The sequence below is a fragment of the Peromyscus californicus genome, unplaced genomic scaffold (assembly GCF_007827085.1).
Source record: "Peromyscus californicus insignis strain IS unplaced genomic scaffold, ASM782708v3 Scaffold_21__1_contigs__length_65335640, whole genome shotgun sequence".
NCBI lineage: Eukaryota > Metazoa > Chordata > Mammalia > Rodentia > Cricetidae > Peromyscus > Peromyscus californicus.
The window spans coordinates 2,863,147-3,007,325 of NW_026294514.1; the positions used below are offsets into that span (position 1 = coordinate 2,863,147).

Genomic DNA, 144,179 nt, shown 5'->3' on the forward strand with positions numbered 1-144,179 from the left:
GGCCCTTCCCCCACCCTGCAGACGGGGGCTGCCCTTGGCCCATCCTACCCTTCACAGCAGTGCGTGGCACCTTGCTTGCGTAGCATCACTGGATGCAGAACTGCACTAGACGCGGATGGATGCTGCAAGGATAGCACTCCACATCCCCGGGGCGCACTGGTCCTCGAGAACAAGGGCAACCGCCTCCGCCTTGCATGTCACAGGAACTGGCGCCATGATGGGAGGCGAGCACACAGCTGGCAGGCGGCCGATCAGCATCTGTCAACTATTGGGAAGCAACTGGAGGCCACGGTTGAGTCCCCACTCTGCCTTCTTCCTCCTTTCCTTCCCCCAAACAAACCTCCTCTGATTAAAGAACCCTCCCAAGCCCTCATGTGATCGCTGTGCTCAAACCTCCTTTACACTTACTAACGACTTCCTCTGTATAGTTCCATCAAATGCTTAGTTAGGAACGAATGCATTTTGTTCCATTTTTTGCTCTATAATATGAACAAGTGCATCGTGTCTGTGAGGAAATCCGGGCCTTGCTAAGCAGATGTCAACCAGAAGAGCCTTTCTCATCCCCTCTCCCTGAATTATTTACTGGGGGTGGGGGCGCTGACAAAGAGCCCAGACAGGGTTTCCCTGAACACCATCTCTCCTGTCCAGTGATTCTGATTTTGGGATTTAATCCTTTGTGATAAAGGGAGCTAATGCGGAAGGTGAACTGCCTGTTTGCTACACAAACACTGATCTGTGGGATGTGAAGATCCCTTCTCCTGGGAATAGCAGCTCCACCAGAGGCTCCAGGCCGCACATCTCTTCTCTTGCTTCCTTTTCTCTTCTGTACACAGATTCTTCCCCTCCCTAATCTAGACATTTCCGTCTACATGCTTGAACAGCAAAAATACCAGGTGCAGACCCAGGCTGTGCCTCTGAAGGCAGACTGGTACTGTTTCCATCCTACGTGAGGGATTCAGAAAGACCGCGCCACACCTCGGAGGGTAACAGCACTAACTGAGAAGGCAGGAAGCTTGGGTCTCTTCTGCTCCAAGGCCTGGGGCCACTGTACCATTCTGCCTTTCATATGTCTGCATGGTGTATGTGTGCATGAGTGTGCATGGTGTGTATATGTCTATGTGTGGTGTGTATGTGTATGGTGTGTGCATGGTGTGTGTGTGTGTGTGTGTATGGTGTGTGTATGTCTATGGTGTGTGTGTGTATGGTGTGTGCATGGTGTGTGTGTGTGTATGGTATGTGCATGGTGTATGTGTGTGTGTGTATGGTGTGTGCATGGTGTGTGTGTGTGTATGGTATGTGCATGGTGTATGTGTGTGTGTGTATGGTGTGTGCATGGTGTGTGTGTGTGTGTGTGTGTGTGTATGGTGTGTGCATGGTGTGTGTGTGTATGGTGTGTGTGTGTTTATGTGTGTGTGTGTGAGCACATGTGCACATGTGTATGTGCAGGTGGAGGTCAGGGATGCATATTAGGGGTCTTTCTCAATTGCTCTCCATCTTGTCTTTTAAACTCGTGTTTATTTATTTGTGACAGGGAGGTACATGCCGTTGCCAGGAGAGTGGAAGTCAGAGGACAGCTTGTCCAGTCCAGTGGCTCCTCTCTGTCCACTGCGTGGGTCTCGGGAATCTCAAGTTCAGGTCGTCAGGCTTGGTGGTGAGCACTTTCACCTGTTGGCTTATCTGCCTCCTTTTCTGAGACAGGGTGTCTCACGGAACCTGCCATCAAGTGGCAGGGGTGCTGTGTCTCTGGATCCCACCCCCAGGACTGGAAGCATAAACCTGTCCTGCCATGCCCGGTTTTCACGTGGGTGCTGGGGATCGATCTCAGGTCTTCATGCCCACACAGCAGGCACTTTTCCAAGTGTGATTTAGTGTTTCCCGGTAAGCTAGCCTTCACTTAAGAAGTGACAATACTGTTACTCTCCTCTCCTCACCCTCACACCCTGCATCACACTATTTGTGACTTCTGACTCCATGGTCTTGAGGGCCTTTGACATCCCAAGTGACCAAAGCTGAGTGTTAAATCACCTCTGTGCTCGGTTCTGTTAATCCACGCCTGGTAACCCAGCTGTGCAAGCTACAAACCTGCAAACCTCCATCTTCTCCCTGTAGATTCTCCCCTCTGCTCTCCATCTATCTGTTATCTGTCTGTCTACCTCTGGACTCTCATTTTTCATTTTATAGGATTGTAAGAGTTATAAATCTTATTTAAACCCTTGTGTTGCAATAATAATAACCACAGCAATAATAATGAAGAAGAAGAAGAGGAAGGAGAAGAAAAGAAGTCATCACTCTCTGACTTCTAAATTCATAGGACGAGTCGAAGTTCTTTAGTGTGATCTAGAAGCCCCTGCACATGCTGCCGCCTTCCTCAGCCTTCCCCTGTTCCTGCTTCTCTGGTTTGTGCAAATGTTGGAATTTAATCTCAGAGCCAAGTGCTGATAGGTGAAATCTTTAAGAAGTGATCAGGCCCCAGGGCTCCGCCCTTATCTTGGGTTAGTGGGGTTGTATTGGCAGTGGGGCCATGAAGAAGGGATAGCTCCTGTCACCTCACCCTTACCCTTCCTTGTCCTCTGCCTTCTATCACAGAATGAGACAGCAAGCAGGACCTGTCCAAGTGGCCCTTCAACCCTGGACTTCCCAACCTCCTGAACTAAAAAGAACATCTATCTGTTCTTTACCAGTTTCCCACTGTATGGACTGAGACACCTCCATTACCCTCCCCCAACTGGCTCCCAACTTACCAGTCTCTGCTCTTGCAGCTAACTTCTCAGCCTTCCACGGCCTTTTTTTTTTTTTCCCCACGTGGACATTTATTCACATACCAAGGCCACGTTCAAGTGTCAATTCCACTGCAAAAGTCTCCTTGGTTTTTCTGGAAAACTTTATGCTTTCATAGCTACGAACAGACACCTGGACCGTAACAGCACATGCCACTGTGTTTGGAGTGTCCCGGCTAGATCAGAACTCCTTATGGGCAAAGATCGTACATCGTCTGTACTTGGAACTCAGACATCTCGCGCTGCTTCTGGCATCCACAGTGCTTGAATCAATACTGTTGGGGTGAGTTTAGCTGAAATAGAGCTGAGACAGAACGGTTTCACAGAGCCCACCTTCCAGTCTTCTGCTTCATCTCTCAGCAGGGACTCCCAGGTAAGCTGAGGCCCGAGCAAAATAGAGACAAGGTTGCTGGTCTTTTCTGTATCTGCCCTTCTCCTTCAGTTTTGCTGCCAGTTAGGGGTCCGCTCTTCCCGCTCTATTTCCGGAGTCTGCTTACAGTTCCCCTGCCCCCACCCCTGAATCGGGAAGGCTCTGGACACATCACCTCCATCTTGACGGCGTCCCCCAGCTCTGCTGCATGCCAGCTGTGTTTTTCACCCGTCTGAAGAATTCCCTCATGTTGAACACAGAAATAAAAGCACTTTTTAAATTTTTTAAAATTCATTTTACATACCAACCACAGTTTCCCCTCCCTCTTCTCCTCCCATTCCCTCCCCCACCTCCTTACTGCCATCCCCCCATCCACTCCTCAGAAAGGGTAAGGCCCCCCATGAGAGTCAACAAAGCATGGCATATCAAGTTGAGGCAGGACCAAGGTCCCTCCCCTGCATCAAAGCTGAGCGAGGTTTCCCATTACAGCGAATAGGTTCCAAAAAGCCAGTTCAGCTCATGTGCCAGGGACAGATCCTGGTCCCACTGCTAGGGCCCCCCGCCCCAAACAGACCAAGTTACACAACTGTCACCCTCATGCAAAGGGTCTGGGTTGGTCCCATGGAGGCTCCCTGACTATCAGTCTAGAGTCTGTGGGCTCCCACAAGCTCGGATCAGCTGTCTCTGTGGTTTTCCCCATCATGATCTTGACCCCTTGTTCATATGATCCTTCTTCCCTCTCTTTAATTGGACTCCTGGAGCTCAGCCCAGTGCTTGGTGGAGATCTCTGCATCTGCATCCATCAGTTACTGGATGAAGGTTCTATGATGACAATTAGGGTAGTCACTAATCTGATTACAGTAGAAGGACAGTTCAGTAACCATTTCCACTATTGTTAGGAGTCTTAGCTGGAATCATCCTAGTGAATTTCTGGGAGTTTCCCTGGCATCAGGTTTCTCCCTAAACCCATAATGGCCCCCTCTATCAAGATATCTCTCCCTCTCCATCCCTCTCCATCCCTCTCCCAACTCGACCATCCCATCCCTAATGTTCTCACCTCCCACTCCCTCCCTTCTACCCCCCTCCCCACCACCAGTTTACCCAGGAGATCTCATCTATTTCCCCTTCCCAGGGCATTCCATGCATGTCCCTCTTAGGGTCCTTCTTATTACCTAGTTTCTCTACAGCTGTGGATTGTAGCCTGGTTATCCTTTTCTTTACATCTACTATCCACTTATGAGTAAATACATACAGTGTTTGTCTTTCTAAGTCTGTGTTACCTCAATCAGGATGATTTTTTTTCTAGTTCCATCCATTTGCCTGCAAATTTCATGATGTCATTATTTTTTTTAACCACTGAGTAATACTCCATTGTGTAAATGTACCACATTTTCTTTATCCATTCTTCAGCTGAGGGGCATCTAGGTTGTTTCTAAGTTCTGGCTAATATGAATAATGCTCCTATGAACATAGTTGAGCATGTATCCTTGTGGTATGATTGTGTATCCTTTGGGTATATGCCCAAGAGTGGTATAGCTGGTTCTTGAGGTACATTGATTCCCAATTTTCTGAGAAACCACCATACTGATTCCAAAGTGGCTGTACTAGAGGTGGAGTATCACCTCCATCTTGACGGCGTCCCCCAGCTCTGCTGCTGCATGCCAGCTGTGTTTTTCACCCGTCTGAAGAATTCCCTCATGTTGAACACAGAAATAAAAGCACTTTTTAATTTTTTTTAAATTCATTTTACATACCAACCACAGTTTCCCCTCCCTCTTCTCCTCCCATTCCCTCCCCCACCTCCTTACTACCATTCCCCCCATCCACTCCTCAGAAAGGGCCCCCTTGCGCCACATCCTCTCCAACATAAGGTGTCAGCAGTGTTTTTGACCTTAGCTATTTTGACAGGTGTAAGATGATATCTTAGAGTCCTTTTGATTTGCATTTTCCTAATGACTAAAGATGTTGAGCAATTTCTTAAATGTTTTTAGCCCATTTGATATTCTTCTGTTGAGAATTCTCTGTTTAGATCGGTACCCCATTATTTAATTGGATTATTTGGTATTTTGCTGTCTAGTTTCTTGAGTTCTTTATATATTTTGGAGATCAGCCTTATGTCAGATGTGGGGTTAGTGAAGATCTGTTCCCATTCTGTAGGCTGTCATTTTGTCTTATTGACCGTGTCCTTTGACTTACACAAGCTTTTCAGTTTCAGGAGGTCCCATTTATTAATTGTCACTCTCAGTGTCTGAGCTACTGGTGTTATATTCAGGAAGTAATCTCTGGTGCCAATGCATTCAAGACTACTTCTCACTTTCTCTTTGATCAGGTTCAGTGTAACTGGATTTATGTTGAGGTCTTTGATCCACTTGGACTTGAGTTTTGTGCATGGTGACAGATATGAATCTATTTGCATTCTTCTACATGTTGACATTCAGTTATGCCAGCACCATTTATTGAAGATGCTTTCTTTTTTCCCATTGTACAATTTTGGCTTCCTTGTAAAAAATCAGGTCCTCATAGGCATGTGAATTTATGTCAGAGTCTTCAAGTCAATTCCATTGATCCATGTATCTGTTTTTATGCCAATACCAAGCTGTTTTTATTACTATAGCTCTATAGTAGAGCTTGAAGTCAGGGATGGTGATGCCTCTGGAAGTTCCTTTATTATAAAGGATTGTTTTAGCTATCCTGGTTTTTTTTTTTTTTCATATGAAGTTGGGTATTGTTCTTTCAAGGTCTGTGAAGAATTGTGTTGGGATTTTGATGGGGATTGCATTGAATCTGTAGATTGCTTTTGGTAAGATTGTCCTTTTTACTATGTTAATCCTACCCATCCAAGAACATGGGAGATCTTTCCATTTTCTGATGTCTTCTTCACGTTCTTTCCTCAAAGACTTAAAATTCTTGTCATATAGGCCTTTCACTTGTTTGGTTAGAGTTACCCCAAGATATTTTATGGTTTTTGTGTCTATTATAAAGAATGTTGTTTCTCTGATTTCTTTTTTGGCCTGTTTATCATTTGTGTATAGGAGGGCTACTGATTTTTTTTTTGAGTTAATCTTGTATCCCACCACATTGCTGAAGGTGTTAATCATCTATAGGAGTTCGATGGTAGAATTTTTAGGGTCACTTATCTATACTATCATATCATCTGCATATAGTCAAAATTTGACTTCTTCCTTTCCAATTTGTATCCCCTTGATCTCTTTTTGTTGTCTTATGGCTCTAGCTAGAACTTTGAGTACTATATTGAATAGATGTGGAGAGAGTGGACAGCCTTGTCTTGTTCCTGATTTTAGTGGGATCACGTTTAGTTTCTCACCATTTAATTTGATGTTGGCTGTCGGCTTGCTGTATATTGCTTTTATTATGTTTAGGGATGTTCCTTGTATCCCTGATCTCTCCAAGACCTTTATCATGAAGGGGTGTTAGATTTTGTCAAAGGTGTTTTCAGCATCTAGTGAGATGATAATGTGCTTTCTTTTTTCTTTCAGTTTCTTTATATGGTAGATTGCATTGAAAGATATTTATATGTTGAACCATCCCTGCATCTCAGGGATGGAGCCTACTTGATCATGATGGATGATTTTTTTGTGTGTTTTTGGATTCAGTTTGTCATTATTTTATTGAGTATTTTTGCATCAATGTTCATGAGGGAAATTGGTCTGTAATTCTCTTTGTTGCATCTTTGTGTATTTTGTGTATCAGAGTTACTGTAGCCACATAAAAGAGTTTGACAATGTTCCTTCTGTTTCTAATGTGTGGAACAATTTGAGGAGTATTGGTATTAGCTCTTCTTTGAAATTCTGGTAGAATTATGTGCTGAAACAATCTGGCCCTGGGTTGTTGTTTTTTGTTTTGTTTTGTTTTTTTGTTTGTTTTGTTTTTGTTTTTGTTTTGGTTGGGAGACTTTTAACAACTGCTTCTATTTCTGTAAGAGTTATAGGTCTATTTAAATAGTTTATCTGGTCTTGATTTAATTGGGGTATGTGGTACCTATCCGGAAAATTGTCCATTTCTTTTAGATTTTCCAATTTTGTGGAGTACAGGTATTTGAAATATGACCTGATGATTCTCTGGATTTCCTCATTGTCAGTTGTTATGTCTCCCTTTTCATTTCTGATTTTTTGTTAATTTGGATATTCTCTTTCTGCCTTTTGCTTCATTTGGATAAGGGTTTGTCTATCTTGTTGATTTTCAAAGAACCAACTCTTTGTTTCATTGATTCTTGTATTGTTCTCGTTGTTTCTATTTTATTTATTTCAGTCCTTAGTTTGATTATTTCCTTTTGTCTATTCCTCCTGGGTGAGTTTGCTTCTTTTTGTTCTAGAGCTTTCAGGTGTGCTGTTAAGTTGCTCATGTGAGATTTCTCCAACTTCTTTATATAGGCATTTAGTGCTATGAACTTTCCTCTTAGTACTGCTTTTATGGTGTCCCATAGGTTTGGGTATGTTGTGCATTCATTTTCATTGAATTCTGGGAAGTCTTTAATTTCTTTCTTTCTTTCTTCCTTGACCTAGTGGTGATTCAGTTGAGCGTTGTTCAATTTCCATGAGTTTGTAGGCTTTCTGTAATTTGTGTTGTCACTGAATTCTAACTTTAAGCCATGGTGGCCCGATAAAATACAGGGGATTATTTCATTTTTTTGTATCTGTTGAGATTTGCTTTGTGACAGAGTATATGGTCAATTTTAGAGAAGGTTCCATGAGGTGCTGAAAAGAAGGTATATTCTTTTGTGTTAGGGTGAAATGTTATAGAGATGTCTGTTAAGTCCATTTGAGTCATAACCATCTGTTAGTTCCCTTATTTCTCTGTTAAATTTCTGTCTGGCAGACCTGTTCATTGGTGAGAGTGGGGAGTTGAAATCTCCCGCTATTTGTGTGGGGGGGTTGATGTGTGATTTAAATTTTAGTAATGTTTCTTTTACAAATGTGGGTGCCCTTGTATTTGGGGCATAGATGTTTGGAATTGAGACGTCATCTTAATGGATTTTTCCTGTGATGAATATGAAACGTCCTTTTCTTTCTCTTTTAATTAATTGTAGTTTGAAGTCTATTTTGTTAGAGACTAAGATAGCTACACCAGCTTGTTTCTTAGGTCCATTTGATTGGAAAAAATTTTCCCAGCCCTTTACTCTGAGGTAATGTCTGTCTTTGAGGTTGAGGTATGTTTCTTGTATGCAGCAGAAGGATGGATCCTGTTTTCATACCCGTTCTGTTAGCCTGTGTCTTTTTATAGGAGAATTGAGTCCATTGATATTAGGGGATATTAATGAGCAGTGATTGTTAATTCCTGTCATCTTTTGGTGGTAATGTTTCTGTGTTTCCCTCCTTTGGGATTTGCTGGTGTGAGATTTTCTATTGCCTGTGTTTTTATGGGTGCAGCTAACTTCCTTAGGTTGGAGTTTTCCTTCTAGTACTTTGTGTAGGGCTGGATTTGTGGATAGGTATTATTTAAATCTGGCTTTGTCATGGAATATCTTGTTTTCTCTGTCTATGGTGACTGAAAGTTTTTCTGGGTATAGTAGTCTAGGCTGGCATCCATGGTTTTTTAATGTCTGCAAAATATCTGTCCAGGACCTTCTGACTTTCAGAGTCTCCATTGAGAAGTCAGGTGTAATTCTGATAGGTCTGTCTTTACATGTTACTTGGCCTTTTTCTTTTGCAGCTCTTAGTATCCTTTCTTTATTCTGCATGTTTAGCATTTTGATTATTATGTGGTGAGGGTTTTTTTTTTTTTTGTCCAGTCTATTTGGTGTTCTATAAGCTTCTTGTATCTTCACAGGCATGTCCTTCTTTAATTTGGGAAAGTTTTCTTCTATGATTTTGTTGAATATATTTTCTATGCCCTTGAGCTGGAATTCTCCTTCTTCTATCCCTATTCTTAGGTTTGGCCTATCCATGGTGTCCCAGATTTCCTGGATGTTTTGTGTTAAGATATTGTTGGATTTAACATTTTCTTTGACTGATGAATCTGTTTTCTCTATCATATCTTCAACGCCTGAGAGTCTCTCTTCCATCTCTTGTATTCTGCTTGCATCTGTAGTTCCTGTTCATTTACCAGGTTTTCTATTTCCAGAATTCCCTTGGTTTGTGTTTTCTTTATTGCCTCTATTTCAGTTTTCAAGTCTTGAACTGTTTCCTTCACCTGTTTGTGCTGTGGGATGGTCTGTATGTCAAATTGCTCTGATTGGTCAATAAATAAAACACAGATTGGCCAGTGACTAGGCAGGAAGTATAGGTGGGACTAACAGAGAGGAGAAAAGAAAGAACAGGAAGGCGGAAGGAGTCACTGCCAGCCGCCACCATGACAAGCAGCATGTGAAGATGTTGGTAAGCCACGAGCCACATGGCAAGGTATAGATTTATGGAAATGGATTAATTTAAGCTATAAGAACAGTTAGCAAGAAGCCTGCCACGGCCATACAGTTTGTAAGCAATATAAGTCTCTGTGTTTACTTGGTTGGGTCTGAGCGGCTGTGGGACTGGCGGGTGACAAAGATTTGTCCTGACTGTGGGCCAGGCAGGAAAACTCTAGCTACATGTTTGATTGCTTTTTCTTGACTTTCTTGTCTTTCTTTAAGGGATTTATCAATTTCTTCCAGTTTTTTTGTTTGTGTTTTCCTCGATTTCTTTAAGGGAATTTTTCATTTCTTCTTTAAGGGCCTCTGTCATCTACATACAGTTATTTTTAAGGTCATTTTCTTCTTCATCTACATGGGGATGTTCAGGTCTTTCTGTTGTAAAATTATTGCTCTTTATGTTGTTGAATGTATTCTTACACTGCTGTTTACCTATTTGGGTTTGGGATAATTAGAGGTACAGGTGTTGATTTTTCTAATGTCTTTGTTGGTTTGGTCTTTTGTTCCTTTATTGTCTGTTTCCTTTATTGTCTTTTGGCTTGAATGGCCAAGGGTTCTAGTAATTAGCTGATTGTCAGATCAAGTAGGGTTGTCTCGGCTAAGGTTTGTGGGGGGTTGGGTGCCCAGATCCAGTGTGTTATCCAGTTATTCTTGCTGATATGGGCTTTACTTGTGCCTATGGGGTTTGTTCTTCCAACTGGTGTGGGTGGCACTTTTACCTATAGGATCTGCTGATGTTGCTGGAGAGGGCTGTTCATGGGGAGGCTGCTCTTTTTCTGATTGGTGCAGATGGTGCTTGTGCCTCTAGGGGCTGCTGATTTTGCAGGGGATGGTTGGCCAGGGGAAGGACGATGGGTTTGGTAGGTTTGGGTAGGTCTTGTAGGTTATAGGGTCCATTGGGTGGCAGCAGTGATGGAGTGGCCTGCTTGCAGGGCTCTCACCTGCTGGCTGGCTGCTCAAAATAAACACATCTATTTCCTAGTGTTGCCATGAGATTCAGGAGGAATCACCAAGTAAAGTGTCAGCATTGCCCTAGGCATGTAGTAATGGCACAATTAACACTTAACACATGGCTCCATTTATACTGACTCGGGACTACTTCTCACGCCATTGACATTAAAATTTGCTATTTTTTAGCTAGATTCTAGATTCTTTAATAATATCTTATTTGTGTGTGTGTGTGTGTGTGTGTGTGTGTGTGTGTGTGTGTGTTCCAATGGAGGCCAGAAGATGGCTTTGAGTCCCCTGGAACTTGAGTTACAGGCAGTTGTGAGCTGTCCAGTGTGGGTACTGAGACACAAACTTGTGTCCTCTGGGAGAACAGAAAGCATTCCTAACCACTGAGCCATCTCTCCAGCCCCCCAAGCTTACATGCAGGGTCTCATGCATCCCAGACTGGCCTTGAACTCACTACATAGCTGGGAATGACTTGAACTCCTGATAGTCTCACATCCACCTCCCTATGCTGGGGTTGCTGGTGTGAGCTCCTCAGAAGGCAGATCTTGAGATGGAGATTGGGCTCCACAAGGAGTACTTTCCACATCGCCATCTGCACAAAGGGAGGGAGGGAAGGAAGGAAGGACAGAGAGACAAGGTGGGCTGTGACACTCTGGAGCTAAAGTGAGCCCTCAGAGAGACTTCTTGTTAGGTAAAGGGGGTGGCCTCAGTAGTTAGTCATTGGATCCAAGGTGCTACAAGGCGTGCAGCCAATAAATGTTAAATTCTCTGAGGCCCACGCAGTTCCTAAGAGAGCTGAGTGCCAACAGTATTCTCCACATTTGTGAGGTTTTGATCCTGAGAGGATCTGGGTGGCACATTGGATCATCTATTATAGTTCTGATGGGGTCCTGTAAACAGAAAAGCAATCCCAAGGCTTTCTCCGGTTGTCCTGTGGTAATCCTCCCACCCCCAAAAGACTCTTTTTGAAGCAGAATCTTGCTATGTAGCTTCAGATAGCCCAGAACCTATTATATAGACCAGGTTGACCACCAACTTGCAGGAATCCCCTGCCTCTGTCTCCTAGTGCTGGAATCACGGAACGTGTTACAGGATACTTCAGGTCACCAGAGTGTGTGGGTCTCCCAAGCTATGACCAGTTGTATAACCTGTGGAGTGGCCTCAGCTTAATTTCATTCTAACAGTAACTGGAAGGAGTGTCCACCCTACAGGTTGAAACTTGGTTCTGTAAGACTTCTCTTCATTTCAGATGCCAGCCACAAGCCCCAGATTTCTACCATGCTTCTCTGATGGTGGCTATGGTCATTTGAATGTATTTGGCCTTCATAAACTCATAGGGAGTGGCACTATTAGGTGGTGTGGCCTGTTTGGAGGAAGTGTGGTCCTTGTTGGAGGAGGTGGGATGACACATACCTTTAATCCAGACCTTGAGGCTGGAGGGCACACCTTTAATCTGGGCCACACCTTCTGTTGGAAGTGTGTCACTGTGGGGGTGAGCTTAGGTCTTTTTCTCAAACTTCACTCAGTCAGCTTCCCATTGCCTGCAAGATGGAGGTCTCAGCTATTTCTCCAGCACCATGCCTGCATGCATGCCACCATTCTCTCTGCCATGATGGACTGAACCTCTGAACTGTAAGCAAGCCCCCTCAATGTTTTCCTTATAAGAGTTACCTGCCATGGTCATGGCATCTCTTCACAGCAATAAAAACCTAAGACAGAAGTTGGTACCAGGGACTGGGGTGTTGCTGTGATAGGCCTGCCCATGCTATTGTTTGGAGTAATGTGGACTTTGGACTTTGGGTTAGGAAAGCAGTAGAATGAATACTTTAAGCACTGCTTAATGGGACCTACTAGCAGAAGCATGGAAGACAGTGGTGTTGATGATTTGAAATGTTGGGAGCTGGCTGAAAAGGTTTTAGAGAAGAATTTTAGCATGTTGCCTAAAAAACAACAATTCTAGTGATATTTTGGTGAAGGAAGAGTCTGCCCAATGCTCAAGTGAAGAGTTTTGGATTAATTCCATTGGCAGAGTATAGACTCTCATGTAGTTATTAGTAGTAACTCTAATGAAGATCTGTAATGAAAAGGAGCAAGCTGAACAAAGAAGAGTATTTGAGGACAAAAAAGGGCACCAGAAAGTGGAATGGAGCTAAATCCTGGGTTCAAGGAGATAAACAAATTAAGAAATGGAGTAAAGGGAGTGGTGGCCTCAGGCAATAGTGGCACACACTTTCAATCCTGGCACTCCAGAGCAGATCTCTGTGAGTTCAAGGCCAGTCTGGTCTACACAGCAAGTTTCAGGACAGCCAAACTTAGGCAGCGAAGGACAGAAAGCTGGTGAAGACATAATTAAACCACGGGGCCATGTTCTACCCCCAGCAAGCCGCAGAACTTGGCAGCTTTGGCCACGTGGTTCTGACTTTAGAGTTAAGGACAAAGAAAGGAGTTAAGATCCTGTGGTTCTGGTTGGCTGGGGCTGAAGAATCAGCTGTGATTAACAAGATACCAGAACTGCTAAAGCAGAAGGTTGTTTTGCTGGGATCCTTGATGCTGGTTGGCTAGAGCTAAGAAATTAGTGGTGATTAAGAAGAGACCAACATCACTGAGGTGAAATCTTCTGGAATCATTTTCTGAAAGCACAGAGAAGCTGAGTCCCAGAGGCAGCCAAGGTTGTACTTTGTGCTGGCAGCCAGACTGGGTAATGTGTAAGTGTCACCCAGGTGGTACTGGTTTTGAAGGCATGGAGGGGTCATGGGGAGCAGCTGAGACTTGGCACTATGAGAGGCCAGGAAAGGCTGTTGGTGAAGGTGCAGCCTCAGAAGCAGTTGAAGGCCCAGGACTGAAGGAGTCATGCAGAGAAGCTGAGGCTTGGCACCATGAGGAAGGCCTATGAGAGGCTATTGGTGAAAGTGCAGCTCAGTTGCAACAGAAGACCCCAGGGTTTTGGAGATACCAGTACCACAGGATGATCACCCAAGAACAGCAGTAGCAGTGGGATGGAGCCATCCGGAGCCCAGGAGACCAACTGTGTGTCCTGCAGAGAGCAGAGTCAGAGCAGTGACCAAGCCCTTTGGAGGAGTCCAGAAGATTGTGAGTGGATTCCAGATATTGAACAGTTGGAATTTAGTAATTACCCAGGATGTTAGAGATGCCAGAGTCATGGAATACCTGCTGAGGAGAACTGCAGACAGGGCGTAGAACCAGCCCAACAGAAAGAAGTAAATTGCAGGCAACACAGCTGAACAGAACTGGAGAGCCGGAAAGCGTTTTGACATCAGAGATGTCATGGACATTCAGAGTTTGGAGTTTGGCCAGCTGGTTTCCGTCTTACTTTGGTCCAGTATTTCCTCACTATGCTCCCTTCCCTGCATTTTGAAATGATAATGTATATCCTGTGCCATTATGTTGGAAGTATGTGATCTTCTTTTTGATTTGACTTTAGAGGAGATTATATTTAAAAAATCGCATGAATCCCAGAAGAGACTTTGAACTTTGGATTTTTAAACATTGTTGAGACTGTGATAGCCTATGGAGACTTTTGAAATTGGACTAAATGAATTTTGCATTATGATATCATTGAAGGTTTATGGGGGTCAGGGAGTGGAATGTGGTAGTTTGCATGTCTTTGGCCCCCTTAAGCTCATAGGGAGTAGCACTCTTAGGAGATGTGGCTTTGTTGGAGGAGGTTGGATGACACACGCCTTTAATCCAGACCTCGAGACTGGAGGGCACACCTTCTGCTGCAACTGTGTCACTGTCAGGGGCGGACTTCGAGGTCTTTCTCAAGCTTTATTCAATGTGACAGTCAGTCGACTTCCTGTTGCCTACAAGATGCGGGACCCTCAGCTATTTCTGCAGCACCATGCCTGCCTGCATGCTGCCATGCTCCCTGCCATGATGGACTGAACCTCTGTAATGTAAGTGTGCCCTCTCAATTAGATATTTTCTTTATAAGAGTGGCCGTGGTCATGGTGTCTTTTCACAGCAATAAAAACCTAACTAAGACAGTGCCATAAACCAGAGGCTTCAGAAGCCCCCTCCTCGGGTGCAGTTACTTGTTGGGATGGCTCACAGAAGGAAGGGAAGCGCTCCCATGTTACAAGTTTGCCAGGGAAACCCCCAATTTTTCTAGTGTATTCCACAACATGTCACTTTGACTACAAACTGGCAGGCATTTGAAGAGATGTCAAGGGCCAGGTGCAGAAGAGGCATGGAGCTCCTGCACCTCTCTAACGTATGTGTACTCAGCAACCCAGGGCTCTCAGGGGCTCTTCATGGGGTTTTGGAGAATGCATTACGTGGACACAGTTGACTAAGTCATGGACTGTTAGTGACTAGTCAAGGGTGAGGATGAAAGCAGAGCCCGTCTTCAACACCCCAGCCATCAGTCGTGTCTTGGATTGGTCCGTTGGAGCCCTTTGGACACTCATACAATTTGGAGAGGAATCTAAGATCTTCAGGTTCCGGCTTACTCTCTCTAGGGACCCTGCCCCCTGCTTTCCTCTTTGCTTCTTTGTAGTATGGTCTCTCTCTTGTCCTCCTGTGGTGCTGTAATGCTCCTTCTGCCCATCTCTTGGAGTTCCTGGTTTTATGTCATGATCCCGAGTTCTTGCTGTTTTAAGCCTTTCCTCGGTCAAGTCACAACAAGAGGGACAGGAAGAAGAAAGCACGTTTTCCCAATCCTCAATCTGAGTGGACGACAGGAGGATAATTCAGGGTGCTACCAGAATCAAACACCGAGGAAACCTAATCTGGGGGACACGGACTTAGATCTTGGGGCAACCCCGAGTCTCCAGGGTCATAGAGGACTCTTGTCAGTGCCGAGGGGTGGAGGTGGTGATACCCTTAAGAGATGGAGTATAGCAGTTCATTGGAGGGTCCTTTCCTCTAAAGAGTCCAAAGTGTTGCTCAGCACCATCCTCTGAGCGAAACAGCAGCCACCCTCCTCAGACCAGCTCACTGTGCCTGCATGTAGGAGTCTGACAGAGCAGAGCTGCGGACTACTGACATCCCTCAGAGAAGAAGGGGGCAGGGAGGTGTCTTAGTTAGGGTTTCTATTGCCATGATGAAACACCATTACCAAAGAAACTTGAGGAGGGAAGAGTTCATTTGGCTTACACTTCCATGTCACTGTTCATCGCTGAAGGAAGTCAGGACAGGAACTCAAACAGGACATGAACCTGAAGGCAGGAGCTCATGCAGAGGCCATGGAGGTACTACTTATTGGCTTGCTCCCCATGGCTTGCTCAGCCTGCTTTCTTATACCCAGGACCACCAGCCCAGGGATGGCACCACCCGCCATGGGCTGGGCGGGCCCTCCCCCAACAGTCACTACTTAAGAAAATGTCCTGCAGGCTTCTTGCCTTCAACCTGATCTTATGGGGAGCATTTTCCTAACTGAGGTTCCTTCCCCTCGGATGACTATAGCTTGTGTCAAGTTGACATAAAGCTAGTCAGCACAGAGGGTGAGTGGACCCCCACCTAATAGTCCAGCCCTGCCTCCCAACCATTTGCCTGCAATTTCCCCCCAATTGCATGTGGCCTCAGGGTCCAGGGGAGATATTTAAGTATATATGCAAAGGAGGCTTCATCCATGCAGCTGTGGGGAAGCCATTATCCATGTCGGGTGAAGCTCTTCCAGTGTTGGTGTTTTGGGGTTCTGTCAGGGACCCTTCACCCATGCCCTGTAAGTTTAATAATAAATGTATTGATGCCCCAGGGTAAACGCCGGTGAAATTGCATTGCGGTTTGTTGCTGGGAGCTTGGGAGGGAGGAATATGATTAGTTACTCTAATGTGGCTGTGATAAATACCATGGCCAAAATCAGCTTAAGGAAGAGTTTTATGTTAGCGTATAGTTCCAGAGGCACACATGTTCAGGACAGCAGGGACAGCGTGGTAACTAGGTCAGGAAGCTGAGTGATCAGATCTCTGCGGCACACCAAGGAAGCACAGAGTGAAGTAGAAGTGGGTTGAGCCTGCCCAAGTCCCAGACTTCCTCCAGCTAGATTCCACATGCTAACGCATCCCTAACCTCCGAAACAATACCACCAACTGAGGAGCAAGTGTTCACACACACAAGCCTGCAGGCAACATTTCTCATTCAGAGCACCATGGAGTAGATGCTGGCCTCTGCTTCAGGGGAGGGATTTTAGTCACAGGCAAATTTCCTCTGACTCCTTTCTTAATTCTCTTGAAGGCGTTGTCATGAGAACTGTGAACTCAGCCCCTCCTGTCTTGCTTCATGACCTCTCCTCTAACCGGCGCTCGTGATGGCATGATGCCATCTGTCATGAGAGAGTGAAGGTGAGTGAGGCCTCCCTAGAGCCAGTCCCATGCTATTTCAAGGTTTAGATCTAAATAAACTTCTCGTCTTTGTGAAGTACACAGCCTCGGGCATTTTGTTATAGTAACAGAAAATAGACTCAGTCGGATGGTTGATTGGTATTTGGCATTAAGGACATAACTAACCTTGGCCTCAAATGTTGAAGACAAAATTAAAGGAAAAATCAACAGAGCAATAAATTAATTATTATGGAGTATAGCAAACCAGCATAAAATAAGGTATATTAGGACAAATTTGCTAAAATTAAACTCTTTTCCAGGTTGTATTGCTTAGAAAGTTAAACTGTCATGTGCAATAAATAAGGGCGTCATCGAATGCCTCACACAGAGAGATCTGGTCACAGCCCCACAGCATCAGAGCAGATGCTCAAGCAAAAGGCCTTCTTGCTGTATGTGTGTGAACATGTGTATTCGTGCGCACGCACGCACATGCTCAGAGACCAGAGACTAGAGATCAACATTTGGTCATTCTCAATCACTCTCCGCTTTCAGAAAATCTCTCAGTAGACCTGGGACGTACTGATCTGGCTAGATTGGGCAGTTAACCCAGCTCTTGCTCCCTGGCACTGGATTAAAGACATGGCAGCCACAGCTGGCTTGTCATGTGGTGCTGGGCACCTGGACTTGGTACTCATCCCTCCTCAGAGCTTGAGGAGATGACATCCACAGGCTGAGTTCCTGGCCTGAACCCGGGGCCTTGTTTCTTGTAAAGCCTTCCTGCTAATAAACTTAACCATATACTGTAATTACATTTTATGATATGTGTTCCTGTTTCTGAAAACTGGAATTGAAATATTGAAATTTTAATTAAAAAAAATTGAACTTGCAAATGCTTAAGTTCCTAGCCTTAGGAAAAAGTTACCATTTTAATTGGAAAACACCACCCGAGAGTCTTCTGAGGGCTGTGTGTCATTGGACTCGGGGTTTTGGGGGTTGTGTGGTCTTTTTTCCAGTTGGAAATGGTTTTAGGAACTAGCATGTTCCTTCATCCTTGAAGATCCCTGTCAGAGAGCTGAGGAACATCCTGGGACTGAGGTACCTCACTGCGTAACATTTCCAGTGCACAGCACCGCATTTCCGTCTTCTCCATTTCTTGCTTGAACCTCATCTATCACTCTCTGAATCCCCCCAAATTTCTCTAGGTCCATTTACTCAGACTAACGCCATAAGTGCAAACTTCCTCTAAGATAATTTAGTTAGCTTTAAAAAAAAGTGTTCTGATGTTTCTTTGGGTTGGGCGCACTTTCGGCATGCCCATGCCGGTCACGGGTAGAACTGGGCTGCCAGTAGGGTCTTCCATGTCTTCCTCACCATGGTTACCACAGTGGAGCACTCAATGGCATTTTTATGACTCAGTCTCGGGAATGGTTTGTGGGGCTTTATGATCATTTCCCTAATTGTTTCCATTTTCAAGCTTTTATTCCATCAGCATTGGCACATTCTGTAAACCACCTGAAAAACGGGGACCCGAGGTATACCAAGCAGCTCAGTGGAAAGATCCTGCTCTTGGGATTTCAGGGAGCTATGAGAGAGACATGATAGGATGTGCCGTCTTGTGATGGAGCTAGCTGAGAAAGCTCAGGCCTAAGCAGAGTCTACACGGCTCCCCAGGGTGGCATACACCGCCCAGCCTCCCTGGTTGGCACAGGTCAAGTTACAGCTCCAGTGTCATCTCTCTTTGGTTCTCAGTTCTGATTCCTCGCATCTCAATGCCAGTCCATTCCTGAGCTCTCTGGGCGGCATGGGATCTCACAACATCCTCCTGGGGAAACTCACTCTTCTGAGGACCACAGCTATGCACTTTGGAAGAAACACACACACACCTCCAAGACTTGCAGGGAGGAGGGAGTGGCCATGAGAATCTAGGTGTCTTCACTCTTCCTCTCCATCAATCCCTGCTCCTCTCCCCGCCACCCAGCAGTGGTTATTCACTAGAGATAAACACCACTGCCTTCCAACTAGGGACATGTCCCCAGGATCTGACTTTTAGTTTACTTGGATACTGTGTTACAGTTTCATCTGAAACAGAGGAAGGGTCTTTGCTCCTTTTCTTTTTCATCCCTGCAATTCTTGTCTAACATGTAGGAGTTGGTAGAATAATTTTGCTTTTATAACACATAGCGATGCTAGTTCTCAATTACAAGAACAAGGCTTGCTACCAGGACGTACAGCAACCCAGTCATTACTTAGCTTTGAATTTGTATGAGACGGACTTTTACAAGATTTTTAAAAACTGAGGTTGCTTTTCAGATTGTGTTTGTCGTATACAAATAACACAAAATCAGGAGAATTTCACATGGGGCATACGGAGGGTCAGTTCCAGGAAATAGGACTCATGGAGTGTTTCGATGCTGTCAGCCAAGGGAGGTATTCATGGGCAGCCAAGGACAGTGCTTATTGGTCCCCAGGCTTTACATAAAGCTGAAAGAAAATGTGTTGAAAGCTGAGAGTGGGAGATGAATACAGCCCCTGGGGAAAATGGCAAGCTGACAGGCAATAGCAAGTTGGAGCATAGTCAACAGAATTCAACTAATTCTACTGTGCTGTGACCTTTTCCTGGGACTGTTTTTACCTGAGTGGCCAGTCTTTTTTGGTGCTAGGAGCTCAGTTTCTCAAAGATAGCACTTATGTTCTGGCAGTTTTTATTCTGTAAGTTAATGTATCATCACCATCATCATCACCACCATCACCACCACCACCATCATCATCACCCTCATTATCACCACCACCATCATCATCCTAATAATAATTATCAACAGCAATAACAAATCATCTTTTTCCACTATGCAGACCAGCTCTGAGCATGTCAGCTGTCCTTGGAACTAAACTCATAGTTGGGTTTGATAAATGTCTTTTCCTCTTAGAAATCTGTTTAAATGGTTTTCTGGAGTTGACACGTTTGCTGACTTCCAGAAGCTTATTTTATATAACAGTCACAGCATATGTACTAGTGAAATTCATGCACAAGTGTACTTCATCCTCCAAGCAGAAGGCTACAGGGAAAGACATTACCATTCTTTCCCACCATATCTTACTGTGTGTTTTTGTCGAGGTAGAAGTAAGGGAGAATGATAGGAGATAAATGTAGAGATAGATAGAGGATAGATAAATGACAGACAGATAGATAGATAGATAGATAGATAGATAGATAGATAGATAGATAGGAGAGAGAGGTGAGGAGAGTGAGAAAGAGGGAAAGAGCCTGTTTCTAGTGGGCATTGCTTCCAACTGTATTATAAACATGAAGAGCACACGAAGCTCCAGGGGCACCATCCATTCACATCCATTAACACTTCAAATCAGCCCTGCCCACCAATGTCATCTCAAGAGAATTATGCAGGGGAGCTTTCTGAATTAAAGTTTATCTACACAATCCCCACTCCTCACATCATACCTCATGATGAGAAGCTGGCTGCGTATTCTAAAGAAGGCAAGCATGTCCACATAGTCACTGCTTTTAACAATGTCAGGGGCTCTCAGTGGGACAATTAGGTAACAGACAGAAATAAAAGGTATTTATACTGCTTTTACTAACAGGTGACATGGTCCTGCATATAGAAAACGACAAAGAATCCTAAAAAAAAACCAAAGCATTAGGACTAATAAATTTAAAGGATTATAGGATATAAGATCAAGGTGAAAACATCATATGTGTACATACCAGCACTGTGAAATCAAACATGGAATCTTAAACTTTCATCTATAGTTACATTAAAAAAAGAATAAAATAATAATACATTGAACAAAGAGTTAGGAATTGATAACTATAAGATATCAATAGAATTTTAAAGTAGATCAAAATTAAGAGAAAGATACCTCATGTTCATGGACTAGACTACTATGGTGATGTATTGTGTACCCTAATAAACTTGCTTGAGGATCAGAGAACAGAACCAGCCACTAGAGTAGACATAGAGGCCAGACAGTGGTGACACACATCTTTAATCCTATCACTTGAGAGACAGAGATCTCTGTGAGTTCAAGGCCACACTGGGAATAGAGCCAGGCATGGTGGTACACACCTTTAATCTCAACACTTGAGATCTCATGCCTTTGCTTGGGAAGGACACATGCCTTTAATCCCAGGCAGGGCAGAAGGTATATAAGGCGTGAGGAAACAGGAACTCACTGTCTTCAGACTGAGGATTTCCTGGAGGTAAGCCACTGGCAGAGCAGTTCAGCTGAGACCCTCAGGGGTGAGGACTCAGAGGCTTTCAGTCTGAGGATTCGTGGAAACAGGATCAGCTGAGGAGTTGGTGAGGTGAGGTTTGCTGTGGCTTATTCTGCTTCTCTGATCTTCCAGCTTTCACCCCATTATCTGGCTTTCAGGTTTTTTTTTTTTGGTTTGTTTTTTTGTTTTTTTTTTTTGTTTGTTTGTTTGTTTGTTTGTTTTTTAAAGACCATCTAAGATTCGTGTTACAAAAGACTAGGCTTGTTAACCAAGTTGGTAAGACTACTCAGAGTAGTCCACAGGTTCAATGCAATAAACATCAAAATTCCATCTGGCTCTGTATTTAAGAAGGTGGTTCACATTTCTCAATTTCAAAACTTACCACAAAGCTGTAGTAATTAAAACCATGTGGTAGAGACACGCAGCTAGATAGATAGCACACAGGAATATGACTCAGGGTACAGAAATAAATCTTCACATTTATGGTCAATTACTGCTCTACAGAGAGCTAGTGAAGACAGATGCAGGAGAAACAGTAGGCTTTCTAACAGTCGGTGCTGAGCCGGTTACACGCAGAGGAAGCAGCTGGATCCTGACCTTGTGTCTTATAAAACAGTGAACTCACCATGGATCAAAGACTTAAATATAAGAGCTAAAATTCCAAAAACTCTTACAAGAAAATATTAGGTGGAACCTGTGTGGCCGTGGACTGGGAAATGGTTTCTTAGATGCAGCATTAAGAAATAAGCATCAGCAAAAACTAGACAGCGTCAACATTAAACCTTCATGCTTTAATTCAAGGAAGCGAAGAGACAAACAGAAGCATGAAAGAAAATATTTATAGTCAGATATCTGGTAAGGAAGTGGTATCAGGGGCTGGAGAGACAGATCAGTGGTTAGGAGCTCTTGCTGGCCTTGCAGAGGCCTAGGACTGGTTCCCAGGACCACAGTGGGAGACTTACATGCCTGTAATCCAAGATCCAGGGGATCCAATGCTCCTTTTTGGGTTTTCGTGGGAACCTGCACACAAGTGGCATACACACATTTGCACACACACGCACACACTCAGAGTTACAAATAAATATAAATCTTTAAAAAGGGCAAATAACTTGAGTAGACATGTCTTCCAATAGGATGTGAATAGCTAGTGATCCTACAAAAAGATGGTCATTAGAGAAAGAAATGCAAATCAAAACATCAAAACTATGAGATACACTTCATGTGCACTAGAATGGCTCCACCAAGAAGATGGACAATAAAAAGTGTTGGCAAGGGTGTGGAGAAATTAAATTTCATTCATTGCTAGTGAGAATGTAACTAACATATGTAGCCACTTTTGCACCTAGCAATACTAATTCTCATTAAACACTGTGAAGATCACTGATCTCACACCCTCACAAAACGTGTACACTGTTATTCGTAACAACATAATTCAAGGAACTAAAATGAGGAAATTGAATGCTTATCCATTGATGGACAGAGAAGAATAGTGTGGTATATTTGTACACTGCAGTACTATCTAGCCATTCAAAGGGAATAAAATTGCATTGAGAGCATTATGCCCAATGAAATAAGCCACTTAATATATGGTTGCTTTTACAATAACTGCCCGGTGTAAGTGAGGAAAGGAAACAAGGAGAGATTGCTAACAGGGAAGAGGTTTCCTTGGGATACTGATGGGAAAGTACTGCAATTAATCCTGATGGTTGACAACGGTGCGGACGTCTTAGTCACTTTTCTGCTGCTGTAATAAGACGTCACAATCGAGGCAACGAAGAGGAGAAAGTATTAAATGGGGCTTAAAGGTTTTAGAGGGTCCATGATAGTGGAGCAAAAGCAGGGTGGTAGGAACAGCTGAGAGTCCACATATCGATCCACAGGCAGGAGGCAGAGAGCACACTGGAAATGGAACAAGCATTTTGAAACCTCAACACTCCCCCCCCCCCGACACACACCACACCCCAGGAACACACCTCCTCCAAGACCACACTTCCTAATCCTTCCCAAACAGTTCCACCTACTGTGACCAAGTATTCAATCATATGAGCCTATGGAGGTTGTTATCATTCAAACTACCACAGTGAATATACCTAATCATGGAATTTAGCGATTTGAAGTTTGAACATTTTTTCCCTTAAAAAGAAATTTTATTTTAGTTTTTTTTTTTGCTTCCCATTCCCACTTCCAAACACTTTGAAACATTTCACAATGTTCATTCTACCAATCCATGAGCATGAGAAGTCTTTGCACTTTTTTTGTGTGTGTATGTATGTCTTTATTTCTTCAGAGTTTTCGTTTCCATCATAGAGGTCCTTTACTTCCTTGGTTAGCTTTATTTCTAGATATTTTATTTTCTTTGAGGCTACTGTGAATGGGAGTGTATCCATGACCTCCTTCTCTATATGTCTGTGTTGGTCTATAGAAAAGCTATTGGTTTGGGCATCCTGCCAAATTGCTGAATTTATTATTTCTAGATATTTTCTTGTAGAAATTTTGGTATCTCAAATTTTGTCATCTACAAATGGGAACAATTTGACTTCTTCCCCTATTTGTATTCCTTTAATTTCCTTTGTTTGTCTTATTGTTCCAGCTAGTCCTTTGGGTACAATGTTGGAAAATAGTGGGAGTAGTGGACATCTGCATCTTGTTACTGACTTCAGTGGGATTGACTCAAGCTTTTCTCCATTTAGGATGATGCTGGCTATGGATTTCTCAGATACAGCTTTTACTATGTTTCTGAGGCATGTTCTCTCTAACCCTACATTTTTCTAGGACTTTAATCACAAAGGCATTGTTGGATTTTGTCAAAGAGTTTTTCTTCATCATGATCATGCGACTTTTGTCTTTAAGTCATTACATAGGTTATTACATTCATTGACTTTGTATGTTGAACCATCCCTGCATTTCAGGACTAAGCTAACTTGGATATGATATATACTGTTTTTTAAATTTATATCTGTATTCTGTTTGCAAGTATCTTATTCAGCATTTTACATATATATTTACTGGGGATTTTGGCTTTTCTTTTTTGTTGTGTCTTTACCTTGTTTGGGGGTTTAGAGTGATAATAGCCTCATAGAAAATGTTTGGGAGTGATCCTTCTGTTTCTGCTATTTCATTTAGCCTAAGACGGGTTGAGTAGGTCTTCTTTGAAAGTCTTGTAGAATTGTGCTATGAACCTGTCAGGGCCAATGATTTTATTACTATTTCAGTCTCTTCATTCTTTATGTGTCTGTTTAGGTTGTTGACTTCTTGGTTTAATTTTGGTGGTTTGGCTGAATCTAGAAAAATCACCTATTTCTTTTGGGCTTCCTAGCTTACTGTATTATAAGCTTTTAAAATATTCTCTTAAAATATTCTGACTTTCTTTGGTGTTTGTTGTAATATTTCCTGTTCATTTCTGATTCTGTTAATTTAGGTCATCCCTTGCTTTCTTTTGGTTAGTCAGGCCAAGGATCTGTCAGTCTTGCTTATCTACTCAAAGAACCAGCTCTTATATTCATTGATTCTTTGTATTGTTTTTTTGTTTCTATTTTACTGATGTCAACTCTGATTTTTATTATTGCCTGCCATCTATTAGATATGGATTGGGTTTGTTCTTACTTTTTCAATTTTTTGAATTGGATCATTAAGTTGTTTATTTGTGTTCTTTTTATTTCTGTTTTTTGATGTGGAGCTATAGATTTCCCTTGTTAAGACTGCCTTCAATGTGTTTCATAGGCTATTATTATTATTATTATTATTATTACTATTATTTTTATTTTTATTGAGTTCCAGGAATTTTTTTTCTTGATTTCTTCTTTGGCCCATTCATAATACAATAATGAGTTGTTCAATCTACATGAGTTTGTGTATTTACTAGAGATTTGTTTGCTGTCAATTTTAACTGCACTGTGGTCAGCTAGGATACAAGGAATTGGAATACTTATTCCGATCTTTTTGAATTTGTACAGATTTATCTTGTATCCCAGGATGTGGTCTCTTTTAGAAAAGCTCCTGTATTGTTTGGGTGGAGCTTTCCTTAGACATGTTAAGTCCATTTGATGTGTGATGTCAATTAATTCTGATATTTCTCTGTTTATCTTTTGTTCAGATGACTGATCTATTGGAGAAAGTGGGCTATTGACATCACCTACTGTGTGGGGTGTTTACCCACCAACCCCACAGCTCCCCAGAGTTTTCTTGAGTGTGAGAAGCAGGAAATATTAGATAGAAGGATTTATTGCAGAGAATCTTGCAGAGATAAACAGATAGAAAATAAAGGATAGCCTCGAGAGGGCCTGGAACCTATTCCAATGGGCCCCGACTGTCTCTGCCCCTGGGTATTTATAGAGACACCAAGGGGTAGAGCAAATGACCTGTTCCCCCAGCACAGCCAAGTGCAGACCATCTCAGACACCTGCACTCAGGCCCGTGATCCTGATCATCCTCTATGCAGACCTGCTGGGTAAAGCCACGAGGAACCCGAAAACGGGCTCCCACACTACTATTAATGGATTGATGTTAATCTGTGTCGTAGTTTTTTTTAAATGAAATTGGACCCCCAATATGTTTGGGGCATATATATTTAGGATAGTAATGTCTTCTTGGTTAACTGCTCCCTTGATTAGAATGAGGTGTCCCTCTTTATCTCTTCTGATTCGTTTCAGTTTGAAGTCTGTTTTGTCAGACTTTGGGACAGTGATGCCTGTTTGCTTCCTTGCCCCATTTGCTTAGAGTACTTTTTATTTATTCTTTTACCCTAAGGCAGTGCCTATCTTCAAAACTCTGATATTTTTCTTGTAGATAAATAGATAGATAGATGGATTTGTTTCTCTGTCCATTTAGTCAGCCTATCTGTTGCTTGGAGAATTGAGCCCATTGATATTTGAAGTTATTGAAATGTGTGTATTAATTATAGTCATTGTGATGTTGATTTTCGGTGTTGTTTGCATTGTCAGTGGTACTTTGATTTTAAGAATTATGGCTTTGCATTTATTTCCACAGTCTCTTTACTATGTTCATTCTGCTCTCAGCCAGAAATATTGTTCCTGTATTTTCTTTATGTTTGGTTTGTTGTGTATAAGTTTTAGGATGTTTATATTGTGAAAAGTTTTCTTTTATCCTTCAATTATGGTTGATAATTTTTCTGTGTATATTAGTCTAGGCTGGCTGTCATGGTCTTTTAGGCCTTGGGGTACATTGCTCCAATTTCTTCTGCCTTTCAAAGTTTCCACTGAGAAATTAGCTGATGGGTTTTCCTTTATATGTGACTTGTGTTTCTCTGTCTTGTAACTTATAATATACTCTTTTCATTCTGTACACTTAGTGTTTTAACTATGACATATTATGGGCATTCTCCTTTCTATTCTTGTTGATTTGGTGTTCTGTGTGACTTTTCTATCTGTATGTGAACGTCTTTCCTTAGTTTGGAGAAATTTTATTCTATTATCTTGTTGAAGATCTGGTCTATGCCATTGACTTGGGATTCTTCTCCATCTAAGTCTGGAATTCCAAGGTTGTTATTGTTTCATTGTGTCACACAGATTTTCTATCTGTTCCTTTCCTGTATTTAAAAAAATTCACATTCCTTGCTCATTTGGTCTAGATCCTATCCTTTACCTTTGAGTCCCGACATTCTATCTTTTGTTTGATTCTTTAGGTTGTCTAGTCGCATGATTGAGTTTTTCAATTCCATCTCCATTTCAGCTTTAGTTCTCATGAGTGATTTTATCTTCCTATTGAACTCTGTTCTCAAGTCCCAAATTGTCTTCATCATTTCCACTAGCCTTAGGTTGTGTTTTCTTGGGCTTCATGCAAATGTTTGTCTTCTTCAAGTTCTTTCTCCACAATTTAATTGAGATGTTTCTTCATGTCTTCTTTAAACTTGAATTCTTTGATGAAATTTATTATTGTTCTTTTAAGTCCTATGTCCTGATATTCATCTGGGTAATTCTCACTGGCAGGCATTTCTACAGGACTGGTAGATTTTGGAGAGAAAATACTGGTTTGATATTGTATATTTTTGTTATTTTTTCATTGAGATCATGTGGACTTCCTTCATTAGTTCTAATTCTAATATGGACACAGCAGGTTGGGGAGGAAGAGAGGATGTTTGGGAGGGTTGGGCCTAGAGGTTGGAAATGTCTTAGACGGAATGAAGTCACGTAGATCGAGGGGGCTGGACTAGTGTACAGTTTGTGCCTCCTGTTCCAAGCCTGGAGTGTGGGGGTAGATCTGGTTGTGAGGAAAGCTTGGATGTGGTGTGGGAGGGACAGAACTGGGGGGTCCTGACCGAAGTCTAGTGATTGGTTGCAGTGTAGGCAGGGGAGACCATATTTGGCCAGGGTACTGAATGTGGGACCCAGGCTGTATCTGGTTGGATGGGAAGAAGATGTGTGTGGGGAGGTCAGGGAGACACAGCAGACTAGATCCTGGAGAAGGAAGTGGGGATTCTGGCTGAGGGGAGAGGTTGGATGCTGTGCAGAAGGGACCTGTGGGTGGAGACAGGAGGGTTCTGGCCAAAGCCAAGAAGTTCATTTCAGAGCAGATGGGGTGGGCTGAATAGGTTGAGACACTGGTTATGAGAGCTGGGCTAGATCTGGTGCAGTCTAGTAACTTTTCGCATGAGAATTGTACCTAGAATTAGCTTAGTTAGAAAGTTTCATTTCCACAAGACATAGAAATAAACTCAGGGTGTGTTTCTGCTCCTTTACTTTGTCTCCAACAACAATACATCTTGTCTAAATATGACTTGATTTCCCAACCTTCAAATGAAAAGAGACAAAGCAAGTTTTGATTATAGTAAACACAGTTGAAATTTTAAAAAAGATAAAGAATGAAAAAAAAATAAAGAAAGCGTTGACGGCAATTTCCCTGTGATGCGTGAGGATTTAAAACATTGTCGGGTTCACGTGTTGGTAAATGTGTGTCCCAACTCATTGCTCCCTCATTTTTATCTTGACTTTAAAGGAAGTCATCAAACCCAATAGCTCCATACAGAACTGCTGATGGGTGTGGTTCTGTGGCCCAGTGATACAGATGCAGACAAGAATTGTGAACAAAGTCATGCTTGTCATCAATTAGCAGAAGTCTTCTAGACACCCAACACCTCTCTAGAAAAGTATTCCTTAACTAGGGAGCTAATTAAAGCATCAGTTCTTTTCAAAACATAGTGACTCAGTCTACTTAGAGAGCCAGTGTTCACTTCCCACAGTTCTGGAGGCCGAGAAGTCTAAGGGCAAGAGTGGGGGAGGACACATTTCTAGTTCATAGACTGCAGTCTGCCCTGTGTCCTCCCATGCGGGGAAGGGTGAGAGCTACCTGGGAATCCCTTACTAAGGACACTGATCCCATGACTGAGAGATCTGCCTTCATGACCCCAATAGCCTCCAGAAAGCCCCACTTACTAATACCATGACATCACTGGGGTGGAGGCATCGAGTTTTAACAAATGAACTTTGGGAGGACACATTCAGTGCAGAGTCTCGCCATGTAATTACCAAAGTACTCCTAGGTTCCCTTTAGTGCCAGGTTAATGTACTGGAAATGATCATTAATTTAAAAGTTAGTGAGTATAAAATGCAATGAAACATGCTTGAAATTTAAGTGAACTCTGGGGATGCCCTTTTCTATTACCATGCTAAGAATATTTAAACAAAAAAAAAAAAGCAGTGTCTGTGGGTGTGTGACGATCTAGGTACCTCAGCAGCACCCTTCTTTTGAATTGCTCACAATGCTTTATAGCATTTACTTCAGCAATTGTCACAACACCCTTGTGGGTGGCAGGCATTGTGCCGTAGTGTGGTACAACCGTAGGTCAGACAGCCAGGGGATGCAGCCCTCACAGACCTTTCTGCAGCATAGGTAGGCGCAAGGCACAGATGGTCCCTCTGAAAAAGCTCCAGCGGCAGCTGCTGATGTGGCTGGTTCCACCGATCACCTTTCCGGCGGATAATAACTGAGCTCCCATTATCATGGGTTTTCCCAGTGTGTCTGCTGGAGCCCACACAGATGGTCAGCACCACACAATACAACTGTTTTTGGATGGTAATGGGAATCATGTGGCTAACACTTCCTGAGAGAACTGGATTAGAGACTGAAAACTGAACCTCAGCTTTTGAAAACTGTCCTTGATTTCCTGCTCCATTTCCAGAGAGGCGCAGGAGCAGTGAGATGGGGTTACTTCTGAGATTTCTCAAAACGGATTTTCAAAATTCATTTTGAGATGGATTCCTGTCTGCATGCATTATGTCTTACAACTTGAGAACTTAAAAGGACCTTACAGTAAGAAATGACTAGTTTTTTCAGAGAGTAAAACCAGAGGCCAAAGGAAAAACTGGTTTTATTTACACAACAGTACAGGCCCAGCTTCTCTGATTTTTTCTTAATATTTATTTATTTTAAGTATCTGCATGTACACCTGCACACCAGAAGAGGGCATCTGCTTTCACTATAGATGGTTGTGAGCCACCATGTAGTTGCTGGGAACTGAACTCAGGACCTCTGGAAGAGCAGCCAGTATTCTTAACAGCCCCAGCTTCTCTGATTTGAAATAAATGTTCAGGAGCTGGTGAGAACTCAGTTGCCACACAAACATGAAGCCTGGGTATGCAGAATCCATGTAGAAAGGGAGCGGTACGTGCTTATGATTCCAGCAATGCAGAGGTTTGATGTCCACACAGCTTACACGGCAAGGTCCTGGCCAGCGAGGGATCTGGTCTCCAAAGACATGAGGATGGCTCCTTCAGAAGGGTGTTCAAGGTTGGCCTCTGGCCTTCAGCACACCCCCACAGGTACAGGCATACACGTACATGCACCTAACATGTGCACGGAAAACATGTGGTCGAGGCTGGAGAGACACTTGGTGGCTTTAAAACTCTTGCCGTCCAAGCGTGAGAACTGGGGGACCGACTCCCAGAACCCACGCGAACGCCAAGTCGGCAGAGACAGGGGACCCCAGAGTGAGCTGGCCTGTCACATCAGGGAGCCCAGGTTTTCACAGAGCCCCTGCCTCAAGGAAGGGTGGAAGAGTGGTGGAGGATGATCCCTGACGTTGACTTTGGACCTCCACATGTACACATGTACACACACACACACACACACACACACTCACACACTCGCATGGGCACTCATGCCCACATGCACTCACACGCATGCAGACATACATACATGAATGCACACGTGCCCCCCCTCCCACACACACACCATGGAGAAAGAAAAAAAACGTTCATACTAACAGATCTGTTTGGTCGTACCACCTTTTATGTTTGATTCTATTTTTCCTGCTCAGCTCAGAGCTGGGGTAGGGATGCTGTGCAGCCACAGGATCCATTTCCCTCACCTGTAGTGTGCTTCTTGGGACTGACACCATCACTGGTGCATATTGTGTGCTCAGAAATATTTTTTTTTTTAGTAAATGAATGTCATGATATTTTGCTTTGTAAAATTTTCTTTGTCTGGTTCTATTGCTGAAGTTAAATTTACCGTAACAGCCCCACTCAGGAATACAGTTGGCGTCTTGGTATACCATCTTTTGGTTTTTCCAGATTTCTTCAATTTTAAATTTACTCTCATTAGACATTCACAAACAGACATTAAGCTTTAAGATTTCCAAACACCTCTGATGAGAGAACTTCTAGAAGTACTCATGTATTTCTTAACTAAATTTTAAAAGGCTCTTTATATCTATTGTCATTTTGCATTTAACACATACTAACAACATCCATGATACACCAAGACGTCATTGTTTTTTCTTAATTTTTTTTCCTTGAGTGACATTTTTGGACATCTTTCCTGATTTTATTTCCCACATCTTCATTAGTTACCAGGGCTGACAATTCCTTTCCTTGCCAATGTTCTTCCAGCACATTTAGAGGGGACGACCTATTTGCCCTTGACGTTCCTTCCAAAGATGTACTGGCAGAGTGGGGACTTTTTAGAGCGAGCACACACACACGCTCTAGGGGCATCTGCCTCTGTCTCCAACTTTACAAAAATAAAATAATAAAAAGACGTGTTTCCTTCGCACATTTAAAAGCCAGAAATAGATGGAGACGTACATTTTTCAGTCCCTGTGCCAGCCTAATGAGGGCTCCGCAGACTGCGGGAACCCGGCCAGCCCCGCCCTCGCACCCTGCTGTTTCAAGTCCCCGGTCTCTCTGTACCTGACCAGCCCAGGCCCTGGATGTCAACCACAGCATCTGGGGACCCGGTGACTCTGGCCTGGATCCTTTGCTCCACCTGATTTCCCATCTTTCTGTTTTGGATTCCCAGGCGATCTCAGAGGAGAGGGTCCTGGGGTCAGAACCCTCTGGTGCATGATCTCCTGGGCTTCCAGGAAGTGACCCTGACACCCAGAGGACACAGAGCCAGCTGTGACTGCACCAGCAGGAGCCACAACACCCTGAGCCCGGAGGGGGGTCTCCCTGATGCCACACAAAGAGTACCGCACTCCCCAGCTCTCTCAACAGAGCTATGAGCACCCCGGTGGGGAGCGAGGGATGCAGTATGGGCACTCACCTGTCTGCGTGTTTTTGGCTATCCAAAACACTATCCCCAGACAGTGAAAACAGGTCTGCAGATCTCCCTAGCAGCTAAGAGGAAAGGGGAAAATAGCTTTACAAAGAGAAAAACAATGCCAGGGAAAGAGCGAGGCTCTCCTTTGCCGCTTCCATTCCTTCTACCCTGGCCTGAGAGAACACAGCACAGTTACAACCCCGTATTTGAATTTCTTTTAAATATCAAGAATCTGAACTAAAATTAAGTAGTGAGACAGAGATATGACAGAGAGTCTATTCTGTTCCAGAATGGTAGGTACAGCGCACGCTGCTGAGCTGTACCTGGCCCTGCGGTCTCCGCCCCAAGACTCAAGAATCCTAATGTTCTCTTACATGCAGTAGTTGAAGCTTCCCAAGCCAGTGGAAATAGGCCCTGCTCACTGGAAGCTCTTACTATGGTGGGGAGCCTAGGGAATAGGCCCTGCCCACTGGGGGCTCTTACTATGGTGGGAAACCTAGGCAAGTGTAGGCTCCCTTGGGTCAAAGAGTTGAGCCGTCTTAATGCCTCTCTTCATTTAAACTGCAATATTAGCCGGGCGGTGGTGGCGCACGCCTTTAATCCCAGCACTCGGGAGGCAGAGCCAGGCGGATCTCTGTGAGTTCGAGGCCAGCCTGGACTACCAAGTGAGTTCCAGGAAAGGCGCAAAGCTACACAGAGAAACCCTGTCTCGAAAAACCAAAAAAAAAAAAAAAAAAAAAACTGCAATATTAAGAAGTGGCCGGGCGGTGGTGGCACGCACCTTTAATCCCAGTACTTGGGAGGCAGAGGCAGGCGGATCTCTGCGAGTTCAAGGCCAGCCTGCTCTACAGAGCGAGATCCAGGAAAGGCGCAAAGCTACACAGAGAAACCCTGTCTCGAAAAACCAAAAAAAAAAAAAAAAAAAAAAAAAGAAAGAAAGAAGAAAAAGAAATGAAGAGTGTCAGTTTGCAGATTTTATTTGTTTAGTATTCGAGGCCAACCGTGACCACCAGCTACAAAATCTCAGGAATTTTTATCACATGATGAGCATGAATTCCTTTGAAGATGTTGGATGAGAGCCGCCTTTCTAGAGGGGGAAGAGAGAGTCTTCCAAGATACTCACAGATCCGAGCAGATGACAGATTGCGGAACAGCGGGCCCAGCACACAGCCTAGCTCACTCCACTTGCAGAGCAGCGCTTACAGGATCCGTGGGATCATGTCGAATGTTCGACCACACTGTCTGTGTTGACAGTACAGCAAAGTTCATTTGTCCAGGAAACAAACCTTAATTTAGGCAACACCAGACACAGTTAGAAGTGGTTCTCTAAGATTAATGTAATCTTCATATATGGGTATTTTATGACTAATGTTGATGATGTCACAAAGATCACAAAAATATGTGCCTTAAACTTAATTGGCTACTTATAATCAGGTTCCTATTACATGTGAAGGTCTAAGTACTGTATCATTTCATACTTCATTTACAATTAGAAGAAATCGATACATAATTAATATATAACAAATACCTATAAACTCACCATCCACACTATGAAATGACACATTACCCCTATAGTTAGATGTCTCTAGTTTCTCATAAGGAACACATCCCTTTCCATCTCTATCAGATAGCCAGATCTTAAATTCTTTCCAAACATTTATCTTATTGTAAATGTATTTCACGGGTATTTATAATGTGTGTGAAGACTTCAAGTCTGCTATAGAAAATAAGAGAATTACAAATGGAGAACATGGAACTAAGAATTAAAGTAGCCTATATACACAGAGATCATAAGTGACCTTAAGCAAGCGTCAGTTAGGTGTGCTAGGCTTGACACACATAATTAGAGAGGTGTGAGGGGTACCCGCCAGCTGTGACACATGAAATATGCAAGAGGCCCTAAATCATCCAACATTCATAAGCACTGGAGATACTCAAGGTACAGGAAGCACGCCATTCACAAAGTCTTTACCCGGCCAGCTACTGGCTCCTCACATCCTTTGCATGGACAGGTACATAACCATGGTTGCTCGTGAGGCTGATTAAGAAGCTCTGTCAGCCAAGTGTCCTGACTCCAAGACTGCAGAGCAGGTGTGGCTTTTAATCCTAGGAACCTAAGTCTTCATTACCTTGTTTTGTTTTTGGTTTTTTTTTTTTTTTTTTTGGTCTTTTTTGTTGTTTTGTCTTTTTTTTTTTTTTTTTCAGAGCTGAGGACCAAACCCAGGGCCTTGCGCTTGCTAGGCGAGCACTCTACCACTTAGCTAAATCCCTAACCCTGGAACCCAAGTCTTCAGCGACAATTGTTCAGCTCTGATCCTGTGAGCACACTCTTAGTGAGGAAGGGCGATGTGGCAGAAAGAAAAGAGAGTCAAGGACTGAGGCATCATTATTCCCGTTTGTCAATAGAAGATCTAAAATGTGTTAACTTGCCCAATATGCTCCTGTGGTGAGCCTAATCGACTTAATTGGCCATGTGCTTTGAATATCTTGCTTTGGCTCGTGTGAGCCTTCCTGTTCTATGATCTGTAGAACGAACGGCTTGCTTGGTAGTGTGCTTACAAACTACCATGGCAGCAAGGTGGTTTCTCATACAATGGTTATTACAAGTGTTTAATGTGAGTATAAATATATTCTGCACATTCATCTCCAACTTGGAGATTTTTATTCAATATTTTATCAGTGAGATTTTTCCATCTTCAATTTCATTCCCTTTCAGAGTGTATATTTCACAATGTATTCATGAATGTTCCTGCTGAATTCAAGTTGCTTCCAGTTTTGAAGTGCTGTTCTCAGTGCTGCTGTGGGTATTCTGGTCCATGCTCCTCTGGGACACAAGTTAAGACAGACTCTTATAGAACATCAACACATGAGTTCAGTTTCTGGATCAAAGAAATTATCAAGAAAATATGGTCAGCTTGACTAAATAGTGCCAAATTGTATGCCAAAGCAGCGCTGTAATACTTACTCTTACAGGGGTTTGCAGGGCTTGCGTTCCTATTCCTAGACAATGCTTTGAGTTAGAAGTCTTTATCAGCTCTGAATGAATGCACTTAGCTCACACAAAAGTTATGGCAACCGAAAAATCTCGTGGTTTCTTTCTTTCTCTCTCTTTTTCTCTCTTTTTCTCTTCCTTCCTTCCTTCCTTCCTTCCTTCCTTCCTTCCTCCCTCCCTCCCTCCCTCCCTCCCTCCCTCTCTCTCTCTCTCTCTCTCTCTCTCTCTCTCTCTCTCTCTCTCTCTCTCTCTCTTCCTTTCTTTCTTCAAGACAGGGTTTCTCTGTGCAGCCCTGGCTGTCCTGGAACTAGCTCTGTAGACCAGCCTGGCTTCAACCTCAGAGATCTTCCTGCCTCTGCCTCCAGAGTTCTGGGATTAAAGATGTGTGCCACCACCTCACATCATGGCATTTCTTTCTTTAGTACTTCACTTATAAGGAAAAAAAATCTGTATAGAATTTACTTGAGAATTTTGGACTTTCTTGTTCATTTAAGGCCAAGTATAGTTCTTCCTCCCTTTCTAATTTTAATGCTGTAATTGGAGGACAAGCAACTTTACAAACCCAATTTGTCAATTTCTTCATAGGGATTATGGTTTGGGAGAATACTGAATTGGATACTTTAGGACACAAAAGTATGCCTCTGTCCAAACAGGGGAGACAGGCAAATCAGTCACCACTGAGCACGTGTCCAGGGACTGCGACTCAATGGAGAAAAAATCTTACTCACAGGCAGAGAATGCACTCACCAAAAACCATTCCAGAAAGCTGCTTGGAGTCATGGCATATCCACCTGAGGGACTTGTTTCCTGCCTAAATTCAGCCACTGGAAATTAATGTGTCAAGGTAAAGTATTTTCATATTTAAGAAAATTCCAAAATGAAACTCAAAAAAACCCACATTTAGTATTTTAAGTCATTAGTGCCACAATTGTCTTTTTCGAAAGCACAGAGAGTATGGGATGAAAGCCTGCTGATGCTAACAGGGGGTAAGATCAAGACACTGCTCACCCTCTCCTCTCCTGATCTGCACATTCAGAAGGGCAAGCATCTTGCTTGCACATTTTTGGTGGCATCCAACATCCCTAGCAGTGTTCTCATGGTGTAGGCTAGGGAATCCCTCTTTACAGCCTCAAGAGCAGTGGTTCTCAACCTTCCTAAAGCTGGGACACTTTAATACAGTTCCTCATGTTGTGGTGACCCCGAACCACAAAATTATTTTTGTTGCTACTTCATAACTGTAATTTTGCTATTGTTATGAATTGTAATGTAAATAATTTTGGAGATACAGGGGTTTTCCAAAGGGATCACAATCCACAGGTTGGTCTCTGCTCTGAAGTTACTGTTTAAAATAATTCAGATACCACAAATATGGTAGCACATCAGGAGACTGAAGTGAGAAGAGTGCTTGGGCCTCAGTGCTAGATCAGCTTGGGCAACATGGTGGAACTAGTCTGGAAGGGAAAAAAAAAAAGATTCCTTAGTCCCAGGCTATATACGTTCAGTCAGTGTCTGGAACTGAGGCCCGAGAATCTGTGCTACCTTTCTGTTTTCTTAGCTTTTGTTTTCTTATTTTATAAATTATTGGGATGCAGATAACACAACAGTAATAATACAGAAAACCTAAGTGTGCAGTTCCACACGTGATTACGAAGTGAGCATATACCTGACGCTCAGACCAACCGGGAGTCTCGCCAGCACAACTGATGTCTCCTTGTTACTTTTCCACTCACCTCCTTCTTGGCCAATGGTGTCTGCTGATCTGATGTCTGGTGAACCCCAGGACTTCTCGAATGCAAAATACATGAGAAATACAACACAAAGCCTGTGCTGCTCTGAGTCCAATGGGGCCCTTGAAGAGTCTGGTCTGGCAACCTCAAATTCTACCCTCTTTATATCTCATTCTCCAGCCCTTTAGAACAAGGCTTGTTTCATTTTGCAATTACCTCCCTAATTCACTGATGGCATCCTTCTCTGCCTCTGCTCCTGTAGCTGCAGAGGAACAAGGGCACTCGCTACATCTATTATGTCCATCCTTTAAGCCCCGGGACTCTCTTGCTAGGCTTGGATGATATTCAGCACTCACCCACATCCAAGTCAGAACCATCACTCTTTGATAGATGCAACTGTTCATTTGCTTATCTATTCCCGTTTCTAGACAAGGACTCACAGAAGGGTTTTGTTGGTTTTGTTTTTTACTTCTCTTGTGCATACAGGTTTAGTATATCCCTTGGTGGATGATCAAAAGCTGAACAAGTGAACAGTCCCCAGGCAGAAACATCTTTGGAAGGCAACACACAGCAGCAACCTTAACACCTCCAGGTATTTTTAGATCTCATCAGGCCCTTCCTTGTTAGGAAACAAACTTGGGACATCAGGACCACACCAGGTGCCTGAGAGGAAGGTGGAGGCTAGGGAAGGGCTTGAAGCAATGCAGAATAAAGAGGGAAGAGAGAGCCGCTGATGCTGCCCGGAGCACTGCCGGAGCACTGCCGGAGCACTGCTGGAGCACTACCAGGGCCCAGCTGAGGATGGACCAATGGGAGTGTCCTGGCAGCTCTATACCCTCCCTTCTTGCCCAGAGGATTCTCACATGCAGACTCCTGAGCTGTGTGGGAAGCCTGGGGTAACATTCTGATGTTTTACAGAGTTCCCTGACATTAACTGACCTCATATTCTTCTGCTTGTCTGAATACCCCTTCTTGCCTAAGAAACACCACCTCATTAGCCAGTGACCTGCCTATTTCTTGATCCTAACATCAAAACTCCCACCCATCCATAGTATGTATGAGTAGGAGTGGAGGGTGACAAGGCACATACAGAGGGCCTTGTGCTGCAGCTGGGTGCTCCTCGGATCAGGGTCATAAGCATCTGGGCAGTCTGCCATGGGAAACTTGGTAGCACCATCCACAGCCCTGACACCAAGGGAGTTCTGCCGTTGGGTAGACCTTGAGGTTCGAGGGGCAATGTGAGGAAAACAGCCAGAACAGACTGAAGTCAGTAAATTCACACCCTTCTACAGCACATGTCTGAAGGCCATAGCTGGGGGCTGTAGCTAGAGTTTTCCTGCCTGGCCCACAGTCAGGACAAATCTCTCTCACCCGCCAGTCCCACAACCGCTCAGACCCGACCAAGTAAACACAGAGACTTATATTGGTTACAAACTGTATGGCCATGGCAGGCTTCTTGCTAACTGTTCTTATAGTTTAAATTAATCCATTTCTATTAATCTATACCTTGCCACATGGCTTGTGGTTTACCGGCATCTTCACATGCGGCTTGTCGTCATGGCGGCTGGCAATGTCTCTCTCCTCAGCCTTCCACTTCCCAGCTCTATTCTCCTCCTTGTCCCGCCTATACTTCCTGCCTGGCCACGGGCCAATCAGTGATTTATTTATTGACCAATCAGCAACACATTTGACATATAGACCATCCCACAGCAGGGGGCTGACCCCAGAGTGGGGCATGGGGTAGCTTAAAGCCTGCTGATCAGGGGTGGACCAGAGCTGTTGGTTTGTTTGTTGAGACGGGATTTCACTGTGTAGCCCTGGCTGTCCTGAAACTTGATCCGTAGACCAGGCTGACCTCAAACTTACAGAGATCCACCTGCCTCTATCTCTGAGTGATGGGATTAAAGGCATGGGCCACCACGCCCGGCTCAGAGCTGGCATTTGGAGGAGATGGTTGATGTAAAATGAAAGAGCTGCTGAGACTGAAAGCCACAGCCTCAAAGGGAGTGGCTCTTCTGTTCCCCCACAGAACCACAGTGGTCTGTGGGGAGAGCCTATGTCGAGCATGACCAGCGCTGTTTGTCTGGCTTTCTGCAGGTAAACGGCCACTCAGCCTGCCCAGAGTTCACTTCCGTCTGATGTCATTGTGAGATACAAAAGCCTGGAGACTACATCAGTCTTTGGAGATACACTCAGAGACACAGGTGAGTGACTAATAAAGACTACCTATGGCATCAGATTAAAGATGCTCAAGCAAGCGGTCTCTCTGTGTGAGTGTGTGTGTGTGTCTATGTGTGAGTGTGTGTCTCTGTGTGAATTTGTGTCTCTGTGTGAGTGTGTGTCTCTGTGTGAGTGTGTGTCTGTGTCTATGTGTGTGTGAGTGTGTGTCTCTGTGTGAGTGTGTGTCTGTGTCTCTCTCTGTGTGAGAGTGTGTCTCTGTGTGTGTGTGTCTCTGTGTGAGTATGTATGTGTGTTTCTCTCTCTCTCTCTCTCTGTGTCTATGTGTGAGTGTGTGTTTCCGTGTGAGTGTGTGTCTGTGTCTATGTATGAGTGTGTGTGTCTCTCTCTGTATGAGTGTGTGTCTCTCTGTGTGTGAGTCTCTCTGTGTGAGTGTGTGTGTCTCTGTGTGTGAGTCTCTCTGTGTGAGTGTGTGTGTCTGTGTGAGTGTGTGTGTGTGTCTCTGTGTTGACTGTGTGTGTCTCTGTGTGGGTGTTTATAGGGAGGTAGACTTTCAAGACAGTAGTTCTGTGGGACTGATTACCTAGTGCTCAGTATACATTTGTACCTACTAAGTGCTCAATGCACATTTGTTGGAGAAACTCCTGACTTTTGTTGTTCTCTCAAATAGCTCATGAATATATACAATTTTCATTTTTCACTGTAAACTGCTTTTGAAGCTGGATCGTAGTTTAAACATTTCCTTGTTTTTCAAATTAATTTATGTTTATTGTTAAGACATTGGAAAATTGAAAGAATCCTAAGAAGAAAACAAAATGGTCTATAACGCCATCACCCAGACCACATTTTCTAACATTTGGTAAATTCCTCCTGCTGTAGTTGGGGTTACTATTGCTGTGAAGAAACACCACGGTGAAAAGCACGCTGGGGAGGGAAGGTCTGTTTGGCTTACACAGCCTCAACCAAGGTCTACGGAGGGAAGGAAGTCAATGTGGGAACTTGAAATGAACAGAAGCCTGGAGGCAGGAGCTGATGCAGAGGCCATGGAGGGGTGCTGCTTACTGGCTTGCTCCTCATGGCTTGCATAGCCTGCTTTATTTATAGAACCCAGGACCACCAGCCCAGGTGTAGATGTAACAGTCTTATTAAATAAGAAACACAGAGCCAAATGCAGAGTTAAAAGCCCAAGAGGTCAGAGCAGCAGCCAAGAGCTGATACTAAAACCCTTTCTTACCCCTCGCTGCCATCCTTCTCCTCAGAAAGAGGACTACTTCCTGTGTGTCTGTCTTTTTACAGACTTTCTGTTCTGCCTTCTCATTGGTTGTAAACCCAACCACATGACCTCCTCGTCACTGCCTGTCTGTACAGCCCTCCAGGTCTTCTATGGTTGGTATTGAGATTAAAGGCTTGTGTCTCCATGCTGGCTGTATCCTTGAACACACAGAGATCTGCCTGTCATGTGATTGGGATTAAAGGTGTACACCACCACCGCCCGGCTTCTGCTATGGCTTGCTATTAGCTCTGACCCCCAGGCAACTTTATTTATTAACATACAAATAAAATCACATTTCAGTACAAATGAAATATCACCATACCCAGGGGTCTATCACTAATTTGAAAAAGAAAATGCCCCACAGGCTTGCCCACAGCCCAATGTTGTGGAGGCATTTTCTCAACTGAGGCTCCCTCCTCTCAGATGACTCTAGCTTGTGCCAAGTTGACACAAACCAGCCAGCTCAGCCCCCACCCCCTTGTCTTTGGCATAGGAAGATCATTTGTTGTTTTGCTGTCCCACTTTTACCTTGAGCAATACATTCTGAACTTTTAATAGAATAATAGTACATGTTAATTGAATAATTATACTGAATTATATATAGTGATTGAACCAACTCAATGTTTTGGATGCTTTTGTTTTCCCATTTTAAAATGTGGTGATAAATATCCTATTCTTAAATATTTATAAACTTGGGATGATATTCAAGAAGTTAACATGTTGGACAAAACCTTATGAACACGTTGAAACAGTGGTTCTACTTGCCAAATTGCCCTTCTATCAGTCATTGAAAGTCCCCAAGCTGTCCAAGGAACCTGTGATATCTTACTTAAGGAACGTATTTGCCACTACTGGAGATTTTACTACGGTAGAAAGAAAAATATAGCAATACCCAGAAAATGACAAAATCAGAATCTTTAACATTTTTTACTAGTGGGCCAGGCGTGGTGGTGCCCGCCACGGTCCCAGCACCAGGAGACGAGGGAAGGAGGATCAGCACAAATGGGAGATCAGCTAGATCTACGCGCTGAGTTCCAGGTCAGCGAGGGCTGCATTGAGACGCTATCTCAACACACGCGCACACACACACACACACACACACACACACACACACACACACACACGCTGACTCTCGCATACTCTTGGCCCGTATCATTATTATTAGGTAAGCTTGGCTAAGTAGAAACTCTAAAAATGTAACTTCAATGATACGTGACTGGAGCCTCCCTCTGCTCCTGTTTTTAGTAGTTTCAGGTCTATGTAGAATATGTGCACTGCGCACCGTCCTTTGAAAGTGTCGCCTCCTAATTTGTTGTGACAGTTAACGTGACTCATCAGTATGAACACTCGATTTTTTGGTAGCTGGTTAGATGTTCAGGCAACACAGATGTTAACTAAGCACTCAGTGCATCTGGCTAGGGCTTGAACCCCTTTTGTATATGTATGTGTGTGTGTGTGTGTGTATGTGTGTGTGTACATGTATGTGTGTGTACATGTATGTGTATATGTATCTATATGTATGTGTGGGTGTGCACCTCCCCGAGGGTAGAGATCAGAGGTCAACATCACTCTCCACCTCAGTCTTTGAGATAAGGTCTCTCCTTGAATGGGGAGCTCGTAGGTTCGTTCGCAAGACTGGCTGGCCATTCCAGGGGTCTGTCCTGCTTCTGCTTCCCCAGCGTGGTGTTCCATGTGTGTGGTGCTGGGGCTCTGAACTCAGGCCTCATGCTCTCACAGCAGGGACCTTACAGACTGAGCTGCCTCTCAAGTCTTTGTTCCTTACACACTTACAGATACAGTCCAGCAAAGCGCAGAGATCATCCCTCTCTCCCTGGGTCTCCCATTGTCCTAGTCACCCTGGGTTATTCTCTGTCTTGTCTCCACAGTTCTGCGGCTCTCTCAGAGGGAAGTGATGTTAGCAGGATTTAGCCTCAGTCTTTTCCGCAGTCTCTGCCACGGGAGTGCCGCACACTCGGTACCTTTTCTTTGATGTTTCACTCTCCCATGACAGCCGTGTACCATCCAGGCAGCTTCTTCTAAGCACACCGGTACCTTTGTCTGTCCTGCCCCTCACACCTTCCTCCAGATCTTGCCCACTTGCCTCATGAAAGCTGCTCTTCCTTTCTCTCCTCTCCCCTGGTTACTTTGTTCCTTTTATGAGGCAGAAAAGGGCCTTATTTTGGCTGCTGAGTCACACACACCTTTTGTCCAGGAAAGAAACAGGATTTTCTCCCTACCCTTGCATGAAGCTGAGCCCTTTCCTGCTGAGTGTCAGCCTGCTGGTGGAGATGGCTCAGAGACCCATCTGGGAAAGTGGGCAGAGGATGCTAATCTCAGCAACTCCAGCAAAGAGGAGCAACCTGGAGCGGTGAGGTGCAAGAGGTCTAAAGGGCAAGAAAAAGATGTCTGAATAAATCTCGGAGACTAATTTGTTCAGGTAACCATTTGCTGTAATTACCACCTAATATTATGTGTTTAGCCCTTTAGATTAGCAGTGTATGCTGTACATTTCCTTAGCTACGGGGATTAGATGACTTCTAAGATCCGGTCTAGTTCCCCAAAACACTGTAACAGAATAACTTCCCATGCATGTTCTAAGCCTTTGTAGTCTGTCTTTAGAATCTAACCATTCCATTTGTTTGCATTCACCTGGCATTACATTGAGAGCTCAATACTACTGATTTACAAAGAAACTACTGGAAGCTGAAATTATAGTAATACTTACTTTCTGCAAGGTATTTAAATGCACTTTAAATATTCAAAGGAGGTTGAAGCAGGGAAACTTTATAATCCTTTACCCCTTAAAATTCTATAGCACCTTTAATAAAATTCAATGCACGCTAATTTGTTTGGTTTTTGTTTAGTAAAGAAGCTCTTTCTTAATTCATGACTCTTAAATTAATCAATTATTGTATTTATCTTTAGTTTATAAAGATAATAAATCTCTTAATTTAACTTTTTATATCCTCCATATACTTTAAGAGATTCAAGTTTTCAAAAAATCTATTTAATCCTCAATATACTTTCAAGGTTTTAAATTTTGTATTGCAAAATAGGGGGAACTTGAATTGCATTTCTGGTCATATGAATGTTGACCATGACTCAGTTAACTCTAGGATCACCACCACACTGAGTGGAAAATACATTAAGCACAGAGCAGTTATGAGGCTGTAATGGAGGATAATGGAATTATGTTGACTTAGATCTTGGGGGTCATGGGCACTAATGTTACTTTCTCTCCTTCAGGATCTGTTATGCTTTCTTTTGCTCTGAGTCACTGAAGCATTTTACAGAGATCTTTCTAAAGTAATAAATTAGTGCTCCTTCAGTGCAATTTTCACTGAGATGTCACAGCCACTCCCTTCCATATGTTTTTCATTAAAAATGATTTTAGATTTAAAGAGTATAGATTTTCAAAAAGTTTACATTTCATTTCATGTGCATTGGTGTTTTGCCTGCAGGCCTGTGGGAGGATATTGGCACCCCTGGAACTGGAGTTACAGACAGTTATGCACTACTATGTGGGTGCTGGAATCAAACCTGGGTTCTCTGGAAGAGCAGCCAGTGCTCTTAACTGCTGAGCCCCTTGGTTTTGAAAATGCACTAGTCACCAAAATATTTTAATAATTAAAAGTGACAGGTCCTCTTCCCAGGGCCTATCCCACTCTAGAGGGCACAGCTCAGGTCCTCTTCCCAGGGGCTATCCCACTCTAGAGGGCACAGCACAGGTCCTCTTCCCAGGGGCTATCCCACTCTACAGGGCACAGCACAGGTCCTCTTCCCAGGGGCTATCTTTTAGGAAGCTGATCAGCACTGCAGCAACAGAAGCCTGTGATCCTTGCCTGTGGCCCAGAGCTGAGTGCAGCGGGAGCGCAGGGGTGCAGAAGCTGTCTTGAACTGAGCTGGCCATGGACAATGCATCTTGGCCTTCAAGGAGAACAGAAACATGTAAGCTGGCATTTCTGAAATCTCTGGCAATGGCTTAATGTTTCAGGGCCCCACAGTGTAACAGTAGAGACGTGGGCTTTGGGATCTGATTCTTGACTTTGTAGTCTAGCTTTCTTACAGGATTTAGTATTTCAGTATTCTGCATTTTAATTTCCTCTTTGTGTACATGTGTTCATGTATGTGCGTGAATGCATTCACGTGTGTGTGTGTGTGTGTGTGTGTGTGTGTGTGTGTGTCTAGAGATTAGAGTTTGTAGTTCTTCTTTACACACTCTCTACCTTATTTTTGAGATAGTCTCTTGCTATAAAACTGGAGCTCTAGAATTTGACTCATCTGGCTGACCAGCAAATGCCAGAAATCTTCCTGTTTCTACCTAGCCAGCAACGGGATCCCAGGTGTGTGTTCTGCGCCTTGCTTTTTAAATGAGGATTCTTGGGAATCAAACTCAGGTTCTCAAGCAAACACACTATCAACTAAGCCATCGCAGCCCCCAATTTCCTCTTGACAGAAACAGATGACGATGTGAATAGCAGTATATGGTTCCTAGCGCAAGCAAAGATCAACAGAATCCATGCTTATCAAGTGTTACAGTGGCTGACAAATGCTTATTCTCACGCAACACTAAAATAGTATTTACTAACTTTACTTTTAAACTGATACATAATGTGTCAAGCAGAAGCATATTTGCTTTGTGTGTGTGTACGTTGTGCATGAATGTGTGTATGTGTGTGTATGTTGTACATGCGTGGGGAGGGTCAGGCAACACATGCCACAGTGTGCTTGTGGATGTCCTAGGACACCTTCCAGTGTCCTTGCCTTCCACCTTGTTTGAGGAAGGATCTCTGTTTGCATAAGCATCTTAATGGGCCCCAAAGTTCCAGAGCCTCTAGTCTCTGCCTCCCTCCTTGCTGTAGGAACACAGGATTGACAAGTGAGTGCTACAGTGCCGAGCTTTTATGTGGGATCTTGGGGTTCAAAGTCAGGCTCTCATAGTTACCCAGTGTAATAGTTGGTGCTATTCAAGTTAACAGAATCTAGCCACACCTGTGAGGGATTTTTTGGTTAAGCCTCTGGGCTTACCTAGAAGGATTTTCTTGATTAGGTTAAAAGAAGGGCTAGCCTCAGCCAGGTGGTGGTGGCATACACCTTTAATCCCAGGGCTCAGAAGGCAGAGGCAGGAGGATCTCTAAGTTTGAGACTAGCCTGGTCTACAGAGTGAGTTCTAAAACAGCCAGGACTACACAGAGAAACCCTGTCTTGAAAAACCAAAACAACAACAACAACAAAAAGACAGGTGGGGTATACTAAAAGCGTCATTTCCTAGGTTTGGGCCCTGAACTGTATAAAATGGAGAAAGTGAGATGAACATGTTCATTCTTTTCGGCTTCCTGGCTGTGGATATGATGTGAGCAGCTACTTCAAGCTCCAGCTACTTTGACTTCCCAGCTACAATGGACTCTATCTTTGAACTGTGAGCCAGAGACCCTGTGTTAGTTAGGGTTTCTATTGCTGTGATGAGACACCATGACCACAGCAGCTCCTATAAAGGAAAGCATTTAATTGGGGTGGCTCACTTACAGTTTCACAGGTTCATCATGATGGGAGCTGGTGGCATATAGGCAGACATGGTGCTGAGGGTTCTACATCTTGGTTCTCAGGCAACAGGAAGTGAACTGTGTTCCATACTGGGCAGAGATTGAGAATAGGAGACCCCAGAGCCACCTTCACAGTAACAGACTTCCTCCAATAAAGCCACATTTCCCAACAGTGCCATTCCCTTTGGGAGGCATTTTCTTTCAAATCACCACATTCCATCCCCTCTCTCCTCTAGGCTGGTAGCCATAATGAAAAAAAAATACATTTAGTACAACTTCAAAAATCCCCATAGTCTAAAATAGTCTCAAACTTATTTAAAAGTCTAAAGTTCCAAGTTTCTTCTGAGATTCATGCAATCTCTTAATCCCCTGCAAAATCAGAGTCAAAAAGGAGATCACATACTTCCAACATATATCAGCACAGGATATACATTACCATTCTAAAATGTAGGAAAGGGAGGCTAATGAGGAAATACTGGACCAAAGCAAGACCGAAAGCCAGCTGGGCAAACTCCAAACTCTGCATCTCCATGTCTGATGTCCAAGCTCCATTCAGCTTTGTTGATTGCAATACGCTTCTTTTTCTTGGGCTGGTTTTACTCTCTGTTAGCAATTTTCCTCAGCAGGTACCTCACAACTCTGGCATCTCCCACATCTTGGGGTTTCCAAGGCGATCCAGGCTTCTCCTTCACAGCTTCACACAATGGCCCCTCTGGGCCTCCATTCAGGGACACCCCTGACAGACGTCTGGCCTCAGCGGCTTTCCTTAGTGGTGAAGGAATATTCCATAGCTCCCTTTCTCCTATAAAACCAGCACCACATGGCTGGATCTGCCAAGTTCTGCCACTTGCTGGGCTGGAACATGACAACCTCATTCAAATACATCTTCACCAGCTTTCTGTTGTCAATGGTTTCCTTCACTGCCTATACTTGGCTGTCCTGAAACTGGATCTGTAGAGCAGGCTGGCCTCAAACTCAGAGATCTGCCTGCCTCTGCCTCTGGAGTGCAGAGATTAAAGGCGTGCACCATCACACCTGGCCCTAAGATTTTCTTTAATTCCTTTTCACAAGTTGGAAACTTAACTGGGTGGAATCTTTCCCTGAGTTCACCACTGCCTTTATTCCATTTCTTAATCTGTTTGTCTCCTTGAACACAGGACTTAATTCCATTCCACTTCCTGGTGCTCCTTTTTCTCCTCAAATTGTACATTTTTTATTTTTCTTTGTCCAGCTTGTTCCTTTTCATTATAAATCTTCATTAGAGTCAACACTAATAATCACATGACAGAATATTTTGTTTTGAGATTTCCTCTGCCAACAAAGTTAATCCAAAACTCTCTTCACTTTAGTCTCGGGCAGACTCTTTGAAGAAGGGCAAAAAGTACCCACATTCTTCACTAAAATATCACAAGAATGATCTCTAGGCAACATACTAAATTCTCCTCTGAAACCTCCTGAGACAGGCCCGCCCAGTTCAAATTGCTCTCAGCCCCACTCTCTTCCATGTTCCTACTAGGGTGGCCCATTAAGCCCCAATTAAAGCATTCAAATTCTTTTCTAATCCATAGTCCCAAAGTCCAGATTCCTCTGCACAAAAAACATGGTCTGGCCTATCACAGCACTACCCCACTTCTTGTACCAACTTGTGTTAGTTAGGATTTCTATTGCTGTAAAGAGACACCAAGACCACAGCAACTCTTACAAAGGAAAACATTTAATGGAGGTGTCCTACAGTTTCAGAGGTTCAGTCCATTATCATCATGGTAGGACATGGCAGTGTGCCGGAGACATGGTGTTGGAGAAGGAGCTGAGGGTTCTACACCTTAATCTGCAATCAACAGGGAGTGAACTGTGTTCCATACTGGGCATAATTTGAGAACAGGAGGCCTCAGAGGCCACCCCCACAGTGACACACATCCTCCAACAAGGCCACACCTCTTAACAGTGCCAGTCCCTAGGGGGGCCATTTTCTTTCAAACCACCACAAACCCTTTCTCCTGTACGTTGCTATTGCTAGTATGCTTTGTCACAGACTGGAAAGGCAACGTGTACACACAGTCAATACCATTAAGCCACCTCTTCAGCCCCTACAATGTTTTGCTGCACACACACTACGGGATGGTCAAATCTAGCTAAGTGACATACCTGTTACTTAGCAGTTACCACCTTATTCGGTGAACACAAGATTATATCATATTGCTAATTCTGTCACCAAGTTGTACGCAAATCCCCCAGATTTGCTCCTCTTTCCTAACTGAAGCCTGGTATATCCTTACCAACCTCTCTCCGCTCACCTCCCCCATGCCCACCCTCCCATCCCCCCACCCCACCCCAGCTCCTGTTAGCTATCACTGTGCTTCTCCTATGGGATTGGTTTTCCTAGACTCCACATGAATGAGACCATGAGGTCTTTGTCTTTCTGGGCCTGGCTTATTTTGTTTAACATAATGTGTTCCAGGTTCACAAACACTGTTGCAAATGACAGGATTTTGTGCCCTGTGAAGACCGAATACTATTTTATTGTTCATATTCCACGTCTTCTTAGCTCATCCACTGATAAGAAACTTGTTGATTCCACACCTAGGCTGTCAAAGGCATCTCTCCGGCACTGATTTCATGACCTTTAGTACACTCTCAGTAAAATATATTGATCATTGACATAGGATTTGGCAATTCTACTTTTTAATTTTTAAGGAAACTATATTGCTTTTCATAATTTACCTTTCTTAATTACAAATTTCACAATTTACATTCCTTAACAGTTTTCTTTATACATTTGGGTTTACTTTAGTTAAGTACATCTATTTAAAAGACATTTTGATATTCAGAGAATTTCACTTTCCTCACTAGAGGACCTTAAAAGGGAAACAATGTTTCCGAATTCTAGCTACAGACTAAGGCCTGCCAGAGGCGCTGAAGGAAACCTGGTATCTCTCTCACACGCTCTCTCTTTTTTTTTTTTTAAGGCAGAATTTAGTAAGTGTAAGAGGATTAGAGGCAGGCTGGCACCAACTTGGATTTCTCCCTTCAGAGGACAGAAGGAGAAGTGCAAAGGGAATCATTTTCTCAGCATGTAATTTGCTGCTATCTGATGCCACCATCCACTGCAATCTTGATTCTTCTGGGCCAGCTTCCCATGCTCCGGAAGCCATTAGAAGACAGGGAAGTATTCATTTGCTACAAACCAGCCTGTTTTTAAAGGTGTACTGTGTGTATTCACTGTGACTTATTGGTGGTGTACATTGTATTATTTTATCATTTTGAATCCCCATCCAAAAACTCTTTGAAAAATTATAATTTCTAAACTCTGATGAGAAAATTTGGTTTTCTTGCAGGATAAATATTAGATTTGACTATGATATGACAGATTTCACATTGGTTAAAATTAGCAGTAAAGGGCTCGAATCTACCTTATCAGGGAATGATAAAAGCTTAGACAGTAGTCTACAAGTGGGCTTTCAGGTTTCTTAAAAAAGTGTTTCTAAAACTTAGAACGATCTAGGTTTAAGTCATGAGAAATAGCTCTGTCTACCCCTGCCTGTGGAGACAAGGGCTAACCCTAGGATGTCTGCAGATGGTGTTCCCAAGAATAAACACAAGTTAATCAGGGATGAGGGACAATACTTCCCAGGCTGCTTTCCAAACTACTAAAACTGCGCTCAGAACTTGGTGTATTTAACAACCTTTGCAATTTGTTAAAAAAAAAAAAAAAAAAGAAAGAAAGAAAGAAGAAGAAGAAGTTTGTGCCTGAAAATACGATATGAATTATTCCAACAGTCAGACATTACTTTGGAACTTATTATATTGCAATTTATTGTAAACGTATTCTTACCCTCAGTATTTTGTTGAACGAGTAACACATTTGCTCAGAAGTGGAGAGCAGACATTTTAGATTCTTCTATTAGGAAATGATATTCATACTAAGAACATCTACAGAGCATACAAGAAGTCATTTGCTAGTAAGTTCCTACTTTCTATTTCATTCTGTTACTCAACAAATATTTATTGACTAGTATGTGTCAGCCATTGTTTAGCACCACACACACACACACACACACACACACACACACACGCACAGAGAGAGAGAGAGAGAGAGAGAGAGAGAGAGAGAGAGAGAGAGAACTGTAAACAAAAGACCGAGAGACAGAAACAATTAGAGATGACATCCCAGTAACCTTTAGGCTCTTTCTGGAATATGGGATGAGACAGGATCCTCCCATTTTAAAGAACTTTAGTTGTATTTCACTGTGACTTGAATTTAAAGGAGTGCCCATGAGGATGGTCTTAATGCTGGCCCATGCATCTGTGAGATTATATAGGAAATAAAACCACTAAAAAGAAACATACCATGTTCCTTAGCTTTTTGGTTTTCCTTTGATCTCCTTATTTTTGCTGTTTTATAGAAAAGTTCTGGGAGTAGAACCATGATTTAAACTGGTTATTTGTGTCCCAAGAACTTAACCTTAAACTTGGTACTTAATTAGCACTTAACAAGATGTACTAGAGAACATGAGTAACTTAAGCATCCAGGTATTTATGGTAAAAATCAAAACAGAAGAAACAGAGCCACTGCGGGGATCTTTTTAACAAAAGATACCCAAATGGTCTCCAGAAGAACCGTTTGTGTTGCCATGTTCTCCTAGGACTGCCTGGGACTGCCTCCAAGAAATTCTAAAACTGTTTAATCTCTCCCAGAGGACCTTCCGAGAACAACGCAACTCCGTAATTGCTGCCTTACAGAGCATTCTCCTTCTCCCACCATGCACCAACCACGAGGGCACCAGGGGGTGGTAGAAGACCCTGCCCTGAGCCCAGGGAAGTGATGGGGGTGGCGGCACCGGACAGGAATCAGCGCTGGCTCCTCCAAGTTCTCTCCACACAGGTGAATACCTCACCTCTCCCCCAGCAGTCACGTGGACGCCAGTGTCGTTACACAGAACTGGATGCCCAAAAGCTCAAGATTTTCTCTTTCATTTTCTTCCCTCCCACCACCTCCCCCAGCACCATAGGGCATTTAAGCAAATCAAAGTGGGCCCAGAATGCCATTCTCGCTGTGGGAAGAACACACTATCTAATGTGCCCAGAAAACAAACAAGGAAGGACTTGAGCGTTTAGCTGTAGAAATAACCAGCTACCAGAGTCTCTGGTCACATTTCCTCATCTGGGTCACCTTCAGCAGAGCGGACACACGCTCTCTGGAAGAGCATGGCATGTAGTTATTTCCAGGGAAGGCTACGCAGGGCAGGTGAAGTCGAGTTCATGAATCACTAACTACATCGCATAAAGCACCCCCCACCCCCACCCCAGCTTTTCAGAACCAGCCATGTTTGCAAACCATTAGGGTTCCAGTGAAGAATTAGAAGAATTTTGTGGATTTCATTGCCCAACTACCCATTAACCTCTACCTTTCCACACCAGCCAAGAAACTGTCTCAGTAGCCTTGACTGTACTACCACCCAAATTAGCTTTCTCTTTGGAGAGCTGGAGCCACAGCTACATAAATCCACCACAATCCAGAAGGGTGGAGAGAAACTTTCAGCATTTTTTTTCCTGAAGAATTTGAGGAACTAAGCATATTTATTTTAAATACCAAACTATTCCAGATAGACCTTATCACTAACAGGGAAGATATTTCAGTTTAAATATGTATATTTGTGCATTTAACTATGTATTTATATGTTTATATATTTAAGTACATATTTATTCCACTGACATCACTCATTTGTAGAACATGTTTTTACAAAAAGAAAAAAAGGTTTATTTAATAAGGTCTTTTTCTTTCAATATTATCATCCCATCCATTGTTGCAACATAAAGATGTGGTTGAAGAATTTCTCTTCTCAAAGAATGCCTTGTATCCCCTTCGACCAAGTAGGCACACACTGGGAGGCCAGCCAGGAAGTGGGAACAGCCTCCTATATAAAACTGGATTTTTATATGTACATTAAAACAGGATTCTACCTGTATCGCTGTAAGAGCACGCCATTAAAACTTGAATACTTTTTTTTTTCCCCCAAAGGAAGGCAAAAAACAGATTTAATACTTTTTTTTTTCTTCTAATTTCTGGCAATAGCTTCAATTTTGAAGGTGCTTTAACGCTTTCTTTGGCTAGAAAAGTTTATGCAAACCGAGCTCAAAAATTTCTACAGCGTGCTTGCCTTAAGAACTCTATTTTGACACCCTCCAAGACAGTCCCGGGGGTGTCATTTGCCTACAGGAAGCCCACAGCGACCAGCCATAGGGTTTTTTTCAGATGGTGGAAAAGGGGTGGCATTAAGTTACCAGGCCAGAGGGGTCCCTTTCCTCCCTCCTCCACCCAGGCCCACGCCGGGGTGGACACAGGGCGGGGTGGGCGAGGCACCTGTGGGTCTGTAGGTGCGCGGGCCAGGTTGCCCCAGCGCGGGTGGGGCGGCCTGGCCGGGCGCAATCGGTGCTCCGTTCCCCCGACACACACACACACCCGGGGCCGGCGGGGCTTGGCGGGGCTTGACGGGGCTTGACGGGCAGCGCCGTCCGCGGTCGCGTCCTCCCCGGGGGTAGGGGGCCCCCGCGTCCCCGCGTCCCCGCGCGCGCCCACCCGCGCGCTCCCAGCCGCCGTGGGAATGGGCCCCATCCCCACCCCCTCTACCCTCCACCACCACCCCGGGGACCGCGCCGAGCCTCGGCCCCGCCGGCCCCCCCCACCCCCGCCCCGCGGCCGCCCACGCCGGGATCTGCGTCACTCGGCCGCGCGTGGGCGGGAGCCGGAGCGGCGAATGGAGCAAGAGCGGAATCTCCCGATGTGACAGCGCGCGCCGCGCGGGGGCGGGGGCGGCGGCGGCGGCGGCGGGGGCGGAGGTGGCGGGGGAGGGAGGGAGGGAGGGAGGGGCGGCGGGAGAGGCCGAGGGAGGGCGCCCCGGGGCCGCCGCCGCCGCCGCCCGCCCGCCTCCGCCCGCGAGCCTCCGCCCGCGCGGCCGAGCCACCGAGCGAGCCAGCGAGCGAGCGAGCGCCGTCGGGGCGGGCGGGGGACGGAGCGCGCGCCCACCGCGTCCCTGCCCCCCTCGATGGGCGCGGGGGCGTCCCGGCCGCTGCAGCCGCCGCAGGAGCCGGGCTGAGCCGCCGCCGCCGCCGTCGTCGCCGAGCGCGCCGCAGCCGCGGGCCGCGGAGGTACCGGGCGGGCCTCGGGGGCTGGAGCGGAGGGGCGCGGGCGCGTCCTCCCCGGCTGGGGGTCGGGGGGTCGGGGGGTCGGGGTGGCGCTCGCCGGACCGCGTGGGGAGCCAGCGCCGCCGCGGCGATCGGGGGGGGGGGCACTTCCTAAAAGTGCCCCGCTCCGTCTCCGTTTTTCTTCCTGTTATCCGCCCCTTCCTACTGTAGTTGTGTTTGCAAAGCGGAAGGAGAGTTTTTGCTTTGGAAGTGGCTCGCTCAAGAAACTTGGCACCCAGGTGCAGGGAAGCGAGGCTCGCCGCCGAGCCTCTCTTGAGTGGGGAAGTGTGCAGACACGTGTAGGACATAGGAGCTTTGGATGCAGGTGTGCGACCTTAGGGGGACGAAACACCCAAGTGCGGTCCAACCGGATATCTGCAGAGAGGCTCCCGGAGTAGGAGCTGGAATGTGCGTTTGTAGGTGGTGCAGACCAAGTTTTGCAGCAACCGACCGGGAGGAACCATGCCCTGGCTCAGGGAGGCTTGGGAAATTTTGGAGTGCCTGTTAATTTACAGTTTGATCCGAAAGAGCTGGTTTGGAGTAACTTGTCACAGCTGATGGGTTTGCCAGTGACGTGCCTGCCAACTTTACGGAGTGCAAAGATCAGAATCTCTTGAGGGAGATTCTGGGATCTCGGTTAAAAATATTTTGGCAGTTTTTTAATAGGTAATATTAGATTGCAGAGGAGCCGGATATGAAATAGATTAGTCACATTCGAGATGCCTCGCTGTTTTGTACACGGAGCGAATTACCCTTTTTAAATAGCCGCTTTTTGAAATTTCTTTCTTTGTAGAGTACATGTTACGATATTTATAATTCATGTTCCGGTTTAAGAAGAGCTGTTGGAGGGAGGATGTACATAGGATGTTTTGGGTGGAGGCTATCTGCCTGAGGTTGAAAGAGCTGCCTCATGCCCTGCTTAGGAGCCAGTCCAAGTGACTTGGATGGAAGGATTCTTCCTCCACCTTGTATCATTCCAGACATTTAATTCTGTTCTTTCACTTAGCGTAAGCCAATTAATAAGGATGCTGTGGAGAATTTGTGGATGGGCATCAAGGTTGGTTTTCTTCATCCCGGTTTCCAGTTTAGATATTGGAACGTTACATCTTGAAAGAAAATAATTTCAGGGAACGTTAGGGAGAATTTTTTGCTTGTTTGTTTTTACTTTTTTGATGTGAGCATCTTTGCTTAACCTGCCCTTCCGCTACTGAGCATACTTTTTATCTCCTGACGCTGTCCCCTGTTAGGTGGGACTGTACCAGTAACAACTGAGAAGAAAAACACTGAGGCACTGGATGTTTTTATTCCATTCTGTGCCTTGGATGTGAATGTATTTCAGATGGCAAGTTCTTAAGGTTGATACAGCTGATCCAGGGAATTTTAGTGAGTTATTATGTCTAATAAATTACACCAAATAAGTAAATGAATGTAGTTGCGTAATCCTAAGTAAACTAGAAGTTTTCCTTTCGTGTTGCTGGTTAGTGGCATCCACTGCCCTATGGAAAGCCTAGCCGTGTTTCTTCTTTGTTATTTAGACAATCAGCTAAAGCGTTTCATATTTTCTTTTACTTCAACTTTAAGGACATAATGGTTTATTAAAATTTGTGCCATGGATGCTTTGAAAGAAGAAATTGTGAAGTGAGGCAGACCTTTGAAGAATTTATTTCATGGACAAATTTTAGAGTATAAAATGGTTGGATGGAAACAAATGTGTTAGATTTTTGTGTTTGGTGACTGAGAATCTGCCCTGGAGTTAGGCCTTAACTTTCATTGTAATAAACCTGTTTTTGATGAAATAATGTGAAGCTGTGTTCTGGATACCACAGGGCCATTATATATTTAGTTACTTTCATGAAAGTGACCATTTCATGAACAGTTTAAGATCATGCTAATGTGCAACTCCCTTGTGTGTGCATATTTCATTGTGGATTTTATCAAATATATTACAGAATAAAAAACAGCCACTTGAGTATAACGTAAGATTGCTAGGGTGCTTTGCTTGGGTCTCACTCTTGTCTCACCAGCTTCTTTTGATTCCTTGAGTGGTAGAAAGAAGAATAATGTTGTTACAGTAAGTGCGAATTTCCTTTCTGATCTGACATGTTCAATAACTCATACAGTAGTAGAATATACTCTCTCATCTTAATAATGGAACAGGAGGGAAATTTCAGAAGTTGATGCTGGGGGAAAAAAGCATTAATCCTCATCTTGAGAATTTTCACAGCTAAAACATATCATTAAGTTTTCAAATAATATGTCATTTTTCAACACACTGTATTTAGGGGCTGTATATTAATTTACATGGTATGTTACTACTTCTCACAGAGGAACTTCTGAAGACCATCAGCTTTTATATATGTATACATTTCCTGCAGTCTACCTAGATGCTCTTAATTGTCTGTCAGATGCCTTTCCTATTGGCTAAAGAATTCCTATCCATCCTAAGAGATGCTAGTGTTTATCTGTTGATATTAATGTGTAGTTGTTTAAAGCCAAGTAAGTCTGATTTATCTTTTTATAATTCTAATAAATGTGTTTTAACTTACCCTTTGATTATTTGGACTGAATTAAAAAGAGTCTCTCAAAAAACTGCTCCCAGTCTTATTCAGAATTGAGGGAAGAACCCATAGGGAAGAGCACTTTAATTTTCTCAAATTAGCGTGAATTCGTTAGAACCCAAGGTTATAATTCATAACTATGTGAGCAATAAGACCTGAAATTGTCTTAAGATTTATCACTATGGGCTTGAGAGTGTAGCTCATGGTAGAGTGTGTGCATAGCATGCTTCTGGCCGGCTCTTAAGCCTCCAGCATCAGCAAAGTCCAAACAAGATGCACATCGCCCTGTGCTTCCTGGTGAGTGTGTCTAGGGGCATCCTTTGGAATTTGAAACACACTGGAACTCATGAGTATCCAGAAGAACTCTGCAGTCTTCATGAACCACAGCTGAACCACATGTCAGTTCTGGATTCTAGTATTGGAAATGAGAAAAAAACGCCATCTCCTACAGGCCCCTCCTTTTCTAGGCCGAGTCCCATCGTTTGCTGTGGTGACTGCTGCCTTCTCCCAAGCCTGTCTGCTTCCAAGCTACACTTTGAAATTTGCTGGTACTTCAGAGACTTTAAGGCCAATGCCCTCTTCACATTTAAAATTTTACTTGTCAGGGGCGGCAGACCAGAACGCACTTAGATGTTAAGAGATAATCAGTCAAGTGGAATTAATTTCCCTTTATCTGTAAGTGACATGACTCATGAGGTCTTCATTAAGGTTTTACATAATGTTTTCTAAGAGGTTGTTAGTAACTCCAAAACCTTGAAGTGAAAATTCAGACTATGTGCATGAATAAGTCAGGCCTTACCAAGATTTTCTCTTGGTTCCTCGATAATCCTTGAAGAGTCTTCTGGACTGCCATAGACTTCCTGAAAGTATATAGAATATATATTCGCAGGTGCTAAATGTGTATATGGCAATCATTCTTATAGCATTGAGGGAAAATATTTACAAATAGACACGAATCTGGTAAAGGGTAATGAAGATTTATGAGATGCTTGCTGTTGATTTGAAACACACTGAATTGGATTTTTAGGCACATAGGCAAAAATGACCCAGGATCTCTCATGATCGAACTAAATTCTTAAAAAAAAATGCTGACTTCGGAGGCTGACTTCATATACAGTGTTGATTACAGTTCTGACCATATGTGGTTCCTTACTTGGCATTCATCCTATGACCCCTTGGGTAAGTAGCCTGGTATGAGAGTCTGCAGCCTAGCCCTCTGTAAAAGTGAAGTGTTGAGGATGAGTGAGAGAGGATCCTGGAGGAGCGGGATGTAGAAGAATGTGCTGCTGCAGGGTTGGAAGTTTACTGGGACAGGAGGTGACTGAGAGGATCCCTTTTGAAATATGAAAGGAGGCTGCTAGCCAGAGTCTGACTCAAACATTGGGCTTCACTGTCTTTATAGAAAGAGTCTTCCACATAGAACACTTTCCTAAGATTAAGGTAAGGCAAAGATTAATGAGAGCTGATTCCTACCGTTAGGGTGCCTGTAACCAAGCAGTCCCTTGTTTTCAGTCTTTCTTTTATTATTTCCTTTTGTGTAGTGCATTGCATCATATTTATTACAGTACCTAATAACACGTTCTTCTGCTGAACTGGGTCTTCATGAAGGAGCCTTTCCTCAGCATCCTCAGCTGGCTCAGAGCTTCACATATCAGAATAAGTAAGAAGTAACCGGGGAGGGTGTTGGACAGAAAGGAAGGAAGCCATGACTGTCGACATTCTGAAAGTCAAGAGAAAATCTATAGGCAGACTGTGTGTGAGAAGTTTTATGGGAAAGGCCATGGTGGAACGCCCAAGACAGGGCCTCGAGAGAAGGTTTGAAAGGCAGGTTTGGGTGGGAGGTCTGTAGCTGAAAGTTTTCCTGTGTCCCACACAGTCCACAGCTGCTCAGACCCAAATAAACACACAGAGGCTTATATTAATTAAAACTGCTCGGTCATTAGCTCAGGCTAACTATTGACTAGCTCTTACACTTAAATTAACCCATAATTCTTATCTGTGTTTAGCCATGTGGCTTGGTACCTTTTCTCAGTTCTGCCTTCACATCTTGCTTCCTCTGTGTCTGTCTGGCAACTCCCGACTCAGCCTTTCTATTCCCAGAATCCTCCTTGTCTGCTTATCCCGCCTATACTATACTTCCTGCCTGGCTACTGGCCAATCAGCGTTTTAACTATCAACCAATCAGAGCAACATATATTCACAGCATACAGAACATCCCACAGCACTTCCCCTTTTCCTTTTTTCAAAAAGGAAGGTTTTAACTTTAATGGGGTCCCTGCATGAGTAGATGAGATAGTCTGTGTTAAGCAGTGGGGGAACTTACAGAGAAGAGAGAGACACCGTGCCTGATTGAAGTGGGGCCAAGGGGCAGTGAGAACCGGAACTGGATGCTTTGGGAAAGAAAGAGAAGGCTGATGCTGATGATATGGCCTAAGTACCTGCAGATTTGAAAAAAGAATCGGAGAAAACAAAGATGAAATGTTTTTATTCATCAGAGAAACAGGAAAACTAGTGCAATGAAAGACTGAAGGGATTGCAAAGACCAGATCTGGGAGTCCCGAAGACAGGGAGAAGAGGAGACCAGACCCTGGTTTGGGGGCACACCAAACAAGGTTTGGCAGTCCTTGGGTGATGCCAAATTATAGTCCAGAGCAACTATTCAGGCTCATTATTCTCAAGTATTTCAGGTATGAGAATCATTTCAAAAATAAAATCCTGCAAATACTCAGGGTTATTTTACTTTTAGCATTGTTCATTGAGAATACACAGAACGCTCTCAAAGTAACAAATTTAGTTACACTTTAAATCAGTTTGTATCCTATGAAATCAGAAAAGTGTTCTTTTATTTTCATTTGTAACAAAAAGCTTCATTTTTACTTTGAGATCTCTTTGTAGTGGCTCCATACTCTGCCCTGAGTTACCCCACAGGTTCTTAAAGTAGGGGACATAACCCCACATGGAGTCCTGCAGTTCAGTGTGTGGAGCGGTGAAGGCTTTTGGCAATAGGAAGTGGTTTCTGAACTCCACAAGAATCAAATAAATAAACAAAAGATTTAGAATTAAAGGTGTAATGAAACTGAGGTGTTTCTGGCGGGGCGGCCTGTATCGCCTCCTGCTTCTTTACTGGGGCCTTAGTTCTGAACACAAAACACACTTTACACCGAGTAACCGTCACTCCACAGACCCACAAATGCAACTAGAAACCTGTGGACTCACATTCAAGACGATTATAAGTTATGAATTTCATTGTTTTCACTGTACATATAACATTGTCTGCATTTACAGAAACTAAGAGTTTGGTTGCAGAAAGCAAAGACTATTTTTCTGCCATCATTCTGTAGTGAGCTAGTATCTAATTAGCATGATTGTGGACTGATTATGTTAGGATGTTTGAGTTTAAAAATGGTTGTTTTGAGTTGCTGACAAGCTTTATAAGCACACAAATTTATTAAATAATTTTTTCTTTAAGATTGGAACTGAATTTCTAATAATTTCTGAAGTGGCCCCAAACATGCTGCTGCCATTTTGTTGTATATATTAATGTGAAGCATCATCCTCAGCAGGGATGATTTTAAAATAAAAATATTGATCAGCTCTGAAAAATAGTGCAGATGTCCTGCATTTCACACACTCAAACAAGGTTTCATTCTTTATGTAAAGACAAGCACATCCACCTCCTTAGCATGTAAATTTGCTTTCATCTTTAATAAATGCAAAATTGCATGTTTACTGAAGAATTGTTTTTTAAGAAGGCTTCCTTATGATTTATTGTCAGTAAATGTTCGGTTTGTATAGTCTTATATATCTGTACACTAGTGTCTCTAACAATTTCTCAGAAAGGAGTGGCAAGTAGATCAGGTTGAGGAAAGCCTGGCCAAAGCCGCAGACACAAATTTGGTGACTCCCCACAGTAACAGTTGACCCTTGGGTACAGGAGAAGGCATCAAGGAATAACGCGGCAGACTAGAAAAGAGATGAAGTTTAGAACTCTCAGAGACGTTCAGGGTGTCCCACACCTGTGCTGAAATCTCAGCACTAACTAAGGAGGCTGAGGCAGAGGGCCACCCGAGACTAGTCCGTCCATCATAGTAAATTCCCCTCCACACCAACATCTTCAAAGAGTGACCTAACTTAGAATATAGCGGGAGGAGATGGTAAAGGAAATCAGTGTGCCATTACCAGAGTCAAGTGACAGCGTCTCAGCACATGGCAGATGGCAAGGAGATGGCCCAGAAGCCCTGGTGGAAACTCAGCAGTCCCCTGAGATTTTGGATAGCCCAGGGGGTCCTGACGCAGTGGGCTTATTGACCATGAAAGCCCCCTCTCTGACTTACCCTGGATCTTTAGCCCCAGGCCTGGAAAATGCTGTTCCCCTAGCAAAGTAAGAGAAGAGCTGTGACCAGACAGCTGTTTGTTTCACTTAGCATAGCCTGAAAGAGGCAGGTGACCCATGCTACTGTGAGGAACATCGTGTGAGGGTTAGGAACATCATGTGAGGTTAGCTTTTAGTGCAGTAAGCAGTCTAGAACTAATCCTGATTTTTTCCTCTGTTTTTAAATTCCTCTTTCGAATGCTGTGGTTCTTCTGGCTGACCAAGGTGTAGGGATTGTGTGCTTTGCAGGGCAGTAGGGCCTGGGTAACCTTTTGGAAACAGCAAGAATGAACCAATTGGTTTCTGTAAACCACAGATTTTAGGAAAAGGCCAGGCTTGACTTGGTGCTCCATGGTGTCGAGGAACAGCCAGGTACAGTAGCTTTCAGCTGAGTGGCTTTATTGTATCAGCTACTCGTATGTATTGGTGTGTTGGGACCCCTTGGTACCCAGCTCAGAGAGACACAGGCGGAGTTTGCTTTCAGCCCATTTGACCTTCATGTGGAAGCATGAATGGTTACGGATTTTGTGGAAACAGAAAATCTCATAGGAGTTTTAAATTGAAGCAAGTGAATGTATAAAGTGGTGGGTGTTTAAATGATCTCAGCGGGCTTTGAAGGAGACTGACGCAATCTTCCAGCAGGAAAGCTTAGGGAGAAACCTCCACTCCCCCCTGTGGGTGTAGGTCTTTAGAAAGCCTCCTGGGGTTCTGAGCAGTATGTGTCTTTCATCTGTTATTTCCGCTTTGGAAATGTGCATTTGTTCCCATCATTCTTTACATTGTTATTGCTTTCCCCCAGTCCGCAAGGACTTTCTCTCCAGAGCTAGGAGGTTGGGTCAAGCACAGGAGGAAGGATAAGACTTGGAAACTGCTATTTTGTAAAACCATTGCCTCAGAAGACTACAATCTAAGTTGAGTCTTTTGGGTCCTAAGATTCTTCTGTATTTTTATATTTGTCCAATAAATACTCGTTTTTTCCCCCTCATTATTATAAAATGACTGAAAAATTCTGTTAATCTAAATGTTACCGTCAGCTGCTTCCTATATCCTGTATTCTAGGAAACAACTATGGTGAGTTAGTGTAGCACTCAGTAGACTGTGTAAAGCTACAGTCCTCAGATGGAGAAGACTGCATATGCATGTTTTTATGTGTGTGGATCTTTTTTTTCTGTGCTCGTGTGAAGGCATGTAGCGCAGCTGCATGAGGTAAATGATGCGAAAGTGAGTTTCTTCGCTTCTCCTGCAGACATACTCCAGAAGCCCTTCTGTTTGCGACAGCATACTTTAATGCACAATTAAACTTGGTCTGTCTCTCAAGGGTGTGTTTTGGGGATTAGTGTCCAGTTAGATGGTAGACCCTCCCTAGATGGGTCCTCACTGTGGTGATTTAAAAAACAGAATATTTTACTGGGAGGACAGAGATGGTATGACTATGATGGTAGGCCCGAAGTCCTGAGGCAGTCCCAGAACATGTAGTTTTTGTTGCCTAGATGTATAGACTGAGAATCTTGTAAGCTTGCCAAATCCAGAGTCTCGCACACTGGAGCTGAGGGACTGAGGGAGTGTTTTTCAGAAGCACACTAGATGTTTTTCCTTTCTAGGTGTTAGCAGAAGCCACTGAACAGTTCTTAATTTTTTTTTAATGTTTTGGAAGTTTATGAGGCCATGTCTATACTAGTCCATGTAAATAGAGAGCCATGGAGTTGAAGAAGGTTGGTAGTTGATCAAAATGTGGATTTCAGAGGTCCCAGGCTGAGAAGGTAGTTCTTAGAGTAATAAAGAGATTCCTTCTGCATTGGAGTGGCTGAGATTCTAATTTCTATAGTTGGCTTTTGAAAGCAGGTCCGGGGCATGGTGACTCTTTGTTTTCCAGTGTGCTCCTCATATCTCTGGTTCTGTTGCCTCTAGTCAGCTGCCCTCTACAGTAGAGATGGTCTTCCATTTCCCCCCATGGTGTGAGGGTGTCAGCCTTCTGTGATTGCCCCCTTTCAATCCGTGGGTGCCTTGCTCACAAAGGCTGCTTTGCCTCATAGAAGTTCTTGCTATCGCTCCTTCATGGAAAGTGTTGATAAATGATAACTCTGTCTTCTTTCATATCCCGTGTGTCTGAGTGATCACACATTTCACAGCTCCTTCCCTCACCCCACCCATCTCTAAATATGCTACCTATTCTCTTACCTTCAATTTATATTGAAATCTGTCTCTTTCACTGGCTAGATTATAGACTGAGATGGATAGAATGTCTCAGGGGGTTTACGTGAAGATTAGACATAATACGATAGCATCTATCATGTTGTGAGACACAAAAAAAGAGTTCTGAATGGTACTGTAATGGCTTCTTATTTCCTGCTAATTTTCGTTCATCTTCATGATGAACGGAAAAAAAAAATGGAAAGCTGAAAATGTGGGATAAACCCTGTGAGTGTTGGTCTGAGTTCCTGGTCCGTGTTTCATGGCTGTTTTCCTTTGAGCACAGAGGTCAGTTTAGCAGCTGGCTTGGGAGTACAGAGTTGGATAAAGTAGGTGTGTCGGGAGAGAGTGCCCTTAACTGTCCACTGCTCTGCAGAGGTGTCGTGTCTGTCTCAACCCGTTCACAGCTGGAAGCAAGTGTGGTGAGTCTTTTCTCTCTTCCTTTTGTAGGTTAAGCCCGTCCACAGTGATGGCCACAGCCTTACCCAGGACCCTGGGGGAGCTACAGCTGTACAGAATATTGCAGAAAGCCAACCTGCTCTCTTACTTCGATGCCTTTATCCAACAAGGTGGCGATGATGTCCAGCAACTTTGTGAAGCTGGAGAAGAGGAATTTTTGGAAATCATGGCACTCGTGGGCATGGCGAGCAAGCCCCTTCACGTTAGAAGGCTGCAGAAGGCCTTGAGAGACTGGGTGACGAACCCTGGCCTCTTCAACCAGCCACTGACTTCCCTTCCCGTCAGCAGCATACCCATCTATAAATTACCAGAGGGATCCCCAACGTGGCTGGGGATATCCTGCAATAGTTACGAGAGGAATAGCGGCCCGAGGGAACCGCATTTAAAAATCCCCAAGTGTGCCGCCACCACGTGCGTGCAGAGCTTGGGTCAGAGCAAGTCAGAGGTGGGAGGGTTAGCGCTGCAGAGCGTCAGTGAGTCCAGGCTCTGGCAAGGACACCACGCCACGGAGAGTGAGCACAGCCTGTCCCCAGCGGACCTGGGCTCCCCGGCCTCCCCGAAGGAAAGCAGCGAGGCCCTGGATGCGGCCGCCGCGCTCTCTGTGGCTGAGTGTGTGGAGCGGATGGCCTCCACGCTGCCCAAGAGTGACTTGAACGAGGTGAAGGAGCTGCTCAAGAACAATAAGAAGTTGGCCAAAATGATCGGTCACATCTTCGAGATGAGTGACGACGATCCACACAAAGAGGAGGAGATTCGGAAGTACAGCGCCATCTATGGCCGGTTTGACTCCAAGAGAAAGGACGGTAAACACCTCACATTGCATGAGGTAAGGAGGGGGGGTGTGTGTGTATTTCTCTGTGTGTGTGTCTGTGTGTGTGTGTGTGTATTTGTGTGTGTGTGTCTGTGTGTGTGTGTCTGTATCTGTGTGTATATCTGTGTGTGTGTGTATATCTCTCTGTGTGTGTATCTGTGTGTGTGTGTGTGTCTGTGTGTGTGTATCTCTGTGTATGTATATCTGTGTGTGTGTGTGTGTGTCTGTGTGTGTGTATCTCTGTGTATGTATATCTGTGTGTGTGTGTGTGTGTGTGTGTGTGTGTGTGTGTGTGTGTACTCGTTGCTGTTCCCTGCAGGGAATTTGCTCATGGTTTGCTGGGGAGGAGGAGCCCTGAAAATACCGAAGTATGACAGCTCTGTTAGGAGCAGAGGCTGTTTGTTGCCCCAGGGCTGTCTTGTGTTGAACTCAAACACATTTGAGGTTTAAAACTACAGTGTAAGGTAGTTTTTTGAAAACTGTCAGAATTTAAGCAGTGAAGCCTAAACTTTGCATTGGCAAGGTGTTTTGTTTTTTTAGTTAAGAAATAAAATAGGATTTTAAAAGTGGACTTTCATTTTCAAATCTTTTTTTTTTTTTGTAAATCTTTGTAAGAAAACAAAGCAAAACAAAACAACAACCAGACAATAAGCATGACCAGAACGTAAAGCGCCTTCCAGCTAGTGTAGAAAACAGTTACGTTAGGTGAATGTTGGCAGCGAGGTTATAGCTTTGAATCTTGTTTTGGTTGGATGCCAGCATACAAAGGTCTCATTGTTTTATCTTCACAGCACTTTATCCAGAAGCGTTCTGCATAAGCATGCACATGTGCATATATATATACGCACATATGTTGTGTTGTGTACGTGTGTATATCTGCACTTGCTTGCTGTCTCTTGTTATCTGGCTATGTCTATCTTGAAAACTCAGTGCCCATGTAAGCTTGTCTTTGCTGTGGTCTTTCCTTGCAAGCAGAATGGCCTGTCCATTGCCTTTCCTTCCGGGGCCCCTTCTGTCAGGGGAGCTCCAGAACACTTGGTTGTAGTGTTGTACCCTGGTCTGCCCCATGCCGGCTGATGTCTCTTCCTTAGAGTAACGTATCCAGTGAGTGCTTAGAAAACCATGCACTTCAGAAGTGAAAAAGACTTCTGTTGGTGAGATTTTTTTTAAAATAACCACATGCCCTTTAGAAGAAAGGAATAAACTCTCAGAAAAAGTTTTAGGTTGACTATAGTATTTCATTCAATATCATGTTCTTTCCCCTAGTCTTATCCTTTACTATGAAAAGAAACATATATTCTCTGTGAAGGTATTCCAATATAAAAGGATGTAAATTCCTGACTTGTAAACTTCCAAAGACTTATCTTTACATGTACAAATGTGAGGTCATGTCTCACAAACTGTTTCCCAGAATCCTCTGTTGGTGGTGAAACACCAGGTGTCCACAGGGAGCTGCCCTGTTCATCTGTGGGCTGCCGTATGGGTCATCATTCCCCTCAGCTCTCCGCCTCACAACACCATTTAGGTTGTTGCCAGTTTAAAATGTTTACATATACCGGTATGTGAACATTCTGACACACACACTTAAGAATATTAATTATTTTTAATTACATCTGTGGGTCTATTGGGTAGGTATGTATGTTAGTGCCCACAGAGGGCACAGGGGTCAGATCTCCTGGAGCTGGAGTTATAGGCAGCTGTGAGCCACCTGACATGGGTGCTGGGGATTGAACTAGGGTCCTCTGCAAGAACAGTGTGCATCCCTAACCATTGAGCCATCTCCAGCCCCAGTCACACAGTTACAGTCTTGTATGTGGAGTGGATCCAACATCATAAATTGTGGGGTCAGGGAGTATGCAAATGTGATCTTTCAATCTATTGCTAATTGCTGCTAAATAGCATTCTAAAAAGCTGAAAACACGAGGCTTCCATCATTGCTATGCAAGTGTCTGTTTACCCACAACTTGCTAGTAATGTATCTTACATTTTAATCTTTGCCGGTGTTAACGGATGAAAACTTACTGCTCAGCTTTGCCTTCCTAGTGAGGATGATGAGTTTTTTTCCCTATAACACCTGATCAGTTGTAGGTCCATAAAACTATTCTAGTACTGCAGCTGTCTTTTTAAGAACTGATTGGTTCTGGGCAGAGTGACGCACGCCTTTAATCCCAGCACTCAGGAGGCAGAGGCAGGCGGATCTCTGTGAGTTTGAGGCCAGCCTGGGCTACAGAGCGAGTTCCAGGACAGCCAGGGCTGTATAGTGGACCCTGTCTCAAAAAACAAAACCAAACAAACCCAAAAACAAACAAACAAACAAAGAACAAACCATGATTGGTGAGAGCTCCTTACATTTTCTGGACATAAACCCTTTATAACACTGTACCCGTGACCACTCTTCCTTTGCATTTCACTGATCCTGTTTGCCTGAGCCGAGTTTTGTGCCCCTCAGTGGCAAAGCTGTATCATCCGAGTAACCTCATGCTGCAGTCCGCCCCATGGAAGAGGAACAAGTGCTTCCGTAGTACTCTTGTGTTACAGCTTTTCGAGGTTTTGTTTTTAAGGTGTTGGTAATCTTACACATTTTTCCTTCCAAATAAAATCCTACATACATTTGTCAAGTTTCAAAAAAAATGTGTTATTTTGATTAGAAATGTTGTACCGTGTAGGTTAGCTTGTTAATAGTTGGCATGTTTATAGTAATGGGACCTCTGTGTGAGTACCGGATATGGTGTTCCCTATTTAGATCTTTTACATTCCTCAGTAATTAATTCTGTAATTCTTTTCTTCACATATATTTTGTACATTTCTTAGTTGGTCAGATTCTATGTATGTTGAATGTCTATATTACGTATACTTAATTTTTCCTCTGCTAAAGGTACAGGTAGAGGTAGAAGGATATGAGAGTTTTTCTTCCTCGCCACCCTTTTAATAGCTACCACTGGTTGATTTTTGTATGTCAACCTTGTTTGCAGCAATTACACCATCTGATCTTTTCAAATAAATGGTGTTGGATGTGAAGGCTGATGTTCGTGATTGTGGAATTGGTTAGCAAGAATGGCCGACCCTCAGGGCCTGGTCTCTTTTGGAATTAGTATCCACAGTTGTTGGGTGTCAGCGTGTGTCCCGCTTCACAGGGACCCATGCAGCCGAGGGTTCCGACGCTCTCAGTGCTGCTCTGTCACCTGTAAATGGATAAAGGTATCCAGCTAGAGAGCCGTAGCTAGTAGAAAAAGGATAAAATGTGTTGGTTTGGCGCTTTAACCAATCATTTATATTAAAGTTTTATGGATGAAACTCAAAGTTGGATAGAAAACCCATATTTTTATCAAAATAAAAATAATTTTTGTGGTTGTTGTTGGTTTGTTCGAGACAGGGTTTCTCAGTGTAGTTTTGGTGCCTTTCCTGGATCTCACTCTGTACACCAGGCTGGCCTGGAACTCACAGAGATCCACCTGGCTCTGCCTCATGAGTGCTGGGATTAAAGGTGTGCGTCACCACCGCCGGGCTGTAAAAGTAATTTTTACAAGACAAATAGTAATGGCCCTAATCAATTTCACTATGAAAAGCATCCTTCCTTAAATTAAACAGTTCAAAAGAATTATTTTTATGCCAGGCCTTGCTGCAGGATATAGATGGTGTGTAAGCCATGAGGCCGTCCTGGGTGCTGCGAGGTGAGGGCAGAGCTTTGGGAAAGCTGTCTTGCTTCTGAGCTTCACCTTGGACAACTCTTGTTACTTGGGGCTCAAGTGTGTGACTCCGTCAATAAACGTGGATGGGGTAGACGTTAACAAATTCACGTCTCTTCAGCTCTCAGACCCTCAGACCCCGGAGAACACCGGGAGTCTGAAATTACAAGAGAATAAAAGGTAGAAATACAGCTGTGACCTTTCAGGCATTATGAAAATATTAGCTATATAAATCAGAGAAAGACTTTTTAATATTTATAAGTATCTGAGATGAAAATTTTACCAATTTATCTTTAGTTTCCAAATTAGGAAATATGTGACTTCCTTGGCTCCGCCTAACCGTTCTGGGAGTTTTCTTTATAAAAAAAAACCTTTGATGCTTTTGTTTAAATCTTTGAAAGCCAAGTATTGTCTGTAGTTAGTAGCGGTTAAAACCAGCATCTCCAACACCAAGGGGAAAAGTCAACTCCAACAAGTCTGTAGAATTTTTTTTTGTAAACATTTTTGTATTTGTTTCCCAAAGCCTTGTATCCTATACAGTAAAGAATTATACAATAGAAAACATTGTTCTATACTTTTAAAGTCAAAGAATAGGTCACTGGTGTGCACATACACCACACACACGTAGTGCCAGGAGATGATAAAACATAGAACCACTCACATTCTTGGTTTGGGGCAAGTACTGAAGGATAAGGCACAACCCCAGGCATGGTACGAGGAATTTCAGCAGGCAGAAGGTTTCTTCTATCCAGAAGTACAGTAGGAAATAAGAGACCGTGAAGAAGGCAGGCGGCATGCTTTGGATCTCGAATTGATGGATGATGAGAAATTAACTGACAATTGGAAATGGCGAGGTAGCAGAGCATTTGGGACTCAGAGTGCAGAAGTGTAAGCACGTCAAGGGTTTGTCAGCTGGTCAGAGGACTCCAGAGCTGCCAAGTGGAGAAGCAGGTAAATTGAAGTTCTACCAGAACTGTGGGGACGAGGCTGCTAAGGAGATAAAGCCCCAGACCCACGAAACAGTGACGCCAACCTCAGTCACCTGCCAGCACAGTGAGAAGCCGGAGCTGAGATGTTCCCGAAAATTCCAGCAGCTTCAGTTTTGAGAGAAGAAACGCTGGATCTGGGGCCCTCACAAACAAGAACACGCTGTGCGTAGTGATGATGCTTCTTCACTCCGTGCATCACCCCCTGACTCTTGAAAAGAGGTGTTGGGTTTTCTTTGGATGGCTTTAAGAGATAAATTGTAGGACTATTAAGGTAGTCTATTTCTTCTTGAATCACTTGGTATGTTTATATTTTTCAAGACAAAGATTCAGTTTGTCTTCAAACACTGGCATTAAGTTATGTATAGTTATTCCCTAACCTAGTGTATATGGTCTCTCCCTCACCCATTACCCTTGCCCAAAAATTCAACAGTTTTTCTCTGAGAACTGCACAGACGAGGGTCAGTGGGCCCAGGCTAGCCTGCCTCCTGTTTTTGAGCATAAGCTATTGTAACAGCCCATGCTTTTTTATGTAATGTCAGTGGTTGCCTTTAAGCTGCAGCGGCAGAGTTGAGCATCTGGACACTGTGATTCCTAAAATGTCCCTCTGTGTTTTACGGAAAGAGCTTGTTGTGTGTGAGGAAGAACTTGTGATCATAATTGAGGGTTTTGGTTGTGTTGTGTCTATGGTCTCTTTAAATTAAGCTGGGGGTTGGGTTCATTAATGTTATTCTTACATTTCGGATTTAAGCCGCTGTAGTTCTGAGTTTTCACTGTGCGTGGATTCGTTATTGTTCATAAAGTTTTGATTTTTTTTATCACTTTCTTTTTATGATTTCTGACTCAGGAGTTATTTAGAATTTGTCGTCGTTGTTGTTTCTAAACATGAGTGACTCTCCCCCACCACTGTCATTCTTTTTTTTTTTTTTTCTGATTATTTCTGTCTGAATTCCATGGTGGTTGGTTCTCTCCACCATGAAAGTCCTGGAGATTGAGTTAGGCAAGCAGGCTGGCTGGCAAACTCCTTTACCCACTGGCCATCTCACTGGCCCTGATTTTGATGTCTGATTTCCTTGACTGAACTCATGCTTTTAGGAATGTCTGGAAGCCCCTGGAAGGAAGTGGCTTTCTGTAGCAGTCATTTGGTTTTGCTTCTGTGAGTTAACAGGGAATACAAGAGCCTGGGGATAAGTTCCCAGCCCGTTTAGTGTGAGTGAATTATGGGTGAAGGCCTTGTGTGGGGACCAGGAGGCTTGTTGTCTGTCCTCCACAGAGCTCTGATGTTCAAGGCAGGTCGTTTTCCCTGCATGTCCCTGATGACAGCTGATTTTCTAACACTGATGCTTGGAGCTTTATGGAAGAGCACATCTTAGGACTCCTCACTCTGGGGAGCACTAAGCTTCTCCTGTAGTTGGAAGTTTTCCTGTGTCCCGCCCGGTCCGCAGCTGCTCAGACCCAAATAAACACACAGAGACTTATATTATTTTCAAACTATATGGCCTAATGGCTCAGGCTTCTCACTAGCTAGCTCTTACATCTTAAATTAACCCGTTTCTATAAATCTATACTCTGCCACGTGGCTTGTGGCTTACTGGTACTTTACATCTTGCTTCTCCTGGTGGCGGCTAGCAGGATCTTCTATGTTCTGTCTTTCTCCTTCCTCTCTCTCTAGTTGGAATGTCCCGCCTAACCTTATTCTGCCTCACCATTGGCCAAACAGCTTTATTTATCAACCAATCAGAGCAACACACATTCACAGCATACAGAACAGCATTCCACAGCATTCGCCCCACCCCTTGGTCCTTTCCCACACTTTCCATCCTTGTGAAGATGGGAACTTTTCATCCAGTTTGGACACTGCATCCTTAACGTACTTGATCTTGGAGGTAATAACATCTTTGTTTTGTGCTCACGTGCCTTACTCTTTCTCTGGCCCATCAGGCATTTCAGGTACTGTCTCTGCCATCCTGCCTCCCCCTCTCTGCTTATCTTACTCCGCATTTTGGGGTTTTTGTTTGTTTGTTTTGGGTTTGGCTTGTATCTCAATTGTTCTGTTTTTAAAACACTTTGACAGAAGCAACTCAAGGAAGAGTTGAATTTGGCTCATGGTCTGTCGTGGTGGGAAGTCAAGGCAGCAGACGCCTGGAGCAGCTGCTCAGGCTGCATTTACAGTCAGGAAGAACAGAGCAGTGAACACTCACGACCAGTTCTCTTTCTCCTTTCCTACGGTCTAGGCCAGCGGTTCTCAACCATCCTAATGCTACGACCCTTTAATATAGCCCCTCGTGTGGCGGCGACCCCCAACCATAAAATTATTTCATTGCTACTTCAGAACTGTAATTTTGCTACTGTTATGAATTGTAGTGTAAATATTTTTGGAGATGAGGTTTGAACAGAGGGCTCGTGACCCGCAGGTTGAGAACTCCTGATCTAGGATCTCAGTCCAGGGCATGGTGCCACCACAGTGAACATGCTTTCCTACCCCAACTAGCCTAGTGGAAGAATCCCTGATAGGCACATCCCGAGGCCCATTTACCAGGTGTCATCAAGGTGGCGATTGAAATTAACCATCACAGTTTGTTTTGTTTTGTTTGGGGGGAGGGGCAGCCGTGGCCTTTGCCCTCTTGAATGTCCAAAGATAAAGTCCAGTTGCCTTTTGAGCCTCTCTGTCATCCAGCATTTGCCAAAGTGTTTTCGTGTCAACAATACTTCATGGACAGTTGCATTAATTGAGTCACTAAAGATGAGCATGTTAACTACAGGGAAAGAAACAGTCACAGAATCAGTTAACCACCTGTTTCTGAAGACAAGACAACTAACTGAGTTAAGTTTTAAGTTCAGACGTAAATGACTGAAAGCTAATCTTCAACATGAAGATAAGGATGGAATCTTAGTGTTTGGGGCTGTGGAAACAGGGCATGGGAGCAATGCCTAAGCCAGTTAGAAGACAGCGTCTTAGTTTTTATTACTTTGACAAATTTGTAGTGGTGGCATTTAGCAAAAGCTAGCCGTGTCAGAGATAGCAGCTCTATTTCTCTTTAAGTGTCTTAGTCACCGATTTGCTAATGATCGCCGGGTAGAGGCCATGAAACCTGGGGAACGCTGGCAGATGAGTTGAAGGGAGACACTGTAATTTAGCTTCTTACTACTCTTGGGAGGGAGCCAGGGTTCTCGCTCCGCCTTGCTTTCTGCCAGGAGGGTCTTCTGGAGCAGGGAAACTTCCGCCTACTTTTCCAGGCTATTGGAGTCGAAATTCCATGACAGTGAGTGTGTTATGTTGTTGTTTTTTTCTGCTCATCAGTGAGTTTTAAGAAGACGTATAAAACAGTTTCCAGTGTATGTTAAAATGATTTTCTGTGGCAGTACCTAAACAGGTAGTTCTGGAGTGTGGGTAATTCAGGTATCTCACTGGTAATCAAGGACTTTCCACAGCAATTTAGATTTGCAAGTATAAAAATGGCTACTTAGAAAGCAGTTTGAGACGGGTCCTCCTGGTCACTGTAGTGGGCACGCTGAACCTGCAGGTCACTTGGTATCATTTTGTAAAGTGTGTTTCCCTTTTAACCTCAGTCACATGGAGCCCTTCAAAAGCAGGGACTAGGTGTGGTGACATATGCCTGTAATCCCAGTGCTGGGAAGTGGAGGAGGACGGGAGTTCAAGGCCATCCTCTGCTACAGAGAGAGTTTGAGGCTAGCCCGAGCTACATAAAACCCTGCCTCAAAAACAAGACAAAAAAATGACAAAGAAGAAGAAAACCCTGGAGGAAGCAGCTGGTCCTTGTTGGTAATTTAAGGAAGAGGAAGAAGGCTGCTCACCTTCCTGCCGCGGCACCGAGGCACCTAGCTCAGCCGTGAGCTTACCGTGGAAGCCCAGGCTGACAGCCTTGTGTCTGTACTAAAACCAGTCCTTAGGACAGGGACTACAGTGCAGTTGGGAATTGAGGAAGGACAATGGTAGACCTACCAAAACACACCATATCAGATGTTTGTGTCCTACTACCTACCAAAACACACGATGTGAGATGTTTGTGTCCTACTACCTACCAAAACACACCATATCAGATGTTTGTGTCCTACTACCTACCAAAACACACGATGTGAGATGTTTGTGTCCTACTACATACCAAAACACATTCTGGGTGGACTAAATACTAACATGGGAAAGGTAAGGTAGGCTTGAGTAGAGGAACCTGTACGTGTTTCTAGAGAAGGAAGAGTTTCCATGCATGGCATCTGTGGTAGTTTGAATAAGAACGGCTCCGTAGGCTCATACAGCTGTGGCCTTGTTGGAGGAAGTGTGTCACTGGGGGTGGGCTTTCAGGTTTCAAAAGCCCAAGCCAGGCCCAGGTGCTTGTGCCTCCCTGTCTCTGTCTCTGTCTGTCTGTCTGTCTGTCTCTCTCTCTGCCCTTTGGTCAGGATATAGCTCTCAGCTACTGCTCCAGTGCCATGAATACCACATGCTCCCCGCCATGATGATAATGGACTAAACCTCTGTGCTGGCCAATTTTATGTCAACTTGACACAGCCTAGAGTCATCTGAGAGGAGGGAACCCCCATTGAGAAAATACCTCCATAAGATGGGGCTGTAGGCAAGATTGTAGAGCATTTTCTTAGAGATTGATGTGTGAGGGCCCAGCCTACCGTGTGTGGTGCCATCCTTGGGTTGCTGGTCCTGTGTTCTATAAGAAATCAGGCTGAGCAAGCCATGGGGAGCAAGCCAGTAAGCCGCACCCCTCCATGGCCTCTGCATCAGCCCCTGCTGCAGGGTTTCTGCCCTGTGTGAGTTCCTGTCCTGACTTCCCTCAGTGATGAACTGTTCCCTGGAAATGTAGGTGAAGTAGACCCTTTCTGCCCTAAGTTGCTTTGGTCATGGTGTTTCGGCACAGCAATAATAACCCTGACTAAGACACCCCCTGAAACTGTAAGCTGTTAAATGCTTTCTTTTGTAAGAGTTGTCTGGGACATGGTGTTTCTTCACAGCACCAGAACAGTAACTAAGACAACATCCAAAGGAAAAGCTGTAAGGCTAATGATAATGTAAGAAAGAGACCCACGCCACATATGATACAAAGTTAATGTAATTCCTAGAGTCTATAGGAAAATGAAACACCACCACAGAAGAAGCCGGCATGCCACGAGCAACAGATTTTAGAAATAACTCAGACATAGGAAAGGATTGATTTCCAGTCAAGTAAGTGAAAACCCAAACCAAATGCCATTTACGTATATGAAGTAGGTAAAGTTTTTTAAAAGATGGGAAGCCTCAAGGGGCGGAATTAGAACAGTCTCCCGTGAGTGTCCCCACGTGGTGTTATTTGGAGAAGTTTGTCTAGAGGGAAATTGTGGTAGGACATAAAAAGTTAGTAGGGGCAGGCTGTGTGGCTCAGTGTCTGAGGGAGGCTTGCTGCTCTTAGAACCCTGAGTTCCCCACACCAGTCAGGTGGCTCTCAGCAGCCTGTGTGTACAACTTCAGAGGACCTTACACCCTCTTCTGGCCTCCTCAGGCCTCTGCACACATGTGACATACACTCAAGACAGACACACATGAATAAAAATCAATCTTTAAAAAAAAAACCTTATTAAATCTTAGTGTGTTCTATGTCTCACAAGTCCATTTGTTGGAGCTTATGCCAAATCAATAATTAGATATGCATGCAAAGGTGCATATTTATAAATGTTCTTTTCTGCTTGTAATGTTTGAAGGGCTGGGATGAGGTTGGGTTAGTGCATTGCTCTTTCCTGGAATGGCATTTTTATATGTATAGCAAAAAACGATGTTATAAAGGATTTTAAAATTCACTGGTCAGTCAACAATATTTACTGTGCATTGAGCCCATATCAGGTGGTGATGTAAATATGCCAAGTTTCTGTCATAAACCAATGTAAAAAAAGAAAAGGTGCAGGATTATATAAATGAGAAAGGACTTGAAAGGTCTTAGTGTAGAGAAATAGAGAAGTTATTATCAGTAAAGGTGAGATGCCTGGGTAGAGGGAAAAGGTAAATCCTGAACTTTCTAATTAAAACAAAACAAGACCTAGACACCAGCAGCAACTTCACACCCGGTGTGGCTCCTCACTTCCCTCCTGTGAGAGCCTGTGAGGGGTCTGTCTTCCCACTGACAGAGTTAAGCTCGCAGATAGCCTTCTGTTTGTCCAGACTTACACACCGGGAGCGGTGGAACAGAATTAACCCCAGGTCTGGCCAGCACCAAGCTCTTCTTCCTGCCACAGCTCGCACTGTGAAGAAGGACATTTCTTACTTTCTAGCAGAAGTCTGGTTTATCCACCGGCAGTCCCCCGCGTCTGCCTGACAGAACTGTGGGGAACATGCGGATTTATTAACGAGTTCCTGTGCTGTTTGCTATTTTAAGTGTTAGTACAGGTGTCTGATCAGCCAGCAATGACAGTATTTTAAGAATTATTGAATCAAGTAAATATAAAAAGTGAGTCTCGGAGATGTCACCTTCCATTGCCACCCTGACTTGTCATTACTTTGCTGTGTAAGTGATCTGAGTAGTGTTGCCATCGGAGATTTTCATGTCAGTTCAGGCGAGAAATGTCACCAGCTGTATATAATCGTGTTTAACTAAGATTGTCACCATTTCAAAAATCAAATTTTGGGGTTTTTTTCCCCATAAGATAAATGGGATGCAGAATAATTCTTTATCATTCATAAACTCCCCTGCCTAGTCAAAAATACAGAATAAATGAATACAAGTAGGTAAAAGCAAGATAGCTGTTTGGAATTGTCGTGGCTCCAGAAGACAGCTATCCCTTGTGCCGCCTGACATGGGGGATCACGGGGGGGGGGGGGGGGGGGGGGGGGGTTCTTCCTATAACATGTGAGTTTCTCACATGAAGTGAAACACTCTATTATCTAATGAAGTAGAAATGCTTATTCTTGTGATTTTTTTTTTTTCCCTTTGGATGCTTAGCTGACCGTTAACGAAGCGGCCGCCCAGCTCTGTGTGAAGGACAATGCCCTGCTGACGAGGAGAGATGAGCTGTTTGCCCTGGCCAGGCAGGTCTCTCGAGAAGTCACCTACAAGTACACTTACAGGACCACCAGGTAAGTGGGGAATGGGTAGGGGCAGAGTTTGCAGCATCGTTCATGGATAGAATATGAGTGTGTCGGAGAAGGTAGGATAGGAGCAATACAGAATTAAACAGTGTGGTCACGTTCCAAAACATTGTTCAAAGAGATTTTTTTTTTAATTATTTTTAACTGGCTCCTCAAAACATAAAAATGTTTGTATCAGGGAGTACCATTTGGTATTTGAATACTTGTATCATGTATGCATTGTATGATATTGAAATCTGTTGTTAAACCTACCTGTTCAAACATTTATCATGTGTTCTTGGTGGAGACATCCCAAAGCCTTTCTCTGGGGTTTGAAATAAATACGCTGTATGCAGTCTGTCCATGCAGTCCACTACGTGGTGACCACTGGGACTCCTGATCCTCGAAGCCGTTTTTGGTTTTGAGTGGTCCTGCTGTGTCCCCACTCTAGGGCTGGAGTGTTCTGGCCGTGGTGCAGACATTCTCTCACGCAGACCTCAGCTCTGAGTGTGATGCTGAGGACCCTACAGCTTCTTAGACACGTGCACACTCACTCACAGCCGGACGTGGTGGTGGCTGTGAGGAAGCTGGTTCCTGTGCTGGTTGTGTAAGAAGACGTAACTTCACTGGCACTGTGCCTTTTTGGGTGTCTTTTGTTTTGGGAAATAATGCCACAGTAAGTGAAATTGTGTCTTGCCTAGTCCAGGATGTACTTTTTACACCTGAGTGTCTTTTTACAGTGACATATAATTTAGATTGACTTCTCATAATTTACTTGGCAAGAACATATCAAGGTGGTGGCTTAAAGAATGGGAATGTCCTAAGTACTCATGGGTGCCATGTAGTAGATATGTTATCGTAACTCTGGGATAGCTCCCAGAAGGGAGACTGAGTCAGGTAAGAATGTCTGAAGTGTTGGGAGACAGGCACAACACATCTTATTTCATACAGCCTTACGCATTCATTTCAAATGACCATTTTTTTTTTTTTTTTTTGGTTTTTTGAGACAGGGTTTCTCTGTGTAGCTTTGCGCCTTTCCTGGAACTCACTTGGTAGCCCAGGCTGGCCTCGAACTCACAGAGATCCGCCTGGCTCTGCCTCCCGAGTGCTGGGATTAAAGGCTGTGCGCCACCACCGCCCGGTTCAAATAACCATTTTTATCAATTTATCTTAAACGGTTCCTACTGAACTCGTAAAGAGACACATTCCCTTGATATTTTTGGGTTTTGTTTTTTTTTTTCTTTTTTTTGTTATATTGTCATGAAATAGTGCTTTTCTCTGGTAGAGTTCTTAAGTGAGAAGCTTTTTAAAGTATGTAATGTTGTCTACGTATCCCCTAATATTAACTTGGAAATGATGAGATAGTCTCTTCCATTATGTAAATGGTTACTGCATGTCATTTCTCATGTTGTGGTTTCAGAATTATGTATTCCAAGGGAACATTTCAGACTGAGATCATTCAGTAATAAAATTTGTTATCTTCTCAAGCTTTTTCTTCCTCCCTTCCTTTTAGGTTTAAAATGTGGTGAAAGAGATGAATTGTCTCCAAAGAGAATTAAAGTGGAGGTATGAATGCCTGTAATATATCTGTATGCTCATAAGTTTTGCTTCATTTGTAAGATCACCAAAACTAATGTAAAATCTTAGTTCAGACAAAAAAGAATAGCTCCCGCAGTTTAGTTAAAAAAAATTATACAGTCTTAAAAGCAATATAGAATTTTGTTACTCTGAAGTACCTGTAAGTCTCAGTGAGCAAACCAAGGAGATTGTTTTTTAAAAATGTTCTTTAGATTTCATTATTTTTATTTTATGTGTGTGGGTGTAGCTAGAGTTTTCCTGCCTGGCCCACAGTCAGGACAAATCTCTATCACCTGCCAGTCCCACAGCCTCAGACCCAACCAGGTAAACACAGAGACTTATATTGGTTACAAACTGTATGGCCATGGCAGGCTTCTTGCTAACTGTTCTTACAGCTTAAATTAATCCATTTCCATTAATCTATACCTTGCCACATGGCTCGTGGCTTACCGGCATCTTCACATGCTGTTTGTCATGGTGGCGGCTGGCAGTGTCTCTCTGACTCAGCCTTCCACTTCCCAGTTTTATTCTCCTCCTTGTCCTGCCTATACTTCCTGCCCAGCCAATGGCCAATCAGTGATTTATTTATTGCCCAATCAGCAACACACTTGACATACAGACCATCCCACAGCATGTGGGTGTTTTGTCTACATGTATGTCTGTGCCTCACGAGTGTGCAGCGCCCATGCAAGCCGTAAAAGGGCTTTGGATCCCCTAGAGCTGGAGATACGTCCAGTTGTGAGCTGCCATGTGGTGGCTGGAAATTGAGCCCAGGTCCTTTGGAAAGAGCAGCATGTGTGCTTAACCACTGAGCCGCCTGTCCCGTCTCTCCCCTCTCCCCCAGGAGAGTCTCAAAAGGAAACTGTATGGACTAGATTGATAGTGGATCAGAGGTTGACTTACAGATTAGTGTCTTACAGGCGTGAAAGCCTTCACTGGTCAAGTGGTCCTTCTTCACCCTCTTACGTCACTAGCCACTCAGGAGTTCCCCCAAGGGAACTGGCAGTTGTGGAAACACCGCTGTACTTAAATCGTTTCTCAGGGAACCCTGGTTGAGACTGTTACTGTAATTTTAACTTGTAAGTGGTAAGGTGAAAACTGAGTAGGAAGACCGTGCTTCTCTCGGGATTCTTGAACGCAGAGACTGTTTTCAGAACGGCTGTTCCCCAGGTTGGGTTGCATACCCCTTCTGAGGCTAGTCCGCAGCAGGATGGAGGTTGTAATTGGGCAGCTCCCCTTTTAGGTGGGGGTATGGTCTACTCCATAATTTAAATTCAAGTTCCAGCAGGTAAGCTGTGGTTCACAATGCTGACTTCCCATCACCGCGTTATCCTTGCCTAGTGTCTGTGTGGCAGAGTCCTGTGTTGGTGTCAAGCCAGAAGTATCTTGTGAAAACATAAGTCTTTCTTGCTTAAACCCTCCCAGTGGCTTTCTGTCCCTGTGAGGAAACCTCAGAGTTGGGCTCCAGCTTGCTGCCTCACGTTGCTGTTCCCACCGTTCTGCCTGCAGAGACTGGCCGAGCTGTGTGCGCAGCATTTACCGTCCACCCCTGGGTTATGCCCGAGCTTTCTGGCTTCCTCGCCTCCAGTTCGGGGGTGGGGCTTGTGCGCCCCAGGTCACCCTCTGGCTCCTGTCAGCTTGTTTCATGGCACTTAGGATTACTTGGAATTCTTGAATGTTTGTGTTTAACTTAGGGCCGGTCTGCCCTGCCAGAGAAGAACGGGACTCTTGCCGGTGTACCTTCGACCCACATTGAGCTCACACCGTTGGTTCGCTCTGAACAGGCATGAGTAACGGCTGTGGGATAAAACAGTGAATGATTGTGAATAAGTCTGTGCTTTCTAAAAACTTTATCCTCGAGTAAAAGTTCTCAAATCAGCGTTTTGTTCCCAAGGGACAGTTCTCTTCGAAGTTGTGCTCCTATTTGTCAGCCTGTCCTGATGTTCGCTTTAGAGTCCTGTTGGAGGTGGGTTAGCCTCAGGTGTCACTCAGGAGGTTTGTTGACACTGTCTGATGGGCAGTGTTGGGAGATGGTTATACAGTTTAACCATGCTGCACCCCGAGATAATGGCAAGGAGAAGATCCTTGTAGATTTGGCTTGCTGCTGCTGCTGCTGCTGCTGGAGAAAGCAGGTGAAGGCAGACCCTGTCCAGCCTGTGCTGTTGGAGCACTCAGCCCTGGATCGATGGCCGCTGCCAGCAGGGATGCCTACCCAGGTCTCTTTTCAGCCCTGGACCTCCATGTGGTCATAACTCAGTCTGCTCTTCCTGCAGCCCGACTGTTCCACACTGAAATGTGTGGTCGTGGCTGATACTGCTGCTTGACCCTCTCGGGGGCCCTGAGCTGAAACGTAAGCCACTTCTTTCTGCAGTATTTGGAAACTCAAGTGTTGGATTATTACATTATCTGTGAATTTTCAGTTCCTTGAGATACGTCTCCCTGGAGATAATTTAAATAGTTCTGTATGGTTGGCTCATCGTTTTATTAGGGTCGCAAAGCCACTGGAATAGTTTGCGATTCAGAATTAAAACGATCAGTGTTGCCTTTTCCTGTAAAAGTTTTCATCCTTCCTAACAAGGCCGGTGACTAGTTAACCCAAGTCTCTCAGAGCTCCTGTGCACACTAGACTCCTAATTTGTTCCTAGAAACAACTGGAAACCTTAGCTTGAATTTAGGACAATGATTCACTTATTGGTGGTGTTGTTGCTGTTGTTGTTTGGTTGGTTTTGCTTAGTTTTGTAAAGGTACCTAGGAATTACCGTCAGTCTCTTCAGAGTGTGTCCTGTGCATAAAACGTGTGTCATGAAACGTTTTGCAGTCTGTGATCAGGCATAGGCCTAGCCTGGCTCTGTTCTGAGTCAGGCTTGGGTGTTGGAGCTGCTCATGTGCTTCTGGAAGCTGAGCCTGGGGTGACAGTATTGGCTGTCGTGGGATCTGTTTCCTGTGTGGATGCCTGTCTTCCATGAGGCAGCTCTGAGAGGGAGACCGCAGGAGGTGTGAGTGGGGACTCCATTGGGAGGTGTTTGAGCTGGGTCTTGAAGAAGGTAGGGATGCCAGTGGGCATTCAGGGTGGCATCGCAAAGATCCGCTGGTATGAGGGGAAGACAAAGACAACAAAACACTGACCATGTGGAGAAAAACAACAGGTAGAAAGACTGTCTGGAGGTGTGACTGATACAAAGGACCTCATAATGAAACCCGAAACCAGAGAGATTTCAGAACTCTTTGAGTCTGCTTTTACTCTCTCTTTAGTAAACTTTTTTGTGCTTCTAGATTTATTCCATATTTGAAGATAGTAACATAAAAATAGATGTGGGACAGATTCCCAGTTGCTTAAGGCCAAGATTAATGCGACGACTACTTTTCTCCCTTTGTTCCAAAATCTCTTCCAGCCGCCAGGAAGCACACAAACAAGTTCTTTACTTGTTTCCACGTTTAACAGAATATTTCTGCAATAAACAACAACAAAAATGTGATGTCCCGTAGATCAAAGTGACATCAGAATAATTTGACGTGTTAAGGAAGGAAACAGTTTTGCCTGCTGTTACCAGTGTCTTAGGCTGTACATAAGGTAGTGCTGTGCCCAGGAGCAGTCAGAGCTTTTCCTGTCGCTAAATGCTGTGTCCTCTGCTGCACTTGAAGGGTTGGAGGGAGTAAATCATAAGTACTCACCTGACTTTTCTCCTTTAACAATAGCTATGGTTAGATTTTCTCAAGTGTCAACATATACAGTATAGAAGTACCTATCCTTTGCCCTTAAATGGTGTACCTTTTACCATTACAATGCCCTTACAAGGTGTGTTAGACTTTAAAATATGTAGAGATTTTGAGCATTGTTCCTTCAGTTTTGAGATTAAATAAGATAGTCACAGAGAGAAACCCTTCCCGCTTGGGCGAGCCTCGGGGGAGGCCCCAGTGGAAGTGGACCTCCAGGGAGAGCCCCTCTCCAAGCCCCGTCTGTTAGAAAGTCGGGCTTGGTAGCACTCCGCAGCAGTGAACAACTGTAGTGAACCCACCTTCAGCTTAACTGAGGATGAACTGTGTGCTCTCATTCTTATTTGTCACTCGGGACCCCAGAGCGTCCAGCTGTGGGACAGTCATAACAATGATGGTTTTCTAATTCAGGCTATTATATGCCAGTCCCTGCTGGACATTTATCACAAACCTCCTTGTGTATGCTTTACGATGTCCATTTGACAGCCAGGGCAGACCCAGAGCTGCCATGTTGCTGATAAGTGACAGAGTCAGGGTTTCCAGCCTATACTTTACACATGAGCTCCAAACAGTACCTTTCTGGGTGCTAATGAGCGTCCACAAAACACCCCACCGCCACAGAAAAGCACTGTTGGGCTCAGAACTTTCCGCTCTGTGGTTGCAAAGGGAAATGGGTGTACGGGACTGGTGGTCTCTGAAGAAGAGGAATGGTAATTACTATTTTTTAATCCAAGGCCGGCTGCCTGGTAAACTACTGTAAGTTCTTAGTAAAAAAGTTTAACAGTGGTAACTACAAAATATATTTATATGAAAGAGAGTACTGTGTGATACACTTGCTGTTTAGAATGGGCATAGAAGGTGTGTGGGAAAGATAGAGTGTACCCGTAAAAGTTAGTCTGATTTATTTATACTCTGCCTACGACAAGGCAAGATGGCCTTGCAACTAATCATAGAACATGAAGAGTTGGGAGCCAGAATCCCTGGCTATCTGGTCTTTGCTTAAAAATCTAAAATACTGGTTAAAAGTAGAGTCAGTGGGTAACGTTTCTTTGTGATTTAGGAACACACGAGGTTCCTTGAACAGACTGTCATTATCTCCAGTAATGACAGTGTCACAAGAGCGTCTTAGGGAGGGAGGTGGAACCCTGCGTGGACGGACTGTCTGCTCTGTGTCGAAACTCCTTCATTTTCTTTCACCGGAATTGCTAGACGCAGGACAGGAGTGAGAGGCGACGACTCTCCTGTCCCTGTGGAGTACAGAAGCAACTGAGAGGAAGAAGTAAATTTGTTCATGGAGCCCAGAGAGCCCGAGAGCTGGGTTTGAACAAGAAAGAGGAAACATCTGCCGGCCGCTCCAGGGGGGCGGGGCGGGGCAGGGTCAGCGTATCCACCTACACTGTGACTAAGCTTGTGAAATGAAGGCGGGTGAGCCTGCCGTGGGCTCTCCTCCCTGGATCAGAAAGGCGGAAGCGGCACAATCTGCTATTCATACGGAAAGCGTGAATAGAGAAAGGGAAAATGCACTTGTGGGGTTAAGAACATCTGCCGCGACCCATCACTCCGGGACAGCTGGGCGGTGTTTAAAACAGCTCGCCGGCGAGGGTGGGGACCAAAGGGGTGAGACTAATTAGGTCATGAACAGCCTCCAAACATACATCTTATTTTCTCAGTGCTGAGACCCAGAATCTCATCACCAAGGGAACGCAGTGATTAATGGCAGCAGTCATCAGTGTGACATGGAGATAAATTGCTCATAGCATGGTACAGCTGGTGCCTAGGAAGAAAGCCACAGAGACCCAGAATAAGTCCTGAACCAAACACAGTGAGGGAGACGAACCTATTCCTCTACCAGCGTCCCAGTGTCTTGGGATGTTCTCTCTTCGGTTTCTCTGTCATCCATTCCAGATAGCTTCTTTCTCTCATTATTAACAATGGAGCACCACCCACTTCCCAGAAAGCTTTTCACGTGCAGAGTTTGGAGGTCCCCTGCCCAGCTTTGCAGTGTTCTCGTGGCTGAATATAGCCCTGACCATGAAGGCACTCTGTGACAAGATGTGCCATCTGCATTAGTTCATTTTATGCCCACAGATCTCCCCCTCCACCCCCCACCCCCCCACCCCCGGGCCCACAAAGCAGGTGATGTAATCTCTGTGGAAAAATTGGAAATGCTGTGAATAATGAGGTTGACTTGCTGAGACCACACATCTGGTCCTAACCGGAGAAGACTGGCGAGCCTCTTCCTCCTTCTCAAGCCTCTTCAAACAGTGTTTGAGGTGTTGGGGCATCTGGGGCCCCAGCAGCTCCACCCACAGCCTGCTACTGAGCGCTGAGCAGGTGACTGCTCTTGAGTCTCCAGCCCTGACCTCATCCCTTTGTCCAGGCTCACTACACCTACTTATCTGGTTTGAGTGCAGGGAAGTCGTGCCTCTGACCGAATCCATCCATTTTCTAGTTCCCCTACCAAGCTATGCCTGGCTTTGCAGCCTTTATTGAAGTGAGCATCCCTCCACACCCCCAGACTCTGTTCCGTCTTCACCAGAGGCATTTACTAGTCTCGGCTGTGTTTAGTGTGGCCTTTCTAAAATCGGGTCTTCTGAGAGTGTCACTCTACACTGAGGAGAGTATTTACGTCATCTCTTTAAGATTCAGGTATCGTGTGGTGTACGGGCCACAGAATCTGGGCGTGCATCTCTGGCTTTGCTGCTGCTCTCTTCCTTGGAGCATTTCTTACAGGAACTATAATAAAACGGTGCTGTGCAGCCTTTTGGTTTTGCCTTCAAGCCTCTCTATAAGCTGCTGTCTTTTCCTGAGGAATTCTCATCCTTGAAGCTTCATGCCGTCTGGGGAGCCTCCCCAGTGTTCCGGGTCCCTGTCCGAGAGGCACTTCTGCATTTCCATTCCACTGTTTTTCACCATTGTACCCCCTACCAATATCCCCAGGATTTGCTTGCTGGTTGTAGTGTTAAGTATGTAGTTCCCACTCATCCTCAGATAGCTATACTGTGTAAATATCCCTAAGACACAACTGCACTGGGCTGTTTTAGTTTGATTAAGCCTGGTAGCTATCTGGTTGAACAGTCTAAATGGCAGAAACACTCTTCATGAGTATAATTCCCGTGTGCCGAGCACCGAGCTAAGTATTGTCTATGCCTTATTTGTTCCTCTAAAAATAATTGTATAAATTAGCCTCATGGCTGCTATAGTGTCCCTGCTACAGATGGGACGATATGCCCAGTGGCAAAACAGTCTGCTCTGCATACCAGAAACAGCAACAGGATTAGATTTCAAACCCAGCACAAATCATAGAGATGAAGTCAGTTCTCATGAACAACAGCTGTAACAGATGCTTATTCACATCGCGCTTCATGTTAGGGATGCATGGGTTGAACCTAGTGTCTATTGCTATGGACTCCAGGAAACCGAGCATCATTTGTGAGGGCCAAGTAGAAAATGCCTGTGCAGTGGGCACCAGAACAGTCCGGGCCCCTGCAAGCCAGCAAAGCGGTTCTTGGAGATTCTTCCTTGTTCCAAGTCCACTACCTTGAGCTTAAGGGAAGGTTCGTTCAAGTTGAGGCTGGAGCTTTAGGAGTAAAAAGAGTTCTTAGAAGAAAAATGGAATAACTAAGAAAACAGTATATGTTCATGCTCCTCTATAAAGTTGGCTGTAGCTCACCCACTGATCATGGTCTATACATCCCTCCACATCGGGGTGGGAGCTAGAGAGGCAGTGTCTTCAGTACTCAAGGAGTACTGTTGGATGGGAAGGTACACAAAGTGGTCTCACAGTGTCAGAGTTACTTACTTTCTACCACCAATCATGTTATTTCATGTCTGACTTCAAACAGACAAACAGATAATTTGCTCATTGTGGTGGTGGTGCCTTTGATCCCAGCCCTCAGGAGCCAAGGCAGAAAGGTTGTAAGTTCAAGGTCGGCCTGAGCTACATTGTGAACATTGTGAGCTGGGGCCAGCCTGGGCAGTAGGATGAGACTGTCTCAAAACAATAAAATCATTTTAAAATTAAAAATAGGTAATTAGGTGTTATTTAGTAAATTAATTTGGTAGATTAAATATTTGAAAGCATGGCACATAAAGACCATATGGGAGAACGTTCTGAGCCAATATCTTATATCTCAAAGTAAAAAATTGTATTACATCACAGCATCTTTTTCTCCTCGGCTATCATAACAAATTCGGTTTTTTAATTGTTAACCCTGTGTTAGAAGTATGTAGCTTGTCCAGCAAAGGGGAGGCTGCACTGGTAATAAAGGTTTCTGTAAGGAGAGCCTTGGCGGCCTTCCTCAGCTTTACCAAAGTCATTGCGGTTGCGCCCATAGCTTTTGTATTCATGTGGAACAGCAAACAGCAGCTCAAAGGAACTCGGAAACGGTGGGTAGGTTCACCCAGATACACATGACCTGAGTCTACGTAGCTGAAGGGTTGCCCGGGCATAGAATGCCCTCCAAAAAGACCCTAGTCCAGGAAGCGTGGAATCTACTGTTGTTTTTGCTTACAGCAGTCACGTGCTAAAGGCATCACCCCTTCCTGCTTGGTCTTCTCATCTTCTCTGATAGATTCTCTTGTCTTCCCCGCAAGGAGACTGACTGGAGGGCAGGGACTGGAGGTCTGGCCGGTCCCCACGGCCGGCCCGTCACTGGACAGTACCAGGAAATTCAAGTTGGCAATTTAAAAATCGTTTCTTTTACTTTAGGTCTTTACCACATGATACATAGCAAAGGTAGTTCCAGATGGATTACAAACAAGCAACCAAAAAATACTTGGGAACACCTGGCGATGGGACTATTTATTGAATTTCTAAAGCTGCCCCTTGGACTGTAGTGCAGTAGGAGTCACAGTAACACAGAAGCTTGGGCAGCTGTAACGTATACAGTTTATTTTTGGGATGTCAAAACAAAAATAAATTGACTAAAGAAATATTTTTAAAAGCCCAGCAGTCCCCAGTGCTAGCCAGGTCAGATGAACCAATGGAGGGCTTTAACAGGTGGTTCTCAACCTAGGGGTCACGGCCCCTCTTCACAGGGGTGTCCTCAGACCATAAGAAAACAGATATTTACATTATGAGTCATAACAGTAATTAAGTTATGAAGTAGCAATGAAATAATCTTATGGTTGGGGGTCACCACAACGTGAGGAACTGTATTAGGTTCGCAGTATCAGGAAGGTTGAGACCCACTGCAGACAGAGGTAGAGGACAGCAAGGGTCATGTCCTGGTGGAGGGTTCTGCCTCTTCATGTTTTTTCTACTGGGTTGTTGAAACTGTAGGAAAATGCTGTTTCCATGGAAATATTTCACAGTGCTTGTCACAAAACCAGAAATCAGGAAAAGTTGGGACACTCTGAAGTGTCCGGTGTGAGCAGATGGTGAGTCGGATGCTGGCTGCAATGTCGGTTGTCATCCCTGTGGTCACAGAGCTCACTTGCTGGTGACGGTGATGACTGCATTTCCCATGTTCTTCATTTGTGGTTGGCTGCAGAACACAAGGCATGGTGGCCTAAGACTGGCGTGCTCTGTGGCCTCAGCCGATCACTGCTGAAGATGAAGTGTTGTTTGTGCTTCATGTGATAACAGAGTCCAGGTATTGAGGCCCTGTGATCTGCCCCACAGGACGGCTTTCCAGACTTCCAGGAGTCGGTGCACACGCTCTTCCAGCAGACCAGAGCCAAGAGCGAGGGGCTTGCAGAACTCAATTCCCAGGTAACCAGCCCACCTCGTGCAGACAGCTGTGGGCTTGAAGACGGGGCTGCTTCAGATTGAGGGTTTTGAGGATTGAGTCCTTCTCTGGTTATTGTTAAAATGACTTCTCCACAGCTGTATCTGTCCGGTGGCAGGAACGACTTGGTTTCATTTGGTTCATGAACAGAATCTGATAAGACATTACTTACTTGTAGGAAATGGGACATTCTCTTTTATTCTCAGCATGGCTGTGTACAGCACAATTCTGAGGTAAAGTCGCACAAGATCTCAGTCGCATATTGTCGACATTGTAACTCTTACCTCATTTAAAGCCTCACTGAGGAATTGTTAAATTAGTGTGTGGCTTTGGATAATTTTATTAATTCCTGTATATATGTGAGGGAGTGCGTGTTTGTGTGGGTATAGGTGTGTGTACACGTGTGCACCTGTCTGTAGAGGCCAGAGGGAAGCCGTGGGTGTCATTCCTCAGGAGCCGTCCACCTTCCATCGTGTTTATGCTGCTGCTAAGCCCCAGGGATCCACTGAGCTCTGCCTCCCCAGTGCTGGGATCACAGTGCATCCGCCACGCTCTGCTCTTCATGCGGGTGCTGGGGTTTGAACGTGGCTTCTCAGGCTTGTCCAGCCTGTGCTGTGCTGCATCAGCCATCCCCCACCCCCAAATTATAGTGAATTTTTAACTATGTCTGTGCTCAGAAATGGACATTTCCAAAGTCCATGTGTGAGTGCCCCTTTTAGACAGCACCGCAGAGCTGTTTACATTCACATGGAGTATTGCCAGTCCTGGTCACTGGGGAGAAGAGGGTAAAGGCTGTTTCCCTCTCGGAACTGCCCGCTGAAATGCCATCGGTTAATGGGTTAAATTTCAAGTGAAATGAGGTTATTGTTACCTTTGATTTGATTTGTGCACATTTAGAAAAGTAGGATGGGCATTCTTTCTAGTTATTTAATTCATTCTGTGTTCCATCTATTGATTTTTAAAATTGTGAATCATAACTTTTGTAACCAATTTTATATAGCAGGATCCTTATAGTACTTTTACATAACATGTTAATGAATCATATCTGCATTTTGACTATTACTTCCTTGGCAAATGTCATAGATACGCTGCTTTGAATACCACAGGCAAGTAATTTAGAACGGTGCATACAAAAGGAGCTTCTGGAATACATGCGGAGATGACTTTATATGTCACACACACCAGCCTTGTATTTTAAACATGTCCGTTTATGCCTGGTGGGGAAAAATGCCGCTTCTCTCTGGGGCGGAGGCAGAGATCCTTGCCGGCATGGATGCTGCTCTGCATAATTTGCATTGTTTAATTTTGGTGGGAGGTGTGTTTGTCTTGTTCCTCTAGACAGCCGTTTTACACCTTTTCTCCTCCAGGCAGGCTGTCATCAGCAGAGTCTGGATAGTGCCAGATCCTAAAATAAAATGCCAGGATTTCACCCTGTGTTCAGTGTAGTTGACAGCAGATGTTGCTGGTGCTCTTGAGTTCTTCTTTCTTTTTTTAAGAAAGAAAGAAGGGAAATCCTTTAAAAGACCCACGACCTTGGAAAACAAAGTGAAGGTTATGTTGTTTTTGAGCTCACACGGGATTCTCTTTATGGGACTGAAAAGACAACCTTTTGAACAAACTCAGTATCTCACATGACGCAGACATTTATTCATATTTATGGAGGCAAGCATACCACAGGAAGCGTGAGCTCATTTTAATAAATACTAAATACATTTGCCGGAGTCTGAAATTGGTAACTTTAAGCTATTAAGACGTCTAGGATGCTGTGGTTGTTGGTTTTATTTTTGCTTTACTTTCTAGCAGGCTGAGAAGGGGATGGCGAAGCAGATGGAGCTGCTGTGTGCCCAGGCCAGCTACGAGAGGCTGCAGCAGGAGAGGAGGCTGACAGCTGGGCTCTACAGGCAGAGCTCCGGAGAGCACAGCCCGGACGGCCTGCCTTCCGATGGCTCCGACGGACAAGGTGCGCCCCTGCAGTGACCCGGCCTTCGAGCCAGCACCGTGCGCCTTTCACAGAGAAATGGGGAGAACGGATTAGATTTAAATCAGTATTTTGAAGGGATTATTTTATCCCTGTGAAAATCCATTTTTTTTAACTAGTTCCTTTTCAAAGGAAAGTATTCATCCCGTACATTTTCATTTCTGAAATCCTTAAATTTTATCATTCCTATACTAGGTTTGCACATGTGTCTTGTAGAGGTTGGTCAGGATGGGGGTGTGAGCTTATAGGCCATTTCCCCCCCCCAAAAAAAAACAGGTTCATCAAAGACAGTTCTTAGATGGAATCTGTTTCCTTGTTTTGCCAGGCATTGAACCTAGGGCCTTCCACTGAGGTACACCCCCACCTTTTCAAAATGATCATAACATCTTTCTTTAAATGGTGTAACATTTGTTTCCTAAGAGGACGTGGTAGTTATCTCTAAAACACAGAACACAGTCCATGCTAGAGAGTTCAGCAAGTCATGAGTGTTTTTACTGTGAAAATTCTTTTTCTTTTCTCATGTCTTCAGCATGAAGAAGATCCCAGTCATTGTTACTCACTCGTTCAGAGGATTTTTTGAAGTATTTTCTGTATGCCAGGCACGCCTCTAAGCCCAGAAGGCAGAGCGGCTCAGAAGACATCGCTGCTCACGTGCCACTGAGCTTCAGGTAGAGAGGCCAGGTAGAGAGGCATGCCGTGTAAACCTGGAAATGGGTCCTGCGGTCCCAAATACTGCTAAACAGCCAAAGGAAGACAGTATTTTCATATTGTTTTATTTTATGTATTGTTCACTTTCTAGCAGGTAGGAGTTACCACTCTTGGTATCTCCTCATTCCAAGTAAGAATCCATCTTTTAAAAAATGCCTCAAGTTCACACAAAGTAATGCTTTGATGGTGCACTCCATGCAGACTGGGTTCTGTTTACCCCCCTGCACTCCATGCAGACTGGGTTCTGTTTACCCCCCTGCACTCCATGCAGACTGGGTTCTGTTTACCCTCCTGCATTCCATGCAGACTGTCCTCTGTTTACCCTCCTGCATTCCATGCAGACTGGGTTCTGTTTACCCCCCTGCACTCCATGCAGACTGTGCTCTGATTACCCTCCTGCACTCCATGCAGACTGGGTTCTGTTTACCCTCCTGCATTCCATGCAGACTGGGTTCTGTTTACCCTCCTGCACTCCATGCAGACTGTCCTCTGTTTACCCCCCTGCATTCCATGCAGACTGGGTTCTGTTTACCCTCCTGCATTCCATGCAGACTGGGTTCTGTTTACCCCCCTGCACTCCATGCAGACTGTCCTCTGTTTACCCCCCTGCACTCCATACAGACTGTCCTCTGTTTACCCCCCTGCACTCCATGCAGACTGTCCTCTGTTTACCCCCCTGCATTCCATGCAGACTGTCCTCTGTTTACCCTCCTGCACTCCATGCAGACTGTCCTCTGTTTACCCCCCTGCACTCCATGCAGACTGGGTTCTGTTTACCCCCCTGCACTCCATGCAGACTGTCCTCTGTTTACCCTCCTGCATTCCATGCAGACTGTCCTCTGTTTACCCTCCTGCACTCCATGCAGACTGTCCTCTGTTTACCCCCCTGCACTCCATGCAGACTGTCCTCTGTTTACCCTCCTGCATTCCATGCAGACTGTCCTCTGTTTACCCCCCTGCACTCCATGCAGACTGTCCTCTGTTTACCCTCCTGCATTCCATGCAGACTGGGTTCTGTTTACCCTCCTGCATTCCATGCAGACTGTCCTCTGTTTACCCTCCTGCATTCCATGCAGACTGTCCTCTGTTTACCCCCCTGCACTCCATGCAGACTGGGTTCTGTTTACCCCCCTGCACTCCATGCAGACTGTCCTCTGTTTACCCTCCTGCATTCCATGCAAACTGTGCTCTGATTACCCTCCTGCATTCCATGCAGACTGGGTTCTGTTTACCCCCCTGCACTCCATGCAGACTGTGCTCTGATTACCCTCCTGCATTCCATGCAGACTGTCCTCTGTTTACCCCCCTGCATTCCATGCAGACTGGGTTCTGTTTACCTTCCTGCATTCCATGCAGACTGGGTTCTGTTTACCCTCCTGCCCAGAACCTTCCTCTCTCCCATGGCCCCATTCATGTCAGTGTCGGATTACCCTCTTCTTCCCCTCGCCCTCCCCTAAAATCCCTTCTTCCCAGCTCATTGCCTCCTTTCTTGTTTGATCATACACACACACACACACACACACACACACACACACACACACACACACACACACCTAGGTCCAACAGACAAAAGAAAATGTGGTGTTTGTCTCCAAATTTAGCTTATCTCACTTAACATAGTATATAATGATTCCCATTCCATCTGCTTTCCTACAAGTGTTACCATTTCACTTTCCTTTGCGGCTGAATAAAACTCGCCTGTGCGTCTGTGCCTTGTGTTCCTTCCCGTTCATCTGCCGGTGGACACCTGGGCCTGGCTGATGTCTCAGCCCTTGTGAGCAGTGCAGCACCAGCCAAGTGTGTGCATGTCTCTGGGGTAGGAGGTCTGGCTCCCTGCAGACATACACACAGGAGCGGTAGAGCTGGGTTAGATGGTGGTTCTGTGTTTAGTTCCCAGTAGTCTGGGAGCACCAGTGCCCACTCTCGCCAGCAGTGAGTGGGGATCTTTGCCCTGCATCCTCTCTGGCATTGGTTGGCATTTGTTTTCTCAATGTTAGCCGTTCTAACCGGGGTGAGGCAGAATCTCAAAGCAATTTCAATTTTCATTTGCTTTTACCTAATAGCTGAGAATGTTGAGCCATCTTTAAGCATATGGGGAGTATGTGTATTTCTTTTCCTCTTTTTTCAGAGTTATCTAATCATTTCATTAGTACAGCTACTAATTGGAAGGTTAGAGGTTTGGGTGACTAATTCTTGTACTCCTTTATATGTTCTGGATGTTAATCCCTTGGATGATGTGTATTGCCAAAGGTTGTTTTTTTTTCCCCATCCAAATAAGAATAGCATGTTAGCAAGCCCTAGATCCTGACATGAGAGTGAAAGAAAGATTTTCCTCTAAAACATGACAAAAACATTTTAGTTGAGGTCTTAATTTCTCTGTTCTAAGAGTTAATGGTCAAGCAATCACAATTATGAAAGATTTGATGGAGCTTGATTTATGACGCTAGCATAACTTGCTGTGATGGATAATATAATGCAGTTTATAAAGCATTTTACTGTATCTGCACTCGTTAATTTTTCATGGGTTGTGCTTAAAAACAAAAACAAAACTATAATTGGCCTGAAGCCATCTCTGCCTCTCTTCTTCTTTTTTTCTTTTTGTCTTTTTTCTTTTCTCCCCCGAGACAGGGTTTCTCTGTGTAGCCCTGGCTATCTTGGAATTTGCTTTGTAGACCAGGCTGGCCTTGAACTCACAGAGATCTGCCTGCCTCTGCCTCCTGAGTGCTGGGATTAAAGGTGTGCACCACCACTGCCTAGCTCTGTCTTCCCTTTTAAATGTGTGGTTCGGTAACAGCGTGCCTTAGTCCATGGGTACAGTGTTAAGGAAAATGTCTTACAGAGGAGCTGTGTTAATACAGTGAGTGCTGGAGAGCTTCTAGAAATGTGCGTCTCTTGTTTGGTTCATCCTAGCTCTATCCATACCCCAGCGGTTTGTTTCTTCAGCATCAAAGACTTGCTGTTTCCCTCCCAAGTTGTTTCAAAAGTCTTTCCCCAGTTAGCATAGTGTTTCCGTGCCTCCTGACATGTCTCCTTCTTCATAAGGTGTGTTCCGGCAATCTGTGAACATTTATTTAGGAAATCAAACAGAAAATAAATGATAAAGAACACTGGGAATGTTTTAAATGTTACTTTGTTTTTTCTCTCCTTTCTTCCTTCCTTCCTCCCTCCTCCCCTCCCTCTCTCTCTTCCTTCCTTCTCTCCTTCCCGTTAGGAGAACGACCTTTGAATCTCCGAATGCCTGATGTACAGAACAGACAGCCCCATCATTTTGTGGTCGATGGGGAGCTGAGCAGACTTTACTCCAGTGAGGCCAAGTCCCACTCATCAGGTGAGAATGCAGTGTCTGCGATCGGAGAAAACCTGGGTGACATTCCCTTAGTTCTGCTGAACAGTGGAAATCATAGATTACCAGAATATTAGCCAGCCTCTTTGAGAGTTTCGTATTGTAAGGAATGACAAGGAAGACTCATGGAGTTCAGACTACTGGACAAGCCATTGTATGGATGGCAGCCTGTAGCTAGTTTAAGCTGAATAATAAATGGTTAGGATGAGTTAGACTGGCTCTTCTTTTCTGACAATACTGTGATATGACACAGGTGGGCTCCACACCTGGTCTCTTGCTGAGAAAGCCTTGTGTACCAGAACCTGACTATGCATGCAGATAGGTGCATTTTAGGGTGCAGTTTTATGGTAAAATGAATCGCACAGCATTGGCTAGTAGATGCCAGCACCGCTTAGGAGAGTCTGGTGTCAATCAGCCTTTGAGTAAAAGTAACTATAGGAATCACTTGATCACGGTCTTTGGTTTTAGAGATGGGGCAGCTGAGACCAGGCAGGACAGTTTGCTGAATTTGTACATTAAGTCGTAGGAACAGGACTTTATGCTGATGGTGGATTGAGGATTAACTAGGAAGTTGTCCAGACAGCCTGCATCTTTCTGTTCATGTTTCCAGAGGCAGAAAAGGCTGCTGTGCTAAATTCTGTCCTGTACCTTGTGACCCTCAATCCACTGTTTCACATGGACTGTCAAAGAAGTTGACCAATGAAACTGTCCTCAAGTGATAGCAAATTGGTCTCCTCTTTTCACCAATATGAAAAAGCAAGCTCTTCTTCCAAGTTCTTGACAAACTAACATGCTTTCCACAAACTCATATTGCTTCAAAGACCCTACATAAAAGAAATCCTGCAGTTACATTGGTTACACTTTGTGTCACCGTGGGGACACACTTGGTATCTCTGCTACATGGAGATAGTTAAGCTGGGATTTTACATAGAGCAGAACAAAGGAATACCTAAAAAAGAGTTTTTGCTTTTCTTTTTAAGATTTAATTTTAGTTTTTAAACTTTTTTTATTTTTTGAGAATTTCATACGCTATATTTTGATCATGCCCTTCCCTTCTCAGTTTTTCCCAGATCCTCCCTACCTCATTACTCACACAACTTGATGTTCTTTCTCTTAAAAAAAAAAAAAAAAAGAAGAAGAAGACGACAAAAGCCCACCCCCACCCCACACTCACAGAACAAAACCCCATGGAGTCTGATTCACGGTGGCCAGTGACTTCTGAACATGGGGCCTGTCTGGAGTGTGGTTTTTATATGCCCAGTGTCAGTCCATTGAAAAATGTTTTCTTTTTTTAAAAAAAATGAGTAGAAATGACACAGATTCCATGTGGTAAGACCAAGTGACCTGGAATTCGTTCTCCATGCTTCTCATGGATTCCTCTGTAAAGTGGATACTTCACAGGTCATTGTAAGCCATGAACAAGAGAGTGTGAGATGCGCAGCTGGTAAAAATTCAAGCATTGTGGCTGTTTTTCTTACTCCTAAGTGCAATTTAAATCTCTTTCTGTATAGAGAGGCTGCCTACATACATTGGATTACCTACCTGTGTTCAGATAGGGTAGACAGACATGTTGGTTTGCTTTCTATGGCCCTTTCAAAGGATCTGTGAGAGAGAGAGAGAGAGAGAGAGAGTGTGTGTGTGTGTGTGTGTGTGTGTGTGTGTGTGTGTGTGTTTCATGTATGCGTATTAGCCCACATGTTTTCATGTATATAATGTATTTATGTGTATATATCTTTATTAGTGCATTATGTAAAGATTGCATTTCACATTGTTCAAATAACTTTTAAAACTCCATGGGACCTTTACTTAGGAACGTAAACTCTTCATTCTTTATTCCCACTTAACCCCTGTTTACAGTGCCATGGAACTTTTAGACATAGTTTCATCTTTAGCAGTGAGGATGTATTGCAATCACAATTTTGTGGTAAATATTTTATCTATTAACATTTGTATGTGAAGGATCTGTTTGATTCTATACCACAGTGCACCAAGCATTTTAAAAGGTCTGTTTATTCATGTGCATTTCGTGTTTATCCCTTGCCCTACTCTGTGGGCAGATTTCCCTCGTTTTAGAGGTAAGGGCATGAAGGTTCAGCTCACTCACACTAACTTACAGCTAGTTGGGATTTAAATGTAACTGGTTTGTTTTGGGTTTGGTTTTGTTTTTCGTTTGGGTACTCTCCACATAGCTCAGACGTACATGGAACTTGAAGCAATCCCCTTGTCTCAGCATCCTGAGTCCTGGGAATACATCACTACCGTGTTCAGCCAGAACTCATGTTTTTAACCATGAGTCTGTAAATACAATTCCATGTGAAATTTCACAATTGTAAATAGTTAATAATATTTGCTGTGAAGGCAAGGGTTAATAACTTGACTCTTTCTGGTTTTGTTTTATGCAGAGAGCCTTGGGATCTTAAAAGACTACCCTCACTCTGCTTTTACCTTGGAAAAGAAAGTTATTAAAACAGAGCCTGACGACTCAAGATAGCTGAGATTCTCCCACCGTTCTCTGGAAATGGCACCAGATTCAAGGATAATGCTCCATCATAGAATAAGCCTTAATAACCAGTGTTGCCTCATTCAGCTCAAACAGATCATAGCCAAAGCGTAAGAACTCACACAGTCGTCTGTGGAAACTGGGACAAAGCCGCAGCCCCAGAGGAGGGAATCAAGAGAGCGTTGCAATGTAACAAACACTGACCATTACCTTCCTGTGTACGTTGTTCATGTGGAAAGGCTCAATATTGTAGGCATTCACTATTTAAGAATGTACAATGTGTCTGTGTAATTTATAGAAGCAAATCTAGGTGTTGAGACCTTTTGGTCTAATAGATGTGGATACCATTCTTTTTACTTGAAATTTTGTTGTCTACTTTAAGTGTATTTACGGTAAATGTTACTCATCAACATTTAGGACTTTTGCAGTCATAAAAAGAAAGATTAAGCGATGTAGTTATTGGCACGGTGGCAGCGACTGGAGAAAGATGGAGGACAAATACGCAGTTTACACCAAGGAAAAGACAATGTACTTATTACTTGATTAAAATTGATTTTGGTTACTAGGAAATGTGTAGCCTTCACTAAATAATACCACTTTCATTGGTTTAATCAATGCACAAATTAAAAATTGGACTAATAGTTCTAAGATGAGATAGGCTACATTCATGACAGCTGCTCAAGATGTAAGAAAGTGGGGCAGAAGCCTTGACATAAATGGGCTAATGTGTAAAAGCCTTGGCTTAAGCATTGATGTTTCAGAGTATGTTAAGTAAATTAAGGCACAGTAAGTTAACCCTAAATGCGATAAAGATGGTAATGACATGGGTGAATTGACATGGAGTGTGTGTTGTTGTTAGTTCTGCTTTAGACCACGGCTGTAATAAATATTAGTTCCTGATCTCTTCTGCTGAACTCTGTTGACCAAAGGTTAGATGAGATGTCCACACCAGAGTCTCTAATCACTGTCACATGGTCACCTCTCATTCCGACCTGTAGAAGAGTGTTAAAGTAGAAACACCAGTAAAGAACTTTTACACCATCAAAAGGCTTTCTCCCCTTCCTACAGGTTTCTGTTGGAACACGGCATTTTTGTCTGTTAAGAAGTATCTTAGGGACCTTGACCCCTGTTGCTACCTTGGTGTTGACTATTGTGGTTTCACAGTGTGCTGTGAAGTAGAGCTAGGTGATACCATTTAAATAGAACATTCCGTTTTTAATATTAGCCACAGCACTGGTCAGTATCCCGGTACTTTCGTGGACCATTTCCTGTATTCTGTAATCTATTTTGAGACATTTTTGTGGTCCTTTTTTTAAAAAATTGTGTCTTACAGTTCAGGTTTGTAGATTTTAACATGCAAGTTTTAAAAGATGCGGTGATCTTCCAGCTGGCGTTTGTCTGTCTTTCCTGGACCTAGAACCTGCATCTTTAAATCTAGAAGTTAGTTTCCTTAAGTAACCTACTTTTCTGACTTCCAAGCTTAGAGAAAAAGAAGCACAAAAAAATTTCAGTAGAATACAGTTTTTATTTTGTAAACACTAATGTATTAAACTTGCTATACATTAAAGCAAATAATATATATTTTTATTTGAATGGTATATATAAATTAGATGTTATAACTAGTGAATTTTTTTTCATTTTGTTTAAGATATTTTCACTGAAAAGGGTCAATTGGTTACCTCAGTATTACAGCCAATATCATCCAAGGGACCATGTCTCCCCAGGTGTGTGTTATCTATCCTTTGTTGTGTGAATTCTGTTTAAGATGATGAGTGCACTTGCTTCCTGTGGCAATAAAGAATTTCTGTGCCTCATGGACCGATGCTGAGAGCCTTCCACAGCCGTGATGCTTGTCCACTCGCCTCCCTTACAGCATGTCGGGGCAGGGTGACATTATCCTTTTTCTTTCTGTGACGCCGAGGGCTGGACACACAGGCCTCACACATGGACCGGGGCTCGACCGCTGAGTGATAATCCCAGCACTCATTTTACATTTTTATTCTGAGACAGGGTTATTAACTTGGCCCGAACTGGCCTTGAATTCACACTGTAGACCAGATAGGTCATGGTCACCTTGGGAGGCCTTTTCTAGCATGTGGTCCACACATTTCACACTTGAAATGGCTAAATATTATTGGCACAGCACCATTTTGTGTGTGACTTGGATGCTTCTCTGAATCTTCAAAAGAAAGCCAAGCAGGTTGTCACCGCGGTGAGCAGGAGCCCACATCTCTCCCTTGTAGGTTGCGAGGAAATACGGTAGCAAGTATTTCATTAAAAGCCACTTCTGGTCCAGCTGTGTGCAAGCATTGTTTCAGGGACTTCAAGCCTGTTCACTTGCTGTGAGCTCCGGGCATCCTCACAAATGAGATCCTCCAGTGGGCTCCACCATGACCAAGTGTCATCGAAACTTGACAGTGACAGTGCTATGGAAAACACAGATTAACCTCAGAAAAGGTGATGATGGCTGTTTCCACAGGGACTCTACAGGCTTGGGTGATGCCTCAGTGGTCGAAAGCTAACACTGGGGGCAAAGCTTTTGTTTCTGAATGTGCGATGGTTAAAGCTGCAGAGCCTCCATGGCTTCTAGTTCTACTGACTTACGTGAACGAAGAAAAAGAATCACTGCTTCTTACGCAGAAAATATGAATCAGAGATTTAAGTTCTTATTTTTTTCAAGTTTTACATTTGCTTTACACATGTCCTTTGTTTAGCGCATTTTTACCATGGTTTTTAGAAGAATGATAAATAATAACTGGTTTCATTATAAATTTGGCTTGTTAGAACTCCTTTCTTCCTTCCTTCATATTCTCACATCTATTGGGCACATAATTCTTAGGCATTACAACAGTGTCCTTTTGCATTCTAGTCTCCCTGAAGTCTGAGTCTCTGGTCACAATTTCCACGATTGTTCTTCTGAGAGCTCCACTTATGTCCAAGTCTCATAAAGTCCATAGTGTCCATAAAGACATTAAAGGCTGGTTTCTGCCAGCTCATCTTCAACTAAAGAAAATGTTTAATATTTCTATAGTAATTCAATATGACCTTCAAAAAAGAACATTTGAAATAAATCACAAAACATTCATCTTAGGGTTTTTCTCAGCACTCATGTGAAATTCTAGCTACTACTGTTTTTTGCTTTTTTAGTTTGAAAATACTTGGTTGGGCCAGTGCAATGCCAGTCATTAGTCGGCCCTTGAAGGTTGAGGTGGGGATCTCTGTGAGTTTGAGTTCAGCCTACACAGGAAGACTGTTCTCAAAAGGAAAAACATTGATTGGTAAATAAAAATTGTATATATTCAAGTGTAAACAACGACCATCAAATTTTTTATACATGTGCTGCCTATTGTGTGTGCACAGTTTATGAGCAACACATGTGCCCTGGCATACACTTGGGACAGAGGACAGCTTGGCGGAGCTGGCTCTCGGCACGGGGTTGAACACACCCGTGCTAGGCTTGTGCGACACCTTCACCACGAGCCACTTCAGTGGCCTGCTCGTTTAATTTCTGTGTACAGCGCATACCGATTACCACAACTAAGACACCTCGGTGGGAAAGTGCCCCCATTGGGTGTGACTGGCACTTACTATTCTCAGTTGGTTTGCTTGCCTTTGCAAACTTTCAGTAGAGTGTTTTTGAACTATTCATTCTACACAGCGTCACAAAACAATTTTCCATTGATAGAAATTGAGAAAGACATCAATACAATTTTAGGTTCCAGAACCTTAATCCATTTTTTTTTTATGGTCCTAGAGTTGAACCCAGAGCCTCTTGAATCCAAGGTCAACACTGTCCCCAAGCTATGCTCTTAGCATCCTGTTTTTTTTTTTTTTTAAAAAAAAAAAACCTTTATAACTGCTGTCTATTTAAGTTCTCATGGTGCATTCTCCAGAGAATCAGCTTGCTGCTTCACAAGCCCAAAGGAATGTTCTTACTAGGTGCTGCCATCAAGGCCTGGTGCTTCAGAATGCAGGGAAGTATGTAACATCAGCTCGAGATGGGGGTGCTACAGCAAAGGCTAAAAGGGGTCTTCTCCCTCAACGTCAGAGTGTCAGCTTTTGAAGTTTCCTAGCAGTCCAAACAGTTTTCTCATCAGCCCACGAGGCTCGCTGTGGGTGAGAGCCTGTGGCATTACAGATCAGCCTATGCTTCGTATCTACACATTCTGAAACCTTTTGAGTCATCTTTGTACTCAAAGTTTTCTCCTCATAAATTTATGTCTGAAGTGCCATGTTTAGCACCCACACACAGTCCTAGGCCATTCTCCTCTGTCTTCGGCACCCTCTCTTGGCAGGTCCCTTAGGCTTAAGGACGTAGGAAGATGCCTAAGTAGTGCATGTGTAGGTGGAGTCCTGCCAGGAGCCGGCTCAGCAGAGGCATCTGGTGGTTTTCCTGGGGCTGGCCACTCTCGTCAACTGTTGTCTGTGGTCTAGCGCCGGACCTGCTCTTGTTCTTCCCAGACAAAGGGCTTTCTTTGTTAGGATGTCCTTCCCCATAGGTCTGCCGCGTCTCGCCGTTTTAGTTTTATTTTCCTTTGACATGCACGCCTGCTCCTCTCAGGTCTTGACTCATACGGAGTGATTTCCCATCAACAGTTGAGGCTAACAAGACCATCATCCTTGCCCTTCCAGCCAGTCTTACTGTTGTCAAAACCTGAATCACTGTATAGATTCGTCTTATATGTATGTGCGTGTGTATATGTTATACTCAAGTTCTTTGATTTGATTGATAAAGCACAAGGCACGTTGTGTGATGAGATCGGGCTGTCACAGTGACAGCTAAGTACTTAACTCCAATTCTCAGGGTAGTCAATGGCACTTTCCATTTAGAATTAACACTGAAGGTCAAGTTAATGGAGATCACTTAATTTTTCCAAGAATATCCTTGATACTGCAGTGTTTTCAATGGGAAAAGAGCTTGTGTATGATAGTTTACAAGGGGAAGGTCAGTTTTTTCTTTGGTCCCATATTAAAAGACAGGATTAGTTCTGCCTAGTGAGGCAGATGGCCTAGAACAGGTTAATCTTCTAAACTAGTCATAACTGCAACAGTGAGATGTCGCAAATCCAGTTTCCTGGCACATGGCAACAGCTTTACATTTAATCTGCAATCTCTAGGTAAGTGTTGTCACCCAACTCTGCAGATAAGACACACCCCTAAGATGTAGCCATGGTTACTACACACCTGTGCTAGATCATCACACCATCAACAGATGTCTCTTAAACCCAGGAACATGAACACTGCGCAGTAAGCACATTCTACAGATTTGGCTTATTCACATGTGAAGAAACACCACACATGCATGGCATGATGATGTTGATAACAGTATGAACCAGGTAACTGAGAGCCAAGATTGCAGCAGAGGCTCCCTGAAGGCAACCAATACACTGAATGCCAAGGCTGGTGCCAGGAGCAAAATGAACCAACTGCTTTGGGACTAAACCACCAAGGTGGGGTGTGAAACAGGCACAGGCACATGCTTTTAGGGATGGGGTAGAGGATCCGAGTGAAGAAGATTAGAGTGTAACAGCAAGGAGAATGCCGGCTGAATCCAATCCCTAGAAACTCTAGACAAGGTTTATTTCAGAAATAATCAGAAGGGTTTTAAAAGAAGTGAAACCATGCAAAAAGATTGGAAATAGCCCAAAATAATACAAACTGGATGCTTGAGTGTTCCAAGAAGTTCCACAGGGTTTGGCTAGGCCTCTGGCTGTGGCAAGAGGTGTGAGGGTGCTGTTGGAGTTGTCCAACCTCGGCTCAAACAATGCGCAGAGTAAGGAGTAAAGGATATGCAGTCAGTTGGTAATTCATTCAGCAAACACTTGTTAAGACATTTGCCTGAAGATGTCCAGGCACACGCGGGGTTAGGAAGTGAAGACACAGAAGATCCCAAACTGTCCCTGCCTCCAGGGACACCTCCATCTAGTAGAAGTGATTGTATAGGTTAAATGTCTAGCTTGTAACCATTGGGTAGAAATTGACCATGGTTATGAACTTACTAACAGAGAGGCTTTCCAAAGAGAAATTTAGGAAGGAGAGTTTGGTACTCAACATTTTGTTTGGGAGAATTCTGGAGTCGTCAGTGTATGTGGGAAGAGCTACCCAGCAAGCTGCAAGAAATAATGGAGTAAACTGGAAGTATAGCTCCTTAGGAGTGTTCGCCTAGCATGGGTGAGGCCCTAGATCCAATTCCCAGCACTGGTGGTAGGAGATTGGAAAGGAAAAGACCAGAGACAGAGTAAGATCTCAGCTGGAGTTAAAGAGATCTGATTTTGACCCCAGAACGTGTGTAAAAATCCAGGTGTGGTGGCACATGCTCATAGCCCACTTGGTGGTCAGTGAGAGACCCTGTCTCCAAAAAAAAAGGACTGTGTGGAAGGAACAACACAGGATGTGTCCTCTGGCCTACACACACACACACACACACACACACACACCCTCAGAGAACCCTGTGGTTAGTGGTTGAGGTATGTTTTGTGTGTCTTCTATATGGAATGTGAGGGAAGGCAGGTTCAAAGAGGCAGCCAATTAGCTGTATTTCAGACCGCGGCTCATTTTAACCTCATTTGCATCTGTAAATTACAGTGGAGAAGAGTTAATGTTACTGTCCTGAACTCTGTTCTCCTTTCTGCACCCAGTAAGAAATTTCTAGAAGCTCATTTACTGAAAGCTTGCAAGGTTAAAACATTATCATTACAGTTGTGACCTAAATAATCTGGTTTACAAGCCAGTGAATCTGGTGCTGGCATCCTCATGTTAATGAAAATCTACCAAGAAATTCCAGAACCCATTGATACTGAGAGGTGGAATTAATTTTCATGCTGTGTGTTGCTTTTGTCCTGATTGTGTAAAAAGGAAGGAAACAGACTGTTTAAAAGATCCGCCGCCACCCCGGCCAGTGTGAGGGCACCTGTGACCTGGCTGTGCAGGAGCTGAGAGGAAGCAGTGTAGACAACTTAAGGTAACTTCAAGCCCAAATAGAAATATCATTTCTTACTGGTTACACACATTGAGGGCCTTTAAGATGAAAAAAATAATACATATTTTTTAAACTCAAAAGCATGCCAGACATAGTGCCCACACCTTTAATCCCAGTATGTGGGAGGCAGAGGCAGACAGATTCTTGGTAAGATCAAGGTCAGCCTGGTCTACATAGTGAGATCCAGGACAGCCAGAGCTAGTGAGACTTTGTCTTGAAAAATAACAACAAGAGTAAAAACCTCAAAGGCTCCTTAAAGACAAGAAACCATTGTTCAAGCTTTTCCCGACACACCCAATGAGGGATTCTAGGTCCAGAAATGTTTATAATTGAATACAGAGAGCATCGTGGGAAATGCTGGGAATAAGCAAGAATTACAAACGATACCCAATGCACAGGCCTATTCTTTGCTTTGGTTCATGGATGTGATCCTGGAAAATGAGAAACACTGACAGTCATCTTGGCCATCTTCCAGAGCAGTGGAGATAAGCTCTGTTTGGAACACATTGAGTCACCAGTTATCTCAGAGCTATTTAAGATTGTTTACAAACAAAAGCCTGGAGCTCAGATCAAAAATCTCTTATCCTTGTGAGCCATCAGAGTTTTATTAAAGCGGCTGAGGCCAGGGCATCTAATGAGAATACGGTCAGTGAAGAAGGTGGCCATGGATAAAACTCGGGAAAACTAGCTCATTTAGGGGTAGAATAAAAAGAGTCTTCAAAGAACTAAGCAGCCAGAAAGGTGAGGCGACCACTCAGGAGAGCGGCATTCTGGAAGCCAGGCAGGAAGAAGCCACAGAATGAAGGTCATCAGGAGTAAGAGGCAAGTAGGATGAGTTGACTTAAGGAGGTCTATGTAAAATTTTGGAGAGTGGTGCCAAGCAGAATAATTGGGAAGAATAAATATTGGAATTGTTTAATGTAATATGCTCAAGTAAAATAGAACTGATAGATGTAAACTGCATAAACATTAGTAATGGGCTTGATATAAGGTATCTTCTCATGTCTGAGAGTTATTGATTCTCTGATAAATATCCTGCCTGGTTTCAAATCTGTTGGTGTAATAAAGCACCCTAACAAGAAGCAACATAGGCAGGAAAAGATTTGTTTGACTCACAATTCCGGGTTGCAGTTTATGTTTGAGGGGAAGTCAGGGTGAGAACTCAAACAGTTGGTCGCTCCACATACGTAGTCAATAGCAGAGGGAAATCGAAGGCACCCATGCTGCCTGCTGGCTACCCTCTGCTCTCATCTCACCTTCTCCTACCTTATGTAATTCGGGACCTCCTGCCCAGGGAATGGTGCTACCCACAGTGGACTGGGTGTTCATATATCAATTGACAAGACAACCCCTCCACAAACATGCCCACCTGCCAACCTGATAGACAGTTACTCAGCTGAGACTCTTTTCTCAGGTGATTCTAAGCTGTGCAAGTTGATACTAATTTAAAACTAACCATTGGAGCTGGAGAGATGGTTCATCTGCCCTTGCAGCGGACTCAGGTGCACTTCCTAGCACCCACATAGTGGCTCACAACCATCTGTAACTCCAATCCCACACAGAGAACCTGACGACCCTTTTCCAGCTTCCATGGGCACCAGGCATGCATGTGACACAAATTTACACATGCAGGCAAAACACACATAAAATAAAATAAAAAATAAATAAATGAAAGCAAAACTAACCATTATACCACCTCGTCTTGACTCCATTCACAGGCTTGAAGTCATTTTAGAATGAGCTGGCATATACAAATCCTCTGCATGCCAGAATTCAGGGCACCTAGAACTCTTAAGTCCCCCTCATCCCAGTCCCTATCATGACCTGTATCTCAAAGAGTAGAAGGAAAACCCACAGAATGATGGATTGGGCAACTTCTTAAACTGTATAGCTGAGCAGATTCATGTAAAACAAAACATGTTTTGTTTTTTGTTCTTTTTTTTTTTTCCCTTCAGTAGAATGACTTTTAAACTGCAAAATACTGATGACTCTTGACCCAAGTCCCAGGCCACCCTCGTAGACATCTGGATGTTCCTAAGAACCTTGTTTCTTTTATTTGAAACTTCTACTACTGCTTATCTGCAGCTGTCATGGTTTCAAAACTAAGCCATGGCTGAGTAGACCGGCACAGTGTTTATAATCCCAGCACTTGGGAGGTGGAGACAGGGGGATCAGAGTTCAAGGCCAACCTCTACTACATGGTGAATTTAAAGCCAGCCAAAATATTCATCCTAGTCTCTGACAATGATGAATTTGATGAATTTAATTCCATGAAAGAAAACTTGCTGCCTCTGCTTGTAGCTTCTGCTACTAAAGAGTAAGTGTGCACATGACCAGCCTAGACAGTGTGTCCAACCACAAGTGTACACATGACCAGCCTAGACAGTGTGTCCAACCACAAGTGTGCACAGGGCCAGTCTAGACAAAGTGTGTCCAACCACAAGTGTGCCTGTGACCAGCCTAGACAGAATGTGTCCAACCACAGTGTGCACATGACCAGCCTAGACAGTGTGTCCAACCACAGTGTGCACATGACCAGCCTAGACAGTGTGTCCAACCACAAGTGTGCACATGACCAGCCTAGACAGTGTGTCCAACCACAAGTGTGCACATGGCCAGCCTAGACAGTGTGTCCAACCACAAGTGTGCACATGACGAACCTAGATGGAATGTTCCAGCCACAAGTGTGCACATGACCAACCTGAGATGGAATGTGTATGCAACCACATTGTTCACATGATCAGCCTAGATGGAGTGTGTCCAACCACAGGCCAGGGAAGAAGAGATCCTGGAGTCACAAGACCGCTAACATTCCAAGATTGTACAAACCTGCAACTCATTCATGAGCCAAAGCACAAGATAATTAACTTTTATAAGTAATTCTGAATTAGAGAAGCATTTTTAACTTAACAAAAGTGTCTTTTAAAATTCACTTTGGGGCAGGGAGATGCCCCCAGTGGATAAGAGCACCAGCCACATAAGCCTGGTACCCACACAGACTCTGGAACCCTTCTAAAAGGTTGGATGTAGTAGTACACATCTATAATTCCAGCACTCTCAAGGAGAATGGGAGGCAGGGACAGGGAAGTCTCCCAGAAACTTAGGGGTCAACTACCTGACACCCATGGACAAACTACAGCAAAAAAGATCCTGCCTCAAAGCAAGGTGGAAGGTAAGAACTCACTCTGAAAAGTTATCATGTGGTCCCCACTTGCTTGCTCACATTCACACATACATCATATGCACACACCATTGCAGACGAATTTCTAAATGGTCTTTTTAAGTAAAAAACATGGAGCCAAATATAGGGATGAAAGTCTTAGAGATCAGGGAAATAGGCAAAGCCACCAGCCAACCTTACCTCACGAACTCCACAGCTTCCAGAGAATGACTTCCTGTCTACCCAGGCTTATATGCCTTGCTGTTCTGCCATCTGATTTACTCTCTGTCAAGCTACATCACTTCCTCTTCCTGGCCAGCTCTGTCAATTCCTGTCTATACAGGCCTTCAGAACTCTGTGGCTGGTACTGGGATTAAAGGCATGTGTCACCATGCTTGGCTCTGTTCCCTAGTGTGGCCTTAAACACACAGAGACTCTGCCTGCCAAGTGATAGGATTAAGGGTGTGTGCTACCGCTGCCTGGCTTCTTTGTTTATTTAAAATGGCTTGCTATTTCCTCAGATCTCCAGGCAAACTTTATTTATTAAAGCACAAATAAAATATTACCACATACCATAAACAAACTAAAACCAACAAAATTCTCTTCATTCTCTTCTAGTCTCTTACAACACATCGATTTATTTCTATAGTGGGGAATGCACCAGCAATCTAATTTGGCAAATGTTATCACATGGGCCTTGACACCCAGACCAAAGAACCTAAGGAAACTTTTTGAAGGAGCATAAAATGCTGAGATCATTTGCCCGTTCCATAAAGGAATCCAAGCTAAGGTCTCATGACCATCAAGTGAAAGGCTGGAGAGATTGCCCCTACCCAGTACTTGTTTCTGCCTACTGTTCAACAGGTCATGGACCCTTGGGGAGCACTGTTCAACAGGTCATGGACCCTTGGGGAGCGCTGTTTGACAGGTCATGTACCCTTGGGGAGTACTGTTTGACAGGTCATGTACCCTTGGGGAGTACTGTTTGACAGGTCATGGACCCTTGGGGAGCACTGTTTGACAGTAGTAGGGAGCACTTACTACTATTATTCTGATAAGTGGACACAGTAATAAAATAACCCCCCCCTGGCTTCTTGCTGTACCTGTAGGTCTACATCACTCAACCCTCATTGGCCAAGCTGCTTCTTGCAGAGGGTGAAAACCAACACAGAGTTCCACAACACACAGAAAATGAGAGTGCTCGGAGTACCCAGCCCCAAATGGGATGTCTGTGTCATATGAGAAAGATTGCAAGTGTCAGAGGCGGTGAATTACTTCAAAACAGTATTTTCCAAATACAGTGATGGCGATGAGTGATGTAGCTCTGTATGCTGTGAATGTGTTGCTCTAATTGGTTGATAAATAAAATGCTGATTGGCCAGTAGCCAGACAGGAAGTATAGGCGGGGCCTGCAGAAGAGGAGAATTCTGGGAGAGGAAGGCTGAGTGAGGAGATGCCAGCCCGCCATCTAGGGAGCAGCATGTGATGGCGTACAGGTAAAGCCACGGAACATGTGGCGACATATAGATTAACAGAAATGGGCTGAGTTTAAGTGTAAGAGTTAGTCAGTAATAAGCCTAAGCTAATGACCAAGCAGTTTTAATTAAGATAAGCCTCTGTGTGTTTACTTGGGTCTAAGTGGCTGCGGACCGGACAGGACACAGGAAAACTTCCAACTGCATGAGGGAGATGTCCGTGTAAACCCACAGTGACTGTGACGGCAAGCGCAGATCAGCCCAAGCTCAAGCCAGACAAACCACAGGTTGGAAAGGGAAGGCAGACATGAAATCCTACCCCTCACTGGAGAACTGTTGATATTTAATTGCTGCTGGGAGAAGGAAAGTTAGTTTTCTTCAATGGTATGACACCTAGTGTTTGGACCCCACTGTAGCAGGCTTTCTTAGACCACCAGCCCCCAGATCATGACACAGAGACATTATTAATTATACATGCTTGGCTTTAGCTTTGACTTGTTTCTAGCTAGCCTTTTAAACTTTTAACCCATTTCTATTCATGTAAGTGCTGTCCCAAGGCTCCTTTACCTCATTGACGTACTGTCCATCCTGCTTTCCTGCCTCCTCCATGGCTGGCTGACTGTCTGGCTCCCCCTTTCTCTCTGCTCACCAGCCCTGCCTATCCCTCCTCTGCCCAGTTATTAACCATTCAGCTTTTTCTTAGACCAATCAGGTGCCTTAGGCAGGCAAGGTGAAACAGCAACACATCTTTACCTAGTTAAACAAATGCAACACATCTTTACATCATTAAACAATTATTCTATTCACAACACCCCTCTGCAGGGCAAGTACTCACACTGGAGGTAGTCAGCTAACACAAACTGGAGGACAACAAATACCAATGACATTTTACAACTAATGGTTAGGAAACATGAGTTTGAGTCCCGATCCATCTACCCTTGTCACCAAGTCCATTTTATCTCCATAATCATAGCTGTGTTTAAACCATTTGGTAGTTCAAATCCATGCATGATGGACCAAAGATTGGGGAGGAAATAATGCCTTCACCTCTGACTGGCTTCGTCTTCAGGAGATACACATTCTGCAGGTTCCCAATGTCTTTGGCTCGGTTTTCTCACTTGTAATGTGTGAATATTAAGCAATGCTCATCAAACTTTCCTATAGACTTTCCTAGGGTGTACAAAGACAGAGACGTGCTAAGACCAGCACATTTTACAATATGCACGTACTTTCCTACCTGAGTACATGCATAGTACCAAGAATCCATGACAGTCACCTATTTTTAATTAATTAATTAATTAATGTGTGTGTGTGTGTGTGTGTGTGTGTGTGTGTGTGTGTGTGTGTGTGTGTGTGTTTCTCTATCTCACTCAACCTTATGGTTTGAGACGAGATCTCTCATGGAACCTGAAACTTGTTGACTCAGCTAGACTAGCCGGCCAGCAAGCTCCGGGAATCCCCTGTGAGTGGTTACAGCTGTGTGCCACCATGCCCAGCTTTTTACTTGAGTGCTAGGGAGTCAGTTCAGGTCCTCAGGCTTGCATGGCAAGCACTGTGCCATTCCCATCTCCCACCCCCAAGTTTGTCGTAAGTGTTTATAATCACTAGCATGTACTGAAAAAGGAGTTCTTGGTGTCTACAAATGTTTCCTTTCCATTGAAGAGCAGGATTTGCTTATTTGTTGCGTTATCCCTTTAGGGGGCTTCATGGAAACATGCAGAAGGACTATGGTGCAGCAGAAGAAAACTGGGCAATTCCCAGCACCTGGATTCTAGTCCTGGATCCTGCCACTGTATCCATGGGTTACTTAACAAATCTTATTTATTTAGGTTTTTTAGAGACAAAATTTTGCTATGTAGCCCAGGTTGGCCTTGATTTCACATTTTCTGGCCTCTGCCTTCTAAGCTCTGAGATTACAGGCACCAGTCACTATGCCCAGCCTCCAGATCATTATTTTTGCTAGATCTCATTTTCCTTTTGTGACAGGGGGTTGAGGCAGACATCGGGGGATTCCTGAAGCCGGCTGGCCAGCTAATCAAATCAAGCCAGCAAGCCTCAGGTTCTGTGAGAGATCTTATCACTAACAATAAGATGGAGAGAGATGGAGAAAGATACCCATTATCACCCTCTAGCCTTCACACGCATGGGCTCCAGGTTAGTAAGCCCTGACCTAGCTGATCTCATCTCACTTTATCTAGAAATACTACACCCGAGCTGCCTCTGACTGGGACAAGGGTGTCATTACGTGTTCAGTTAGACTTTTTATTCATAAAAGTGCAACTGAAGTCCTACAGATGTAAGGAGCTGAGCTAATCATGAGTTCGCCCCACATGCAGCAGAATTTGTGAGGAAATGGATGAATGACTTCGGGATCATTTAGAGGGAGAACTGAGACTGTCACTCTGTCTTGGACACTAGATCATTCTTTGGCTGTCACATCTAGGCCTGTAACTAAAAACGCAATGCTACTTTGGACATTCTGGAATCTCAGAACATGCTAAATGGTAATGCCAAGGAACAGAAATGCTATTCCTTGTCCTGGTGCCATACAGGGAAGGGAGGAGAAAAACTTGGGTTGTGCTATTTTTCTTGATTTACCTATTTTGAGCCTCAGGTGATGGGGCAACCCGGCTCACACTATGAATTAAAACCTTGCCTGTAGAGAGCTGTAGGATACACCATGGTACATTCAGATCTGAGAAAGGAAAGTTTTGGGGAGGAATACACAGAGAGCCCAGAGAATCTGAGAAGAGAAATGCAGCCCAGCCTCAAGAGCATCTGGAACCCAGGAAGCTGGGACGTGAAGCTGCGACCCTTGCCTCCCCCTCTCTGAGAGGGTGCATGGTCCCCTCTCCTCACCTCCCCCTGCACAGCTGCTTTACCTCAGAGCAGCAGCGTCTGCTTCAGGGTGTACCTGGATGTCCTGCTCAGTCCAGTAACGGCCCTAAGATGCTCTGTCCAGACCTAATAACACTCACCGAAGTCTCTAAGAACGATTCCAAATTCCCATAGGAGAATGTGATTGCTACCACGAGGGTCATGTGTTGTTTGCTTTTGCTCTTTTAGGGGGCCCACCATCCAGCTCCCAAATAAATCACACACAGAAGTTTATTCTTAATTATAAATGTCCGGCCTTAGCTTGGCTTAGTTTCTTGCCAGCTTTTCTTAACTTTATATTATCCCATCTACCTTTTGCCTTTGGACTTTTCTCCCTCTCTTCTGTAAATCTTACTCTTACTCCGCGGCTGGCTGTGTAGCTGGGTGGCTGGCCCCTTGAGTCCTCCTCCTTCTCTGGCCTCCCAGATTTCTCCTTCTATCTATTCTCTCTGGCTGCCAGCCCCACCTATCCTTTCTCCTGCCTTGCTATCTGCTGTTCAGCTCATTATTAGACCGTCAGGTGTTTTTGACAGGCAAAGTAACACAGCTTCACAGAGCTAAACAAATGCAACATAAACAAAAGGAATACACCTGAAAATAATAGTCCACAACAGCTATGAACACAACCCAGTGAGTTACAAGAAGCTGGCACACACAGAGATATGGAGCAAAATTTCCAAGAAGGGACCTTACCTGGTTTGCCCCTGGTCAGTCTCAAGTCAGAGTGAAAATCATAAGGAAGGAACACAGCTCTACTGAGGGGCACACCTGGAATCAAGACGAGCACATCACCACACGGGAGTCACGGAGGGCGGCTTGCATGGGCACCACGCTCGTCCCCAGTAGAGCACTTAGCTCGGGAGGGTAGTCTATGCCCCTGTAGAGACTTAGCACAGGAGGGTAGTCTATGCCCCTGTAGAGCACTTAGCACGGGAGGGTAGTCTATGCCCCTGTAGAGACTTAGCACAGGAGGGTAGTCTATGCCCCTGTAGAGCACTTAGCATGGGAGGGTAGTCTATGCCCCTGTAGAGCACTTAGCATGGAAGGGTAGTCTATGCCCCTGTAGAGCACTTAGCACGGAAGGGTAGTCTATGCCCCTGTAGAGCACTTAGCTCGGGAGGGTAGTCTATGCCCCTGTAGAGATTTAGCACAGGAGGGTAGTCTATGCCCCTGTAGAGCACTTAGCTCGGGAGGGTAGTCTATGCCCCTGTAGAGATTTAGCACAGGAGGGTAGTCTATGCCCCTGTAGAGCACTTAGCTCGGGAGGGTAGTCTATGCCCCTGTAGAGATTTAGCACAGGAGGGTAGTCTATGCCCCTGTACAGCACTTAGCTCGGGAGGGTAGTCTATGCCCCTGTAGAGATTTAGCACAGGAGGGTAGTCTATGCCCCTGTAGAGCACTTAGCACGGGAGCGTAGCCTATGCCCCTGTAGAGCACTTAGCACGGGAGCGTAGTCTATGCCTCGGTCCTGTCTTCCCAGATGACTCCAGCCCTGAAGACCTGGCGTTGCCACCACTGAACTCTTCACTGGGAACACACGATGGCGGTGGCCGTGAATAATTCAGACTTTCATGACGAAAGCGATTGGGCCGTGGAGCTGCCCGCAGTGCTCCTCTCTATGGTTTGTAGACACTTGGGGAAAGGCGGCTTTGAGACAATAAAACTATTAGCAAGCCCTGCCTTGGCTGCTAAAAATAGAAGCTGGCTTGAGCAAGTTAAGGAAAATTTCAAATTTAGTTACACATTTCAAATTTAGAATACAGGGACGGTGGGCAGCGCCAACCCCGGGGCACGTGGGCCTGCGACGTGCGGGGAAGCCAGTGGGACGTGAGCCTGGGAGCAGGCCAGTGACAGGCACCCCCACCCCCACACCCCGAGCTCCCTGCCACGGTTCGTGCTGTTGTGAGTTCCAGCCTTGGCTTCCGTTCCCAGTGGATTGTGGTCAAGTCAACCCCTTCCTACTGAAAGCCAACGAGGACAGTGCATGTATGTTTGTACTCCTCGGTGTGTGTGTGTCTCTAAAATTGTGTTTGTATGCGTACTTATATGTTAGTGTGTGTTTATGTGTTTGTGTTTGTACATTAGTGTGTGTGTGTATTTGCACAATTGTGTTTGTGTATGTTTATAGTGTTTGTGCGCAAGCTAATGTTTGTGGTTGGAGTGTGTGGTTTTGTGCCTGTTTATATGTGTGAATGTTGTGTCTGTTTTATGCATGTCTGTCTGTGTGTGCTTGTATTTCTCCTTGTATGTGTAAATGTGTGATTGTGCTTGTGTGTGTCTCTGTAGTTGTGTATGCTGGCATGTGTATGTGTGTGTTGTTGTGGGTATGAATGTTATTATTGAGGTTCGTATTTGTATGTTTCTGATATCTGTATATTTAAGTGTGTGCTTATTATATGTGTGTTAGTACATTTATGTGTTTGTATGTGTTTTGTATATTTGTTAATGTGTTTATGTGTTTATTTGTTTCTCTGTATTGTGTTTGTGTGTTTGGGTATTTCTGTGTATATTGGTGTTTGTGTTTGTGTGAGTATTTCTGTGTATATTGGTGTTTGTGTTTGTGTGTGCTTGTCTTTTTGTATATGTTTCTGTGTTTTGTGTGTTTATGTTTTTATATATTTGTGTTTGTGTGTGCATGTTTGTGACTGTGTTTGTATTTCCGTGATCCTTTGTGTATGTTACTATGTGTATGCATGTTTGTTTGTATGTGGTATTCCACGTCCTGCTCACAGAGAGCAATCCACATTGACTAACGGAAATTCAATCCATTTCAGCCCTTATGGGCAGACCAAAACAAAGCTTCTCTGGGTCTTTTGTTTTGATTTACAAAACGGGCTCTTTGCAATTGGCTGTTAGGAACAAAGTTTGAGCTAGGTGGGTTTTGTCTGGTTTTGGTTGGTTGGTCGATTGGTTCTTGTTTGGTTTTTGAGAACTAAAGGATGGTAAGGTTGAAAGACCTTGAAGGAAACAAGCACAGAGTTTACGTCCTAAGGACATGAAGGAGGACATGACTGTGACCCCGACTGCCGGGAAGAGAGGGAGCAGGTGGCACCTAGATGAGGAGACAGCAGCCGGACAGAGAGCCTGGGGATCCAGAGGCCGGGACCAACGCTGGGAGCCCAGCCTGTCCTGCCCTTACGGACAGGGAGCCCACACTTTGTGCCACGAGCCACAGTAGCTAGATTTTGTTGCTTTGCTGCCTTGGAACCTTTCTGTCAACATATCACTTTGGGGTGTGGATCACCACCTATGCCCTTGTGGATGATCAGCATTTCCATCAGGGTGAGACGTTGCTGATGCCGACCCCAAAACACAGCTCTCACAACAGAGGAAACAACGATGGTTTGTTCTGGAGCCAAATATAAGTGACTGTGGATTCAGTACACAAATTCAGACCCGCCCGAACACTGTTCCAATGATGTAGACATTTCATGAAGTGTTAAAAGTAACAACAAAGAAAGTCATAAATCAACACACTTTTCAAGGGCATTAGTAAAACTGGAATTAAAAGCCAGATAAGTCCTTTCTCTCCAAAGTTTTTTGTTGCTACAGTATCTATCATAGCAACAGGCATGAAACTAGAACACCTGGGTTAGATGTCCACTGCAGCCCAACCAAATGGGGAAAGTGAATGGAGAGGTTGACCTACTTTAGGGGCTAGATGACTTAAAGAAGCTGTTTACACTAATACATCAGTTCACATGGGACCTTAAATTATGTGCATATATATGTGTCTGTGTGTGGGAGTGTGTGCCTGTGTGGATTCCTGTAAAGGCTGGAGGTGTCCTAACTGGAGTTACAGGACCTTGTAAGCCACCCAATATGGGTGCTAGGAACTAAATTCAGGTCCTCTGGAAGAGCAATCTGCACCCTTAACTGCTGAGCCGTCTCTCCAGCCCTTTACACAGTTTTTAATTCATAGGAACAAATCAATATATGTCTTAGCTTTCAGACCTACAGAATTTAATTCTTTAGTAACTATTTTATAATCTTTGGTACCATGCTTCTGGTGCCCCAGTTTCTTTATTTAAATTTTAAAGTTACTTCTAGAAGAAGCTGTAGTATTTCTCTTCACTCTAAGATTCCATGGTTTCTTTAGGTCACCCTATTTGCACACAGTGAAGGAGTTAAAAATACACCACTCTGGCATATTGACTGTGTTGAATTAAAAGTACTTGAAAAGCAGCAGGTGTTAAAAGATCATTCTGACCTATTTTCTGTTTCTTAAATGCAGGAGAAGTTCTCATATGAAAAACACTCTTCTGAACCTGGAGGAAAAACCAACAGTCTTACCACCAAAGAGCAGAAGCCGAAGCAGAGAAGACACTATGCAGACCTCGAAGACGCCTTGTGGAATTTGTTGCCTCTTCAAAACATATTCTTGGTGAAATTCTGTCCATAGGGAGCCAGCGTTAATGGCTTCTTTGTTTCTTTATGCCACGAGAGGAATCCATTCGATGAGTCTGTATGCTTTTCTCCAGTTGATCTGTGTGATGTCAGCTCAATTCAGGCCCAGATGCAAACAAATGTTCCAACAATTGGCATTTAAAAGATTAAAATCTTCCAAGGTAACCAACACTAGCTACATATTCAAACACCACCTCACCACTACACAGCACATCACCACACACCACCTCCCTCACTGTCCCTACACACATTCACACATGAGAGAGTAATTGTTTCCACTTTTTAGGATAAACGTTTCTGTCCTAAAACCATGGAAAAGAAGACATTTTGTAGGATAAATGGTCTGAGGGAGAATAATAATGGAAAGGGTAGATTGAAGTTTCTGCTCCAAATCCCCTAGACAGGTTTGGGGCCCTCTGGGCAGCAGTGGGTATTGAGTACAGGGAGGGCTGACCCAGGGATCCATATGCCTGGGAACATGGCTAGAATACCCCCAAGGATTGGCACCTGAGACAAACCCCTGAGGTCTCACAAGCTGGTGGACACAGTGAGCCTCCCCCACCCCACCCCGCCCCACCCCAGCCTTGTGGGGAGCAGGTGAATGGGGCTGGAGCTGGGTAAAGGAATTAGAAAGGCTGGGATGCAGCTAAGCAGTGTTGTGCTTTGGAGACCTTAGGAGTCAACTTGCCTGGGATGTCAAGGTTCTACTGTAACTCAAACAAGGTCTAAAGGTCATTACATCTTTAAGGACCAAAAACTTTTCAGATACTAGGGGCTGAATTATGTCCTCCTCAAAACTCATAAAACAAATCCATGCTTCTATTACCTCACAATGTGGCTCATGGAAGTTCCCCATTATCTACAGTTCTATTAATCACTATTGTGCCTAACATAAATTCTGTCATTGGTGTATGTCCCTGGGGTGGGGCTTAGCATATACATGTAGGATTTGGTATTGTCCTGACTTTGGCATCCACTGGGGGTCTTGGACTGTACTCCCCATGGCAGCTTAAGTTTTAAGAAAGGTTTATTTTGCCTGATGGCTTAAGAGGGTATACAGTCCGTCCTGGTGGAGACCCCAGCCTCATGAGATGGTGTCACTCATGTTCAGGGTGGGTCTTGTCTCTTCAGTGAATCCTGTTTTACCTTTATAGACACACCCAGATGTTTCTCTTCTGCAGTAATGATCTGAATTCTCTATGGCTAGTATCAATATTCCCCCTGTTCCTAGTAAATTACAACTGTTACTCAATGAATCTTTAGTCCCTGATATCAGGAAATCACAAAGTATAGAAGTCAAGGAAGTCCCTTTGAAAAGCAGCTTTCTGGTAGATTAATGTGCTACGGCACCTGAAACAAGCAACTGTGAATTAGCAGTTTCTCTGGGGACTGAGAGGAGGGCCCCTCTCCTCAGTCTGTAGACCAGTGCCTTCTCCCTCATCCTTCCCTCCAACTTCTCCGTATATACGTACAACTCACCTCTTGTATCAGGCACTAGTCATTCTGGATTAAGGTCTTCAGACACGGCAGTTCTTCCTGTTGTGTTCACTTGGAACTTGACTAGATTTGGAACCGCCTGGGAGACACCTTATAATTATCTGTTCATGTTTGTGTTTTCTGTTCATATGTCCTCTTGTCATGTTTTTGATTGACAGATAAAAATAATTCAAAATAGGAGAGTATTTCAAATGAACTCGGTCTAAAGAAATCATAAAAGGTTAAGAAGATGGAGCTGCTGATTTGATCTCTACCCAAAGTATACACAAATCAGTGTCAAATCTTAAGCAAACAAAACTCCCATGAAGATGCAAAACAATGCACACAGAAGAAAGTTCTACATAAAAGGAAGAGAGTTTTCCCATTTTCTCCACTCTGGCTTTGGGATGCCTTTTGAAAATAAGAAGGATTACATTTTTAAACTGGCGAACAGTGATAATATATTTATAGGGAGATATATAGCTAACCACATATAGAATAATAGTTAATGAATATTGGTTGAAAGAATCATATATCTTCATTGAGTTCTGCCTAAGACCCTGTCTAGTTAGTTAGATGAATTTCATAATTAGAAAGTGGCTCATTCTTTCTCTTTCAAGGCTTAAATTACCCGGTCCCAACAGTTTTATCTTATCAACTTCCATAAATGAGATGTTCCCACCAAAATATGCTCAGAGAAAATTTGAAAGGGGAAATTTTGGGAAAGCCAATGTCTGCTCCTATTTTAGTTACTTTTCTCATTGTTTGACCACATATCTGCCAAGAAATAATGTAAGGGAGAAAGGGCTTGACCTGGCTTGGAGTCTGAGGGGATGTTCCACTGTGGTGGGGAAGGCCTAGCAGTATCTGGCAGGAACGCTGCATCCACAGACCAGATGCAGGGAGAGGAGAGGAGAGGAGAGGAGAGGAGAGGAGAGGAAAGAGAGAGAGAGAGAGAGAGAGAGAGAGAGAGAGAGAGAGAGAGAGAGAGAGAGAGAGAGAGAGCAGGAAGTGGGACGAGGCTATAAAACCCCAAAACCCCAAGTGACCTCCATGAAGTTCCACCTCCTAAAAGTTCCACAACTTTCATAGACAGTGCCACCAGCTAGGGACCAAGTGTTCAGACCTATAAGCCTATGAGGAACACTTCACATTCCACAACTCTTAACTCATGACAATATTTTTCTCTTCAGCTAGACTTGAAACAAATCATCTTGAAACCTCGGTCTCTGTATTCTTCATATATAGTTAGACACTAATTTCTGCAGATGTTTTTATTTCCCACCTTCCCTGTCTCAACCTCTCTCTCTAACACACACACACACACACACACACACACACACACACACACACACACACACACACACCACTTCTATGTAGTCCCATAGCCACCTTTTAGTTCAGTCCCTTCCATCACATGAAACTTTGACCTCTCTCTGCTTTACAACACGTACTGTATATTGTTTCAGTAAGACCTTCCTCAACACGACTTTTCTCTGAAAGAGAGAGGGAGAGAGACATAGCAGAGCAGCTAATTATCATGAGTCTTTATTGCTAACAGAGTATTCTCCAAACAAGCATTTTTTTTTTCAGGTTGAGTTAGTACCATGAGAAGAGCTTTCTCTCCTGCTTGGCTCAGGACTAAGCTTCTGAGATGTGTTTTGGGGTCAACTTCACATTGCACAGTCAGTGATGGTACCTGACCACCCTGGCTCTCCCCGGTGGAGACAGATGAAGATGGCCCTTACAAGCTGCCCTGTAATGGTGTCTTTAATATAACTGTTTTATAAACCTTCTCTCCTTATGCACAGAGTCTATCTGCAGTACCCCAAGTCTACCTTCCTATGCTAACCTCCATCTATGGTAGTCATAGGTAGCCAGAGGGCAATTTACCATATCACAACCCCATCACTCAGCAACACAGAGCAATGGGGCCACTTTTGTTTGAGTTTCAGGTTGTTTTCTGCTAACATGGACACAGCCAGGCAATTCATCGTGGCCGTGCATAGCCACATCATGTTCTATGCTTCAGCGGATGCCAAGTCCACCATGGACATTGCCAGGTACCACTCTGAGTAAACCATTTGAGACACATGTCCTATCCCGCACTGTACCTGCCTGACCCATCAGCCCATCAACCTCCACTTGACTAAACAGATATTGAAGCTGTAAAATATGTGTTTGTTTCCCATGAGAGAGTTGGAACTCAGGGAATTGGGCATCATGAAAGAAATACTGGTTGTTTCAAACTTAGGAGAATGGACCAAGAGAGGTAGTCTAGCTCATTCGCATCTCAGCATTAAACTCATGTAGCAACTGGATACTTTCCCTTTCATAACTTATACATGGGAGATCTGTGTAGGCTGTATAATTCAAGTGCAGATAAACAGAATGATCTAAACCTCAAAGCGCATGAGCAAACAGGGAATGGAAGCCTGCCATCAGTTCTTCAAGGTAAGCAAAAATGAAGTCAGGACCCTCACAGGTCTTAAATGCTGGGAGGGTATTGTTTATTAGAAAGCATCAGTTTTGATCAGGAAAGATGACTTGGAGCTGTCATTTAGAGTCTTCAGTAAGATTTTCACATGAGATCATTGGGAACAGCGTCAAATGCCTGGGATGTTGGGGGAAATGGGATTGTTAGGGAATCACTGGGGAATCAGTCAAGCTTGGGGTTTCTAACTGTATTCTGAAGCTAACAAGAAAAGTATTTCAGTTTTTAGGAATGACCTTCATTTAATGACTTTTGGTGGAGGAAAACAGCTCTAGTGTAAGGACTAGATTGTAAGGGTATGCTTGCCAAGTGCTTCATAATAAGTTAGTGAGCATTTCTTGGGCACATGATGCTTCCATAAAGCCATTTGCAGCCAGTGGAAACTCGGTTCTGTCATCCCTCATGCCTTGGGGATCTTCTTTGTTGCCCAGGGCCTGTGTCTCCTCCGTCAATGCATTAACCACTCTCAATTAGTCTTGGTAATCCATACGGTGTGTTGAAATTCCCCTTTGTGTTGTATTATATAAGCAATACTCTTGAAAGTGCATAATATAATAGTGTTTCTAGACTAAATGAGAAACCAATAAAGCAAATGTAGGATGTGCTAATACCACTTTAATATTTAGCTTTATTATTCATGGTGGTTTTTAATCTATGTTTGAAGATCCATAAAATTGATTTTTCTACCCACTGGGGAATAAATGGGCTATTTAAAACTATCGGCCCACAAACAAATCCCCCGAGGAGCCTGAGAACACAGTTCCCTCCTGATAATCGCCCACAATTAGAGCAGACTCTCTCAGATACATAAATTAAAGAAACAAAATGAGGTAGCTATAAATAACTCTGCTTGCTCGCACTGGAGGAATTGAGCTGTACACTACAAATCCTTCCCAAAATAACTTTGTTCTGTATGTAGTTGCAAGCACTGGTAAGAATAAGCTATGGAATCACCAGATGGGTGAAACCCTACTTACTGCAAATCCTTTTTTCTAGACAGGATTAGAGTGGGTCTTCAGGGAAAAGGACCCGTCTTTATCTGATCCCCAGCAGGTCAGACTGAAGAGAACAGAGGAGCCTGTGGGTATTTCTCACAGATGACAGCCACCCAGTGCCTGAGTCAGTCATTCTCCATCATGGGCACACTGAACAAAGTACTTCGAGGGGAGGCTCAGGGTTTCAGAAGTTTTAGTCCAGGGTTCCATGCACTGCAGCTTCTGGGCTGAGCATATTGAGACAGGAGACATGAGAAGAACCTTCTCAGATGCAAAGTCCAAACTCCATACGGGTGCGAAGGTCCAGGGCAGACTGAGGGCCAAACGGGGCCAACATGGGGCCAAACAGTCACTGTCAGAGGTTCTGAAGGGCTTAGGTAGATGGTCATTAAGATGAGCTGCACTCCCACCCACAAATGTTAAGTATATACAGTTCTTCCTCAGAACTACTTTAACATGAATCTCTTGAAAGACAATTGGCAGTTAGGAGACATGGTTTATGCAACACAGGTTTCTTTTTGATTTTAACATTATAATCAAGAAGCAACATCAAAATAAGAAAGATGAAAAAAAAAAAAACTACGGCCCACCAAGATAGCTGTTTATTAATGGCTTTGGGAGGTTTATCTTAGGCCAGTATTGTGTTTGGTTTATAATATCAATAAATAGTAAGAATTGTGTATAAGACTCTCTAAGTTCTAGCCGATTGCCTTTGAAAGCAATTGTGTTAAAGTTTGATAAAGTGAGCCCTGTAGCATGCTAATGCCCTATGGTAGACGGGTCATTTACATTCAACAGGCTTTGCTTTAAACTTAATACTGTCATTCCAAAAAATCTGGAAAATAACAGGAAGTGAATCTGGAGAGGTACATGCTTAAGTTATTTACAGTCTAGCTCTCTAGGTGTTCAACCAACCATCCTTTCTTCAAGAATTTAAATATTTTTTTTTTAAATTTTCAACCCACAGTCTTGTGCTTGCTGGGAAGCACTCTGCCGCTGCTCTTGGTCCCCAGACCTCTTTCCACTTTTTATTTTGTTTCACGCTCTCACCAAGCTGCCCGAGCTAGCCCTGATCCACTCTGGGACCTCCACCAGGCCCCAGCTGTGTTCCTTCTCCCTGAGCAGCTGGATCACAGGCCTATGCCACTATGCCCAGCTCAAGAAGCTTATTTTAACGAAATCATGATTAAGAACTGTCGAGCCTTGAGGATGAAAGCAAACTCAGAAATCTCCCGACATCCTCCACTGCATCTTTAGAACAGCCAGAGAAGAAAGGGTGTGTGAATTGTGAGAGGTCATCACTGGAGACAATGACAAGATGGACAAGTCTACAGGAATTGCCAGCTGGGCAGATCAGCGTGAATCAGCGAAGGTAAGAACAAGAAGAGCCTTCCTGACAGCTGTGCTGAGGTGACAAGGGCTGTCTTTACCACTCCAGAGAGTTAAGGGTCTGATGTCACAACTCTCAGGGAAAAAAATACATTTTCACAACCTCATGTGTCAATGCTGTTTCCTTCAGTGGTGTGTTTTTGTAACCCACATTGTCACACATACCTTTGGGAAATGCAGCCATTTCATTCTGATAGCTTAAGTATTTGATGAAATACAGCATTCAACTGTGCTCGATATACATGCCGAAACAGCTTTCTGTCATAGACTGTCCTAGAAAATTTGAAGAACATTAGTGTTTGATCTTAGAATCACAACTGTAGTGAGCTATATTTTCAGAAGGCATACATATTTTCAGAAAACACAGTGGTACTTTTGTGTGCATTTATTCCACAACCTTACAGGGTGCAGACTATCTTAGAAATGAAGATGTGGGAACCTAGGACAAAGAAGAGATCTTTCTGCGGTGGGAGCTGCTGGACACAGGTTAAGGAAAGATTTAGACAGCTCAAACTTGCTGTGAAGTCTAGTGAAAATTGCAGAGAAATAGTTGTTCTTTCAATTTTATACTCCTCTTAAGAATAAAGCCTGTGCTGGACAGTGGTGGCGCCCGCCTTTAATCCCAGCACTTGGGAGGCAGAGGCAGGTGAATCTTTGTGAGTTCAAGGCCAGCCTGGTCTACAGAGCAAGATCCAGGACAAGCACCAAAGAAAAACCCTGTCTCAAAAAACCAAAAAAAAAAAAAAAGAGAGAGAAAGAAAGAAAGAAAGAGAAAGAAAGAAAGAAAGAGAAAGAAAGAAAGAAAGAAAGAAAGAAAGAAAGAAAGAAAGAAAGAAAGAAAGAAAGAAAGAAAGAAAGAGAGAGAAAGAAAAAGAAAAAGCAAGAAAGGAAGATAAAAGGAATTGGCTGAACTTGTTCTGTTCCTGACCCTCGTTAGTTCTGCCTGGCTCTCGTCTACCTGAGCAGATGGGGGCTGAGAGCGGACAGCTCTAGGGCGTCTTCTTCATCCTTGGGTACTGCACAGTGATGAGATGTCTTCCTGTTCCCTGTGGCCTGGTCACATGTTAAATCTGACAGGTGAAGAAGAGAATCTGAGAACAAAGGCAAAGCAGAGAGAGGGTGGAGCTGCGTCTTCTGCTCCTGACAGTATTTGGTGACAGAGTTGACTTTACCGTATCATCATTGGTGACAGAGTCGACTTTACCGTATCACCATTGGTGACAGAGTCGACTTTACCGTATCACCATTGGTGACAGAGTCGACTTTACCATATCACCATTGGTGTCGGAGTTGAAAGGACACAAGGTAAGGCCGCCAGCTTTGAGCCTGTCCCAGCAGGATGGCACCCAGGAGAACTCACCGCAGGAAAACGGACCCTCATAGCAGACACCAGCCAACTGACAAGAGTTGAAGCATATGGTGGCCACTGTAAAATGGGAAGTCCCCAGTGGGACTTTAGGAAAGTTCACACAGGCAAAATCAAGGAAGCCGGTGTTTGGATATCTGCTACAGGGAGGGCACAGCAGCCAGACAGTAATGGCCAGAGAGGTCACATTCCCTCAGGAAAGTCAGAAAAGCCTCTGTCCCATCCCTCCCTCCCTCCCCCTCTCCCTCTCCTGCCCCTCTTCCCAGTCTCCATGGAGAGCAGTGGTAGAGGAAACAGAGGAGCATGTCCCAGGAAGAAGTCCATACTCAGGGACTGGAGAACATGGTCATTTGCATTGGAGCCTGAAGTTTTACAGTGAACTAGACTGAATTGGGCCTTTTATTCTGTGAGAGTAGCCAGAGACCTGCATGTCTATCAGAGCTGCTGCCAGGGGACACAGGAGTTAGGTTATAGCCATGGCAGAGTTGAAGGCAAGTGTTTGTAGGAAGATGAACTCTTTTTGTGTTTGTACTTCCTGTGGGGAAGGGCTGTTCAGTGAGCCAGATGTGGTAGCTACTATTTCATTAACAACAGAGTGACAACAGGCAGGACTGAACATGGCTCTCTGGGGACCAGGGAGCCACTCTGGTGATGAGTCACCGCAAGCCGATGCGGGCGGGGCTTTCCTGACAGTCGTCCTCAGCAGAAGTCAGTCAAGGGGCAGGAAATCAAGACCCAGGACCTGGAGTCATCTTGACTGGATCCCCCAGGAATGGAGACTCCTGGGGCTCCAGGGCACTTCCTTCTGGAGAGGACTGGACCTAGGGTCACCACTTACAGATTTTCTGCCTTCCTCTCTCCTTTCACACTTCCTCACCTTTTTTGAGGTTTGATCAACACTACAAGTATTTCCAACGCCTCAGGAGAACAGAGGGGACAGAGTTTCAGCTGAGGAGACCATCTGAGAAGAGCCTTGCCTGGTAGCGATGGTCTCACAACAGAGGGTTACATCATCAGGGACCAGTTCTTGAGAGCACATCCTAGGGAAACCCTAGGAAGTCCCAAGATTCTTAAGCATAACAAAGGACACTAGGATTGCAGGGGTAACTGGGTGTGAGGGACTAGCTTATGTCAACAGAATCAGTGTATGTCAAGCCATTATTGCTTTAATTACAGTTTAATTAATCATCCAGTAATGGAACAAGCTCCTTGTCCACAATGGTTGTTAAAGGATAAATTAAGGATTATTTCAAGAATGTTCTTTTGTTGCTGTTTAACTATAATTTTTTGAGATTATAATACAATTGCATCATTTCTCTCTTCCCTTTCCTCCCTCAAAATCCTGTCATATACCCCTCCTTTCTATTTTTCAAAAATTCATAGTCTCATGTGGATGTCCATGATCTGTGCTATCACCAACAATTGTGGTCCATGTTGCCACAGGAAGCAATGTTGATGTCTGTGGTCCGTGGCCAGAAGCCATGTTGTTGTCCATGGCCCAAGCTGCAATTGGAGGCCATGTTGATGTCCACTGTCCATGCTGCTGCCAAAAACCACGTGGGTGTCCATGATCCAGGCTGTCACTGCCTGCTATGAGTAGGGGAGTTTCTTTTGAAGTGCTATCGATGACTGTAGACCCATACCTGAGAAGGAGAGACACTGAAGGTTTCTATGCCAACACCCACCCCCAGAAGAAAAAGTCCAGACATGAAGCTATTGAAGAGAATCTTTAAAAATCATAATGCAGATGCTGAAGTGTAGCTCTTTAGGGCTGATGGCTTCTGTCGGGTGGGTGAGGAAGGACTCAGTTATCTATAAAGGGCTGGCCACTCGGAATTTGACTATGCTCCAATGAGTATATTTGCGACATAAATTGGTCTTGGTAGTTTGGCTTTCTTTTTTTTTTTGGGGGAGGGGGGAGTACTCAAGAGTGGGAGGGTGGATCTGGGAGGAATGGGAAATAAGTGTGGTCGGGTTGCATTGTATGAAATTCCCAAATAATTAATAAAAATATGTTTGGGAGAAAAGAAAAATTAAATAGAAGTGCTTTCAGGGATGCACTGAGGAGAGATTCCAGAGATGATTAGTGAGGATAAGAGAGAGGACTTAGAGCATAAATGTATTATATATCTGTATAAAATTGTCAAAGAATAAGTTTTAAAATGAATGGCAAAAATTGTGGTGTCCTTTTCACTAATTGTCCTCTGCGTATGTGTGAATACATATTCATACACAGATACATTCATAACTGTAACTTACTCAGTCTGACTAATGCCGTTTGTATGTATGTTTGAAGGTTGATCAACTTGGCATTGGATCATCAATTGGCTTTTCACTAGGGAAGACTATTTCTACCACTCTCAGTATTCCTTAGCTGCCTGTAGCTCTTTGTGTGGAGCTGAAGTATGCTTCAACTTCGGCATGCCCACTGGTGGGGTCCTTGTTCAGCTCATGTTTAGGCAGTCATGCTGATGAGACTTTATGGGTGTAGCTTCTGACCTTACTAGGAGACACTGTCTCACAGCAAACTCCCTGATCCTCTGGCTCTTAGATTCTTTCTGCCCTCTTCCTCAGTGTTGCCTGAGCCTTAGGAGTGGGAATTGTTGTGTGGGTGTATCTGCTGGGACAGAACTTGATAACTCTGTTTTTATTGGTTGTAGTTTTCTGTAATGATCTCTCTCCATATGTTGCCAAATCAGTTTTCTTGATAAGAGGTGAGGACTACACTTATCTGTGGGAATAAAAACAAGTATTTAGAATGTAGTTAGAGATTATACTGGTTTAGTAAGATGGTGGTTGTAGGTTCTCCTCCAAAATCTATCAAGTCACTAACCCTGGGGGGCTGACTAGATATCCAGTACCAGGAATGGCTTCCCTCTTGTTGAGTAGGTCTTAAGTCCAATTAGAGAGCTGTTGTTGACCATCAAGGTATGTGTGCCATGATTGTACACTTAGCATATTGTTGTGCCATGCTAGTCATTGATGTGGTTCATAGGCATCATAGCTGAGTAGGACTGTTGCTTGATCCCCTCCTTTGGGAGCTTGCATGGTGTCTTCTGGTGCCATAAAAGCTAGTCATCAGAAAGTGGAGGGGGCATTCACTTCAGTTCCAGCTCAGGATTCTGGGCCCTGTGTCTGAAGTGCACAGTCTCTTCAGCAATAAGGACTTATCTTCTACCTCTGAAGAATAACCAAGGGCAATAGCAACAGTCTGTCTGAGGAGTCTGTTGGACAACCCCACCAGCAACTCAAAAGAGGGCTTTTCATACCTGGTATTGATCAAGAGTGTTCTTATAAGAGAAATGTATTGTATGTCAAACATTGTGCTCAGTGCTTTACATAAAACCCCATTTTAAAAAATACTACAAAAGGAAGCCCTGATTCCAAAGTTAAGTTGCCCGAGATCTTACTGTTAATAGCAGTAGAGACTCAAAAAGTGAGTACAAACAGTCCCTGAGCTCTGGTGTCCAGACTTTTTGTGTTCTGACGATGATGAGGCTCCATTGACCATGGCTGCAGCACTGTTCTAATGCTCCTTTAGTAGAGACTCGCGTGGGTAATCAATACTCCACTATGAAATAGGCTTTCATAGATCGCTTTCCCCAACTTCATGCTAACGTTGAGTGTTCTGAGCATGTTTAAGATAGAGTTGGCGCCGGGCGGTGGTGGCGCATGCCTTTAATCCCAGCACTCGGGAGGCAGAGCCAGGCGGATCTCTGTGAGTTCGAGGCCAGCCTGGTCTCCAAAGCGAGTTCCAGGAAAGGCGCAAAGCTACACAGAGAAACCCTGTCTCGAAAAAAAAAAAGATAGAGTTGGCTAAGCTGTGATGTTCAGTAGGTTAGGAGTTTTAAATGCATATTCAACTTACATTATTATCAGCTTGTGAGAGAATGGGATGTAGCCACCACAAGTCTCCCGGGACAGGATGACACAGAAATGATTCATTGGATGCAGGTGAGCATGACATGTGAAGGGCACGTGACATGGTGTCACAATGGGAGTATTATGGAGGGAGTGGTCAGGGAAAGTTTTCTAGAGAATGTACATAAAGACTAAGTAACAAATGATGTGCAGAGCAAAGGAAAGGTGGGGACTACTCATGGGTGAGTGTCGGGAGACTGAAATTCAGGGCAAAAGATTCTCACACAATTCTCACAGAGGTAACTCAGTAAGTACTCACTGGGTAGTTGAGTGACATCATGGTCAAGTCATTTAGTCAAGAGACTACTTAGGGATTGGGGTGGAGGAGATTCTAAGCTTGTGAACATAGGGTACAAGATGCAAGGTAAGGCATGCTGGTGGGGCTGAAGACGTCGGGGGCTAGAGCCAGGGGCAGAAACAGCAGCTGTGGGGCAGAAGAAATGGTCGCAGGATGTTTTATTGAAAGTGACTCTCAGAATCCAGCTTTCTGGAGTGTAGCATTTCAAGGCAATGAGTAGACACATTGATGGTCAGGAGATCTGACGGTAAGAATAGGTGGTGAGATTCATTTGCCTTAATGGAAAATGGCAGTATTTAACGGCAAAGAGTCCTTCCAGCTCTAAGAATCTGTAATTCCATTCATCACCAGGCTTTCCTGGTGAAATGGATGCATTATAAAATGCTCTAATATTGCACAAATTCATTGTCTCATTAAGAGTTGCTATTTTATTTGGCTCTTTACAAACACATTTCCAGGGTGTTACTATCAAAGCCTGTGATTTTTGTAATCGTACAAAGTAAGCATCTCATATTTGTTATGTTTGAACAGAAGGTTTATTTGTCACTCTGCCACCCCATAACCTGGTGCAATCAAAACACATGAGGCCAGTTCATTGCTTTGCTTGTGGTTATTCAAGCCCAGATACACACAACCGTAAGAAACAAGCCCTCCCCTCCAGGTTTAAGGACACAGCTGAGCTATTAACTAGAAACTCTGGTCTCACAATCAGCCACCAGAGATATCATCTCTGGCACTGGTCGAAATATTGAGAAGATTCCACCAGTTTATTGCATGCTCTCTTTAGACACTTTTCTGGTGTGTAAGGCAGAGATGACACCAATAAAAAAAATGATATATGAGAACAAAGTGACATTAGACAGAACATGTGTGAGCATATTAGTATTTGTCCCTTGAACAACTACATTGTGAGAGGCAAGACCTCTAGCCCATGACCCTGATATCTCCCACTATCCTCTTATTCACAAGACACAAAGACCCATCACCTGCAAACCCTACTTCCATTTAACTGCAAAGTTTAAGCTTTGTTGTTTTGCCTCCTTCCCATAAGACAATACCGAGTTGAACTGGAAAGACTGATTTTGATCATTTTCATCAGAAATTGCGGATTATTTTTGACAACTGAACTGTAGACATATCTGTTTACTGTTTCAGTGCGACTTCATGAGCTCTGGGAAAGAGATTGTTCGGGGCAATACAGATGTCCCATATTTTTTTTTAAAAAAAAATCTTTGGGTGAAACTTGAAAAAACTGTCCCAGGAGACTGGGTCCCAGCCCATTTTTAGTTCTGGATATGGAGGTTTTATTGCACTCGATGTCTCACAGCTATAGGATATGGAGGCTTTATTGCATTTTGATGTCTCAGGATATGCAGGTTTTATTGTATTCTATGTCACACAGCTATAGGATATGGAGGCTTTATTGCATTTTGATGTCTCACAGCTAATCCATTTTGCTTCCACTTGCTTGGAAAGGTCAATTGATCTCAATTCCATCATATGAGGAGTTGAAATGTTCACAGCCTTTAAAAAGAAAAAAGCTCTTCAAGTTTCAATTTGTGAATTTTTATGGTTGGACTCCACAGGGCTGAAAAGCACAAATGGACTGCAGAAGGGCCAGGGCATGGTACTGACCACCCCCTGCCTCTCTCCTGCTGACCATAAACTCCCAATGCAAATGTGAATTTGCACTTCTGAGTTTCTGAAGGCTCTGGCTTCACTGGACACTAGCTTCATGGTAAAAGGCCTTTACCAGGGCTTTAAAAACCAGGTCTCCAAGCTGTGATTCCCATACCTGGCCATCAGAGGAATGTGTTTCCAACCAACGGTGTCTGTTAGAATGGACAGGAAGGAGTAAACCTTTCCTGTAGTGCCTCACCACTTGGGAAGAACACAGCATCCGTCAAGACTCGGCATTTCTCAAGTGCAGTTGCTGAATGGTGGTGAGAGAGGTGGGCCAGGCTTTTAGCCAAAGGCCTCCAAGCATGGCCTGATGTTCCCAAAGGTCCTCTGGCCTTAGGCAGCATTTCTTGGAAACTTGGAATGAAAAGCTCCCATTATTTGTTCTTTCAGGAAGTGATTAATGATATTTCCAAAACCAACAGAACCACTCCGCAGCAGAATGTTTGAATTCCCAAAGCAGTAGTTGCAGACCTCTGCAATCTTGTTCACTGAGTTTATGAGGTAGTGGTTCCTTTGCTAGTAATTCTGAAACTCTGGCCCCAAAGAAAACAATGTGGAGGCTTTAAAACTTCCAAGTATGTTAATTGAAAAATGTTTTCCAGTCTCCTTAAAGCATACCCAAGGTCCCGGTTCTATCTTCTGGGAGGAGGGACTTTTGGTGTCATGTAAACTCCAGGAGAAGAGATGCAATTATTGAGAAAATGAAGCTCTCAGCCAGGTGGGACCCAGGTTCCCGCTGCCACTGGGCGGCAGGTGTGGGCTGAGTGTGTGGGAGTCTGTTCTCCCGTTTTCTCTTCACTGCTCACACATCTCTACACCATCAAGTCCCTCCTGAGTTTAAAGTTTATTTTTATTTTATGTGTGTAGGTGTTTTGCCTGCATGCATATCTGTGCACCACTTATGTACAGTACCCATGGAGACCAGAAGAGGGCACTGGATACCCTGGAACTGGAAACACAATTGTGAGCTGCCATGTGGGTGCTGGGAATCAAGCCCAGGTCCTCTGGAAGAGCAGCCCGCGCTCTTAACTGCCGAGCCATCTCTCCAGCCCCGACCCAATGCTTATTACAGATATATGAAAGGTGATGTGCAACAAGATGATGTTTGAGTATCACTGTGCTTAACTACTTAGAAACTAGCCACTTCCATTCTCCTCCAAAAGCTAGGCCGCTTCTTCTGACACTAAATGAAGCGATCCAACGAGGAGTTTCCCTGGTGTCTGGTGAGAGTAGTCAAGATTCCGGCAGATGTGGATGGTTAGCCAAGCTTCTCATGCAGTCTGAAAAAGAATCCTGGCTGTTCTTAGGGTTCCTAGACAACAAGACGCTTCAAAAATACTAGTGTGCCCTGTGTACTTCTTGTTTGGGACTTAAACTCTTCTATCAAAATTTCAGTCTCCAAGGGAATTGGCTCCATTAGAAAAGGAGTAATGGAACAATTTTTGGAGCTAATTCCATATACCCTCTGCTGGAAGCAGGGGCGTGCCGACCACACAGAGGAAAGACTCACTGACCCAGCTTCTGGAAGGTTCATGAGTTCCTTCTGTCACCCCCCAGGAGTGGTCTTAGAAGCTGCTTCCTACAGCTTATGGGGGCTGTTATCCCAGGTCTGTGTTAAGGACAGAAAGACCTAATCCCTTGACCTCAAGTTAAGACATCTTTGACAGCCACCCGGCGCTGTCTGGGATTGCCTGAGGTCTTTGTTGTAACTGGTTCAGTGACATCATTTCCATTCTGCCCAGTCCTGCTCCTTCCTTCCATATAAGGGGATGTTCAGAGGAGCATGTTCCAGTGAGGACAGCCCAGCAGCCCAAGACTGATATCCCATGAAATGTTTGCTCAGGAGTGCGGCCCTTGGCTGGTGTCTGGGACTTGGATTTCAGCAGGGTTTGTACTATTCCCAGAAATGATAAGAGCAGTGTGCTGGGCCTAAACTGTTTGCAGAGCAAAGTGGTTCACGTCAAACACACACTTTCCCTCGGGGAGCCTGCAAATGGTGCACACTAGGCCGAGGAGTCCTATGTGACCCATCTCCACGGAAAACCCTGCAGACTGTGGTGCTAATGACTTGCCCTGGCAGACAGCATTTCCTGGGTGTTGTCACATGTCTTGTAAGGCCCATGAGTAGGAGACTCTTGGATACCCGTGTCTGAGTCCCTTGGACTTTGTCATACACCTCTTCCCTCTGGTGACTTGGCTTGATAGCCCTCTGTTGTAGTGAATAGCCAGAGTGCTCCTCAGTGCCAAGTCCCGGTGAGCCATCAAGCTCAGGGAGCTTGCAAGTCTCCGTTATCTCAGGATGCCTCCTGACCTGTGCCATACCCTTCTCAGCTCTCACCCAAGGCATGTCTCCTCTGCAGCTGCATTTCAATGACTCGTATTACCTCTCTTCTAACAGCACTCTAATCCGAGAACCCTGGGTTCAAAGGCCTGCCGACCTGACTCAGTCCTTCCAAGCCAGCGATGGCCCCAAATGTGACCTCGGAATCCTCACCATCGGGGCCTCATGGAAGCCATCATACTTTCCATATGGGTGACAGAATCAGTTCCCTAATTGTTCTCTTCTCAGTCACACTGACAATACTGCCAAGTTAATCTTCCCCATGTAAACTTTGGAAAAAGTGAGTTTCCTGCTGAGAAACCAAAACAACTTCAACATTTTTCTCACGATCTCGAAAGAGTGTTGAACTTCGGAGCAGGGCATCCAAGGCACGCACCGGTTTCAGCCACCCTGCCTGTCCTGTCCCCCTGCACAGGCACTGTTCCCTCAGCATTCGAATTCCCGCAGGGCTCACCAAAGAAGCCTGTGTCCCTCCTTCACAGGTGCTACTTCTCTGTCCAAAAGAGCTTTCCTTGTTAAGATCCTCTCCCTGCTTTCAATGCCGGTCTTCCTTCTCCTGACTTCCAGCCTGCCTCCCCAAGGCAGAATTAAAGTTTTATGCTCTGTTCTCTCCACAGTAAAAATAGATTTGGTGCCTCCCATGCCCCTTTTATGTGTGTCTGTGAGCATAATGTCAAGGCTCTTTCTCTCCGCTCCTCTCAGGGCATCTTTTCTTGGCAAGAGTTTTGATTCCTGTGAGAACTGTCACCCATAGTTCATAAGCTGTATGTTCCAGGATGGAGGTCTCCAGTGTCCTGGATTTGGTTCCCCCAAATAAATGGACATGTGCCTGTTTCACTGACGTGATCATAGACTGCACCCGTGACTGACACATTTAAAGACCCTCGTAAGAGCAGATATGGAAACTTGTAACACCGCCATCCCGTGCCCCAGTGAACTGTCCCACACTGATGCGTGTGCACCCTTTCTGGAGACGTCTCTACCCACTCCCAGCACTCTGAGGGTTTGGTTCTTCCCGTGACCTCTTGGCCTCCAATCAGAAAACTTTTCTTGGTTTGCTAGAAGCAAAGGTAGGAAATACCAATTTCTCTGTTTGTGCCCAGAGTGCAAAGGGCTGTCTTTCTCAGAGGAACAGTGAGCTTCACAGCACAGCAAAGTCTCTGGCTCAGCCGCTCCTCTATAGCCAGATACTGTGTAACAGAAATCTGAGGTTTGGTTTTCACAGTGTGTGTGTGTGTGTGTGTGTGTGTGTGTGTGTGTGCAGGTCTACACACAGAGCCACAGGAGGACATCAGATGCTCTGGTCTACCGCTCTTTGCCTTACTCCCTACAACATGGCCTCAAGCTTTGGACCTGGAGCCAGGTTGGTGGTCATTTAAGCCCCAGCGACTGTCCTGTCTCTGCCTCTGGCAGGTACACACAGCCACACCCAACTGTCCTACACGGGTGCTGAGGGCTCAAACTCAGGTTGCCATGCTTGTATATGAAGCCTTCTTACTCACAGGACCCTCTCTCCAGCCCCCTGAGTATTATGTTTATAAAATAATGCAGCATAGCCAGGCAAACCCCCAAGACTTTGGTGGATGGTTTTGTGTTTAAAGTGTGGGAATGCAAGTCTGCCTGGACTTCGAGCAGGCTGAAGCATAATATTCTTCCCCAGCACGGACAGCCAGCCCGATAGTGCGGAGCCCGAGATAGCAATGGCCATAACAAAGGTGAAGCTCTCCGTGCTCATCCACCTCACACAGACTGCTGAGCAAACTGAACACAGAGACGCATGCACAGAGATCCATAAGGGAGATGCTATGAAGATAGCCATAGAAAACTTTAGTGTGATCCAATGTGTGTTAGCATCAAGGTTAAACCTGGGGCTCTGGAACAGCATATAGCAAATGAACATTATAAAATTTGGGGTAAAAGTCTCTATTTGACTTATCGAGGAAAGGGAGTCCATAATAAAGTTGCCGTACAACAGCTGCTGTATAGTGATGTGATTCCACTCACTAGAATTAAAACCTGTGTTTACAAACATACTTGTCTACTTCTGCCACACAGTTCATCAAACAAGTACTGGTGGAAGCCACTACACTGAAAGCCACTAAAAAAGTATAGGTTCCACAGTGACTGCAAAAACAAGCTGAATGTCCCAGTCACCATTTCACATCCTGCCACACACCCCCAGGGGAGATGGGCTTGCAGCTCACACTCTGGCTCTGAGTCAAATGTTTTCAAGTGGTCCCCGGCCCACTACTAGGAAAAGACGCTCTGAGGTTTAGAAACAAACGCACCTGTCTTTCTGAGAGAAATTTCAGGTCAAAGATGATGCAGGCAATCGGGGCAGAAAGGATGTACAGTTACTTTAGCCCTCCCGGGGGAAGCGGGCAAAGTCGATGCCCGCCGAGCTCTTGACACAAGCCTCTGCCTCGTCTACTGCTCCATTTTCACACGGCTCTCGGAGAGGTGAAAGTAGAGACGTGGAGAAGAGCCTGTCATACTCGGTAAAAATCATTCTAGTCATTGTAAAGTACACGTAGTCCTGAGAGTGCAATGTGGAACTCCTGTGGTGGTGACTCCGCACTGAAAAGCAGAGCGTAGAAACAAATGGACACTGTGGCTCACAGGTATTTGGTAGAGATGCGCTTTTCCCCACAATGAATTTAAATATGATGTAGAGCCACAGGGTATTGTATCCAGTCGCTGACATTTCTGGAAATGCTGTGGACATCTTGGGATGCAAATCACTAATACAGAGCAGGAAGGAGATGCGTTTATGACTCTCCAGAGTAAACATATGTGGTATAACTTCGTATCATTTGTTCTGTGGATCTTCTGTGAAACACAGGATGAAGAAAGCACCTTACCAACCCAATCGCTGGGAAGTCAAGAGAAGAGACGTGTTTTTTGTTTTCCCTTCCAGTTCTAGAGGTCTCAGGATGGTAATTCAGGTTATGTGTCTAGGTAAATATATTAAACATGACATTTGGGAATACTAATTTTCTAAAGAGGTGAAAAGTTACTAATAATGTCCATACGAGGTAAAGCAACACTGGAAAGTATAGACTGTAGCTAAAAGGTGAAACTGTAAGCAGAAAAGACTGGTAATATGGGGGGGGGGTGTGGGTTGGGTTTTTTTCTGACATTAATTTCTCACATAAATTTTGAAAGAGTCTTTGGGACGTTTAATCTTATCAACTTCATTCTATCTGGCATCAACCACGTATCCCTAGGCTGTAGCTAGAGTTTTCCTACCTGGCCCACAGTCAGGACAAATCTGTCACCTGCCAGTCCCACATCCTCTCAGACCCAACCAAGTAAACACAGAGACTTGTATTGGTTACAAACTGTATGGCTGTGGCAGGCTTCTTGCTAACTGTTCTTACAGCTTAAATTAATCCATTTCCATTAATCTATACCTTGCCACATGGCTTGTGGCTTACCGGCATCTTCACATGCTGTTTGTCATCGTGGCAGCTGGCAGTGTCTCTCTGACTCAGCCTTCCACTTCCCAGCTTTATTCTCCTCCTTGTCCCGCCTACACTTCCTGTCTGGCCATTGGCCAATCAGTGATTTATTTACCAACCAATCAGAGCAACACATTTGCCATACAGAACATTACAGCACTAGGCATCTTTCCTGAAAGGATTAACTGAGGGGAAGAGACTCCCTCAGAGAGGGCAGCTCAGATTTAGAGATGTCTGAGGGAAAAGCAGAAAGATTGTTGCTTTTGGTCTGCCAGCCGGCCAGTGTATCCACCCTGTTGCTGCCTCTGCTGCCTCCCTCACTGACAGCAGAACTCAGTCGTTTTGGCTTTCCAATGTGGATCACAGGCTTTCCAGGAATCCCCCAGGCCTTCAGCACCAGAGGGCAACTGCTGAGGCCTCCAACCCCAGAGACTAAGAAGCTGCTGGGTTTTCAGCCTTTCCAACGTGTGTCCACAGATGTGCATTGGGCTGCTAGGTGCACAGTACGTAAGCCAATCTAATAAATTCCTTTTGTAATATATATCATTCTATTGGTTCTGTTCCTCTAGAGAACATGAACTAATGCAATCCCTTCTAATTAATCAAGAGTTGTTAGTGGCTTTTAAAGGTCCCCTCAGTAGATCTATATAAGATCTATAGATCGATATAAGCTCGTTGCTGCCACTATGCTTTTTATCTTTTCCCACTGCCGATGCTCGGTGCCCTCTCTCCATGCTTCATTGAGCTTAGTGGGGAATGGAGGACAACTGGGAGTGAGGGAGGCAGCAGAGGCAGCAACAGGGTGGATACACTGGCCGGCTGGCAGACCAAAAGCAACAATCTTTCTGCTTTTCCCTCAGACATCTCTAAATCTGAGCTGCCCTCTCTGAGGGAGTCTCTTCCCCTCAGTTAATCCTTTCAGGAAAGATGCCTAGTGCTGTAATGTTCTGTATGGCAAATGTGTTGCTCTGATTGGTTGGTAAATAAATCACTGATTGGCCAGTGGCCAGGCAGGAAGTGTAGGCGGGACAACTGGGAAGTGGTACCTGTTCACATGCTCCGGGCATGGCTGCCTGAACTTGACTTACAGCTCCCCTTTCCTAGGAAGTGCTAGCTAGGGTCTTTAAGATAGGAAAAAATAATTTCTCTGTGTGGAGGCCCACAAAGGTCTCCTGCTGAGATCTGCTGAGCTGGCTTCACTCAGGGCTGCATTAGAGGATGGCTTGACCACGTGTGTGGTTACCAGGTGATTGGAAAGTGGCTACACTTGGCTGTGCTAGGGGGAGGTCTTTTGCTCCACCCTTGGCATTCCCATAAAAAGCCCTTCAGAAGAGACAGAAGGCTAATGGATAAGGATCCAGGCCCTCCCAAGGCTATCCTGTGTTTCTGTCTGTCTCTCTCCCTCTATATTTCTATCTAAATCTTTTATTCCTTTCTCCTCAGGAGTACCCTGGGGAAAAAGTGTGAGCTGATCTCTCACACCTCTTCAACTAGTCAGTAGAGTATCCAGAATCAGTCAGTAAAAACAGAAAGACAGCCGGTACTTCAAACAGTAACTATCAAGTGCAGGGAACTGTTTACAAAGGTGTGTGTTGGAAGATTAACGAGCAAAAAGGAAGAAGGTGTGGGAACAGAGAGCTCAAAGCTGATGCTTCTAGGCGACTACCCATCAATCTACTTCTAGGAAGCTATGGGTGAGGGACTAGAATTGCCAAGTGTCCCTTCAGGGTTTGGCTCTAACCAACTATCAGGACCCGCTGCCACCTGGGCTGCTGGAGTCTGCAGGACACTATACGTCACCAAGGTTCCTGTCTCCTTCCAACCTTCTGGTCTTTCCTGATGCCTGGAATCGGCAGGCACCAACAGGAAGCCATTGGCCAGAAGCCTGACAAATGTGATTATGGACTTGTAGCCCTGAGTAGATCATGGGCTTATGCGCTAAGCTGGAAAACGACAGAGAGAGCATGGTGAGACAGCATGCCCTAGGAGAGCTTCCGAAACTGCTTTTTAGGTTAAAGCGTGGATTGAAAGTTGGGCTAACTGGAGGGGGCCTAGGGATCCCTACACGGGAACTGGTGGAAACCCGTATTACATTTCACTTATAGTACAATCATGATGAAGAGATACAATAAAAAGTGTAAGGGGGATAGTATTTACTGAATTTGTCTGACCTTTCCAAATAAAATGCTTTAAAATTTTAACGATAAACCAGCTGGCTCTATATGCTTGCCATGGCTACAGGTATGCATATTGTTCAGTGAGAGCTTTTTGAGTTCTTTATAGTCCCAACTGATTAAAAATCTGTTTACAAATGGGTGGTAGAAAATTTGAAAACTCAAAAAAAAAAAAAAACAAATAAAAAATTCGCTGCTATTGAAACATGGTTACACACTAAAGGTTCTTCCTTTCTGACACATAAACATAATGTAGACATCCCAGTGGGATGGTTTATTCTACACAAAATTGTCCATCTAGTTCCCGGCATGCAGACTTTTCCAGGTGTGCTGGTGCGTGCCTGTAATCCCAGATCTATGTTCTTTCTTATTCCAGGGCTCTGAGTTTGTCTGAGCAACAATGTTTCCAGCTTAAAAAAAAAAAAAAAAAAAAAAAAAAAAGACAACCTCCTGCTCCTTGACTTTGTAGGCACAAAGGCTGTGATTTGGTTCCAGTCAGCACGTGGTTGGGATGGAGCATCATCTTGGGGTATCACACAGTCAGCAGGTAGGTGCCCTTCTCCGTTCGCCTTTCCTTTGATCCTGGCTGAAGTGCAGACACAATGGACCGGGCTGCAGCATCTGTCTGGAGAGTATGAGATGAGGCTCTCACCACAAGAATGGCAGGAAAGCTCCACGAAAGGTGGATACACAGGTCTTAGACAAGATCTAACTCTTGAACCACCTTTTATGTGCTCAAATAATAAGCTCTTAATTTGTTTAAGACTATTAGGGCTTTTGTTATTTGTAACCAAGCATTAATTCTTTTTATTTTACCTTTATTTTTGACATTGTATTTTCATGACATTTCCCCCTTCACTTTCTTTCCTCTAACCCCTCTCATGTATCCCTTTCCACGCTCCTTCAAATTCATGGCCCTTTTTTTTTCATCAACTGTTACTGTGTACATTATTGTATTTGTATATACATGTACAATCCTAAATATAACCTATTGAATCCATATAATGTCACTTGTACGTATGTTTTCCAGGCTGACAATGCAATGAATGATAAATCAGTGTGCTCTTCCCTGGAAAGGGCCACCTCACCCCTCCCCAACTCCCCAGTTTTGTCCAGTTGCCTGTAGTTCTTTACATAGCGATGAGGTTGGCTTCTCCCTGCCCAGTTTGGTGTGTCCATTGGAATCTTTGTTCAGCTCACCTTTGAGTAGTCATGTGGGTGAGACTTTACAGGTGTAGCTTCTGATGCTGCTAGGAGACACAATCTCACAGTAAACTCCCCAATCGTCTGGCTCTTACAATCTTTCCACTCCTCTCCTGAAATGCTCACTGAGTGTTTTGTGGGAGTGTGTTGTAGATGTATCCATTGGGACTTGGTTCCATAACTCCACCTATAAATTGGTTGTGGTTTTGTTGTTGTTTCTTTTGGTTTTTTTTTTTTTTTTTGTAGTGGTAGTTGTCTTCTTTCTCCAAACATTAATTCTTGACAAAATATCTAAGATAATGATATAATTGTGTATGCACAAGGCAGCTGTTTTGATGTGTTTTTTTTGTCATGTTCACACTCCTAGCCACTACTCTGTGTGTGTGTGTGTGTGTGTGTGTGTGTGTGTGTGTGTGTGTGTGCCCACACGCATGGTGCTTGGGATCAAATCTAAGGCCTTGAATTTACTTATTTGCCTTCTACTTTGGCCCTCTATTCTCAGCTCAGTGAATAAGCCCATGTTGTGTAGCTACTCTTGTGCCAGGTTTCCATGGGGAGCGTAAATGAAGTGGATCCAGGTGCAGATGACCCCATGGCACCGCAGAGGTCTGCCTATCAAAGGGAAAGACCAGAAGTCACAGGACACATTAATAGAAAAGAAATGGATTTCTCCTTACAGGGCATATCAGACTGAACTCAAACAGTGGAGAACCGATGTGAAAAAAAGGCAAACCCTGAAAAAGAATCAAGCAGATTTAGAAATGCTGAATGATATTGTCTTGCCTGGGTTATTTTTATTTTCAATTGCATTTTTGTGTTCTAAGTATTACTTGTGACATTTCTCATTTCTGGAGATAGCTTCTAATATTAATAGATAAGAACAAATTGTGTTTAACTATTATCTTTGAATTCTCTAAAATAATATAGTGCACAATCTGATTTTCATCATAGTTTGGAAGGGGCCATTGTTGTGTGAGAACCAGCATAAGTGGCACACAGCCACACAAAGCAGGTGAATGTGTCCTGAAGTCCTAGTCATGCTCAGGTTGGCTTGTCCTCAAGTTGCTTCTCTCAAGTATCTTTGATCTACAATCTGTCCTGCCTGCAAGATATGCTAGGGCAATGATGGCACAAACCTTGTGGACGTAACCAACCAATGTCTGATTTGATTTTGGGCTCACTCCATGAGATGGAATTCATACTCAGTGCGGCTTGGCTGACCGAGAACCTGAAACTAGATAAGCCAGGGACCTAATGGAAAATGAAGTACTACTATTCTGCTACAGGAACATAGAAATAAAATGATTCTTAAGGACATTCTGCTATACTCACAGATCAGTGCCTTGCTCAGCCATCATCAGAAAAGCTTCCTCCTGTAGCAGATTGGAATAAATGCAGAGACCCACAGCCAGACATTATGCAGAGAGTGAGAGACCATGGAACACTCAAACCTGAATGGTATGTCTCCATCAAATTCCTCCTCTCAGGGCTCAGGAAACCCCAAGGAAGAAGAGGTGTAAAGAGTGTAAGAGCCAAAGGGGATGGAGAACACTGAGGAATCAGGGCTTTCTAGACACTGCAGGGCTGGTGCACATATGAACTTGCTCTGATTTATTTTAATTACAAATGTTTGGCCAATAGCTCAGGCTTGTTTGAAAGATCCTAGGAATCTTTTAAATTTTTTCTCTGATTTCTTCAGCAACCTTCTGATCATTAAAGAATGCAATGCTGAGTTGCCATAGGTATGTGTACTTTCATTTTTCTTGCATTGATTTCAGTTTTATTGCACTCTACCATGGCAATATATGAAAGTTGGTTTTGATTCTTTGGCATGTGTTATGACTTGGTTAGTTTAGTCTATTCAGAGAGCATTCCATGGACTGCTGAGAAGAAGGTGTATTCTATATTTGTTGGATAGAATATTCTTGCTGTATCTGTGAAAACATATGTGTGGTTTTACTCTGAGGCTTCTTTATTTAGTTTTACTTCACATAAAATAAGAGGGTGCTGAAATCACCCGTTATTATTGTGTTGGGTCCTGAATGGTGTTCTCTTTCCATTAACATTTTATTTTTCTGGCCAGTGGGAAATAGGGCAGCAGGAGGCTGCATGAAAGCGCCTTCCACAAATCCATCAGAGGCAAAAGGTAGATGGGATAACGTATGGAAAGCTGGCTAGAAACAAACCAAGCTAAGACCAGGCATTTATAATTAAGAATAAGCCTCTGTGTGTGATTTATTTGGGAGCTGGGTGGCGGGGCCCCCAAAAGAGCAAAAACAACCAACAACAGAGACAGAAAGATGGCTGAAGAAGAGGCCACAGCCTGGGGACGATGCCCAGTTCACGTGTTCCTGGAAGTCAGACTTAGGCTTCCATATCCCCTCTCACTGTCCCACGGGAGAAGTTTCTGAACTGGAGGGTGTCTCAGGCAGGAAGGAAACAGCTTGGAAAAGTTTCAGCACTGAACAAGGACAGGAACGGACCCTGCAAACCCAGAGAAAGGCCTTTTCCATGCTGCCTCTACACTGTCAGTGACCACGGCCCAGGCAGCCCCATTAGTGATGTTCGTTTGTTTCATTTATTTTAATATATAAAATTGAAAGCCACAACTTTGGTGCATATAAATTTACAATTCTGTCTTCTTTTTAAGCTGTTGCCTTTATGAATACAATGTGGCCTTTGTCTTTTCTTACTTCTTTCTATTTCTAGCTCATCCGATGCCAGGACATACGGCATCCTGTTTGGAGCTATTTCCGTTCACTTGAGAGACTGTTTCCCACTGTTTGTCTTTCAGTCTGCACATTCCTTACCAGTGAGGTGTGTTTTTGGGGGACAACAGGTAGCTGCATCTAGTTTTTATCCCACCGTCTGTCCTCTACTGGCACATTGACTCCGTAGATGCTGGGGTTACAGTTCAGAGGTGTTACTGATTCCCGAGCTGGTTGCTTAGGCTGTTCTTTCTTTATCCCATTAACACTGGGCTAGAAAGCTTCCTGTGCTCTTAGCGATGACTCCTTCCCAGCTCCCCTTTATCACCTAGTCCCCTCATGAAATGTGTTCTCCCTTGTGCCCTGTGGTTGATACTTCCCCCCACCCTGTGTATAGTATTTCTTCAAGGATCTTCTGTAGTGCTGGTTTGGTGGTCAAAACCTGCTTGAGTTTGTGCTTTTCATGAAACGTCCTTATTTCTCAATCACTTAAAAATAAAACAGGCCGGGCGGTGGTGGTGCACACCTTTAATCCCAGCACTCGGGAGGCAGAGGCAGGCGGATCTCTGTGAGTTCAAGGCCAGCCTGGGCTACCAAGTGAGTCCCAGGAAAGGCGCAAAGCTACACAGAGAAACCCTGTCTCGAAAAACAAAAAAAAACAAAAACAAAAAAAAATAAAAATAAAACAGATTTGCTGGATATAACAATCTAACAAACACATGATTCCATGCTTCCCTGGCACTGGGGCTGCTGATGGGATCTGACGCTAGTCTCGTGTTTCTGCCTTTGTACAGAGCTGGTGTTCTAATTGTGCCTCCAGTTTTGTTTGTTTACTTCGTGTGTTTGGTATCTGACTATAATATGCCACGGAGAGGTCCTTCTTTGTTTGGGGTCCTAAGTGTGTCTTGTGTTGGGTGAGCTAGAGGCCTGGGGATCTCCTGACATCATTTTATTGAATGTGTTCTCTCTTCTCTAGTGCTTGTCTCTGCTGCTTCTACCCCGTGGGTTCTTAGGTTTGGTGTCTCGGTATGTCCCAGTGTTCCTAAGTGCTGATTCACCTCCTTCTTAATTGTGTGTGGTGGGGGTGCAGTGTGTGTGGTTTGTGGTGTGGTGTGTCTGTGTATATGTGGTATGTATGTGTGTGTGTGTGGTATAATGTGCTGTGCTGTGTGTGTGTGTGTGTGTGTGTGTGTGTCCAGCACAGGACTGTCAGTCATGCTCTCCAATGTGGCATTATTTCATCTGCTTGGTTGAGTCCACTGGTGATGCTTTTTATTGTGTTTTCTTTTTTATTCTTTTTGTTTCTTTGTTTTGAGAAAGGGTCTCATATAGTCCAGGAGGGCTTCAGATTTGCTGGATGGATAACAGTTGTTACAACTACCATGCCTGATTTATTCCATTTTTTTTTTTTGCCCAACCTTTCTATTAGGATTTCTGCAAAATCTCAGTTTTCTTACTGATTATTCTTTTCCTTTTTCTTTTCTTTTTTTTGTGCCATTTTTCCATGTTGCTAACTTTTTCATCCACATCTCTGATTTTATCATTTATTTGCTGACCAAACTCTTAATCTTCTCTCCGGTCCTACACTGAATGTATCTCTTGGTTTTGGATCCTTTTTTAGCTCGTTGATTATTTTTACTAGGAGACTTCTGAGATCTTCACCTGGAATCCTCACCTATTTCCTTATCTTGGGTTCAGTAGGTGAGAGGTAGTGATCCTTTGGGGAAATCCCGCCACCTTACTCCCTCACATTTCTTGTGTTTGTGAGTGGTAGTTTGCACATCTGTGGCTTGGGATTTCTCTTCCATCTCGGGGCTCTTTTCTCTATCTGGAGTTTACTCTAGAAGGTTCAGTCCTCAGCATCACTCTGGAAGGAGAAAACTAACTGTCTATGCAAGAGGCTGCCGTTCCTCCCTGAAGGGAGCTGTGCGGCAAGCTGTGTCTGGGACTCCTCTGCATCCCCTGTTCCTGTAGGGCGTTGTCTAAGCTGTGTCTGGGTGAGTCCTCTGTATCATTTGTGTTACCTTAGTTAGGGTTGTCATTGCTGTGACGAGACACCACACAGCAGCTCTTATAAAGAAAACTCACAGTTGCAGAGGTTCGGTCCATTATTGCTGTGGGATGTCTTTCTGTACGCTGTGAATATGTGTTGCTCTGATTGGTTGATAGATAAAGCTGTTTTGATCTATGGCAAGAAAACTTAAGCTAGGCTGGAAATCTAAGCAGAGATACAGAGAGAAGAGGGACGGAGTCATGGAGACGTGAGCCCATCACCCAAGGAGCAACAAGATGCCTGCAGGCTGGTAATCTAAATATAGATTAATAGAAATGGGTTGATTAAAGTTGTAAGAGCTAGCTAGCAAGAAGCCTGACCCATAGGCCATCCAGTTTGTAAGTAATACAAGCCTCTGTGTGTTTACTTGGGACCAAGCAGCTTCAGGAGGCAAATGGGAGAGATTTGTCCAGACTGCGGGCTGGGCAGGACACAGGAAAACTTCTGATTACAACAGGGTCTCTGCTGAGTTGAGCTCACTGTTCTGGCTGTCCTGGCTGTCCAGTGTCCTTCCTTCACTGGCTCTCACAGAGGCGGACTCTCACCTGCCATCTTCCCCTTGACTTCCTCTTTAACTTTTTTTTTTTTTTAATGACAATGATCTGGGTTTGAACTTACTAAAAACTATTTTTTTATTTTATTATCTTCTGCTTATGGGGAGGCTGAGAAGTCTCAAAATCATCTGCTTAACACTGCTCCGCCCTGCTCTCCTGCCTTTTACGTGTTACTGTAATCAACATGAAAGATTCGGTGGTATCTTCAAAACGACCATAATTTAGTTTAGTCTTGAGAAGGAGGAAGAGCTCACCATCCTCTGTCTCAAGACATAGAAGATACTTCAACCTCATTGGCTAAGGTCCACAATTGCCTACCTTTAGCTATCCAGGAGACCAAACATGGTCTTGCTAGCCTTGGGCTCAGGTGTTTTATTCCCAGGAAAGAAAGAAGGGTAGACATTGGGAGGTGACCTGCCGTCTCTGCCGCAGTACCTTTGGTTCTGCCTGATGTACTTTCCTCCTTCCCTGTAGTTCACCCTTCCTTGCCAGCTCAGTTATCACCCACTCCGTAAAGCGCTCCCTGTTTCTCAGGAGGTTCATAAGCTCCTCTATTTGGTACCTTGTTATTTATCTAGTTTTAAGTTGCTGTGTGTGAGCAACACTGTTTCCGGAATAGAAGACATAGAATGACATAAACAAAACTCCTTTCCTCTGCAAAGCCTGCCGCATGACATGTGTTATTTTGTAGCCTTTGCATTTCAAAGACTCCCAAACTGAGAAAACATAGTGACAACTTTCATGGGTGATTTCAAGCTTTCTGATTCCTGACTAAATACAAAGTTTCTTCTACAGATTAAGACTAATGATAGAGTATGAGGCTCCTTCCCAGGCAGGCAGTGCTGGGCTTTGCTTCTCCATTCTCTCAGCCCTTCCAGAGCTAACAGGGCAGGCATATGTAAGTCAAAGGAGTTCAGCCCAAGTCCCCAGGGGCCAGCTGTACCTCAGCAGACTTGCCTACCCCACGCTGGGAAAGCATCACGCCCATGCTGCCAAGGGTTACAGGCACAAAGACTGGATGCTCAAATGAAGGCCAGGGTGCCAGCGCAGTCCAGGCTCCTGAGGGCACTCTGGAAGGGCCTGTGAAGGCCTCACAGTGAAAACCTGTGTCTGCCAAGGTGCAGGTAGAACCATGTGACCCTGGGAGGCTGTTTCGAGGAGCTAGTCTCATGTACTTTTCTGCAAATAAACCTGAGGCAGAAAAAATAAACCTCAAAGGAACATCACACCCTCCCTGTTGTATTTGTGATTTGTAAATCACATCTCTTGTAAAGGCCCTGGAGATGACGCCATCAAATGACCTCGGTTTACACGAGAAGGCAGTGTCTTAGGCGACTAACAGTTTGCTCAGAATACTGTGCCAGGCTGGTATCAGAGCTGGAAGGAGCACTCTGATGATGCTCTTATACATGCGCCGTAGGTGCTTTGCAAATCAAAAACAGTGACAAAAATGTTTCCATTGTTTTTGTTAAACTCATCTTTCCAAAATGTATGTTATCAAAAGTCAAGTTAATGACAGCAAGCTGTTTCAACAATAGGGGTTTGTTAGGGTCCTTGTGTGTGTTTGCACATAAAGATGCATGAGGTATTGTTGAGGGCAGTTCCTAGCTTCAATATGTGAAAAAAGATGTAAGTGATTTTAATATTAACGTAATAAAGAATGGTAACAGTTATAAAATGTCAAGTTACATTTTAAGGACAGCAGCTGACATTTCCCAGTAAGGTCTATGTAACCCTTCTTAAAATTTTATGGCTCCTTCTGCTGTGTGTTAATTTGAGATTTATAATAGTGTACACACACACACACACACACACACACACACACACACACCGCTGAAAGCCACAGCTTTAATTGAAAACTGGTATAAAAAAAGAAAGGCATTATGCACACTTCTGAGGAGCCTGAGCTCTGACACACATCTCTGCTCTTTGGACCTCTGCTCCCACACACCAGCAGATGCTGTCTAAAACACATGCCCCCACACTCACACCTCCACATCCAGCCCTCACACAGAATCCTGACACTTTTCTTCTCCCTCCTGCTCCCAAGGGAGGTAGCAAGAAGGAGAAATGAAAGTTAGAAGTACAGAAGAATGGGGTGTGTGTGTGTGTGTGTGTGTGTGTGTGTGTGTGTGTGTGTGTGTTATCCAAAGTCTTCAGTAAAATAAAGAGAATCTGTTTCAGAAAAAAATGACTTTCAGTAGAATTGATGAAAAATGTACAGCCAGCTATCCTAGGCCAATCCATGAGTTTAGAAGCGACTGTTGTAGCTCAGGGTTTAATCCAAACCAATTTTGATCACAATATATCTGGGTAAATACAATAAGTCAATATTTTCCTGAGAAAGAGGTATAAAACAATATTATTGAGTTAGCTCTAATAATGCAGAAAAGAAGAAAATACAGCTCATTTTTCCAATGATATAGGAATGTTAAATCTACTTGTTAGGTGTTCTGCCCTGGAGCTCAAAATCTTTCTGACGGTGTCCTATATTTAGATTTAGGAGTACACAATTAGAAATCAGACATTTGGAAGAACACAAGAAAACCGTCAGTGTTACTGATAAAAACACACGAGCCAAGAACTGAGACAGACCCCAATTACCAAGCAGGATGTGACAGTCTCTCTGGAAACAGCGGGAGGGCTGTGTGTTGATGACACTGAAAAGCATCTCGTGTTTTCCATGGTAATTTTGTTTACCAGGAATATCGGAGGTTCTGTCAAGCAATAAAACTATGAAAAACAGGGTAGAAAGACCCACAGCTCAACTAATGAGTAAAAAAAACTCATTAGCGCAGACTCAGACTCTAGGGAATGAATGGGATTTAGGTCACAAATGCCAGAAAGCCTGACCAAAATTGTCACACAAGGAAGTTTATCGGCTCTCGTAACTGAAAAGCCTATTTGCAGAGTCGGTGACTTCAAGAACAGGTGAATGCTTATGAAAGGGAAAAATCAGTAGCCATCTTGAGAGACGCTTCCCCCTCCCCTCCTCCAAAGGTATTTGCTGACCAGCAGTTTAGAAGTGACCAGAAATTGAACTTAAGGCTGGGATAGTAAATCTATGTATCCTGGACTTGGCAGAACAAGATATGGGGAGTAATGGGCTTAACTG

The 144,179-nt window shown here is 44.2% G+C and overlaps 1 protein-coding gene and 1 long non-coding RNA gene across 4 annotated transcripts; both read left to right on the top strand.

The window, feature by feature from the left end:
• The first annotated feature begins 16,680 nt into the window (after positions 1–16,680).
• Positions 16,681–48,867, top strand: LOC128117308 (uncharacterized). 2 transcript variants are annotated; one of them, XR_008220784.1, is made up of 4 exons: positions 16,681–16,773; positions 38,297–38,403; positions 41,537–43,598; positions 48,160–48,867. It is a non-coding gene; the product is annotated as an uncharacterized LOC128117308 (long non-coding RNA). The 2 variants fall into 2 exon arrangements; XR_008220783.1 differs by lacking the exon at positions 16,681–16,773 and adding an exon at positions 36,690–36,791.
• Positions 48,868–52,222: 3,355 nt separating this feature from the next.
• Nab1 (NGFI-A binding protein 1) lies at positions 52,223–96,784 on the top strand. Of its 2 annotated transcripts, none has more exons than XM_052749423.1 (8): positions 52,223–52,339; positions 61,946–62,780; positions 74,373–74,507; positions 76,013–76,063; positions 85,416–85,505; positions 87,322–87,481; positions 91,419–91,535; positions 93,953–96,784. In XM_052749423.1, exons 2-8 carry the CDS (start codon positions 61,965–61,967, stop codon positions 94,039–94,041), a joined length of 1,458 nt encoding a protein of 485 aa, XP_052605383.1. In that variant the 5' UTR covers positions 52,223–52,339; positions 61,946–61,964; the 3' UTR covers positions 94,042–96,784. The 2 variants fall into 2 exon arrangements, with proteins under 2 accessions (XP_052605383.1, XP_052605384.1); XM_052749424.1 differs by having other exon boundaries at positions 87,325–87,481.
• The last annotated feature ends 47,395 nt before the right edge of the window (positions 96,785–144,179 follow it).

Excerpts from the sequence above, each read along its gene's own strand:
- Nab1 (XM_052749423.1), top strand. The coding sequence starts at position 61,965 with ATGGCCACAGCCTTACCCAGGACCCTGGGGGAGCTACAGCTGTACAGA. Across the intron at positions 62,781-74,372 it reads AACACCTCACATTGCATGAG|CTGACCGTTAACGAAGCGGC; the intron begins GTAAGGAGGGGG and ends TTGGATGCTTAG. Across the intron at positions 85,506-87,321 it reads TTGCAGAACTCAATTCCCAG|CAGGCTGAGAAGGGGATGGC; the intron begins GTAACCAGCCCA and ends TTTACTTTCTAG.